This window comes from Gossypium raimondii, chromosome 2, assembly GCF_025698545.1.
Source record: "Gossypium raimondii isolate GPD5lz chromosome 2, ASM2569854v1, whole genome shotgun sequence".
Classification (NCBI taxonomy): Eukaryota; Viridiplantae; Streptophyta; class Magnoliopsida; order Malvales; family Malvaceae; genus Gossypium; species Gossypium raimondii.
The window spans coordinates 47,647,374-47,771,941 of record NC_068566.1 but is presented as its reverse complement, the minus strand read 5'-3'; the positions used below and the strand labels follow the sequence as shown (position 1 = coordinate 47,771,941).

Here is a 124,568-nt window from a genome sequence, read left to right as displayed (position 1 = left end):
ATTGTAACAATTTAGTTTAATTTTCTAATGGTTGTGGATAATTTAATTAAAATTTTTAGCTTTTCATTGAAAATCAGAACAAAACTCCATTTGATTTATATATTCAATCATCGACGCAAATAGTTTTTATAAATTAGTTCTAGTTGCTGACTCAACGTCGGGCAACCAATTTCTCCTTACTTGTTTGGTAATCAAGAGGTAACTCGTTTAAAATTACTTCCCTAATTAATAAATAATCTCGTAACACAACGCCCAAGATTTAACTTACCGACAACATTAAAAACTAGAAAAACCTAATTTTAACCAATAAACTCAGCTCAACAGGGTTCATTTAAGCTAGATCATACACCCACACCATGTAAACGTAAATTACAATATAAACGAGTTATGTAGTTTGGCACTAGTATTAGAATATATTAAACAGTTACAGATTTAATTATTTTAATTGACTCGACAACCATTCTAAGCAATTGAGCACTAGTCACATATTCAACAAATTAGAGCAGTTGTAATAAAAACAGAATATGCATGAATACCAAAGAATAAAGAAGAATTAAAACACAAATAAATTTCATGAATTTATTAAATCAAATTTTGATAAAATCTTTGATCCAAAAATAGAGTTTAGAAGTCCATAAAATAAAGAAAACAAAATAAAACTAAGAACGACTAGGTCTAAGTCTCCCCTAGTTTTAATCTAATAATGTCTATTTATAGGGCAAAAATAACATAATGGAGAAAATACAAAAATGTCCTTAATTACATAATGCGGAATTTTTCAAGACATCTTGGCAATTTTTGCGGCAAACTTCCATGCCATTTTCGGATGCCTTCCTGACACTTTTTGGGTTCAAACCATGAAATAAATTTTGTTAGATCGTTCAATTCCTTTCTAATCAGTATATTACGGGCTAAAAAAATAGGTCTGTGAATCAAGTTAAGGTCAAAATACTGAAGTTAACACACTTATCATCTTCTCTTGTGACTCAAGCTCGCAATAATATGAGAATAAATGTGTTTGATGATATAACAATTCATCAGTTAACGCAAGTTGGTTTCTATCACACTAGCTAAATTATGAAAGCTATTTTCATCTTATCATTCAAATTCGCTCTAATTGAATGACAGAGACTCGAGATTCAAATGTTTTCTCTCCAATGTGGCAAAGCGACGATGGCATTTGAAGATGTAGCATTGTTGATGGGGCTTTCAGTGGGTAGGTGTTTAGTGTCAGAAAGTTTTAAGCACAATCTAATCAAGTTCTTTATCAAGCGTTTGAGACATATACTAACATTATGTTTGATTTCCAAGGGATTCAAACTAAGTTAACCCCTTCGAGCATCTCTCATATAACCCAACATCCAAAGATATTGAGCATCATGCTAGAGCGTATACTATTCAGTTGATTGAAGGTGTGTTGGTGCTAGAAAAGTTTGAAAACTTAGTTCATACCACATACATCTCATTGTTATTTAATTTCCAAACGACTAATACATATAATTGAGAATTTTGTCATTTTAGCCTTCCTGTACACGATGCTATATAAGGCGTGTAGAGTAGGAAATGAAGAAGTAAACTGCTTTGTGATTCCACAATTGTGGAAGATGGTTTAGACTTTCGTGATATAAATTTATTCCTTCAGAGAACTTAAGTTTCCCTTGTGTCAAAAAGGTTTAGAAACATATGTTATAAAATCTAATAACGTTTTATATTTATACTGACATTTTATATTTTAATAGGTGCTCCAAGTATTGTGACCATACAATTTACTAGAAACACAATTTCTTAGCGATACAAAGTACAAACAATGACTGATCTTGAATAAAATAATTTGACATTTTGTGTTTTATATTATGAAATTTATAATGAAATTTGAATTTATAATTTACTTTATTTAATACAAGCAATCATTGATGTTGAAACAAATGGAAGAGATTGCAGCCATAATATTGCTGAAGGCAAGTGCACATAGGCATGTTTTTAACGTATATGCAACTTGCTTATATGTTTTTCCTGCATTAAGTGGCATCAAATTGATCAAATATTGCGACAATTTGGGATGGTCTATTCCTGTAGATCAAAGAATAACTAAATATCATTTCATAAATTTGTGTTTAAAGTCGCAGCATAATTAGGCTATTAGATTTGTAATAGGCCCAATTTGCTCAGCTCGTTAATAAAATAAACCAAACCAAAGTTTAAAAGTCCACAGTCCAAATACATGGGCCCAACGTGGCCCAAATAATTTTAACATAAACTACCCAAACACTAGCCTAGCCTAAAACCTAAACCAAACCCATTAAACCCATCCCCAAATTACGAGCCCGATAGCCCAAAATAGAAAAAATCAGCAGCATGGAACCCTAGAACCTCCAGCGCCGCAGCAGAGCCAGCCCTCCTCCTCGCACGTGTTGCACCTGCGCGCGTGTAGCGCCTCCGCGCCAAATCCACGTGAGCCTCCACGTCCACTGCTTCGTACACCTGTAACAAACAAAAACGAACAAAGCAGCAGGCAAAAGGAGCAAAAATAGCAGAAAGGGCAGAAAAAAGAGATGTATTTTGATTTATTTTTTCTTTTGGATTCTGTATTTGAAAAGGGGGAGGAGAACCCACGCATACTGTATCACACAATATCAATAGAAAGAATCAAAACAAAGTTTTTTTGAGTTTTGGGAGGTGATTCGCATGTATTTTCTTCTTTTCTCCATTTTTTATATTTATTTATTTTCTCTCTTTACTGTTCTTGTTTTTGATTTACCATATGAAAAATAATAGAAAGATGTTGAGAAATCAGAAAAACATACCTTGCGGTCGAATCCTTGTTCTCTCCGTCGCAGTCGGGGCTGGAGCAAGGGTTCGGAGGTCTCGCTTTGTGCGATTTTTCAGGAAGCGGCTCAAAGAGTTTTGTTCATTTTTTGTTTTTCTTTTCGATTAGGGGAAAATATCAGATGGCTTAGGGTTTTGTGTTTTAGATGGGGAAGGGAACGTCGTCGTTTGAGGCTAGGGCCATGGCTTCGAAACGGCATCATTTGCAGGCATAGATCCGCGCGGTGACCCGATCCGAGGGAGGGATCCGCGCGTTTTGCCTTTATGGATTATTTATGCAGCAAGTCCTTCTAGATTTTATAAGACTTTGATTCAATTGTTTTATTTATTTTAACTTATACATTATATTTGATTCGGATTTCGATTAAGTACAGTTTAGAACGGTGTCGTTTTGAAGATTCCAATCCCTAAGCCAAAGAGGATTTTGCGTTAAATTGCCATAATGGTCCCTATGATATTCAGGGGGTTTTCAATACAGATGTTTGCTTATTTATTTCAAATCAACCCTTGGAATTTTTGTTTGATTTTAAAATAAATCTATTTTTCATTAAATTAAACATTTTATTATTAATTTCATTTATTGTTATTATATTTTAATATATATCAATTAGTCAAATTTTACCATAAACTCTTTTATTATATAATATTACTTATGTATTCATTACTTAATTTTATAAATGTTTTTATATATGTTTAGGATATTACCTTAATATAATTTATACATACCTTTTATTTTTGTTCACGTATATATATATAATTAACCTCAAGTTTTAATAATACTTCATATTTTTATATACGTATATGTAGTATTTTTAGTATATATGTGTATATATATATAATAATATGTTATTAATTTCAAATGATATTTTTATGTATAGGAACCTTATTCCTTTTAAATTCGTTATTTTATTTCATTTATTTAACTTTTGTACATTATTACTATGTATGTATGATTGTTTGTACTAGATTTTATTTTTTTATATAAATTAAAATATAAGTACTAATTTTATGTTATTCACTTTTATTTTATTTCCCTTTTTAAAATCTTTCAATAGAATTTATTCAAACCTTTTATTTGTTTTTTGGTTCAATTACCAAAATTGTATCAAATATTCATCTTATTCATTGTTACTATTTTTTTCTCTTTTCTTTTTCTCATTGTTTGAAGGTTTTATTTATTGATTATTAATTTTAGGTTGCTTAATTATTAATGTGGATGTTTGTATAACATGATTAAAGAATGTTTGTAGTAGCCTATTACTTGCTTGATTGTTTCTAGTTTAAATTTAGATAGTTATTTATCTATTACATTACATGTATTGCTATTCAATTATGTTCTATTTGTAAGAATTGCATTTCATTAAAGCATTATAATTGTTTTATTTCAAAGTTCCTAAAAAAGCGTGGTGTTCATAAGCTCCCGAGAAATTGTGTCCTAACTTACTGGGCTTCAATTTTTCTCGATGAATTTAGATCATCAAGTGTTCATTTTGTTAAAACCATACGATTGTTAAAATGAAATTCTTAAGATTACAAAATGTTGGATCCTAACTTACTGGATACAACATTTTGTTGTCCCGATTTTAAAATAAAGGTAATATTTGAGGTTTAGGAATTTCGAGAAATTGAACCCTAACTTACTGGATTCTGGTTTCTCGATTGACTTAAACAATCAAGTAACCTTCATTAAACACATGATTTTCTTAAGAAGGGAACAAATCTAATTTTGAAGATTGAATTGTTACACCCTAACTCACTAAGTGTAGCAATTTATTTCTGCAAAATGAGTACATCTTGCTGCTCAAGTTGGTTTATTCAAATTCAAAATTTAAAAGGATTGTATTTTTAAAATCTTTTCAAAATTTCTACTTTAAGACATTAACCAATCAATTTGGTACCAATTTTGGGCGTCACGAGGGTGCTAACCCTTCCTCGTGCGTAACCGACTCCCGAACCTGTTTTCTCAAAATTCGCAGACCTAAAATTATTTTCAAGGTGATCCGATCGCACCTCAATAAAAGATCGGTGGCGACTCCCATTTTCATTTTTTTTTAAAAGTCGAATTCCGCTTTCAAATCAATATAAAAAATGGTTTCGACAGCTTGGCGACTCCACTGGGGACTGTTAGAGAGTCAAGCCGCAAAATTGATTGTTTTTTTGTCTTATTATCAAAAATTAAAAATTTGATTTGAAAAATTACGATCTTCTCTTTGCATTTGTTTGTATGATTACTGTAAATTGAGCTCTTTATTTTGGCATCATATTGCATAAAGACTATTTAGTCTTACCCTTTTAAGTGGGAGTGAGAAGCTACTCCTTCGTGAGGTTTTCACCTCCGTGCAGGATAGTAAATCACTTTCGGGATACATCCGTACCTATGTCTTCGTGAGATTTTCATCTTCGTGTAGCCATAGGGAAATGTATTCCCCTGAATTGAACTCGGTCTGTATGAGCCTATAATGGGTGAGGATCAAGGAATCTGCTGGTTCGGGTACCTCAACTTTAGAACCAAACTGCATGTAGAAGACCTTAGGAACCCATCCTAGGTAGAGCCCCTCCAAATCCCTAGTGGTTACTCGACTAGGTACTTTTGTTTTCCTTGTTTGCTTCTATTTTGTACTAACCCCTCTTGTTGTGTTTTGATTGCATTGCATTTGCATCTTAGGAAAGAGATATTGATTCAAGTTCGATTACTAAATTAGAAAGCTTGTCATGGAATACGAATTCCTTGATAAAGTGGAAAATAGTACGGCTGCCTGAATATTTTATACTTATTTTATGTATTATTACACCTAGGTAATATAAAAAGTATAAAATATTTACAAAAATAAGTAATAATACATAAAGCGAAAAGCATAAAATAACTATATGATGAAATAAGAGGATTTATAAAATAAAATTAAGTAAAAAAACAATAATAATGACAAATGAAAGTAATAACAATAAATCCATTAATTTAACAAAAGTGGACCTATTTCGAATTCAAATAGAATTTTTAGGGCTGATTTGAAATAAATAGATAAACAAACGAATTGAGAACGGCTTAATATTAAAGGGACCATTATAGCAATTAAACGCATAAATTCAGGCACTCAAACCCAATAATCGAAATGATGCCGTTTAATCATGGATCTAATTGAAATTGGAACTAAATATGAGGTAACAATTAAAAAACAAATAAAAATCGAATTAAAATGAAAGCAAATGCGGAAGGGCTTGTTGCGCAATAATCCCATCAGACCCAAAGCGCGCGGATCCTTCCCTCGGGTCGGGTCACCGCGCAGGTCACAGGCCTTTAAACAGCACCGTTTTGGAACCACTGGTCAGACTCCAAACGGTGCCGTTTTGAGCTACATAAAGGCCACCAAAAACCCTAAATTATCAGCCTCTTTATCATTTAAAGAAGGCTCTAAAAAAAAACCTCCTCCAGCGCCGCTCCGTTACATCAATCGACAGTGGCCTTTCGAACCCCATGCACAACTCCGATTGCAACGGAGAGAGCAAAAGGCCGATCACCAGGTATGTCTTCTAACTCCCTCCTTTTTTCTTTTATTTGCTTTGCGTATGTATGTGTGGTAAATAGTAAAACAGAAGAAGAAAGAAGAGCAATCGGAAAAGAAAAAAGAACCCAATCTAAAAAGGAAAAAAGAAAACCTTTTTCTTCTTTGTATTGATTTCGTGTTTGATACAGTATGCGTGGGTGTGTTTTTTTGTGTGTTCGCCCCTTTACAAATTCTAAAAATATGTATTTTGTGTGTTGCAGGTGTACGGCCGTACGGTGACGTGGCGCGGTGCAACGTGTGAAGGCGTGGACGTGGCGGTGGCGCATGTGCGAGGGCAGAGGCTGGGTCCTGGTTGCTGCAGCGCTGTGAGTCGAATGTTGCTAGGGTTTCTGCAATTAGGTTGGGATTTGAGCTGAGTTGGGCCGCATATGTTTGTTGGGCTTGTTTTATTTTTGGTATTTAGTTTATTTTGTAACTGGGTCGCATATATCTAAAATGGATTGTTTGTTTGGACTTTATATTGGGTTTATGATTGATTTATGGGCTGGGCAGAAATGGGTATTACACCTGCAAACAAACACGAAAAAGGAAATAGAGACAGAAAAGAGAAGAAAGCAATATAGGCAGTAGCTTTTTTATATTTTTATTTTTATTTTTATTTTTATTTTTTATTTTTCTCTTTGGCTATATAAAAGCCAAACACGAATCGGAGAAACAAGACAGACAGTAAAAAAACAATTGGAAAAATACAAAAAAAGAATTGAGAAATCAATAAAACATCGCAAAAATTAAAGAAAAGGTGTTCTTCTTTTCTCTTTGTTTTTCATTCTGTTTCCTGATTTATTCTTTCTTTTTCGTTTTTTTTTCATTTAATCATATATATATAAGAATATTTATAAAATAAAAAGAGGAAAAGGCAAGGAGAAACCTTACCTGGGCGCACCGTCGGAACCCTTCTGTAGGTCTTCATCGGAGACGAAGAGGGAATTCGACCTTGAGAACGGCGTGAGGGAGGCTAGGGTTTACAAATCTGTTGTAAAATGGCTTAATGCTTTTGTGTTTTTTTTTTAGCTTTACACAGACCATAAAACGGCACCATTTGAGACCCATTCCAATGGCTCCAAAACGGTGCTGTATTGAGCCAGACCCATTGACCCGACCCAAATGCGGCTAGATCGGCGTGTTTTGGTATTGGGAGGGTTATTTGTGCAACAGGTCCTCCCTTTTTGCGCTATGGTTCAATAGCCCCTTTTGTTTATTTAGTTTTGACCGCACAATTTCCTGCTGATTTCATTTTGGTTCATATCGCAGCGCTGCGTTTTGTGGATTGGGATATTTCCCACTTTAGTCCCCATGTTATTCGCGCGCTCCTCTTTTAGTCCTAATTCTGTTTTTATTTTCATGCTTTTAATTAAATACGATTTAATCCATGCCTATTTAATTTAGTGTACTTGATTTTTATTCTGTTTAAAATTCATTTTCTGTTGTTTTTAGATTTTTTTAATCTAACTTTCTTTTTATGTTTAATTTTAATATATATTTTTTGTTTGTTATCAACACTATTTCAATATTATAATCTATTATTATTTTAAATCTATCATTAATATTGTATAAATTTACCATGTATTATTATTCAAAATTTATTATGAATCATTATTTAAATCTGTCACATTTTATAATATACATACGCAAATATATTTTATGTTTTATATATTTATACATACATATGTGTTTTATATTCTATAACTTTAATATATATATATATATATATGCATTCTTATAATATATATGTGTTTTATATTCTATAACTCCTATTTATATACATACATATATTCTTTTTTTGTATATACTTTATAATTTTAAAATATACGTATACTTATATACATTTTATAATACATATATGTACATATATTTTATAATTTATATATACATATATATATTTGTTATATTTTGATAATTTTAAAATATATATATGCACACATATTTTATACTTTTTATAGTTTTATTAATTTTATTTATTGCATTTTTGTTTCACTCGATGTTAATTTATTTATTTGCATATATGTTCGTTATTATTTTAAAGGAATGTCTTAATTATTCATTCATTTATTGGTTGTGATATGATCGATTTGTCTCTCCTATTATTTATCTCGTTTACTATGTCATGCATGCGTATTATTTATGCTTACATTATCGTGTTCATCATTGTTTGCTACGCACATTAACGCCATGCTCTACTATTCCGAGTTAGATTAATTTCAATGCATAAATTATGATTTTTTTGAATAAGCAAAATCTCGTGTTTAGATTCGAGAAGGTCGTACCCTAACTTACGGGATTTCGATTTTCACAATAAATCTAAGTACACAAATCTTTTCAAACTCAAGTTTTAAACGATCTCGGGAATTAAGAAAAGATCGTGTCCTAACTTACTGGGCATGATCCCTTTTTTTTGTCCGAGATAGCTAAATATTTTTTAAATAAGTAAATTTTTGGCATCCATTCGCGCATTGAGAATTCAAGACATTGTGTCTTAACTTACTGGATATAATTCTCTTCCTCGATTAACGTGAAATATGCCATTTTCTCGAAAATTTTTAACATTTCAATAAAGGATCGTATTTTTAAAATTCTTCAAATTTTTCAATCTTCGACACTAAGACACTAATTAATCAACTAGGTACCAATTTTTGGGCGTTACGAGGGTGCTAATCCTTCCTCGTACATAATCGACTCCCGAACCCATTTTTCTGAATTTTGTGGACCAAAATCGTTGTTTTAATAAAATCGAATGGTTTATTAAAACAACCACTTTTCGAGGTGACCCGATCACACCTCATCGAAAAAGATTAGTGGCGACTATCATATTCATTTTCATTTTTAATATCCAAATCGACCCCATTTTATCAAAAAAATGGTGTCAACACACTTTAAGATCATTTTGTTGTATTATATATATAATAGTGCTGGATTACAAAAATAAATTGAAATTGATTAAAAAAAATCTGCATTCTCATGATTTTAGAAAAATAACGATTTCGGTATTTGACCCACCAAGTCAAAAAAAGTTTAGTAGTCGGATGTAAAAAAAGTCGATAAATCTAGTTCAAGTAGTTCGAGACGTGACCAAGAACCCTGACAAGTATAGGAGTTTTTTGTGCCCATCGAAGGGAATGAGTGGCTATGTAAAATGAAACATGAGGTGATGGTAAGGATGTTGGAGGTTAGAGGAATCAAGTTGCTGAACTAAGCTTATGAATTTTCAGTTCTCGCTGGGGTGAATTGTACGAGTGACAGATTTTTTCATGTTGATGTTCCTTTTCAAAGCTAAGTTTCATTTGCCTCTCCATTAGTTCTTTTGTAAGCCCTAGAAGGAATATGGGATTGCCCCTGGACAATCGGTGGGCTTCTTATGCTGGATCCCCATTGGCTTTATTGGTTGTTGTGAGTAGAGCTGTCCATGGGCCGGGCCGGGCCCGGAAAAATTTTTTGGCCCGACTCTTAGGCCCGGGCCCGGCCCGAAATATGGGCCTGGAATTTTGCCCAGGCCTGACCCGGGAAAAAAGAGTAAGCCCGAGCCCGGCCTGGCCCGGCCCGGCCATATTTTTAATAAACACAAAAAAAATATTTTAAAAATAAAAAAAATATTTTAAAAGTATTTTAAAATTAAAAATTAAAAAATAAAAATAAAAAATATGTATTTATTATATTCGGGTCGGGCCGGGCCGGCCCGGGCTTGGGCCAAAAAAGTTGAGCCCGAGCCCGGCCCATTTTTAAAATGGGCCTCATTTTTTTGCCCAAGCCCATATTTCGGGCCTATATTTTTACCCGAACCCTCCCATATTTCGGGCGGACCGTCGGGCCGGGCCGCCCGACCCATGGACAGGTCTAGTTGTGAGTAAGGCGAGCCTCCAACACTTTACGTCTTTCGCAACATTTATGAGCTCTCCATATCAAACATAGTAGACTCGTGAGACTTTTGAAGTGTCGTCCATTTAAAATTGAGAAATCTCTCAATAAGTTGGTGTTGCCCTCAGGTTGAGTTGGGGTTTTGCCTCCCGACTCTGTTGAGAGCTCAAGCTAGAAGTAGGCTTCCCTCAACAGAGTCCATTATAATTTACTACTGATGTTAGTATGACTGCATTGGCACATTTACAGTAAATTTTGACAAAAAAATATTAATGATGTCAACGATTATCCTACGATCTTTTTAATCGAAAAAGTAGAAAGATTTAATTTTTAATTTTTTTTAAATATAGAGACTAGATCTCAAACTTAATTGAAGTCCAAGGGCAGATGGAAAATTTTGACATTTTTTTTTATCAAAGTTGAATAAATGGATATTTAAGTTAAATTTGGACCCGAGAAATGGTGGCTTATGTTTGAATACTTCATGTTCTAAAATTTCTAAAGTCAACTTTTCATTAATCTTAATTAATAAAGTTGGATTCCATATTTAATTAGGGCCTGAAAATTAAGTTTAGACTTAATTCCAAAAAGTAGGCACCAATTTAAAATTATTTAATTTACTTGTCATTATAAGGTTATTTTTTACTAAATTCGAAGACAAAAATCATACATGATTTGAGCATATTTTGTTTTTTTCTTTTTTTATGATGAATCTTAATATGGATAAATTAATTCAGCTTTTAAAAATTTCAAAAATTTTAGTTTGAGTCAATTTAAATTCAGATTATTTTAATTTCAAATTCGACATCCGAATTTAAAATTTGGATTTTGAATTGAATTATTAATTAATTTAAATTTTAAACACTTTTCGAGTTATTTCAAATTCAAATCATTTGAATTTCATATCAATTTCAAATTTGATTAATTTAGACCCTACCCTATGATTCTTTCTTCAGTTTGACAATAAAGTTGAAATCGACCTGATTAAATTAAAGCCCACAGTTTTTTTCCTTGAAAAACAACAAAAGCTATTTAATTAGTCAACTTTTGATTTTAATTCAATTAACATCATCTTCATAACATAATGTTGCCAAATAATATTGTTTATACACTATATTATGTATGGCAATTGTTTTGAAGTTCTTTTCATGCTGTTCTGGGATTTTTTAATCACAGTGTAAAAGTATATAAAATGAAGTGTGTGTTTTAGTTATTAATTTAATTGCATTATAGAATCTGTCAATTCTTATCTGAATTTGAAAAGTCCGTTGTATCAATCTAAATTTAAAATATGACATAAGCCGTTTGATCATAAAAAGTTATCAACTCAAACTTGTTTAATAATTATTTGAATAAGAAATTACGTGAATCTAAAATTACTCGAATCTTCAAAGGACTTGAATCTAGAGGTGAATAAAAAAATTAATTATAAATTTTGGAGAGATCAAAATATAATTTTATCATTTATTAGTTTATAATTCATCATTTTAAGGGACTAAAAGGATGTTATCATATATATATTTAATTCAAATTTTCATTTAGGGGGTTTGTCCCTGTTTGTCCACTTAAATTCGCCCCTGTCCGAATAAAAAATGATTTGATTAGCAATTTTGAAAGACATGCACTCGAAATAACTTGGAAAAAAAATAATACTGTCTAACTTTGAGTTGAATTAGAACAAAAATACATTACAAAGTCTACACAAAGCTTTGAAATCATCTCACAAATAATATACAAGTAATATATCTCATGTTGTAAGCAAATCTTAGAAAAGAAATCGAACACCTTGAGCTATGTAGAGCAGATATACATATACATATATATAAATTGATAAAATGTTTTATAGTAGGAATTCACTTGCTACATGTTCTCGGTACTCGCAGTCCGAGATCGTCGAAAAATTGACCGGAACCCGAAATAAAAACTCTTCTTTTTCTTTGGTGATGGAGATTTGGTATCTCTATTAGCAACAAGGTCAACCATGAATTGAACAACAGCCTAAAATATACAAAAGAATTTGAATGAGTGTAAACTAGCAAGATCAATTCAAGGTGATATAGTAATGAAATTAGCATACCTTAGCACCTAATTTGATTACTTCTCTTGATGGAACTTCCAATGGAGTCTCATCGGCATGAAGAACTCTCAATTTGGATAAGAATCGAAAAGAATCGGGTAAAACTCTTATTTGATTGTCACTTATATCTAACTCCTCGAGCATCTCGAGGTTTCCAATCGATCTCGGTAAGGCTCTAAGGTCCGCAAAGTTCTTCCCAACTTTCAATTTTCTTAGACTTATTGCAAAACAAAGGGTCTCAGGGATGGATTCAATCTCATTGAAGCCAACATCAAGCTCTTTTAAATTTGAAAGGTTTCCCATTGTTGTTGGCAACCCTTTGATCCTATTATAGTGTGCCGTAAGTATCTCCAAACATTCGAGCTTTCCAATCGCCTCGGGCAACGCCTTTATCCTATTAAAATCCAACCTCAACACCGATAATGACGAGCAATTTCCAATTGTGTATGGAAGTTCTTCAAGTTCATTTGTTTCAACAATTAGTCTCTTCAAAGAAGTCAAGTTACCAATTGTATCTGGCAAATGAGTGAAGTTGTTTGAACTCAAATCGAGATTCATGAGGTTCTTCAAGTTCCCGAACGAAGCAGGTAATGAGCTTAATCGATTTGCATGGAGATCAAGCTCTAGTAGGTTGACAAGTTCCCCAATTCCATCAGGAAGGTTTATGAGTTGGTTTGAGTGAAGATCGAGCTTTGTCAATGCTTGAAGCCCATTGATAGAAGGCGGCAACGCCATTATTCGATTTTCGGATAAATCTAGTTCGGTCACACTGTTTAATTTCCCAATTGAAACAGGTAACCATTCTATTTGGTCCATCAACTTGGCCTTAAGATCAAGAACTATTGCTCCCATTTTTGCAGTGCTTTCAATAAGGGTTGCTATCTTCATTAGGTCTAGTTTTCCACTACCATCTTCACCTGCAAAAATACACCAAAAGCATTTGATTAGGACTACATTGCACTTTCCTATTTCTTATTGTATTGGAGACCATAAAATCCAATATAGTGACAAATGACTTGAGTTGCTTGAGTTCTTATTGACATGATATCACTATAGATCCATAATAAGTAATAACTCCTTTTATTTCATCATCTAATAACATGAGGCGAAGGTTTTTAGAACGAGGCTAGTGGTTGAATTGGTCAGACCACTAATTCACTGGTCTGATTAGTTTATACAGTTTAATTAAATAAATTATTAAAAATTTATAAAAATAAAAAATATATAAAAAATCGGTTGAACCAATTTTTAGCCCAATTCAATTGATCTTTACCAAGTTGTGGGTCAATCGGTCTAATACCTCTTTCCAAACTAGTACCCTGCCCGATTCTCAATCCGGCCCAATTCAAACAACCATGCATGTAACAATAAAAAGAAGAAAAGAAACTTGTTACGCCTCATTAAATCCCCCCGAGCAGTCACACCTCAAATGGTCAGAGAGGATTCTCATTGAAGATCCCTTGTGATGACCCTCCTCAATTAGCAACTTGACTGGCAAGCAAGTGCATTCATTAACTACCATATCAAATCTCAACCATCATGCTCCATCAGAGACGACTCAAATTACATCATATCGTCACCTTACCTAGACCTATAGAGTTGTGCCACTTGATTTTGATCTATTAATATCAATTTGCCACATGACACCTCGGGATAATGGACAATCAACATATATAAGGCTGAGAGCCTAACAGGGGCGAATTTAAGGGGATAGGCAGTAGGGGCTTGGCCCCCCTCAAATGGAAAAATTACTATCTAAAATCCTGATAAAATAATTAAATTTAAATTTAAATTCTGATAAATTACACTTTGACCTCTAAAAAAAAGTTATATTTAATATTTTTCTAAAATAATCATAAATTAATACATTATAAATTATATTTTAATTTCTCAAAATTTTATTTTTCCATTTTAACCCGAAAAGATTTCTAAATTCGCTCATGGAGCCTAAGGAAAGGATCAAGAAATTATCTACTTCAATCCTTTCTCAACCTTCCTTTATAGCTCCAACCACTTCCTTCATCAAACGGAGTGAACTGACCATCGTCACCACCCTCTCTCCGTGTATCAACAAAATTAATTTCCACATCAAAAAAAAAAAAAAAGACTTTACCTGAGTTGCAAGAACTTGTAACGAAACGATCATCACTAATCACAGTTTCTCCATCAAATCCCCACACTTTCTCTTCCAAGTTATCCCCAGAAACCAATAAAGAAGCCCTTTCAATCAACCCATCAAAGGTCTCAAACATATCATCAACTTCAACCAAGTAAAGGGCTTCTTTCTTTTGTTCATGGCTTTGAAACAACACCATGGTTTTCCTCACTTGTTGTAGAATAGACAAGAGTTCATCAGGGACACCTTCAAGGGGTTGGTGGTGGTATTGGTCTTTAGAGATAGCTTCAAGCTTGGTTTTTTCTTCATTTTCTGCAGTTTGTAGAACAGTCTTGGCTGCTTCAACTTCTTCAATGGAAGGTCTTGGTGGAAGTGATTTGTAAAGTCTCATGATTTCTTGTATTGTTTCTATGAAAGCTGGTGATGGGTTTTGTTTTGACTTCACAGCCATGGCTATGGTGGGTTTTTTTCTTGGGGTTCTTGGGGGTGACAAGGAAATGGTTTGTTTACAAAAGATTTTGAAGTTTCAACAAGGGACAAAGCAATTTGTTTTTTAACCAATGAGATTTGTAATATATTTTTTAATTTCACCCGATTTTAGATTTCGTCACACTTTTTTTTAACAAGTCACTTTGAAATTAATCACCTTTATCACCTGAATTTTTTTTTTAAAATAGTTGACACAATATGGATAAAAATATTATATAATATATATTTATAAAATATTATATTAAAAATAAATTAAAGTCTCACTTGATTTAAATTGATTTTATGTAAAATATAAATAGATTTTATGTAAAAGATAAAAATAGTTTTTAAATAATATTTATTAATTTTTACTAATAATATTTAATTCGTTTTTGAATTTTACCGAGAAATGGTGGCTTATGTTTGAATGCTTCATGTTCTATAATTTCTAAAGTCAACTTTTCATTAATCTTAATTAATAAAGTTGGATTCCATATTTAATTAGGGCCTGAAAATTAAGTTTAGACTTAATTCCAAAAAGTAGGCACCAATTTAAAATTATTTAATTTACTTGTCATTATAAGGTTATTTTTTACTAAATTCGAAGACAAAAATCATACATGATTTGAGCATATTTTTTTTTTTTTTCTTTTTTATGATGAATCTTAATATGGATAAATTATTTCGGCTTTTAAAAATTTCAAAAAATTTAGTTTGAATCAATTTAAATTCAGATTATTTTAATTTCAAGTTCGACATCCGAATTTAAAGTTTGGATTTTTGAATTGAATTATTAATTAATTTAAAATTTAAACAATTTTCAAGTTATTTCAAATTCAAATCATTTCAATTTCATATCAATTTCAAATTTGATTAATTTAGACCCTATGATTCTTTCTTGAGTTTGACAATAATGAGAAAAAGAGAGAGAGAGAGAGAGGAAAAGGGGTTTATCCACAAAACTCTAGCTCAAGTTCCACATTTGAGAAACCAGCTAAATTGTTGAAATTGACTTGATTAAATTAAAGCCCACAGTTTTTTTTCCCTTGAAAAAACAACAAAAGCTATTTAATTAGTCAACTTTTGATTTTAATTCAATTAACATCATCTTCATAACATATTGTTGCCAAATAATATTGTTTTATACACTATATTATGTATGGCAATTGTTTTGAAGTTCTTTTCATGCTGTTCTGGGATTTTTTTAATCACAGTGTAAAAAGCATATAAAAATGAAGTGTGTGTTTTAATTATTAATTTAATTGCATTATAGAATCTGTCAATTCTTATCGAATTTGAAAAGTCCATCGTATCAATCTAAATTTAAAATATGACATAACCTATTTGGTCATAAAAAGTTATCAACTCAAACTTGTTTAATAATTATTTGAATAAGAAATTACGTGAATCCAAAATTACTCGAATCTTCAAAGAACTTGAATCTAGAGATGAATCTAAAAATAATAATTATAAATTTTGGAGAGATTAAAATATAATTTTATCATTTACTAGTTTATAATTCATCATTTTAAAGGACTAAAAGATGTTATCATATATATATTTAATTCAAATTTTCATTTAGGGGGTTTGTCCACTTAAATTCACCCCTGTCAGACTAAAAAATGATTTGATTAGCAATTTTGAAAGACATGCTTTCGAAATAACTCGGAAAAAAATAATACTGTCTAACTTTGAGTTGAGTTAGAACAAAAATACATTACAAAGTCTACACAAAGCTTTGAAATCATCCCACAAATAATATACAAGTAATATATCTCATGTTGTAAGCAAATCTTAGAAAAGAAATCGAACACCTGAAGCTATGTAGAGCAGATATACATATACATATATATAAATTGATAAAATGCTTTATAGTAGGAATTCACTTGCTACATGTTCTCAGTACTCGCAGTCCGAGATTGTCGAAAAATTGATCGGAACTCGAAATAAAAACTCTTCTTTTTCTTTGGTGATGGAGATTTGGTATCTCTATTAGCAACAAGGTCAACCATGAATTGAACAACTGCCTAAAATGTACAAAAGAATTTGAATGAGTGTAAACTAGCAAGATCAATTCAAGGTGATATAATAATGAATTAGCATATCTTAGCACCTAATTTGATTACTTCTCTTGATGGAACTTCCAATGGAGTCTCATCGACATGAAAAACTCTCAATTTGGATAAGAATCGAAAAGAATCGGGTAAAACTCCTATCTGATTGTCATTTATATCTAACTCTTCAAGCATCTCGAGGTTTCCAATCGATCTCGGCAAGGCTCTAAGGTCCGCAAAGTTCTTCCCAACTTTCAATTTTCTTAGACTTATTGCAAAACAAAGGGTCTCAGGGATGGATTCAATCTCATTGAAGCCAACATCAAGCTATTTTAAATTTGAAAGGTTTCCCATTGTTGTTGACAACCCTTTGATCCTATTATAGTGTGATGTAAGTATCTCCAAGCATTCGAGCTTTCCGATCGCCTCGGGCAACGCCTTTATCCTATTAAAATCCAACCTCAACACCAATAATGAGGAGCAATTTCCAATTGTGTATGGAAGTTCTTCAAGTTCATTTGTTTCAACAATTAGTCTCTTCAAAGAAGTCAAGTTACCAATTGTATCTGGCAAATGAGTGAAGTTGTTTGAACTCAAATCGAGATTCATTAGGTTCTTCAAGTTTCCGAACGAAGCAGGTAATGAGCTTAATCGATTTGCATGGAGATCAAGCTCTAGTAGGTTGACAAGTTCCCCAATTCCATCAGGAAGGTTTATGAGTTGGTTTGAGTGAAGATCGAGCTTTGTCAATGCTTGAAGACCATCGATAGAAGGCGGCAACGCCATTATTCGATTTTCGGATAAATCTAGTTCGGTCACACTGTTTAATTTCCCAATTGAAACAGGTAACCATTCTATTTGGTCCATCAACTTGGCCTTAAGATCAAGAACTATTGCTCCCATTTTTTCAGTGTTTTCAATAAGGGTTGTTGTCTTCATTAGGTTTAGTTTTTCACTACTATCTTCACCTACAAAAATACACCAAAAGTATTTGTTTAGGACTACTTGCACTTTCCTATTTCTTATCGTATTGAAGACTATAAAATCCAATATAGTGACAAATGACTTGAGTTGCTTGAGTTCTTATTGACATGATATTACGATAGATTCATAATAAGTAATAACTCCTTTGATTTCATCATCTAATAACATGAGGCGAAGCTTTTTAGAACGAGACTAATGGTTGAATTGGTCAGACCACCAATTCACTAGTCTGATCAGTTTATACAGTTTAATTAAATAAATTATTAAAAATTTAAAAAAATTAAAAAATTGATTGAACCAATTCTTAGCCTAATTCAATTGATCTTTACCAATTTATGGGTCAATCGGTCTAATACCTCTTTCCAAACTAGTACCCCGCCCGATTCTCAATCCGGTCCAATTTAAACAACAATGCATGTAACAATAAAAAGAAGAAAAGAAACTTGTTACACCTCATTAAGTCCCCCGAGCAGTCACAACACAAATAGTTAGAGAGGATTCTCATTGAAGATCCCTTGTGAAGACCCTCCTCAGTTAGCAACTTGACTGGCAAGCAAGTGTATTCATTAACTACCATATCAAGTTTCAACCATCATGTTCCATCCGAGACTACTCAAATTACATCATATCATCACCTTACCTAGACCTATAGTGTTGTGCCACTTGATTTTGATCTATCAATATCGATTTGCCACATGACACCTCGAGACAATAGACAATCAACATATATAAGGCTGAGAGCCTAACAGTGGTGAATTTAAGGGGGATAGGCAATAGAAGCTTGGCCCCCCTCAAATGGAAAAATTACCATATAAAATCTCATTATAAAATTATATTTTAATTTCTCAAAATTTTATTATTCCATTTTAACCTAAAAAGATTTCTAAATTCGCTCATGCAGCCTATGGAAAGGATCAAGAAATTATCTACTTCAATCCTTTTTTAACCTTCCTTTACAGCTCCAACCACCTCCTTCATCAGACAGAGTGAACTGACCATCGTCACCACCCTCTCTTCCGTGTATCAACAAAATTAATTTCCACATCAAACAAAAAAAAAAAGAACTTTACCTGAGTTGCAAGAAGCCTTTGTAGAAGAACTTGTAACCAAACTATCATCATTAATCACAGTTTCTCCATCAAATCCCCACACTTTCTCTTCCAAGTTATCCCCAGAAACCAATAAAGAAGCCCTTTGAATCAACCCATCAAAGGTCTCAACTCTCAAACATATCATCAACTTCAACCAAGTAAAAGGCTTCTTTCTTTTGTTCATGGCTTTGAAACAACACCATGGTTTTCCTCACTTGTTGTAGAATAGACAAGAGTTCATCAGGGACACCTTCAAGGGGTTGGTGGTGGTATTGTTCTTTAGAGATAGCTTCAAGCTTGGTTTTTTCTTCATTTTCTGCAGTTTGTAGAACAGTCTTGGTTGCTTCAACTTCTTCAATGGAAGGTCTTGGTGGAAGTGATTTGTAAAGTCTCATGATTTCTTGTATTGTTTCTATGAAAGCTGGTGATGGGTCTTATTTTGACTTCATAGCCATGGCTGTGGTGGGTTTTTTTCTTGGAGGTGACAAGGTAATGGTTTGTTTACAAAATATTTTAAAGTTTCAACAAGGGACAAAGCAATTTGTTTTTGGCCTATAAGATTTGTAATATATATTTTTTAATTTCACTCAATTTTCGATTTCGTCACACTTTTTTTTAACAAGTCACTTTGAAATTAATCACCTTTTATCACCTGAATTTTTTTTAAAAATAGTTGCCACAATATGGATAAAAAATATTATATATATATTATATTAAAAATAAATTAATGTGTCACTTGATTTAAATTGATTTTATGTAAAATATAAATTGATTTTATGTAAAAGATTAAAAATAGTTTTTAAATAATATTTATTAATTTTTACTAATAATATTTAATTTGATTCTTATAGTTGTTGTAACACCCCAAACCCGACCAAGAAGTTTAAGCCGAACTTGGACGAGTTACACCAACACATTGAAAATCGATTCCTTTTCGGAATTTTAACTTTGAAAACCAGTTTGTCGATTTAGGTGATTTTATAGTTTCGTGTTAGAAATTGACTGGTATGGACGAGATTATCAAAAGGAAAGCAAGGTAAATTCAAAGACAATTTACAAACCCGAAGGGGCAATTCACAATTATTACAGTGCAAGACAATCCGAGCTCCCGTACACCATCCGATCCTAAATCCGATGTTTTCCTGAACAGATGAAGGTAAGACAAAGGGTGAGTTACCAATCACCGCGTATAACCAAACTCAATACAATTAAGTAGAGTATACTATATAAGTTGTAGTAACTCAAAAGAACTTAAGAGCAGTTGTATAACCAGTACGGACAAATCTAGAGTATCACAAAGATTTGATCAAATATGGTATAGCAATACAAAGCAAAAACATAATAGAGTAGAAAAAATAAATCGTACAGTACAGAATCGAATAGAGTAGAATAGAGCAGAGTAAAATTGAACAGAATAGAACAGAACAGAACAAAGTAGAACAAAATAGAGCAGAACAGAGCATGTATCTTTATGCAGATGCAATATTTTCAAACAGATCAGAATGCAAATTTATCAGAAACATTCTACCCAAACTCTACTACTTACAAAGATAGAGTTCTCCCCTGAACTCATCCATCCAAAGCACACCAACAAAGTCATCCCGGGTTGCCCAGCAACGATGACTCGCCATCTCGAGTTCCCCAACAATGATGGCTTATCAATATGTAGTTAAACTGCCGATCAAATATATGTGGTCAAGCCACTAAATACGCAGATCATTAACTGGCAGTACAAAATCTTCCTCCTTTAAACATTAACCCAAGTCCCATACACTGAGTCATAGCATGCATATGCCAAATTAGAGTAATGAGCATGTAAGACATGCTATCTTTCAGTAACAGAATTAGCAAACATGATAATCCATGTTTTGTAAAACAGACATATCAACCATAACAAACCACATTAGATTTTTCATGAAGTTACGTGCACGGTTATAAATCAGAATTAGTAACAATCAATCTAACATATTTAGATATTGCATATTCTCCATCAACAGAATAATGAAGAGGCGTTCCAACAAATTTAACAAAATACATATCGTACCTGGATAATTCGCACACATCAGATAATAGCATATTACGTTTTGACAGATCTTATTCACTTAGATTCAAACATAGCAGACATACGTACAGATCACAAATAGTTCATCATCAGACCATTAGAAAATCCTCATACAATTAAATTCAGAACATAAATACATTGTGGAGGTCAGTGCTCGTGTTGAGCAACACTCGCGGTATCAAAAATAAGATTTGGATCCTATTCATATGCCACACGGCCCGGACACACGCCCATGTCCTTGCCCGTGAGGCTCACACGGCCTAACACACGCACATGTTATCTCCCTGTGTGGTTCTAAATCGTAAACAGTGAGTTACACGGCCTAGACACATACCCATGTCTTTGCTCGTGTGGCTCACACAGCTTGACACACGCACATGTTGTCTGCCCGTGTGGTTCTAAATCATAAACAGTGAGTTATACGGCCTGGACAGACGACCATGTCCTTGCCCATGTGGCTCACATGGCCTTGGCACACGAAAAGCGTAAACAGTGAGTTATACGGCCTGGACACACGTCCATTTCCTTGCCCATGTGGCTCACACGGCTTGGGCACACGCCCATGTCCTGGTTGTGTGGTTCTAAAGCGTAAATAGTGAGTTACACGGCCTGGACACACGCCCATGTCCTTGCCTGTGTGGCTCACACGTCTTAGGCACACCCCATGTCCTTGCCCGTGTGGTTCTAAAGCGTAAATAGTGAGTTACACGGCTTGGACACACGCCCATGTCCTTGCCTGTGTGGCTCACACGGCCTAGGCACACGCCTATGTTCCTGGACACCAGTAGTTTTTCTTGGAAAGATGACGATGTCTGTCGTTTACTAAAACTCCACCGGCCACCAATAGTTTTTCTTGGAAAGTGGGTGGCTCTTCGTCAGCTTCTTAATTTATTTTTGTTTTGAAAATATTTCAGAATAATAAATGATTTCACGAGTCAATTTGGACCCATGTTGCCTTAAGTTTTATATGTTTTTTGTTTGTTTTTCCATTGTTTAGTAAGTCTTCAATTTTAGAAGTTTTTGTTTGCTCTTGTAGCACGGTTTTTAGTCTTACTTATGCATGTAATATTAGTTTTACAATTGATTTTAGGAATGGTTTTGTTGTCGTCCTCTATAGTTTGGTGAATACTAGATTCTTTTGTCGATTTTTGCTCGCCGCTTTGGACCATCCGGGACTAATTTCCTTATCGTGTTAAGTGCTTGTAATCACTTCAGATATGACGTGCATGAGTTGTGATAAAGCCAATTGTCAACGTGTCATAATGTTCTATTGATGCTAAGGCTAAAGCTTTTGTTGTGTTGATGGAGCTTGTCATTCCCCATTTACAACGAGTGTTTATTATTTTTTCCCTAAATTGTATGGTTCCATTCATTGAATGAATTAATGAATTTACCTTTCAAAAAAAAAAAAACTATCCACCCTATCAAAGTAATTTCTTTTATTTTTCACCACATACTGTGTTAAGATCTAGCATGTTATATTAAGTGTTGGATATCAATACTAACTTTTTTAAAAACAAGTGTAAAGTGTTTTGTTAGTAGGCCACATTGCCTAAAAATAAAAGACAAGGCGCTTATAAGTCTATATAAAACTCGTATCCCACATTACTTAGAAAAACAACGGTAGTAGGACCTTAGGTCTATATAAAGACTTATGTTATAAGTATTATTTGCACTTAACTAAATATTAAATTTTTTATTTGGTTCTTTAAATTCCTCATTTATTTATTTTTATTTTGGAGTTTTAAAAGATGTAGCTAAATATTAGTTTAGTGGTGTCAATGACCTGAGTGTTCTAAATAAGTCAATTCCAATTCGATCCCAAATCTATTCAACCCAAAATAAAAAATGACTCGAACTTGAATTTGTCCCCTATATTGAAACAATTGGAACACGAAATAATCGAAACAAGTAACTTGAAATGACTTAAACTCAAAATGATCAAAAACCAAAATGGTCTAAATCGATAATAAATCTACTTAAAAAGCTTAAGTCTCGAACTCAAAATAACACAAACTCAAAATGATCAAATCTTGAAATGATCTGAACGCATAATAACTTAAAAGATTCCATCCCAAAACAAAATTAAACGAAAACTTGAAACAATTTGACCTTCTTAAATTTTAAAATGAATCAAACTAGATTAATCTAATCCAAAACCAACTTAATCCATCCAATTAATAGTACTGCTACAGGCTTATTACTAAATGTATACATGTAGGCTTTATTAAGTTTAGGGTTTTAGGCTTAACCCCTCCTAGTTAGGAAAATTATCCCCCAAAGGAAGTCAAATAACAAAGAATGCAAAAAGGCCACATCTTTGAGCACACCCCAAAAGGCCGAAATTGCAAAAACAATTGGCCCAAACCTTACATCACCAACCACAAATGTCTCGTAATATTTCCAATGTCACACCCACGCAAAGAAAAGGCTAAACAAAATATCGGAACGTTGGTGCTGCCGATTATATACTAATACCATCATCTCTTACATAAATTTTACTACTAATAAGCGTTGCACATATCATTCTTCCCCAAATTCCCCTTTCCTCTCTTTCTCTTCAACACTGAAACAAAAAACAAAACAAACCCGTCTTTCACCAAATCCCTGTAAGTCTCTTCTTAATTTCCCTTTTGATTCTTGCATTTGATTTTTGCTCTCATTTTGATCTTTCTGTCATAATTAATTATGGGTTTTGATTATTTTTTTCTGTTTTCGTTTTCTTTTGTTAAATTCTTAATTTTCTTTTTATTGAATAGGCCAAAGAGGCAAAAACACAAACAGATGGGGTGCACTGTAAGAGAAAAACATAGGTCTACCCGGAGGACCCGATCGGTGAAACCCGATACCGATCATCCTTGTTGTGTTATTGATAAAGACTCAGTGTCTAAATCCATACTTGAATCGGGTCTCAAGTCGTTGAGTTACCATCTGAGTCTAAACGATTCAACCCAAAGCCCTAATCCTAATCATAATACTAGCAATACCAATTTTGACGATCATGGTTTGGGGTATTGTACTGAGGAACAATTAGAGGAATTTTTATTGAAAAACCTGGAATTTTTATATAATGAAGCTATATCTAAGCTTGTATCGTTAGGTTATGATGAGGATGTTGCTTTAAAGGCGATTTTGAGAAATGGGCATTGTTATGGTGGAATGGATGTGTTGACTAATATATTGCATAATTCATTGGCTTATTTGAATAGTAGTTGTGGTAGTAGTAAGGGGAGTAATTCGGAGGAAGCTGAGCTCGGGTTTCCAGATATAAGGCAATTGCAGGAGTATTCGCTTGCCGGTATGGTTTGTTTGTTGCAACAAGTTAGGCCACATTTAAGTAAAGGTGATGCTATGTGGTGTTTACTTATGAGTGATCTTCATGTTGGTAAGGCTAGTACTATGGAAATTCCGTCACTTCCTTCACCAGCGAATGGGTGTAGTCTGGTTTCGACCAACATGGATAGCATTGGTAATAATGGGGTTAGTGTTGTGTCACCGGCGTTATGTAGGTTTCATGGTGGTTGGGGGTTTGGGAACGGAGGGGCAGAGTTCCCAGTAAATGGGTTCTTTTCCAATGGCATGGAAATGACTTTGCAAAGGGAAATTGAGTGTCCCGAGAGGTTTAATCTTTCACCTTCGATGAAGTCTTTGTTGAAAAGGAATGTTGCAATGTTTGCTGCTAGTTTTAGGGCTAACTCAAAACAATTGCAAGCACAAAATCATGCATTGCCTAGTGGGGATGCCCCTTTGGCTGTCGCTGGGGGTGAAGTTCCAGCTGAGAAAGCTGAAGAATCACAAAATTTGAAGAGCCAAGATGGGGTTAATTCGGTATTGAGTAAATTTCGTGATTTGAATATCGATGAGAATTGGGAACATGTTGGGGAAGATAAAAAAGGCGAAATGATAATTTCTTTGCTTCATCAGATTAAGGATCTCGAGAAGCAAGTGAAAGAGAGGAAGGAATGGGCTCACCAGAAAGCAATGCAGGCTGCAAGAAAGCTTAGTAGTGATCTTACAGAGCTTAAAATGCTGAGAATGGAGAGGGAGGAGATGATGCAGATGAAGAAAGGGAAACACACAATAGAGGACTCGACCATGAAGAGACTTTCAGAGATGGAGAATGCTTTGAAGAAAGCTAGTGGACAGGTGGACCGGGCAAATGCCGCTGTGAGACGGCTTGAGACAGAGAATGCGGAAATCAGAGCTGAGATGGAAGCTTCAAAATTAAGTGCATCTGAATCAGTCACAACCTGTCTCGAGGTTGCAAAAAGGGAGAGAAAATGCCTGAAGAAGCTTTTAGCTTGGGAGAAACAGAAAACTAAGTTGCAGGAAGAGATTGCTGATGAAAAGGAGAAGATTAAAGAACTGCAACGATGCTTAGCTCGAGTAGAGCAAGATCAGAAAGAAACCGAGGTACATAAGCTGTCTTCTTTTGGCACTGTTTATAAACTATTTAACTGCATTAGTTTATCGAAAGGTCATATACTCATAGTTTAGGTAACAAGCAAATGATACTGTTAGAAGCTAGAATTCACATTCTGTTGTTCTGTCTCCCTCGTATTCCTTTTGTTTTAGCTCTTCTATACAGAGCATTTCCACATTCTGGATGCTCGCTTGAAAATTTGAAGTGGAATATGAGTTTAACTGTGATGTTAATCTGTTGGAAAGAACAAGACTTGTTATTTTGGGTCGAAAAAATTTCCAAACCAAGAAGGCACCTTAGCTTAAAAGCACTCAAGGCATGCTTAATTTGTAGAGGCACTTGTTTATCTGATTGTGGACCTGCCAAGGTATATATATGATTCACCTTTTATTTTGCCTTGGTTTTTTGAGTTTTCGTTTTTCTATTTGTATTGGGCAGTCGTTTTATGTTAAAATTTTTGTCCCATGTTTTTCTCAACTCCGGTGGTAGGCCGGTCTGTGCTTATAATCTCATTATCTTTAATGTGTTTGTGTGTTCTGCATCTCCCAATTTCGAGAATGTAGCAATTATGTTGTGCAATCTTCTGTTTTTTCAGTCAAAGTGGAAAGAGGAGCTAAAGGCCAAAGAACTAGCCTTAGCTCAATTAGAGCAAGAACGACGCTCCAAAGAAGCAGCTGAAGCAAGCAATAAAAGAAAGCTTGAGGCTTTACGTTTGAAGATAGAGATAGACTTTCAGCGCCATAAAGACGATCATCAACGACTCGAGCAAGAGCTTTCCCGTCTGAAACAATCAACTGACTTAAATCATCAATCAGATAATTTACTCACAGGAAAATCAGAGGGAGCAAAACCGCAAGGAGAAACAATCGCTAGGTTACTTCACGAATTAGATAAACAACAAGATTCTTCCGAGAACAATGTCAATGGTGATAGAGAATGCATAATATGTTCAAAAGATGAAGTCTCTGTTGTTTTCCTTCCTTGTGCACATCAGGTTCTATGTGCTAATTGCAACGATGGTTACGGGAAGAAAGGCAAAGCTACTTGTCCTTGTTGCCGAGTGCCGATTGAACAAAGAATTCGGGTTTTTGGTGCTACTTCATAGTTGCAGTTTGATTTAAAGAAAAAAAAACACTATGCTGCAAACTTTCAGCATTAGTATTTATGCAGTTTTCTTCATCTAAGCAAACCAGCTAGACTGCTGCTGGCTTTTTTACATGTATACTTGCCTTAAAAACTAAACATTGCCATTGGTAATTCCAACGGTATGTATTTAAATAAAATATCAATCTTCTCTTATTTGTCTCATGCTTTTCGGCCTTAAAAATAAGTTAAAAAAACTCATATTTCTTATCGTTGCCATCAAGTTGAAACCATGAATCAAGCGAGGGGTTTCTCGTATGTCTTCTTGTATATACTTTGTTTGCTCTAAAATCCAAAGTCCTTAGATGATGAAAATCATCTCTATGTCTGCAATAACACGTAAATGGCATCTATTATCAAGCATCAACCATTTGTACATATGAAGTTTGAAAAACACAAAAAAGGAAAACCATAAAAAAAAGGGCCCAACCGGGTTCGAACCGGTGACCTCTTGATCTGCAGTCAAATGCTCTACCACTGAGCTATGGACCCTTTTGTTTATTGGAGCTTTAAACAAAATCTACGACTTTCTCAAAGTGAAGTTTCATGAACCACAAAATCAAGTGTTATTTGGTGATAGCTAGGGGCCAAGGGAGAACTAAAGATATAGGGGGGAAGAGAATCTAACTATAGAGAATATTTGCTTTCTGCTTCATAAAAAGAGTAGGGATATATTATTAGGCCTTCTAAGAAAGGATTCTAGTGTTAGTCTTTTTGTTAGATAATTAACCTAAATTTTAATTAGTTTTTAATTTAGATTTTGGAATAATTTTTATTCGTCAAATATTATTTGTTGATCAAGTTTATATTAGAGGTGTTCATGGGCAGGGCGGCCCGGCCCGGCCCTACGGCCCGCCCAAAATATGGGAGGATTCGGGTAAAAATATAGGCCCGAAATATGGGTTTAGACAAAAAACGAAGCCCGTTTAGAAAACGGGCCGGGCCTCGGGCACCACTTTTTGGCCCGGGCTTGGGCCCGGCCCGACCCAAATATAATAAATATTTTTTTATTTTTTATTTTTAAAATATTTTTAAAATGCTTTTTTTATTTTAAAAAAATTAGTGTTTATTAAATAATGGGCCGGGCTCGGCTTAGGAATTTTTTCCCGGGCCTAGCCTGGACAAAATTTCAGGCCCATCTTTCGGGCTGGGCCAGGCCCGAGTCTAGGACGCTGGCCGAAATTTTTTTCTAGGCCCGGCCCATGAGCACCTTTAGTTTATATTAGATAAGAAATTTTATTTCGTGGTCAAGTAATTGATTTTATAAATAGAACTGTTGCAATACAAATGTTAGGGTGGTTTGTTGTGACAGTTCACGTCATAAGGGTGTAGAAAGACACTGAAAATGATGATTTTGAAGGTCTCGTGAGCTTGGAAAGCTCTTTATGAAAGAACATATGTCATGGAGCTTCTCTTTCTTCTTTTGATGTAGAGGACTTTTATAAAGAAAAGAATGCCTTATTATATATAAGGTGGTTGTAGAAGCATTGGTGCTTCATTAAGATATGATGAAGTGATTTGATGGTAGTACATGGGAATGGGCTGAAATAGGAGATTGTATGGGAAAGATTTCGTAAGGATGTGAAAAAGAGTTTGGTAAATCACCGGGGTACTGAAATAAATGGGATTCCATTTGTTTAAGCGCTATGAGCCTAGAAACTATCCAGGGCTCGAGTTAAGTATGTGTTTGTTTGAACTTTTTATAATCTTTATGTTTACAATAGATTTTTCTTCATCTCTAGTTGTGAGCAATCAAAATCAAACCAAATTAAATACTATCTCTTGTATCTGATATATTTCATGTTAATCTCGCATGGATTACGATTTTTATTATTGGTTATAAAAGAAAAATAAGTTAATTCTTTGTAATTAAAAAGAGCAAAATGTTGAAGAGATTTCTTGCTTCAACTATATTATTGCTTGAAGTATTAAATTGGAAGATGATCATAGAACAAAACAAACCCATGGTGCACAATCTTTAGAAGTGATTACCACCATGGGTTCATTTAAAAACCAAAGACACAACAATCTTAATGGAGCATAATGGCAATACAAGGGGTTGTTGCCCAAGAACCAACATTAAAAAGGCTGTTGTCTTAAGAGTCCCCTTCTAACATTAAGACAAAACAGGTACTCTCATTTGCTTGAAAACAAGAGCTACTATGGTCATTTGCTTCCTTTTCTCAAAATGGGTTCATACGTTGAATGAACCAATTTGGCCATACCCTTCATTATCATAGAAGTCCATGTTATTTGCATGTCCTGAGTACAGACCAAGATCATTGACGTGCTCGATTTCCCCAAAATTCGAGTACAATGTACTAGGGGAGAAATTGCTGTGTTCATATTGTTGCCATGGGGTCAATGTGCTTGGAAACTCATATTGTGGGAAGTATTGAGCTGCTGTTTCACATATTTGTGGGTAATCCTAACCATAAGCCAATGGGAGAATTGTTAGATAAGGAGAAAGAAATTTCAGGTGCTTTTTATTTCTTTCTTCAGAATAAATTATGTATACCTTTGAAGAATCAAGAATTAGATCAGGTGAGAGCCAAACGTTGGCTAGATCGATATTGACTGAAATGGGTTCAAATGGTTGCAATTGTGTGACATCATGAGGGGGAGAAGTGATAGGGCTTGAATAATGGCTCTCGCTGTTGGGGTAACATGTTTGACACGAAATGTCACCAGAAGTGCTTAAGGGCTTGTTGCAGGTCCAGGTCGATGTGAGTTTCGTATTAGTTGACCTGGTTTTGACCCTTGTGGCTCTGAATTCTCCATTAGTGTCACTCGCCTTTGATTCATTCCTTTTCATGACATGACACAAGGCATAAGCACCCTGAAGAGGAATATCAAAATGATTGGTTATAAACTTTTTACTTCTAGCCTGAATTCAAGAATTTGACTTAAATAATTAGAATCTAAATCTTACCCAAGTTGATTTGATCACAAAAAGCCAATAATGCCATGTCCCACCTTAACCCGGATGGCCTTAATCCAAAGTTGATCAAAACAAAAAATAATCTAAATCTAAAATAACTCAAACTCAAATGATCATAACCCAAAGTGACTTGAATTTAAAATGATCCAAATTCATAATGAACCGATCTGAAATAACTCAAATTGATCTATACCCAAAACTTATCCAAATCTAAAATGACATGAACCTAATTAACTTGATTTCAAAATAACTAGAAAAGTTTAAAATTTAAACTAATTCCATCCTGATTGAATAATCTAAAAACTCAAGCTCGAAACCAGAATGATTTAAACTTGAAATACTTCAAATCTGAAATAAACTTAAATCCAAAATTTAACTCGAATTTGAAATTGACCCAAACACAAAATGGTCCAAACTAACATAATTTAGATTTACGTGACCGAAAAAAAAATGAGTCCAATTAACACAAGTCTAATTGATTATATATAATTGTTGTAATGTACAGAAATGCAAGGGCAAACAATCATGGAAAACCAACCTGATTAGTTGATGTTTCAGGCTGATCAGAGAGTCGGTACTCGTGCATAACCCAATCAGTTCGATCCCCTAAAGGGGCACGTCCCTGGTAGAAAACCAGTGTCTTACGGTACCCGCTTACTGCCGATTGGCACACTACGTTCCTGTCCTTCCCCGTTGCCTTCCAATATCCGGCCTTGGTGGCACGGTTTGTTCTCGACCCGTTCGGGTACTTTCGATCCCTAGGGCAGAAAAAAAACCATTCCAAGTCTCGTTTTGGAAGGAACGACTTCTCTGCAAAACAAATACCAAAATGGCAGCAATATCAATTTAGATGTTAAAACTTTTGTAGTCGCCTTTTTATTATAGTAGAATTATCACTTTTTTACATTTGATTGACCTAAATGGCTACGTGAAATTTTTTTAATAGAAATGATCAAGGGGCTAATATGGGTGGACAAAATGACTGAAAAATTTCGCTATAACACAATACGCAGAACATGTATTAAACATTTCAAATATTATAAAAAAAATCTATGTAACCTAAAACTTTATGAAAAATATTGATTCTATCATCTCGGTGGATAGTAGAATTTGAAACTTGAAATAACCCAAACTTACAATAATAAAAATTTGTAATGACCAAAAAACCTGAACTTTAAATTTAAGAAGACGTGAACTTGAAATTAATTAAAATTTAAAATGACTCGAACCTTAACATTTATGCGAACTTAAAATTAACCCGAAAAAAAACTTTTAAAATTTTAATTGATTCGATTTAAGTTAACTCAACTCAATACCAATTTGACTCGATAAATCTAAAATAAAATGGTGATTAAAAAAATACCTGGTAAGTCCCAAGGATCAAACTTATACAAATCGATAACGGGAATGACTTCGAGCTCAATTTCAAGCCCTTCAGTTTTTCTTTTGAGGTAATATCCAATCAATTCTTCATCAGTAGGATGAAAACGAAAACCTGGTGGCAATGATGGCCCTCCCATTATCTCAATGTTACTTAAATTTCTTTATCTAACTACACAATCGCTTATAACTTTTAAGGAAATGAAACAAGAAAATAATGAAATTTGGTTCTTAAGTTTCAATCCTATAAGTATTAAAAATCTGGAAAATCCAAAAGTAATAGCTTTTAACAACACTAATTCCTTTGTCATACAATTTCAACAATGGCAAAATCATTGTCTTTAAAAAATAAAAGGTTAATAATTTGAATTATAAGCTATACCCAGAAGCCAAAAATAATTGATACTCTTGGAAGGAAAATTTATGGTTTTTTTTACTATGAATTCAAGAAAAAATTGACAAAAAAAAACTGATGAAGAAGTGAAAGTAGAATAGAAATGGAGGTTTGTGGGATATGTATTATATAGTGATTAAAAGAAGTTATAAGTCAACAAGTCCAAGAACAAAAAGAAAAAAAACAAACACACCGAAAGTTGCAGAGGTTGCTTGTCTGAAGCTGACCATGAAATTCCACAGGTTTTGGACCCACCAACATGCAACTCATTCACACTTAACCAGTAACTTCCTGCCATGTTAAATTGTTTGTAAATATTAAATCTCATAATTTTCAAAATTGGTACACTAAAGGGGAAGCTAGAATAAATTTTTAGAGGAACAATAAAATTTTAATTTTTTATAGTCTATATATTTATAATTTTTAAAAGATTAAATCAATTTTTTATAATTTTAAAGGGTCGAAGTATAATTTTACTTTTATTAATTTAAAATTTTTAAAAAATTTAAGGGCTTAAATAGTAATTTTTACATTTTAGGGGGCTGGGGCCAGCTCCCCTAAATCTGCCTCTGGGTAAATTACACCTAATATCATTAAACTATTAGTAAATTTATATTTTTGATCACTCAACTTCAAAAAGTTACAAAATAGTCATTAAATTATTTGAAAGTTTTCATTTAAATCACCGTGCTATTAAAATCATTGTTGTATGGCCTTCACTCTTTGCACCACCTGCAACAATTGAAGGTTCCATGTTTTCCTTCTCTTTTACAATTTAGTTTTTTTAAGAAACGGTTTTGAGTATTATGAATCTACGAATCAAAATCCAAACAACTTTCTTGTCTGATCTCCAACATTGACCATCAGGTCGACCTGAATCTAAGGTATGTTTTTCTACTCGCCAATAAGTATTGATCCACCATACCGATCGTCGAATTGTCACTTAAAGCTCGATAGCCACACTTTAAAAAGAAAACTTAACAACCCAACGACATAGATAAAAGCTTTCAAATGGTTTAGTGGTTTAAATAAAAAATTTTAAATAATTTAATGACTATTTAATAACTTTTTGAAGTTAAGAAGTGTATCGTACCTTTAAAATAAATTATTTGTAAACGGAGAATAGTAGTCAAAGGAAAGGAGCATAGAGTGGGGAATTTGGGTTTTCTTGGGCTAAGCACCTTCCATGTCATCTTGAGTCAGACAAAACACTTTGCTTTTGTTTTATGGGGTTGTTTATGTCATCTAGACATGTAATGCCCCACTTCTATGAAGAAAACATTAATAATAAAAAAAGAAACTCCCAAAAGAGCTTACCAAGTTTTCTGCAACTTTTTTTGGGATGTCCAAATACACTTTTAGTGGAAGCTCAATTATTTTTTGATTGAATGTCCCAATTTGCAAAATTACCCATTAAGAGTTGAAAATATGTAAAGGGCACTAACTTAATTCCCAACTTAATGGGGGCCAACTAATTGAGTTTACTTTAGCCATATGGTTGATGGGAAACTTTTCTAAATTAAAAAAAAAATATCAATTGCTTTAAAGATTATTTTTTTAATTGTAATATCTTCCATGCATTTTATTTTTTATGAAGGTTAATTCTTTCAAAATTTCATAGTTGTTTTTATCATTTCTACTGTTAGAATTTAAGTCACGTGAGTATACAATATATCTTATCATTGTACTCAATACTTATTAGTAGTAAAGATATTTTGAAAATTAATTGTTATATTAAATGATATAAATGATAAATTTATCTATTATTTATAATAGTTAAATATTCTCATTTGCATTTTGTCTTTGTATTTTAATTTGTATAATGTAGTTTTCTTACTATTGTGTATAAATCCAAATTACTAAAAAAGTTAAAAGAAATTCATGAGTAGATTGATGTGGAATTTTTAAAATGTCTAAATTTTTTTTGTTAATGAAACATTAGTGAAAATAACTATTTTAGTATAGACTGATGTGGGTATGGATATTATTGTTAATATAGGAGGATGTGGGTTCGACTGTGCTAAAGCGCATTATTCTCTTATTTATGAGTTGGAGAGAGACTATGAATAGTTCTAGACATTGTGTCAAAAATAATAAATACAGTCAAAACCCAAAAAGTGATTATTAAAAAATATTTATTTTTATAATCATAGTTTTACCTTTGAAATGACACAAAAAGATATTGGGTTACGACTTTTTTAAATCATATTAGCTGACTAACCTAATTTTTAAATAATGTTAGTAATTTGAATTAATGCATAGCATCAATAATAGGATGAATAAATTATATTGAATTAAAATATAAATATTAAATTTAAATTTAAATCGAATATAGTATAAAGAAGGAAATTATAATTTGATTTTATAATACATCACACGAAAATAAATTTAAAAATACACTTCAATAAAGGAAGTAGTTAGTAGGACATTTTGCTTTTCATATTGAGGAAAAGAATGAAACCAACACAAAGTTGAGTTCATACTTTTCTAATCCATACTTGAACTTGAAGTAGTGTTTTCCATTTTGTTAATTTTTAAGAAAATTTGGGATTTGGAGGGCATAACTATTATTTAGTTAAATGTTATAGATGATTAGTCTTTTTTGTTTTGTTGTAAACTTTGAACTATTTTTTATTGTTTTTATAAAAGAGTTAATTAACAAGTATTGCACTTCTACGATGGAGTCTTCTTAAGGTAATTATATAAGTGTTTGTTCAAGAAGTATGCAATTGATAAGCCAGAGAAGCCCTTCTCTCAGATGGTACAAGTTGAATATTGATGGTGCGCGTAAACCAACAATGGGAATAATCGCTTGTGGAGGAGTTATACGAGATTGAAATGGAAAATGGATTATCAGATTTTCTAGATTCATTAGTTCCTATTTGGCATTGGAAGTGAAACTTTAGGGTGTTATTGAAGGCCTTTGGCTTGCTTGGTGGAACGGACAAAGAAAAGTTATTATTGAATTGGATAATATTGACGTTGTTAATATGTTGATTAACAGTGCTAAGGTTGGGGAGCATAACTTGGGTTGGGAAGCTCATACGTACATGAAGAAGGAATGAGAGGTGATTATACAACACGTCTACAGGGAAGGCAATAAGCTTGCTGATGGCTTAGCTTCAATGGCTTGAGGTCAACCGTTGCAATGTTTCGTCTTTTACTCTCCACTTGATGTGGTTTTTGATTTACTATATATTGTTTCTCATGATTTTGTAACACCAAGAATGGTGTTTGCTTAATATTTAATTTATTTCCTCTTTGATGAAAAAAAAACTAACAAGTATTGCGGACTCCTATGATTGATTGATCTGGATGTTAAGAGTAAGTGATAGGATGTGTTTGGGCATCTCCCCTATGACGTAGTGTGTCCGTGTGAGTATGGTCCTATCGTGGATGTGTGGGTACTAACTCTTTAGTTGTACATTACCAAAAAAAAAGTATTACTTGTTATGGTAAGACGCATTACACTTTCAAAGAAATAATGCAGGTTCAAACTTTGAAAACCAGGAGCAACCATAAACCTTGAATATAGATTACAAAACGAACATAAACGATACTAAAAATAAGAAGAAAAAAAAAGGTTAAGCTTTCACATTTTTAATGGTTGGTGAAGGCAATAAGAGAAGGGATTGTATGAAACTGTAATTCCACGTCATCTCTATCCCTTTCCAATAGGAGAATGACAAATCAGATTTTGTGCATTTTTAGTTGGATTTGAATTTTTTTAAGGAGAAAATTGCTGAAAATCAAGAGGAAAATTTTGATTTGTATGAATCACAGTTTCATACAATCCTTTCTCAGGCAATAAAAGGCTACTTTATTACTTGCAAAAATGACTAAAACAAATAACCCAAAAGAGAAAGAGTTGCAAGTTAAGAATACCATTCACTTTGTCAAATTAATCAGCATGCATAGTTTTAATTATCCTAATCTTGTAATGCGATAAACATTATATAACACAATGGTGGTTATTATGTGTAGTACAATGATTGGTAAACGCTATAAAATTTCAAGATTATAATCTTTAATTGATATACAATTACATCATCAAATTATTATTTCTTAGAAAGATGAAAACGAATATGGAAAGAAGTGGGGGACATGCATCAACTTAGCCTTGATTTCCTCCGTGCTCGACTTTACATTTATTGAGACAACGCATTTTCTTTTTAAGAAAATTTTCAAATGGTTATTTATTTAAAGTTGATAGACGTTTTAATGGGTTGATATATATATTTTTTGTTACAATTTTGTTTTTGAATGGGCTGGTATTATTCTCTGTTAGGATTTTGTTTTTCGATTTTGTGAAAATTATGAATACTTAAGGCGGCGAGTTCAACATAGCACTTGATCAAGTGGCAGCATACTTGCCTATTAATGCCATTTAAGAGCATAGACTCAAATTTTACGAAGCTTGGAAGCTCACATCTTCTTGGTAAGTGGCCGTAAAATGTTTGTTTTAGGTAATCCTACATGTCGTCAACCTTTTTGTAATAATCAATCATTAAAAAAAGAAGCAAATTTGATGAGGGTAATTTAGTAAAATGTCATTTTAAGTAATCTTATGTGTTGTAATCAAATAAAACAATTTTATATTTCAGTTAAATGAACCAAACAGGGTAATGTAACATACCCAGCAATATGCTAACTAATCTTACATTCAAATATTACAAAAAGTAATCATTCCTTGGATCAAATGCCTCGTTAATTCTCGAGGTTTTATTTTGGCATAGTATTCAGCAGATGTGTATAGACAATAAACCTCAATGATACTGTGAAACCTAGTAGTTAACTATATTTTATATTAACGAGACTAATTTATTGATGATTTATAAATATAAGTTTTAATTTTAATTTAATTATGTATATTTTAAAAAATTTAATTAATCTTCAAGTAATATAATTATTTATATATTCAATAATGTCATGTAAGTAATAATATTGGTGATTTATGAAGCTTTAATTAAAATTTTATATATTCAATTTTGCAATACACTAAGGGTGAGTTTGGATGGGCAGTGTGTTTACCTGCGGTGGTGAGATTAGATACTGTAGCGATACTGTAGCGTAAGACAAAAAGTAAGCTAAACGCACCGCACCCAATCGCCCATCCAAACCCACTCTAAAACCAAGAGAAGACAAAGGAAAAAACATATCCTAGGCTAGTAGTAATGATTTCAAAACCATGAACACAAAATTTGTGGGCGTAAATGAATTCTAAAGCTGAATTGACCTAACGAAAAAAGGCAGAAAAAAAAAACCATGTATTGATGTCTAATTGCACTTTAACCCCTAATTATTTATGATTAGTCTCGATCTCCTTAAAACAATTTTCTGAATTAGATAGAGAGTTTACACATTTATACATGGTACAACTTAAATTTAAAATTTTAAAATTCACAAGATTTCAATCAACTCAAAATCACGTCGTATCAAATATAAATTTAATTATATATATAGGAAATTGGAAAGCTAATGTGAGAAGAGACGCACTTTTTTAGCCTTTTTGTCTTTTGCTTTCGGCTCTTCCCAAAATCAACATTTCTAATGTGTTGTTGTGACACAATGCCTTTGTTTTTATCTTTGAGCCAAACACAAAGCAGAAAACATTGAAAGAGAGTTTGTATGACTTTGATGAATGAAAACAAGATTTCCAAATATCTTGTGTTCAATTCAGACATTATCACTAATCATCATGTCTCCCAATAACACCATGGTGATTGCTCGCTATTTTGACATATCGATTGTATTTGTATATGTATATGACAAATTGAATTAGTTGGGATCTTTTGTAGTTATCGAAAATTGTTTACAAGATTTTGGTCAAAATATGCATGCACGTTCTATATGTCAACAACCTAAATTATGCTCAAAATTATTAAATTATTAGTAAGTTTATATTTTAATAATTTAACTTTAAAACGTTATAAAAATAGTCATTGAGTTATTTGAAAATTTTTATTTAAGTCACTGGACTGTTAAAATCATTACTCTATGACTTTCTGTGTTTAGACTGCTTGCATCAATTAAAAACTCTCCTTCCCTTTTCTCCTACAATTCAATTGTTTTTCATGAAATAGCTTTAAACATCATAAATCTGCGAACCAAAATCTAAACAATTTTCTTCCCTAATCTTCGACACTGACTATCAGATCGACTTGGGTCTGAGGCATGTTATTATACCAATTGATGGGTACTGATCCACTATACCGATCGTCGAATCATCGCTTAAAGCTACCTAGCCGGACTTGAAAAAAAACTAACAACCTAGTGACTTAAATAAAAACTTTCAAATAGTTCAGTAACTTAAATGAAAACTTTTGAATAATTCAATAATCATTTTGTAACTTTTCAAAATTAAATAATCAAAACATAAATTTATTGATAGCTTTGTGAATTAGACATAATTTACTCAAAATGTTAAAACTCTAAATTCTCATGCTTTTCTATTAAAAAATTAGTTTAACCTTGGATATTGAAATTATGATTCAATATCATTTTACTTATATAAGATGACATGCAAAACATGATGTAATAGCTGGTTGATGTGGAATGATTAATAATTGTACCAACCAAATAAAAAGCTATCAAGTCAATGATCAATATTTTGATATGTGGTCTTGATGAAAAGACATAACAAAGAACATCTTTTCATATCTGATTTATAGTTCTAAAATTGTGGTTTGGATTTTAATTCAATTATATTATTGATGTTACAATAATTTTAAAAATATAAGTTTAAATGTATTCATGTATATAAAATCTGTTTATTTAAAATTTAAAATTATCAATTAAATTTTAGTTTGATTGGTATAAGTATTGTTATTAATACAGGAGGACGTGGGTTTGAGTGTATTAAAACGCATTATCCTCCTGTATTGTGTCAAAAAGAACCAGATATGATCAAAACCTATAATGAGATTGTTCAAAAAATTAAAAATTTTTGTGTAGTTTAGACATTATATAAAGTCATAATGATAAATTTAGTTCCTAAACGTTTACATCCATTATCAATTTGGCCCTTGTTCTTTTTTTGAGCTAAATTTGACTCTCAACTTTTTAAAAAATAAATAAATTTTGCCATCAACCTTTAAGAAAAGAGTCAAATTAATGTGATTTTTTTAAACGTTAAAAATTTAAATATGGCATCCCGTATAGCAACTCACGTGTACTTCATTCTAGTTTTATATACTTTTTATATTTTTTTAAATTTTTAATATTTTATAATTATTAAATTGTTTGTTGACGTGATATATAAGATAAATAGTATCATGTCAGCATGAAGTACACGTGGACTGTCACACGAGTTGTCGTATCAACATTGTTAAAAAATTAATATTTTCGTTAAAATATTAAAACATAACCTCTCACCAATTCACCGTTATAAAATATGTTTTCTAAATTAAATAAATAAATAAAATTGAATGTTTTGAATATTCTAACTAAAATATCGAGGATTATACCAATTAAGTTCTTCTATAGTCCTAGTAATTAATTTAGGTGTTAAATGCTAGTTTGAGCATATTAAAACATGTGGATCAAATTGTATATACATACATACATACTTATTACATGAACAATTTTAATCTCACGTGTTAAAAGAAATTGGGTAAAGGACTAATTTTTAACCAACAAATTAAATTCAAATTGTCAAAATAGCAAGTATACATGTATTTACAATTTAATTCACGTGCTCTAGTTTAGATTTAATTTAATATTTAATGTCAATTTGATGGCTAGGCTAACGAAAATGCTTGATTTGGTTTATAATTTAATGTGTGTATGTGTGTGTTTTAACTAAGATGATATATTTTACAAAATGTGTAAATATTTTGAGTTGGAATAATTACCATGTAATAAGGATGGTAGAATCAAATCGAATTGAACAGATTTGGATCAATTGTGTTTTGGATCTTGTATTTATTTATTTACTTTAGCCTAATTATTTTGATTTTGGCCCAAATCGAAAAAATTCGGATTTTTTTTTTAACTTCTTGTTTTTACCTATCATATATTCTTGTATTCTTTACAAATTTAGAGTTTAGTCTCGTACTAATCTCTATTTTTCAGATTTCAAAGTTCAGATCTAATTGATAATAATTTTTTTTTCATCGTACCAAACACTCTTTAAAGATCAATGCTGAAATTTTTACAATTTCGTGATGTCGAAGGAGTACAAGACATATTTACGACGTAATCGTTTTGATAATCGTTACATACTCAAAATTGACCTGTCCTTATGTCCCTATCTATTGCATCTGCATTGAGGGTACCAGGAAGCTCCCTAAAATCTTCATTGAAGATGGAATATGCACTGCAAATATAATTGGAAGGGAAACCATTAGTTGCCATACAAAAAATCATTATATACTTTTACATACCTTAATTGATAGAATCGAGACGATTACCTGACATCACCAGGTTGTCGCCGTCCAAGATTTAGGAAAATTAAACAAAAGCCGGTACCGAGTATCTGACCAAACAAGGGGTAAACAAAAGCATATTTTACATGTGAATGTGCGATAAATTGCTTGATAAAAGTAGCATGGAAGTCGGGTTGGATTGCATTTTACCTCATTTTTTCAAAAAATAGACAATGCAGGTTAGATCAAAGGACGAATTGATCATTTTCATTAAAAATTTCATCTATTTCTATGGTTAAAAACTGACACAGTTGACGGAATAACCAAATAGTTACACGTAGCATGCTACATGTACCTCATGCTGACATACAGGGATCATTTTCTAATAGTAGGACCTATTTGTTATTTGATATAACGTACAGGAACTAATTTGCCCATTTTTTGAGAAGAAGGGGGCAAAATACAATCTGATTGCCAGTACAACAACTTCCATGATACTTTTACCTAAATTGCCTATGACTTCCAACAATCTTAGCCCTCATCTCCGATATCACATTGCTACTCGTTTCATATAAAGTACGGACTGAAAATAATATAATCTTCTAATACAAAAAAATTAAAAGATAACAACGAAAAGCTCTATTTCAGTACCAGCCCCACTTCCCGACACGAAAAAGAGTATACTTCCAACATGCATAAACAATAGTACTGAAGAACCAAAAGCCAACTTACATATAATGGTCCAAGATCCAATTTATGAGCAATAGGTGCTAGTGTAAACCATAATATAATAAGAGCCCACGCCTTAAGACCAAGAGAAAATATTGCCATCAAAACGATATCTATAAAACGACATATAAGACACGGTCAACAAGTGAACTTGTTATTTGGAAAAAAGAACAACAGCTCGATTTAAGTTGATGCTTACCGGGAAGCTTCATTCTGTTACGTAAAAAAGAGTAAAGCTTCTTCTTCCACTGGCTTGTTGATTGTGGGAGCTGAAATTTCTGTTCAAGAATTGAGGAAAAACAAAATTATCGGTTTATCGAAGTGGTATCCAAGATCAGGTTAAAGATTATGCTAATTCAGTCATACCAAATCTTCATCATCGTCATCAATATCGAGTCCAACTGGTGCTTTTGGTTTGACAGCAACGATGAGGGAATCTAGAAAATTGGTACATAATGCTCTATATATCAATAGCTAAACACTAAATCAGACCATTAGACAGAAATATATAGAGCCGTGGACATTAATAACAAAGATAAATAGTTGCAATAGAAATGAAATGAAGAAATTTATACCACCATCATTGAATCGCACGTAAATGTCATCTTCATCTGCACGATCATGTAATACCTTTCCTTGTAAGATAAGCTTCAAATTCTCAACCGGTAAATGATTCTTTCGAGCTATCAATTTTCTCAAATCAAGAACCTACTTGATAGAAATATAACCACATCATATACGCATAATGGTACTAAATTTTTTTATGAAGTTTATTTTATAGAGAGAAAAGTCAAGTTCGAACACTAGAGATGACATTATTTGGAGAGGCAACTATCGTAAAACAGATATAAAGGATAACAGTTCTTTATAAACGTGAAGCAAAGGAATCACTTCACAATCTATGATGGAAAATTAAAATTACAATCAAATACTGTGTAGGGCCGGTAAAAGTACCATGGAGTCCCTGTATTAGAAGTCAAATTACATTTTGCTCCCTTTGCTAAAAAAATGAGCAAATTAACCCCCTGTACGTTAGATTAAAAAGCAAATTGGTCATTTTTGTTAAAACTTTCATGCATACATAGTTGACGGAATAACTGGATAGTTACACCTGATGTGCCACATATACCTTATGCCAATATACATGGACCAATTTTTAACAATGCAAATGGATAAAATTTTTAACAGAAGAACCAGTTTGTTCATTGATCTAACTTAGGCGGACTAATTTGCCCATTTCCTTCGGTAAAGGGGAAAAATGAAATTAGACTAGTACCTTAATTTCCGAGCTGCATCCACAAGAACTCAAAATACATAGACATACATGTAAAGTTCCTATTCATTCTATAACTACACATTGTAAGATTACAATCATATAAACAAATCGCAAAAACTATAAACAAAGATCAAAGGCTACAATAGTTCAATCAACCATAGAAATCACTCAAATTCTTATCTTAGCCATGATTCTCTACATTGACACTTACAATTTTGTTCACAAACAAAAGTACATGCTTTGAATATACATAAAAACACAATCAAAACAACATGCAAAAGATTTAAACATGGAAAAAAAACACAAAAGGAAAAAATTAATAGAATGAAACATACTTTGATGGAAGAAGGGACATGAAGGCTAGAAGGACGAGCAGGACCAATGGTTTTAACAGTAATTTCCACCATATTTTCATGTTTTCCACTGGTTTCTTCTTCTACAATCTCTTCCATCTCCATATCATTAGCTGATCTGTGATGGGTATGAATAAATTTAAAAAAGAGTCAAAGACCCAATTTTTTTTTCTCTCTGAGGCTCAAAGCTTTGACCTTTTTTGCTAATGCTTTTTTTCTTAAAGTTCTCAGCTTTGATCGCCTCTGCGATAAAGAGTGAAAGCCTGAAACTTGAAAACTTCCCAAATACCTGATCTGAACACTGAATTTGACCCACCCGACCCGTATCATATGCACGGGTTTTCGAACCCAAAAGGAGAATTACATGGTAAAAGTACTACAGTAGTCCCTGTACTATATCTTGGATTTCACTTTGGTCCATTTACTAAAAAATGGACAAATTGATCCTTGTATGTTTGATGAAAGAGAAAAATAATCCCTCCCTTAAAATTGTATTATTAGATATTTATTTTTATGTTTTATGTGTAAAGCATAATAATAAATTTATTCTTCAACCGTTATTATATTTATTCATTTTGGCCCTTACTCTTGTTATCAAACAAATTGATCATAAACCTTGTACTTTACAACATATAGAATCTAAAAACACGTAACAAAATTTAAAAATCATAAATAAAATTTATAATTCCAAAATTATAAAAATAATTAAATCTAAAAATTAAAACGAAAAAATTATAATCTTTTAAATCAAATTTTAAGATTTTTAATTCAAACATATTTAAAATATAAAAGACAACTCATGCTTGAATATCATGAACATAATGTGAATAGAATAAAAGTTATCCGACTCTACTTGAAAAATTCAAGTCTAAAACTTAAATCACTTAAATCTAATACAATTTATATCTAAACATTACCCGAACTTAAAATAATTCAAACTTAAAATTAACTTCAAATATAAAATGATAAAACTCGAAAACCCAAATAACTTGAAATTTTAAAACTCAAATTCATTAACCAAACTCAAAGCTAACTTGGTTGCTGCAAAATAATTCTAAGTATAAGCATCTATAAGATTATATTTTCATTAAAAATCAAAACTAAGTTGGGTATTCATCAATTCGAAGGATAATTTGAGTTTAAATATTTTAGATTTGAATTAATTAATTTAATTAAATCGTCATATATATAATCCAAAGAATTTTTATTAATGAATGGAACACAATTACATATAGAGATATCTATGATTCGAGTCGAATTAAATTGATACTCAATTTTAAAAAATTCTAAATTCTAAATCAAAATACTTATATTATTGTTAAAAAACTAATAAATGTATTTTATAATTAAATTTAAATATAAAATATTTAAAATTCATTTTATTTACATATAGGTTAGCTTATAAATATATACTCTTTGTTTAAGTCCGACCCAAATTAATTTGAATCAACCGACCCATGAAAATCTCTAATTTATGTTTTCTGAATTTCTTTGATTTTTTTAAAAAACCTTATTGAATTATGTGCAGTTCACAGCTTAAGTTTTAAAACTATTATTGTTTTTAATTAAGAAAATCATTATTTAAGTTCTAAATTTAGCAATAACTTTTATATTGGACTTGAATTTTCTTTGTCTAAATTAATCTCTAAATTTAATAATGGTTCTCATATTGAGTCCGAACTAATATAATTGTTCTTAAATTAGTTTTAATTTTTTATTCAAATCAGTCCCTAAACTTAGCAGTTGCTCCTACATAGTAGCTTGAACTTTAAGATTTTAAAGAAATATAAAAAACTAACTTGATAAAAAAAAGTTCAAGCTTAATATGAGAACAAAGACAAAATTCAGACCCAAAATGATTTAACCCTTTAAATTAATATCTATAAAAATATTATCATTAACCGTAATTTATTTTAACTTCACAAGCAGAATTAACAAATGGTATACTTAATTATTTTTTAAATCCGTTTATGTAATTAAAAATAAACCGCAAGTATAACAAAAAGTAATCCATACATATGTGTGTGTATAATATATGATATTATATCTTTTCGTAAGAAACGGCCTTGGGATGAGGCTTTCGTTGCCCACCATTCATTCAAGATAAAACCTGCAGTGTAACCAGAAACCATAAACAAAAGCACTATCACACTCTTTATTTCATTGCCCCCCTTACAGATTTGCAGCCCATAAACAAAGAAATCAAAAGACAAAATAGCCAATAACAATGGCACTCAGAATGTGGGCTTCTTCCACTGCCAATGCACTCAAAATCTCTTGTTCCTCCAAACCTAATGTTTCCCTTGCTTTCTCACTCTCTAGATGCTTTTCCACTGGTACTTACTTATACCCCTCTTTTTGTTTACTGCTTTAATATAAGGATTGTGATGTGGATAAAATTTGTTGAATTTTGCAGTTTTGGATGGGCTGAAGTATGCTAATTCACATGAATGGGTGAAGCATGAAGGTCCTGTGGCTACCATTGGCATCACTGACCATGCTCAGGTATATTTGGATATCATATCCTTTTCTCCTTATCCGAAACGATATCTCTTTTATATAATTCCCTGTGTGCCACATTTAATGCGGCATACGGTCGAGTTTATTTTAAATCAAGTTAATTTGGATATAGTAAATTTTTAGTTCAACTTATTTTGAGTTTAGGTAACCTTTTAGAAATTAATACGTCATTTTATCATATACTGACTTATAATTTTATTATTTTAAGAAATTAAATAAAAAATTTCATTTTAAAGGATTAAAATATTTTTATTCACATTATCTTCATCTTTGGTTTTAAATCAAATTAAGTTGGATATAGTAAATTTTGGGTCAGCTAAGGTCGGAATTATTATTAGAATCTTTGAGTAAGTTTCTAGTTTGTTTTATTTCGGATTTAGTCCATTTTTGTTTTGGAAAGATTTTTAAGTTATTTTTATTTGAGTTATTTTAAACTCGAATTAAATTGATTCAAAATATATTAAATTTAGATTCGAATTAATCAAACCGAATTTTCAAGTCATTAACATAAGATTATTTTTTTGTGCTCTAAAAGGACCATCTTGGAGAAGTAGTGTTTGTGGAGTTGCCGGAACCAGGTGGTTCAGTGAGCCAAGGAAAAGGGTTTGGAGCAGTGGAAAGTGTTAAAGCAACAAGTGATATCAATTCCCCAATCTCCGGCGAAGTCGTGGAGGTTAACTCCAAGCTGTCCGAAACTCCGGGCCTGGTATTATAAAACTCTCTCATTTCTACGCTATGTGCTTTCCTCCGAACCCCAACTCTTGACCTAGTATCACTAGGTGTTCATTTCAAAACTTTTTTTGTCGGTTCGAATAACAGGGACAATCCTATTTGTAGTGTGTGGGTTAACGATAATTCATTATCTTATAAACTCAATTTTAACTCTTTTTCTTTTCTTTTTTTTTTTTTTTTTTTTTTTTTTTTGATGTTGAAGATCAACTCAAGCCCATATGCAGATGGATGGATGATCAAAGTGAAGCCAAGCAGTCCATCAGAGTTAGAATCATTGATGGGTTCAAAGGAATACACCAAATTCTGTGAGGAAGAAGATGCTTCCCACTAAGAAACCATTGTGCCCTTATTTTCAAACTTTGTGTTCAAGAAATAAGGTTTATTGCAATCTTAATTTTATGTCTATTTATCATAACATCTTCCTTCCCCTCTTTCTAGTAATGAAATCTTTGTTTCACTTATTTGATGGTAACACTAAAATAAACAAGAAGATGATTGTTTGCTTTGTGGTTAGAACTTGCAATTGGGCAGGCCAGTTGATATTGGATTGAGTCATATGGGTTTCAAATTTTATTTTATATGATTAAATTGGGTTGAATTGGGGTTAGGTTTAAGTTGATCTCCCAAAATTTATTTTGCTTTTAGGATGCAACAAATCTTAACATCCTAACATGATACTAGAGGTTTATGGGTTGAGTTAGGCCGGACCTAAATAATGGGGTTTCTAGACCTTGTCTTTGCCCAAGCCCAACTCAAAACATGGACTTACCTTTTTGTCCAAGCTTGGACCTATATAAAATAGGGTAATTTGAGCTTAGGGTCGGGTTAGGTTTAAAAAATCAACCCGAAGCTTGATGTAAATTGAAAATAAACCTACACTTTTACCCAAATCCATGCATAGTACACTAAAATAAACAAGAAGGAGATTGTTTGCTTTGTAGCTACAACTCACAATTGGACATATCGGTATGGTTTTAAAATGTTGACTTTTTATGATTAAATCAGATTAAATTAGGGTTAAGTGTGAATTGATCGAGTTAAACTAAAATAATTAATAAACGAGAAGGGTGAAACAATTTTTTTTTTGAAATTCCAATTTTACTTTTTAAGATATAACAAGTAATAAACGTTACATGCTATTTTTTTTTGCAATAGTGCCTGTGTCTATCTTTGGTTATATAAATATCCATGGGCTAATCATGGAAACTCAATTGATCTAAATTAAATCATCTAACATATATAAACCTCTTGCTTCAATAGGTAAGACCAAGCTCGAGACGGTTCAAATAATCATTTTTAAACATAATTGAAAAAATAAAAAAAATAGGATCAACACAATCACAATTAAAATGACAAAGTTCTATGTTGATATCGAAGACCACAGTTTAAACTTTGATAATCTCATTTCGAGGTTGGACTTATATTTTTAGTTAAACTAAATATGAAAGTGAACCCAAACCATAATAAAAAAGAAGTCCGATTTTTTGTTAATAAATCAAAATTTAATAAAAAATATGATTTTTTTCATTTTGATTCTCGATTTTTTACCGATTTCAACTAATTCTTTTCCAATTGTACTTATACGATTGAATCATCAAACCAACTAATTTCCAATCCAAATCTAATCCGATTTTTTAAGTACATTTTTTTGGGTTCCAATTTAGTTCCATATTTGCTTAAATGGAACAAATCAATCTCAACTCTTACAACCTATCAAACAAATTCAGGAACATTACTGTCACCTTGCAATAAGAACCAAGTGAATAGGAAAGTACAAACAAAGAAAATTATATATCTTTCACTTTAATCACAACATGGTTTGCACAAAAAATGTGTGTTTACTTATTTACACTTTACATGGAAAGAACCTATTGCAAAACATACCAACAATAGGTATGTTATGTTATAAAATTTGTCCCATTACAATTTGAGTCTTCATTGACCAACATGGGTACCAAGCAGGATTGGGGCCTCTTGAACATCAGGAGAATGGTCATAGGATATAGAAATCAATTCAGACCTACACTTTTCAGTTCCATCAGTCATTGCACCATCTATGTTTCGGGATGCATGATCCGTATTTGGGGACGTATCTGGTACCGTATACGATATAGCGATAAGTGACTCGCGAGCTTGCTCGATGGGAACCTCGTCAGACAGTACTTTACTATCCATATTGGCATCAATTTGTCTCCTCCAATACAAGACCCAGAGTTTAATCTGAGCTGAAGAATCATCCACCATTACCACTAAATTGTTTTGAATAAAACAAATGGTGAATGTATTTGATTAAATTAGTCTCTCTACTATTAAAAAAATCAATTTAGCCCCTATACTATTAAAAAGAATTAACTAAAACTAAATTAAAATAGAGTCAACATTTGCTATTTAAAAAATTATCATTACTGTTCATAAAAGTTAATATTTTAAAAGTTTTTATCGCTCTATAAATGAAATCTTTTATTTGAATTGAACTACAATCGAAAAAGCAACTTTCAAGATATTTTTATATAGTAACGTTAACTATGTTACAATTTGAACTTATTTTACTCTTTTTAATAGTATAAAAATTAAATTGATTCATTGAATAATAGATGAGTTAATTTAATTTAGTCCCTGTAATATAAAAACCTCCTAAAAAGAAGATCAAATTGAAATATATTGATAAAAGGAACATGCATGGGTTTAAATGGAAGGAAATGGCCATACCTAAAATCCCGTCAAGGTTTCAAATTTGTAGTAAGCAAGACATGACCTCCATCCCTAATTGCTTAATTTTATTTTTCAATCCCATAGCCTAAAATATAGATTTTGGATTGGCTAAAATTGTCATGAATTGGATAAAGAACAAGAGGCTCAAAGGATTTAGGAAGAAAATTGAGAGAGAGAGAACGAAAGAATGCTTTTTTTTTGCCGATTCCTTAGGATTTTCCGATTAACCAAAGATAAAAGACAATTAAAGGATTAATCAATAACACAATTTTCTTTTTGCAAAGAGTAAAGCAAGGTTAAAAACGAGCAAATAAAAAACAAAAGATTAAATAAAGAATCAATACTATTCGTAGGTTTTAATTTCTTAGAATCACATTTATGTAATTTTTTCATATATTAAGAAATACTTAATTTATTGTAATTTGTATTTCTTTCTCAACGGTTTAGATCAATTACTTTTTATCTAACGGTTTATGTTCTTCTAATTGCATGACAAGCGGGGTGAAGCTAGAAAAAATTTGTTAAGGTCGGAATTGAATTGTATATTTTACGATAGTAAACATATAATTTTACCATTTTAATAGCATATATCTTTATAAATTTTAAAGGATTAAATCAAATTTTTACCATTTTTTGGAGAGACAATATGCAATTTTACCATTACTAATTTAAAATTTTATAAACTATAAAAGACCTAAATAAATTTTTTTCATTTTAGGAGGGATCGAGGCCCCTACCAACCTTCTGGATTTGCCACTGGTGGAAAGCTCATTTTAATGAGCTCTTTTTAAGATTTTCCTATGATATAAATATCATCAAAACTTATATAACATAAATTATTAATGTATTAAAATTCATATGAATATACCAATAAGTAGTTGGGTAGGGAAAATGCATATTCGAACTTTGAAAATAACATTACTGAAAATGATAATAACGAATTTTAAATATAAAAAAACAAATTCATATGAATATACAACACCATAAATATAATTATAAAAAAAAGCATATGAATAAAGAAATTAACATGTCTAGATGTTCATGAGTATGATGATGAAACATTCAAATTGACGGCCATGCCCACGACTTGCATGTGCAGTATCTGGAGGTGGTTTAACGTGGATTAGGTTTCTTCGAATTTCGTTCCTACAATTACAACTCAAGAAAACAAAATCATTGAAGAAAATATTTTTGAAGTTATAAGGATATATGGGTATCATGGGTTAATTAGGCATCTATTCAGATATTAAATTACTAAATTATCCTCTCTTGTGAGTATATGTGTTCACCTAATTCAAGTCCAACGCTTAAAATATCCTTTCATATACAGATTAAGTTATATTTTTATGAGAATATTTTTATCTTTTTTATAAATAAAATTAATAAAAATTTGATCATAATGAGATTTGGACTACAACACCATAACTAAAGCATCAATTAATTTCTATATAAATTTTAATAAATATATTTATTACATAATTTTTTTACTCACATCGTGAGTATGCTATAAATCTAATAATTATAAATACAATTACAATTGATAATAAAAAGATATTCAAACTTAAACCGGGCGAAAATTAAACCAAAATAAATTTGAAGAGAGTCCAAAAATGATTTACGTGCTATTCAACAAGTTTCAACTTCATTATTAAACAAGAAGAAGGTTTCATATACACTTACCCAATAAACGAGTGTTTTAGCAAGAAAACAAGTATAGAAAGCACAAGTGATTTCATAAAGGGCATGTTTGGTTGCCGAGAAACTGATTTCTAGGCAGAAGCAAATGGCAGCTTTGAACAAATGGGGTTGTGTGGTTTTAGTACTAAGTTTGGTAATGGTTATAAATACCTGCTTATCATATAAGTTTTTCTTTTCGTTAAAATATGTTATAAATTATGTTATCTTTGTAAATTTAAATTTTAGTTTTTATAATTTTATTTTTAAAATTTAGTCTTTTTTCTAAATTTTAAAATTCAAGTTCATTATAATAATGAATTATTCATCGGTCATTTTAAATATGAGTCGATCTTATTTTAGTTACTTCAAAATAGAAATTCATCAGATTGGTCTAGACACTCTACTCTTAAATAGTAACGAACGACTAATGGTACTTTTTCACATTAGTGACTCTAAAATTAGGATAAACTACCTATTAGTCACTCTAAATACGGGTCATTCCTATTTTAATCATCCAATTTTTTTAATTCAAAAGCACTGTTAATCTTTCGTTATTATTTAACGATATAGTGATCTGTTTGATCAATTTCTTTAACATCACTAACAAGGTGTGAATATTTTTTCAAAAACTGTGTTATTTGAAGTTAATTATTTTCTTCTCCCACTTGTATTTATTAGGAATGGTAGCATATCATATTTAATTCCACCAATTACAGCCCCCTTTGAATTGGATTGAATAATTCAATTCAATGTATTTCACAATTTTTTATGCTTAATTGTACCATGATTTGTTGTTTGGAAACAAACATCAATGATGTCTTATTTCCACTTATGGTACAAGGCTCTAGTTGGGTCACTAAGTCATCAATTTGTCAAATTCATCATTTATTTTTAAATGCGTGTATTGATTTTCTTCATAATAATAAATGTCTTAAATGGATAATATTTTCATATTACAGTAAAGTCAATTTTGATATCTTACAATTTTAATTAATATATTTTTATTGTTATTTTTTTTAAGTGTCTCTTACTATATATTGAGTTATGTTTGTAGGTATAATAAGTCGTTTTCGGTTTACACTTCGTTCCACCAATGATATTCAAACTACTGGAGAAAAAAACTTAGTTTACAGCCATTTAAAATAATAGTTTCGTTCTAACTTCTGGTAGAATTGAAGCAGGCAAAACTAGAGAGTTTGCACAATCGGTCAAAAACCATGAATCAAAAAGATAATAAAGAGATAATCAACACACTATATTTGTTAACACAATTCAGATTCTCCAATTCTACTCTATGGAGCATTGCTCAAGGAATGGTTTTATTTAATAATTCATCCAGTACAACTCTTGATTTAAGCGAAGATAATCATAACCCCAAAGTTGAACCCAAATTGGTACAAACCACTCTCCCTAGATACCTCATGTTACATACAATATCTCTCCATAAAGAACCCTAAACAAGGAGTGTCTAAAACATACAATATCTCTCCATAAAGAACCCTAAACAAGGAATGTCTAAAACACCCAAAACGGTTGAAGAAGAAAGTCGATCAATCAACCTATTTATAAGCTCTTCTCCAACGTGATAAGTAGCCAAGAGATAAGAACTTATCACTAATTTAAATGCTGATAATTATCTTCATAAATTATTTGAAAAATATTCAAATAAATCTCTTTATAGAACATCAACTTCAAAACTCTTAAAATATAAGGAAAGGATAAAGATAAACATAAGTATATTTATCACTTTAAACTTCCTTTGTCCTCCAAGTCAATCGAATGATTAAACATGATATTTGGCACAAAATGCTTCTTAATTTGAGGAAAAGACCATGATCTTTTAAGCCCAAGTTCATGGTACTGAATATGGCCCAAAAGCTGTATCAACTTTGAGTAGAGCCTTTGAAGTAGAATGTTAATTGGACAGGTTAAATTTCAGATAAAAATTCGAATTTTTGGTTGTTTTAAGTTTGGATTGTTTCTAATTTGGATTATTTTAAGTTTAGGTCATTTAGGTTTAAGGTTCGAGCATTTTGGGTTAGATCATTTCAAGTTTTTTTTTTTTTTTTTGGGTATTGCATAACTAAAAGGTTGGTACTCACATATATATATATATAGTAGGGACGTCATACTCACACCACTAACGCACACACTATGTCCAAAGGAAACTAACCAAATAAAGGTTTATTTCTTGCCCATCCGAAGGCTCAAACTCGGATGAGTTCTATTGGTAAACATCTCTTAATCACCAGACCAAACATGAAAATTCATTTCAAATTATTCTGAATTTTGATTATTTTAATTAAGATTTCGATCCATTCAAATTTAAATTAAACATGTCTAAATTATTAACTTTTATAATAAATCAAATTGATTCAAAATCTGAAGTTCAAAGTTAAACTTCTTCGAATATTCTTGAAAGAACTATTTGAAAGGGAAACAACTTGGAACACAAACTAATTAATTTTCATAGGTAGGACATAGATTCTATATTTTTTATTTTCTGTTTGTTTGATTTAAGATTCCAATTCTTACATTAATTTTTTTTAAAACCATGTTTTACCTCTTACAATAAATAAAACTCAGATTCCTGCCGCTAGACAAAGTCTGCATATTTACCCGAATATATATATATAAGATTCCCAACAACAATTAATTCCCTTTCCAATAATAACATCATTTAACATAAAGGTTTTTTTGATAATTTATCAGTCAATGGAGGTTGGCTCAGTGCTTATATCATATGAGTTGGTGGATATCGAGTCAGCTACTTATTCGTAATGTTGTTTTATGATAATATGCCATTGTTCTTACATCAACGACAGGGTTGTTTGGGTCACCACTGCCTTCTGTTTTTTTTTTTTTTAATTATTACAGGGATGATCAGGCTTAAATAATCAAAGGTGACTTGGCACACAGTCAATTTTGTTTCATTGTCCCATTACACTGTACTATTTTGCTTGGAGGGCACAGTATCGAACCTATTATGAACCTTCAAGGAAATTAGCTGTTTCACCCCATTGTTCTGAATTTTAAAACTTGATATAATTAATTCGAATACGAATTCAATTCATATCTTTATCATTAAAAGTTATTAATTTCAACATGTCTAGCTTCGATCTAAAAATTGTTTGAATTAGAAATGATTTAAACTTAAAATATCTAAATTCGAAATGACTCAATCAAGTAACTTAAAAGAATCCCAATTTGAGTGTCAAATTGAATGAAAACACCCAAAATGATCCCACTAAACTTTGATGGGCACTCAACAACTTGAATTCAAAATGATTTAAACTCGAAATGTCCAAACTTGAAATGACTTGAAATAACCCAAAATGACCACAACTTGAGTGCCAAATAAAATGAAAAAACTGAAATGACCCCACTGAACTCCGAATGGCACCTAGATTACCTAAATCCAAAATGTTTTGATCTCGAAATGACATAAACCCAAAAATGATTCAAACTCGAAATGACTTGAACAAGTAACCCAAATGATACGTACTAGAGTGCCAAATTGAATGACAAAACTTGAAACGACCAGTTGAACTTCGACTAGAACCCGGATGACTTGAGTCCAAAATGGTATAAACTCGAAATGACATGAATCCAAAATAATTTATACCTAAAATGATCCAATCTCGAAATGACTCAAATAAGTAACCCAAAATAACCCAACTCAAGTGCTAAATTGAATGAAAAAACCCGAAAGACCTCATTGAACTTCGATTGGCATCCAAATGACCAGCATCCAAAATTATTTGAATTCAAAAAAATATATAAACCCAAAATAATCCTAACCTAAAACTAACCGAAATTAATATTTTTAAAAAAAAATTAAAATCGAATTCACCCAACTCAACGCCTCAATTCACTATAATATATGTAGGACACATGATTTCTCGCATGTTTTGTCCATTTGTTTTAGGCCTGCTTTTGGCAAATTCTAGGGATTGGTCTAAAACCCTAAGTTTTAATTTATCTTCATTGTGGTTTTCTTCATCACCACAATTACTTAAAGTGAATGAACCAAAAATAAATTACTTAAAAGTGGAATGTGAAAGTGAAAAGTTAATATATACAAAAGAAAGTAATATATGGATGAATGTAGACGATTTGATTGATCATATGAATGAAACCCCACTTAAATTAAATATAATGAATTAAGATGTTAATTAGCCACTTTGTCTTCTTCAATAGTCTACTTCACCTCCACATATTTTGATCGTTTTGTGTAGGTCATTGGGAAGGTGATTGGCTATAATAAAGTGAAGAGATAAAAGTAAGAGATAGAAAAGTTATGAGAAATGTGTTTTTTTCTTAATTTTCTCTAATGTATATGCTTTGCATTAACATTGACTTGCCACACTAAACATAATATTTTATATTATATAAATTTTAGAGTTATTTTTTTCCTTTTAAATGATGAGAAATTACTTGAATGAGTAGTTTAATTAAGTTTTAAGTACATAATTTTTTATTAATAGATAGATTTTTTTAATGGAAAATTTTACTGGCATGATCAAACATTTAAAAGGTGTTTGGTATGATGGAAAGATCTAACTTTCTAAGGAATTAATGTTTGGTATGTAAAAAAAATTATTTATTTTACGGAATGTAATATTCGTTTGAGAGTTATTTTTCCACGAATAATAGAAAGTGGTTTCTTTGATAATTGGTGGAAAAGTTGGTTTTCTATGTAGATAGAAAGTTTAAAAAAATAATATGTTGGTAAGATAAAATTACCCTTATTTTGGTTTGAGATATTAATTTCTTCAACTTAAAAAAATAATGATAATCTTTGTTAATGCGCTTTTGAATTGGGAGCTTGGAAGATGAGTGTATCTGTAAGAAGGGGAAAAGGTGAGTTATGAGGACGTCGAAGTTGGCAATCTGATTGCTCTCTCATGCACTTAAGCCAGTGAATGATTCATGGTTATGGAGTGATTGCTCTCTGATGGGCGTTGCGTTTATTTCCGGTTAGTATAAAAACAGTGTTGGCGGTGAGATTAGATACCATAACAATATTGTAACGTGAGACAAAAGGTAAGCTAAACGCACCGCACTTAATCGTTCATCCAAACTTAAGCTAAACGCACCGCACTTAATCGTTCATCCAAGCTTATCCTTAATTGATGAGAATGTTGATTGTACATTAATATCGTGCAAAATCCCTCCAAATCTTAAGGACACGGGTATGTTTATTGTCTGAGTTACAATTGGAGAGTCATATGTTGAAAAGCTTCATGTGATTTAGAGGCTAGAATTAATCTTATTCCGCTTTCTATATGTCGTAAGCTAGGTATGGATAATTTTAAGCCTACTCTCATTACTCTTCAGTTAACTTATCAAACTTAAGTCTATCCAATCGGAGCAATTGACAATGTTGTAGTGAAGGTCGATAAATTTATTTTTTGCCTACGAACTTTGTAGTTTTAGACTATGAATGCCTTTGAGCTTAGGATGAATATTTTAGCAACTTCTAAAACTCAAATTGATGTCGAGAAAGGTGAGCTTAGAATGCAAATTGAGAATGAAGTTGAGTGTTAATGAATGGGGTTTTTAAGCTAATAACATTTTAGTTTGTGATGAGCACGATACTTTGGATATTACTAATTGACTAAGTTTTACGGTGAGCACTTTAGATAATGATTAATCTTCTCGACTAATGAAATTTTTGAGCTCCAAGTGTAGGAAAAAGAAGCAGTCAAAAAAAGAAATCGAAGATGCTTGATGTTTTGGTTGAAGAATAAGAGACGCGTGGAAGTTAATTAGCCTAACTTCAACGAAGGAGAATTTTGGTGGTGTTACTTATGAGCCACCTTGTTGAAAAAATTAAGGTCATCGAGCGACAACGTTAAAACTAGTGCTTCCAACTAGGCAAGTTCAGAATTAAATTTGTTATTACAAGGATTTTACTTCAGATTTGTTTTTATTTAACCATTTTGTGTGTTTAGTTTTAATTTTTGTTTTTATTCTATGTTTGAATTTGATGGGTGCAAAGATGAGAGCATTGATGCTAAGCAGACTAAAAGAGGTGATTTAGATTCACCATAAGTTCGCGACATGGCCAAAATGTGAAAATGAAAAAAAATTGGCCTAAAGTCGTTGCATTATTACGTGGTATCTTGGCATGAATTCCAAGGTCGTGGCATGAAAACAGGAGGTAGGGGCAAAGGGACGCCGTGACATCAAGGCGCCATCAACAACCCCTTGGGTAACAAGACTATGATGCCAAATATCAATGTTGCGCCCTGGATGTAATTTTGTAAATTGAGTCTTAATTCAGTTAACAATGTTGTTATTATAATAATTAAGAGAATGTAGTTTAGAGTGCATTTTTCCTTTCACCTTTGATTTAAGCTGCTTTCACTTATTACTAATAAATAATTTTTTTTTAATTGTGATTGTTTTAACCATAACTATCGAACAAAATTATTAGGACAGGTTTTTTAGAGATTAGAAAACCGTTTAGTAATTGAATTTGAGTGTAATTATTTGTAATTACATAAGTTGACATGTTTGAGCAACCATTGTAATTAATAGATCCTAAGTGTAATTAGAACACTTCATAATACATAATACATATGGCGATTTGATTTTAATTTTTGTTACTTGTTTAAAAATTATTTTATCAAACTAATAATTTTTATAGTAATTAGTATTTTTAAAATATGAATTATGTAGCTATGTAATTACAATTTATATTACTAAACATAATATAGGAATTACGATGTAATTACACTTTGTTTACTACCTTAAAAATTAGGGTATGATATCAATCATGTCTATTTGTTTATAGTGTGGTATGAGCTAAATAATAATACATTAATTTCAAGCCTGAAATCATGCATACGAAACCTCCATCCAAGTGGCTAAGTCAAGTCAGCTATATTATTTGTTAACTTTAAAGCAAACATAGGAGTCATATTCATACTTATATTATATAATATATGTATATATAACAGTGATAATGTTTATAGCTTTATGGTGCAAGCTGTATTCAAATAAACGATATTGCATGCGCTCACTTTAGTGGTCGAAATATCTTCCTCATATCCTTCCAAATTAAAACCTAAATTTTAATTTTTTTTAAACTTCAAAATATTTTAATTAATCTTTAAAATATTAATATTGTATGATTAATTTTGATGCAAATCATTTTTAAAGCATGTAGATTGAACCGTGAACATTATCTGCCTATTGAATGACCAACTTTGATAAGAATTTTGACTGTTATAACCTCAATCACAACATCGTTCTTATGAGTGAGAAAGAGAAAAAATAAGGAAGATTGTCAAAATCCGCAGTTGCATGATTTGCCATTTCCTTCTCTAATTTATCAAGTAATGGGAAGCCAAAAGAAAGTCACAACTATTAAAGACTATTTGACGACTCTTTCACATGAGCTGAAATATTTTGTCAAGTTCTTTGTTGGAAGTCATGTTAATGACGTAATACCACCATTTGCACTAGCGAAACCAAGTGAGAATCATGGGAAATTTGAGTTGCATGATGTGCTCACAACTTCTCCAATATAGTCTCTGAATGCCATTCAAAAGGAGCTTAATTTCTTGAATACTTAGCTTCATCACATCAAATAGTAGAACCTTGAAGTCTTTTACTATATACAAGACCTTGATCGAAAGGAGTTCCCATGAATAAAAGGGGCGTAGATATATGTTGTTGATAAGGGGAGTTGTTGCTTAGGACTTGATAAACAATATAATAGTTTTTTAATCAATTTGTTCAATTTCGATCAGAATATGACTCGTTTAGATTATCTATTGATATAAATTATTTTCTTGCATTATGATCCAATCATATAACGCAACTTAATATTAGTTAAACATTAGATAATCAGTTAATTTTTCTTACATTTTGCTTTATGCAAAAACCATTGATATTATACAAAAAATATATCAATGTAAATAATGAAATTTTATTGAACCAATCTTTTGCAAAATTATTAATATATTTGATGGTATCACTACACTAAGGATATTAGATCCTAACAAATAGAATAAAGGTTGCTTACGAGTCTTGTGAATGGAAAAGATTGTATTGATTAAGAGTGGACTTAGATGAGCAATGATGTACTTTTAGCTTACTTTTTATCTCTCGTTATAGTATCTAATCTCACCATCACCGCTGTTTTTATACTAACCACAAATAAATGCACCGTCCATCGAAACTCACCTTAAGATACATATGATGAACTGATAAATTGACGATTCAGAGACTTTTAGCTTGAGCATGCAACATTACAATTTTTGAAAAAGGACCTAATAGGTTAGGCCATTGTTCCCAGCTAGTGGCAAAGAGACATTATCCATCTCGAGGAAGATTATAATATTAGTGATTCGTTTTTTGTTTATAAATACCCCACCATCATGATCTAATTTCCATCATGCAAATGAAATCAAATATTACCCACAAGTTCAACAAAGTTTATTTCCTTTATGTTCATGGATATCAATGACATAATCCCACTATAAAAAAAAAATCAACAACACATATCAAAAAAGAAAACATGATTGAAGTTTAAGATCCAAAACTCTCTCTATATATAATCTCATATAAAATAATGGATGGCTTTTGGTTGTGGTTAAATAAAGGAAAGATTTTCCTTTCCATAAAAGCTGAAAATTAAAGATAATTTAGAAAAATGGTGATCAGCATACATGGACTAAATCAGGTAACTGTCTGCCTCAAAATACCAACTTATGATGAATCATTCAAATCCCTAATATGAAATGGGTATTATTCCTATAAATTTGGTACTGAAGTTGATGGTTTTTTTAGAATTTTAAAAGAATATAAGTGGAATCTGACTCTTGTGTTGGAAGGGAAGTAGATCACTTATTTTGACTTTTTTAAATGTTAATTTGAAGTTTTTTTAAAGGTATAATATTAAATTTAGTTCTCTATATTTACATTTTTTTCAATTTGTTTTAAAATGAGTCAAATCGTTCTTTTAACGAAATAATTACTTAAACATCAATCAAAGCTAAAATGGCAACTATTTGTTTTATATGACACGTTAGTAAGTAATTTAAAAAATAAAAAAAATCAAAATTCGCAAAAGAAAAGTTATAAAAGGTTCATAAAAATTCAAAAAAACATGGAGTTGATGAGAATTGTCGTACGGGTTGCAATTTTTAAAAATCTAATATTTTAGTCAGTATTTCTGTTAAAAAAGTAACAATGCAACTCTTTTGAAAAGGTTGGGGGTTCAATTTAGCTCAAAATAAGAATAAGGGTCAAATTGACAAAAGATGTAAATGTTAAAGGCTAAATTTGATATTATGTTTTTTTAATTATGTAAGTTTAATCCCATTACAATTACAAACAACATAATTCAAATCAATATTACAAAATACAATCAATTCATAATTAAAACATATTCATATTTATATTAGAACGAATCCCGATATAACTCACACATTACGTAACTTGAAGCATAATAAATCTAAATTGAGAATCCACGAATAATTTACAAGATGAAATCAAAATATAAGATCTCATATTTTCCAAAACCTCAATCTTACTATTAAAACATTGTCTCATTGGCAATAATTTAGACTTAAATATATTTTTAAATAGATTTAATACATGTTTTGACATTTTTATTATCGTAAAATTTTCGTTTTGGTCCTCCGTTAATCATATTAACCCCTTAACTATTTCCATAAAAAAATCTCACATGTTCACCGGTGGACAATAGGCTTAATACATATTTTGGTCCTTGTATATTATAATGAAATTTTCATTTTGGCCCTTTTACTATTGTCTTTGTGTTCGCATTTTATTGGCTTAAACAGTCACACGGGATTTTTTTAACAAAAACGATCAGCGGGTTAACATGATGGACAGAATAAAAACAAAGTCTACAAAATTATTTTAAAAAAATAGTAAAAGGATCTAATTAGAAACTTCACTATAATATAAAAGCCAAAACAAGTATTAAGCTTCTTAAATCTATTAATTTCTAATTGGGATTCTCCATGTTTATTTTACGATTTATATTCGAGATTCGTGATTATTCTTTCCTATAATGTCATCTTCAAAGACGAACTTGTATCTTCCTTAAAGAATACAATGAATCTTATACTATTGTATACAACGTTACTCTTTAAAATATATTAATATTATAAAATTAAGGTGAAGAAATGGGGTATGGGCATGGATGAGGATGATAAGCCACTCTTTGTATACATATTATTAATAATTTATTATTACAAAAATTAGAACAGGATTTTAGGTTTGGACGTCATTGATAAGTTAGTGCCATGGGGACAGAAGTCAGAGAATACGAGCTATTGCATTTCACTATCATAAAATTCTTTTTTGCCTTTTGCCAATTGCCATATCAACTCTCCTAGGGAAAATAACTTTTTTATTATTATTATATTTTTACCTACGGTGTAGGTGGATTGGTGTTTCAACTTTGAGAACAAAAAAAAAATTATTTATTTATTTATTTTTACAAATTAATTAACAATGAGATACAAATAATGGAGTACCATGGCCTAAATTATGACATATTTTTTAATGCTGATAATGGTGCCCCCACACATTAATTTGAACAAATTTATCATTAAAATAATTTTGTCTCTTTTCTATTTTCCTTTTGTGTTGATAGATGTGGAAAATTAGGGATGTTAGGTCTTGTGTAATAATTTTAGCAAAACTATTAGACAATTCTTTTTACTAGGTGTTGGATTATGTGTTTTGTTATTCAAAAACACATAAATTAGCCTCTGGACATTAGATTAAAAAATTTATTCATTTCTCTGTTGAAAACCGACACGATTAATAAAATAATCAAAAATGAGACGTGTTTTAATAGTAGATAAGGATAGATTTTTAATGAATGATTAATTTACTATCGATTTTACATATGTGGAAAATATAATCTAACTTTTAGTACAAAGATAAAATCAACACGGGATCTAGCTCGGATAAATTGTTTTTTTTTTTTAATATGAAATATCCAAAGAGGGGAAATGGAAGATTTGAAACCTAATTATAATCGTACAAAATCTAAATAACTTATTTCTTTTAATTCTTCCAATGTTGATGTGGTCTATAATTTTTAAAGGACTTGCCACGAGGGTTTATTTATAAATTTTATTTTTATAAGTGAACTTTAAGCAAAAACCGACATAATTAATGTCTTTTTGTTGTTCATCTTACAACGTACGTGCATGTGGGTGACAGTGTCCACAAATATCAATGTCGAATAAAACATGTAAAACCTAGCTAGCAACTTATAATTAATTAAGTTAATGTATTCTAGTTTTCAATCTTAACCTTACATTATTACATCATATTGTTATTTAAATATTTAATGCTTTTTTTAATTCTATGAAAATCAGAATTATTATAGGTTTTGACATAGTTGGCAAAGGTAGAGATCTTAGGTCTAGAGTACCCAGATATGAGACCTACGATGTGCAGTTAAATGTGTGGGTCTCCAAGTCCTGTTATGAGTTGTTGGGTAAAAGTATTATAGAGGCTATGTAGTAGGAGTTAGATTGAATTTTGCCCTCACTACTTAAAAAATGACCAAATTAGTCCATGTACACTTGATTAAAGAGCAAACTGGTCATTTCAGTTAAAAATTTTATCCATTTGTACTATTAAAAATTTGTGTAGTTGATAGAACAACCAAAAAGTGTCACGTGGCGTGCTACTTGTACCTCATGCTAAAATACAAGGACCGATTTTTAACCATATGTAATTTTAACAAAAGAACCAATTTGCTCTTTGATCTAGCGTATAACGACTATTTTACCCAGTTTTTGTGCAAATGGGGCCAAATGTAATTTAACTCCTAATCTAAAGTCCTCCATGATACTTTTACTTGAGGTGTTGTCATACATGCATTTTAATCCATTAAAGACTAACCTGGCAATAAAGATGTTCATGGGTCGGGCCGGGACAGGTTTTTTCTTAGCCTATACATGATATTAACACACTTTATACTTGCCGAAGCTCGCCCTGACCAAAATATGAGCCTAAAATTTCGCCCAAGTTTGTCTATATTTGTAAATGGCTAACCTAAGCCCATTTTAAGTCTGCATATTATTTTTTAAAAATTTTAAATATATATTTATATTATTTTTAATTTAATATTTAATAATTTTATATATTTTTATTTATTATAATTTTATATATAGTCACATTAACCATTTTAATGCTTACATCATAGTAATAGTATTTTATACTAGCTACTATGTATTTAATTTTTATGTTTTATGAATTACATAATATATAAAAATAATATAACATAAAACAGGTCAGACTGGGTTAGGCTCGGACCTTGAATATTCAAACTTGAGCCCGGCCCATATTTTAAACGAGTTTAATTTTTTTCTTTTTATCTAAACTCATTTTTCTAATTTAATGTTTTTATTCAAACATTCTCAAATTTCAGATTAACCTTTAGCTTGTACAGATATAGATATACTAAATATAAACAGGCATACCTAACAAGCTACCCAAGGAATTTACTAGTAAACCAATTAAATTCTTGGAAACAAGTGAAGAATTTCAAGTGTCTCAAATCTGTTGTCAATATCAAATAAAACCCAACGAGAGACACACCATGGATATTGGAGAGGGACCCCAAAAGAAATCCCATATTCTTCATCCCCTAAACCACCCCAAAACCCATCACTTTCTCAATCCAAACATGTTGCATATAATCTTATAATATATAATATAGTATAATATATATTTTTCTCTTTGATGATTTGGCCATATGGGCATTCCCCTTTTTGTTTTTCCACGCAAAATCTCCACCGTTGAAATCACCTTCACCACTTCTATTTATTCACCTCCCTCTCTTCTCCTTCTTCTCCAAAACTCTCTCCTCCCTGTGTGATCATATTGGCTTTCATCTTCTACATTACACCACAAAAATTTCTCTATCTTTTTCAACATAAATGGCTTGCTCAGAGGTCTGTAAAGAGGTCAGTGTAACCTCAGCCTTATAAACTTTATTTTTCTTACTATATATCATCATTAGCTTATACAAAAGACATGGTGGATGGATTTACATGCAAATGTTAATCAATATCATTATAACAATAAAACAGGTGGAGTTCAAAGAGGAACAAGAAGAAGCATGCACTAAAGATGGAACTATTGATTGGCATGGCCAACCTGCTATAAAAGCAAAATCTGGACAATGGACTGCTGGAATTATCATTCTCTGTAAGCTCTCCATATATATATACACACACACAATATGTATATATCCTTAGATTAGCTTTAGCCTTTTTCATTGTACTTAATACCAGTAAATAACAGTAAGGCAGTGTGTCACTATCCAAAGATCATATAGAACAGCTTCTGATCTCATAAACTTGGATACATGGGTCCAGAATCCATATATATCACCATCTATACTTCTACACACACACACACTTATATATATATATATATATATATCATTTACTATGAGTTTTTTCATTATATTCAAATCTTCAGTTGGCGCAAATCTCTGAGTTTAGTAGAAAGGAAAAGGAAATGAACAGAAATTATGAGAGGAGAGAACATTCTATTAAGGGAAAAAAGACATTCATAACACGTAAACAACACCCCTTTGTGATTTTGCATGACTTGGGTTCTTGCCACGTGTCCTCCATTATTCCTTTTCTGCAGAGTGCAGAGAATAATTTGCATGTTCTTTTTCAGTTGCTAAACGTGATCTTAACGTGAAAGCCAATGGAAAAATCTTCTATTTTATCATCTTTTTTTTCTTTTTCTCTTGCACATATAGTTTATTGATGTTTTTGGGTTAATAAATTGAGCAGTGAACCAAGGGCTAGCAACCCTAGCTTTCTTTGGAGTAGGGGTGAATTTGGTGCTGTTCCTCACAAGAGTGTTGGGCCAAAACAATGCTGATGCTGCTAACAATGTCAGCAAATGGACAGGCACTGTCTACATTTTCTCTCTTGTTGGTGCTTTCCTCAGTGATTCCTATTGGGGAAGATACAAAACTTGTGCCATCTTTCAAGTCATCTTTGTTATTGTAAGTTAACTCTTCTTATTCTACAAAAAAAATGGGATATTTGCATTTTGACAAGAGTTTAGTCCACCTATAATCTAAATTTAAAAATGATATTTTGTGTTCTTTTATCAGTTTAGTCATTAGCTGATATAAAATATTAGTTTAAATATGACGTAAAAATTCCTTAAAACACAAATAGGGTTAAAGTTGGAAATTACTTTAGGAGATAGAATTGAATTATATTTTCTTTTGAGATCAAAGTGTAACTTTTGGAGATTAAAATACTGACTTTGAACCGATCAAATTGTAATTTACGACATGAACAAATTGGATATAAAATGATAGGAAAGATAAAAAATTTAATCTTCCATTAATTATGTTTTTAACGTATCAAATCAAATATGTTTATACAATAATTACACAATGTTTATAATTTGATCTGTATTTTACACATATTCCACATAATACCGACATTTAATACTTAAATTACCACCTAAGCTGACAAAAAGACTAATTAATATAATGTGTTAAAATGGAATTATCCAAATATTGCACCTACATGATTCCTAATTATTTATATAAATATATTCCTTGAAAAACCTCAAATGGCAGGGATTGGTGTCACTATCACTATCATCATACCTGTTCTTGATTAAACCAAAAGGGTGTGGAGATGAAGAAACAAAATGTGGGTCACATTCAGGCTTTGAGATAGCTCTGTTTTACCTCTCAATCTACTTAGTTGCTCTAGGGAATGGAGGGTATCAACCAAACATTGCTACATTTGGGGCTGATCAATTCGATGAAAACGACCTTAAAGAAGGTCACTCCAAGGTTGCCTTTTTTAGCTACTTTTACTTAGCTTTGAACCTTGGGTCACTTTTCTCCAACACCATTTTGGGGTATTTTGAAGATGAAGGGTTGTGGGCACTTGGATTTTGGGTGTCAAGTGGTTCTGCCTTGGCCGCACTTGTTTTGTTCCTAGCTGGAACCACCAGGTACAGGCATTTCAAACCAAGTGGCAACCCACTATCAAGGTTTAGTCAAGTCCTTGTGGCTGCAACAAAGAAATGCAACATTGATATGCCACTTGATGCTGATAGTTTGTTTGATGTGGATGGAAATGATTCTTCTATCAATGGCAATAGAAAGATTCTCCACACCAATGAATTCAAGTAATTATCTAACCATAATCCAATCTTCAAATTCAACTGTTTTTGGGTTACGATTTTGGGTTTATAATAGTGTTTTTTGAGTTGAATTTTTTTGGGTTTCATTGTGGATATTTTTTCATTTATGTTTGACACTCGAGTTCGAGTAAATTTTATTTTAAGTTTGAATTTTTCGAATTGAGTCATTTCAAATTTAGATCATTTGTATTTGACAATTGATTTTAAATAATTATTTTCAATTACTTATTTGATCATTTTGTGTTTAGATTATTTTTCCTTCAAGTAGGTTACTTGGTCAATCATTTGGGTTTAGGTTTTCAATTTAGGTCATTTCGGTTTTGAATCATTTGTGTTTGACACTCAAATTCAAATCATTCCGGGTTACTTATTTGATCATTTGGGGTTTAAATTACTTTTGTGTATTAGGATTGTTTACTTTTTAGGATCAAATAAAGTAGAGTTGAGTTCGAATTCATTGAACCGGGTCTTTAAGTTCGGGTCAAATTTGACTGCTCAAATTTTGATCTTGTGTATAGGTTCTTGGACAAAGCAGCATACATAAGCACAAGGGATATAGATGATCAAAAGAAGGGAATTTATACACCATGGCGTCTTTGCCCTGTTACACAAGTTGAAGAAGTTAAATGCATACTAAGATTACTCCCAATATGGCTTTGCACCATAATCTACTCTGTTGTCTTCACACAAATGGCCTCACTCTTCGTGGAGCAAGGCGCTGCAATGAAAGTCATTGTCTTGAACTTCCGTATCCCACCCGCCAGCATGTCTAGCTTCGACATTCTCAGCGTTGCGTTGTTCATATTCCTTTACCGACGAATCCTCGATCCAGTTGTAAGCCGGTTACGAAAAAAGAGTTCCCGAGGACTCACTGAGCTTCAAAGGATGGGAATCGGACTCATCATAGCGATACTAGCAATGGTTTCAGCTGGAATTGTAGAATGCTATAGATTAAGGTATGCTAACAAAGATTGTATCCATTGTGAAGGCTCAAGCTCCTTGAGTATATTTTGGCAAGTCCCTCAATACGCATTTATTGGCGCATCGGAGGTATTCATGTACGTCGGCCAGCTCGAGTTCTTCAACGCACAAACACCCGACGGGTTAAAAAGCTTCGGAAGTGCACTATGTATGACATCAATATCATTAGGGAACTATGTTAGTAGCTTGCTTGTGACAATGGTGATGAAGATTTCAACTGAAGATCATATGCCTGGTTGGATACCAGGGAATCTCAATAAGGGTCATTTAGATAGGTTTTATTTTTTATTGGCTGGTTTAACAACCATCGATTTGGTTGTTTATATAGCATGTGCTAGATGGTACAAATGTATTAAGCTTGAAGGAAAAGGAGATGAAAATGATGATGAGAGAGGTAGCTTTAATAAAGTGTGATGATATGTACTATGTATATTCCCCATTTACAACGAAATTCTATATGAGTTTGAATGAAATTTATGGGCTTTGAGCTGTGGCAAGGCTTTTGTTGTATGTATTAAGCATTTAAATTTGATCTGTGTATAAAGTTGAGCTACCCGAAGATTCGTCTGAAATTTGAGTAGATTTAATTAAAAATATTAGACTCAGAAAATGAGCTTAGAAAAAACTAAGTCTGATTAAAATATGAGTTCGACTTGAACATTCAATACCGAAAGCTTAAAAATAATATAAACAAGTTTAAAACGGGTTTAGATTAATTATTGACAAATATAGATGGGCTTGGACAAATCTTATATTTCAAGACGGGCTAAGTTTAAGAATGCATAAAATATGTTAATATCATCCTTAAGGTCGACTCAACCCAACCCGTAAATATTTCTAATTCAAATTATTACATGATAAGTTATTTTGAGTTTGGAATTGCTTTAGTAAGCCTCAAAAGCCCATAAAATTACATGTTGATTGGATTAAATTGAATGCTTGAGCACATTTAATTAGTGGCCTATTTTATCGATTTTAAACATTTTGGGCTTTTAATTTGATTTTTTTTTTGTTAAACCCGTTTATGGTGAGTTACAACATGATGTTAGGGCTTTTTTAAATCTCAATTTTAGCTAAAACCCATTTTGTGTAAAATATTTTGGGTCTTCAAAAATATTTGGGCGTAATGATTAATAAAGTTTTAATTTTAATTTTATTTTATTTACACTTGCATTTGAATTAAAGAGTACACGTGCCATATCATATACAACTATTTGATTATTTTGTTAAAATTTTATTCATTTTACAATTAAAATTGGTCCTTGTATGTCAAAATGATGTGCATGTGACATGTCACATATAACTATTTAGTTATTCTGTTAGCAACACCATTTTTTAACAATAGGAATTGATAAAAATTTTAATAGTAAAGACCATATTGCTCTTTGATCTAACGTATAGGGACTATTTTTAATAATAGAGATAAAATATAATCTAATTTCTAGTACAATAGCCTCCATAACACTTTTACCGTCAAAAAGCTCGAGCTTTATAGTTAGTATAAATTCTTGGAGCATGTGCTTGAGAAGGTTATTTCATGACATTAGAATATTCTTGGCTAGATATCTACAACACTTACACTTGATGTAAGTGTTGTTGCCTTATCATGAGTTGCGACTTAATGAAATAACTTACAACTAAAAAAAAGTAAACAATGAATATAGTTAACTGGTTAATTTAGATTCAATCTTACGTTTACAAGATTCACTTAAAGAGTAATTTATTATAATTTCTATAGTATAAGAGGTTATTTAAGCTCAATCTCCCTAACACTTGTTGCAACTTCACTCCCATACAATTGCAATGAACGAGCTTTCCCAACTATGACTTTCCTCAATAAAAATTTAGTATAGACTATTAAAATGATTTGATTACACAATAATTTGCTCTACATAGGTTCCTCTCAATAGACGGATAAGTACTCACTCAATTCCTCACAATCATACGGTTTTTAAATAGATAAATTTATGCTTTTCACCTCTCTTCGAATAATAGTTTAGAGGTGGGGTAGTTTGATATTCAGTTTATTCGAGTTATTCAAATTCGATAGCTCAACTCAATTCAAACTCAAAATTTTTAAAAAACATTCAAGTTGATTCGATTAAATCGATTCGAATAATTCAAATTTTGAATTTTTTTTCGAGCCGAATCGAATTTTGCTCACCCCCATGAGTTATGGGTAGTTCTAGGCATTGTTATGGAATTGGGACAATCTATATCTTGAACTTTGAAGAGTACGTAGAAGAAGAATATCTTAATAATCTTAATGATACAGATTCAGATGATAGCAAACTTGGTCAATGACTAACATATGATTATATGGAGTATGCCAAATGTTAGAGAGGGAATATCCCAATAAATATAGAATACTAGAGCAATTAGATAAAATTGCATATGATGCTTTCTTTTCTTATCATTTTTATTAGTAACCGTATTGTCGACTACTTTCTTGAACTAATATATTACATATGATGAACTCTAAAGTATTATTGATGATTTTAATAATAATTAATACTTTTAAAAACATATTCTAAAGTCTACAGGTAGAGAATGAACTCTCACTTAATAGTGTCTCGATGTGAAAGATTTACCATTATATAATTCTTAAACAAGGTAATTTAAATTATGTACCAGTGTAATTACAATATGTACTACTAACCACGACCTAATAAATTAAAATGTAATGTGAGCCAAACATGTCTAGGTAGTTGAAATTATATTTATAAGTGGATATAATTACTATCATCATAATTTTTCCTTTATTATGAGTTGTTGTTGATGATGCGGCTCTGAGCAGGGGCAAAGCTAGAATAATTTTTTAGGGGGTGAATGAAATTTTAATTTTTTATAGTTTATATCTTTATAACTTTTAAGGATTAAATCAAATTTTTATAATTTTAGGGGGCAAAGTGTAATTTTACCTTTATTAATTTAAGTTTTTTTTTAAAAAAAAAACTTAGGGAGCCTGAATAGCAAATTTCCATCTAGGGGTGAGGTGACATTTTGGACACGTAACAAATTTTTATTAACTCTTTATTACTACATAAATATTTTAACAAAAAATGGGTTTAGGTAACATTATAAACAAAATGCAAATATAAGTACCAAATTCAAATATTCTCAAATACTAAAATTAATAACAATTTATGTATTATATAAGGACCAAACCAGGTATTAAGCAAAACTAAAATGATACTTTATAAGCAACATAGGTAAATGTTGTTTAGATATCCAACATTAATTTAAACTAAATAATTGAAATTTTTACTTTTTTTTTTTTTACAAAGGATGGATATAGCGAAACTAAATTAGGCCAGTTCAAGCCATTCCAGAATAATCATGATGTAGTAGTTAAAAATTTTCATCCGGTTGTTGCATGAATATAAATCTACCCAAAGGTCTTGAGAACACCAGTGCTGCCAAATAATTAGCTACCTTGTTGTCTTCTCTGAAGATATGTGAAATTCGAACCATCCAAGGACGTTGAAGTAGATCCTTAATTGCTCGTGTTACAGTTGAATAATGTTGCTAACCTCTATTTACTTGGATCACTTGAATAACTTCAGTACTATCCATCTCGAGTATCACTCGCTTTAGCCCGAGATTCCATGCTATTTGAAGTTGTTGTAGTGCACCCAAAATTTAACCATAATCACCGAAAAATAACTAATATTTTTTTAGAAACCAGCAATCCAAAACCCGTATTAATCCACTTTACCATTTCAACATTGATATAACTAATATTAGTAAGATTAGATATTGATCCATAAATTTACTTATCAAGAAAAGGTTTTATTTGTAAATTGACCCTTAAATTATACCTTAATTTTTCAAATTCATCCTCAAAGTTTGTGATACTTAAATTATCAATTTTTCTTAATTTACTCCAAAAATAATGCCAACTAATAAAAAACATGCATTATTTGAGTAAAACAAGATAGAATTGATAATTTAAATGACACTTCTGATAAAAAGAAAGTTTAAGATCTAATCTGAGAATTAGGTTATAGTTTAGGGACTAATGTTCTAATTTACTAAAAGAAGTCTGCTAGGGTTTCTCTCTGTATCTATAAATACTCATTTCACTCATCAGCTGATCAGATCTTCACGCGATTCATTTTTTTTATCTCAATAATTATTTTCCTCTTTCTTTTGTGGAACTAATTGCAGTGATGAACAATTATTCTGTGTACCAGAGGATTCATCTATGACGGTAACACAATCCCTCTAAGAAGTTCTGAGCTCACAAAAATCCGATTATTCTTTTAAATTTTTTTAAAAAAATGTCTTCTTTTTTATTTTTTATTTAAAAGAAGGGGAGAATCAAAAGCGATGTGATGATAGAAACTCGTAATACACTGATCTAATAATTTGATGTTACATTGAAGTTCCGACAGGTTCTGATCGCTTTTTATTTCCCCTCTTTTTTTGAAAATTTAGGGTTTTTTAACTTGAAATATATTCTGGGTATCTCATGAATTTCAATTGTTTAATGGGTAATTTGCGTCTGAATTAGTATTTCTTTGATGGTAAATCACCTTGGAGACATGATACCCGCTTCTTCTTCTTTTATTACTGTTTTTTAGAAATATTATTAGCAAAATAATACTAAATCTTTTGTTTAGTTCATAGGACCCTTTATCAAATTTAGTGATGGCTATGCATGTATTAATCATGTTTTAGGTGCTTTCATTGAATTGCATGCTATTAATTAGGACATTTTTATGTCTCTGCTCAGCTATTCAATGCATTGATTCTCTTTAATTTGTTTTTAGGTTAAATTATGTTATTAGTCTCTACTTTGAGAAAGTTGTGTATTTTGTATTTAGTCTTTGTACCTTTCGAATTGGCCAATTTTAACAGTTGTTATTTGTTGAGGATTGAAATTTTAAAATTTGAAAAGTAGAAAGATTAAATCTATAATTTCTCAAAGTACAGGGATTAATAGTAGAATTTAACCTTGTTTGTTTATCAAACCAATTAATTTTTTCAGATAAAAGTACAAGGACTAAATCCACAACTTTGGCAAAGCATTTTGTAGTAATAACAAGTTCCTTTCTTTTTGAAGTATTATATATGCTTTGGTGTTTTCTAGTTGAACTGTTTTTCAGATTGCTCATTAGGTTAACTTGTTGAGTTAACATTCTGAATATTATTTTTAAGTTTTGATGAATAAAATTTGCATTACCATTAGTTTTTTACATTGTGGCTGTGTTGCTGCTTGAGTTAAAACTATTGAAAGTTTGGTTGAACTCTGTTTAGATGAGTTTTGTTTAATTCTGACTCAAAAAGAAGAAAAAAAAAGCTCAATGGGGTAGTGGTGGAGGTATCAAATTGTCATTGTTTTTGAATGTATGGTCTCATTTGCAAGGGCTTTTTTGAAGAAATTAGGATTTTATTAGGCTTATTTAATAATGGTGTTTAGATAAAACCTAGTGTATGGTTGTTTAGTTCTTACTCATATTGTCATTGCATTGAAACTATGCTTTCATTGTTTGAAGAATTAGAATTTTAGTACGTTTCTTTACTAAGTGGTTGTAGGCTTTAATAGCTGATTATAGGTCTTTCATTTAAAGTTTAGCATATCCTAAGTAGTAATTTACTTAGGTCATGCTAAATTTTGAATGAAAGTCCTATTCTTTAGTTATTATTAGTCTTATGCCATATTTTAAATCACTAATTATTACTTTAAGCACTTAGATATTTATGTCACTTTAAACTTTGAATGGAAGTTCTATTCTTTAGTTACTGTTGTTCTTATGCCAAGTCATAAATGAGTAACTATTATTAGTATTATGTCATGCTCTCAATGATTTGAGCTCGTAGCTCTCTAAACATGATGGCTACATCATTATTTGGAAGGGTCACAATGCTTTAAAACCATTTGGGGCATGAAAATAACAATTTGACTAATCATGAGTATTATTTTTATATTTTGAATTGGGGAAATTTATTAAAATAAGTTAAAAAGATGATGTCGTAGTAAGAGTATACGACACTTACTGAATACCCTATAAGAATTTTTTTTTTTAGGTTCCTCAACCATATAAGATTTCTCTTGGAAAGGTTTGGAGGGTGTCGCCTGTTTTCTTCCAACATTGGTAATGGTCTTTGCACCCTTTCTTTAAAAACTTATATAAATCTTAACCTTGATTGTTAATAAGATTTTTATGATTTGCAAACTTGTTTTGCATAACCATTGGACACCTAAGGTGGAAGAGAGAAGATGATACATTTGTCAATTTTCTTATTTAGGATGAACAAAAGGTATGCATAGGAGTGAGCGGATAATTTGTGGAGGGGGTCTGAACAAGTTTTTGTAGTTTGTACATGATAGATTTCTTTATTATATTGTCTTTTTTAGAAAGATCTCCCACCTTGCTATATGGTGTACAATGTTTTGAAGAATGCATACATGTAATTAAGATTTTGATGTGCTGGTTCAATATTTTCTTATGTGGATGTTCTGTGTTTTAACTAGATGAGCCCAAAGTTTCCTTTTTTGTTTCAACTATAAAATGCAAAATTGTAAGTCTAGTCTAAAATGTATTAGTTCAAGCCCATTTTGGTAGATATTATTTTAATTTAATATTTACTCTTGACTAAAATTGTTCTTAAATTTATAGTAAATAAAAGTTTGAATTTTTTTATAAATTTATAAAATTTAATTAAATAGAATAAAAAAATAATTAAGAACTACGTCTTTTATTAAAATCTTATATTTAGATGATTTATTATTTTATTTTATGTGATATAAATTATATAATATGTAGAAATAATTTCAGCTTTGATTAATACAAATAGACAGCGAGTCATAATTGACGTATTAACCCTACCGCTGTCCAAATCTAATCTTTTCTTCCGCTAATTTCACCAAATGTGCGGTCCAAATTGCATCCATGTGGCCCTTTCTACTCCCTCCATTGTCTCGTCACTACGAAACCCACTACACACCGTCCCTTTCACTCTTGCAAATGCAATAGACATCGGATTCTACTTTTTTGTTAAAACCCCCTCTACTATTCAAAATTTTAGATTTTATTCCTCGTATTTTCTTATTATCAAGAATTTAATCCCAGTGTAAAACAGAACTAATTCTTAAAAAATAAATTTACAACAAGTATGGGGACTTATGACATATTTTAACAAACTCCTTTTTCCTACTTCGTGTCCACGTGTGAAATGATGTTATCAACAAAAGAAAGAAAAACATTGAACCACGCGTTTCAAAGGCACGTGCTTTCCAGTTCTAAAATTTGGGAAAAAATCTCAAAAGCTATTGTTTCGTGTCAACATGAACTAACGGTCGGAGGCGTTGATGTGAGGAGGGACGGTGGAGATGCCTTGTCTATAAAGTTCAGCAAGAACACTATCAGTGGAAGGAGGCTTTAGACCTAATGGCAATGGTAGCCCTGGTTTGTTTATTGCTTCTTTCACCATCTTGTCAATCACCTCCTCTTCCTGGCATTCAAACAAACACAAATTAGGGGATAAACCGGGGCGAGTCATTCAGGTCCAAATGATTCGATGAGGATTCAAATTGTTTGGTAGTCTAGTTTTTTGGGTAGGGTCATTCTGAGTTTAAGTTTTAAAGTCTAAATTCGAATTCAAAGATTCGGGTTATTTCAAGTTCAAATCCAAATTCGAAGTCACTCAAAGTTTGGTTTAGGGTCAAACTCAAGAGATAAATATTTTTACCTACTCAATCACCTCATTTCTAATCACACATGCAATACTCTTCATAAATTTAGAATTGAATCACTCTACTTTTAATATTTTAAAATTTTAATTCTAATTGTTAACACTTCTATTTTTTTTAATTAAATTTATTGACATGACATTTAAAAAAAAACGAAACAGCTACTTTTTAACGAACCTAAATTCCACAAAATAATTTAAACATTAGTAATAATTGGACTTGAATTTGAAAAGTATGACTAAATTCCAAATTTGTGAATAGTACAACCTTATGGTACCGAAACAAAAGATGGCGGAATACATACCGGATGATGTTCAGCTAAGGTTTGCGGCATGCCATTTCTTTTGTCCACGTTGCACGGTTGAAATCCGGACGCATTCTACATATTCATTCATGCACTTCAATCGTATAAAAATACCAGATTTTTGTTTTTCCAGATAATCTAAACAAGTATCATTAAACTAGGTAGCTAAATACTCACTTGAGGGAATGTAGAGAAATATCCTTGAGGTGGCGGCATAACCGGGCAACCCCATGCATCAGCCTGCACCTGAAACCAAAAAAATCGATCATGCATATAATATATATATATATATATATAGCTGCATTTCACGATTTCATAGCTTGGACTATTGAAAAGACGGAATTGTAGACGATAATAAACTCACCCCGGGATAGGGCTTCCAATGCCAACTTTCGGTTGGTTGCCATGGGGGGTAACCTTGGGTGCCCCACATCTGGATGGTGGGTGGATGAGAAGGTGCTCGCCACATGGGATAGACTGGACCAACCGGGACATGGTTATATGGAGGGAAGGCCATGATCGGTTTATGCGGATAATTACAAATTCTTTGCGTTTGAGGTCTTTGTAGCCATCTTCGATCATCATCCTTAGGTAAAATGTGTCTCCTCTGCATTCGATATTTCTGTTCCACAAACAAACGGGAGGCTCATTACCCGTATCTAACACTAGAACCGTAATCCAAGTAATATAGAATATATATATTACCAGTCCGAGTCACATAGTGAGTGTATATATATATATATTTCTGTTCCACAAACAAATAATATATATTACCAACCTGGAGATGACTTGCCACATTATGCCTCGTCAAGCCTTCTACTTCCATTAGCTCTAGTATTCGAGACGGGATAGCTTGATCGATACCAAGTTGGTCCACTGCTTGAACAAATTTCTTATGCAGTTCGGGTGTCCAATCTACCTGATAATACAAACAACAGGAACAAAAAAAGTACTAATCAACATCTGGAATCACATGCAATTGTATGTAAATCAGCATTACCTTTGATTTTTTCCGATTAGCTTTATCGGGACATGAACTTGGCTTTTCAGCAACAACATCAGAACCTTTGCTATCTACTCGGTTTTGTGGACTCTCGCCCATGGTACCATCAACTGAGTCATCCTCCTCTTTTACATTGGTCTCACTCGGTCCCCGAGGTTGGCCACCTGTTGCAGTTGTATTGCCACCGGTAGTTTCGACAGATTCGGTTTCTCCATCTTGATCCCCGCTCTCTTTTTCTATTGAGCAATGAGTATGATCTTGGCAATCTCTATCGTCTAACAATCTTCCTCCCTGTTCTAATTGTGGTGTTGAAGGAGCCGGGTACTTATCATTACCCGCAGGTGGTTCACTGTCATTTTCATGAATCATAGATGCATCTTCTGTTGTTTCCGAGTCTTCGTTTTTAGGTTTTAGATTTTCCGGTTGTTGTTGTAACATCGAAACCACGGACTCTTTAACTGGTTTTAGTGATTCAGTAAGGTCATTCCCTCCTGTATTGAATGCCTGTAAATGGACTAATAAAAAATGAGAATTCCCATATTGCAGTACCTTGATTGCACCTTACATGTAAATTCGAGAGAAATTCAAGCGGCATCAGGATTCCACACTAACCTTATGAACCACATGCTGCCATATATTCCTTAGTTTATCCTCAGAAAGTGGTTTCTTAAGGAATTCAACCGCACCACGCTGTAAAAAATGTTTTCAAAACATTCCGCTCGTAGTTAGCAATAATGATACGTAGAAACAAATTTCGGGTCTTCGATTGACAACGTCGATGCACACATATGCGCACGGTGCACCTGAAAATACACATAAAACTGTTCAGTAAATGGTAGGCGAGAATAAAACTTACCGCTATGCACTTCATCATGGTGCTAATACAATGAATGTTCGAAGTCACTGAAACAAAAAAAAAAAACGAGTTACAAATGCATTAGTAACTCAATGAACTTGACAATATGCTCAACAACCAGGATTGGTGTATAGTTTCTGAACTTACTAATGGTAGGCAAGTCCTTTGCCGTTTCAAGAAACTTGAAACTCCCATTGTTATTGTCTGTACTAACCTGTGAAGAGATCGGATACATATTCAAACTAAATAGTATTCTAATGAAGCAAGTGATGGCTCAGCATTGTTGAATTTATCTCGAGCATAACAAAACAAGAATGGCATACATATTTTCAAAACACGTGTGCTTACGAGTTACGACAAATCATCAACATTTGAACCATGCTTCATGTTAACCAGAAATTGTTGTAGAAACTAAAGTTCATTTATTACCTCTACAATGGCTACATGGAAGCTTTCAGGTCTACTCGAAACCGCCGAAATAGCTTCATTTTCGTCATGGAAAGCATAAACTGCGAAAGGCACAATAAATCAACAACATTTATCATACATTAAAAGAGATACAAAAGCAGGTAATATAAACAAATGTCACATTAAAGACTTAATTGCCATTTGCTATATATGGAACTATACCAAGAACATAATATATATTAATTAGTATAAGAAAAGTTTGAACTTTTTTAAAAGCACCCCCACCACTTAAAAGAGAAAGCTTATACATTTTTCATCAAATTAAGTTTTAAAACATTAATACTACCAAAAAGAGAAAAAAGCAATTACTTTTGTTGGTTTGGTTCAACATGTGGAGATCTATTTATAGCATATTCCAAGTAAATGCAATGAATTTGATTCCTTTTGTTTCTTTTCAAGTGTAAAAAATAAAGTCCAATCCTACATGACAAGTCTTGGAGACCTATGTATATAATTGCGCATGGTAGATCTCAAACTTGGGTACTCAGGATCCACCTTTGCCAACTGAGCCATGGCCTCTTTGGCAAATTTGATTCCTTTTTATATAGCTTGTGATTGCAAAATTTCCAAGTTTCATGTATGATTAGATCTTAGCCCCCAAAAAAATAGTAGATTTTTCATTTAAACGCTTAAAGTTTTTATAAAATGACATGTTAATATAATGGTAAAATTACATTTTGACCTCAATAATTTATGATTCATCTTTGGCCCCTTATCCATGGTTACATCCTAAACCAAACTTCCAAAGAACCCAAAAAAAACTCCCAATCTAAAGCAATGGAACAATAGTAGATGCGTTGAGGACAATATGAAATGAATTCAGCTAACAAAAGGGGAGATTCTAACCAATATAATCCATAGCTTCAAGCTTTGATTTTAGCTCATTTGCAGAATTGGTGTCTCCATCAAGAAGAAGGATTTTAAGACCTTTTGGGAAATCCTTCCATGTAGATAAATCATTAGCAGTGCAAACCATAGCTGGTTTGTGGCATCCTTTCTTAAGCAACCACCAAGTATTGCAAATCACTGTTCATCAAAAAAATCTGATTATTTCAAAAAAAAGAAAAAAAGAAAGGTTGAATCTTTGATCTAACGATCAAATCAAAGAGAACAAAAACCATGAAGCAAGATCCAATTTTTACACAAATTCAACCAAATTAAACAACTTTTAGTGTTGATGACCCCATTGCAAATGCAAAGGTTGCAAATGAAAGACTAAATTTTGACTCATAAAAGGACTTTATTGAACAAAAATACATTATTTTAAAGGCTAATGCATGATAGATTTTGTTATATGCATGCAGCATCAAGTACTTGATGATTTGCCAAATAAAGAATTAAAAAAAGAAAAGACCTTTTTGTTGATTACTAATTAAAGGAATGATGATGACAATTAGTTACATAGTAGCAAAGAATAATAGAATTGGAGAAAGAACCCATTTAAGATCTCCTTAAAATGCATAAGAACACATGTATATTCAAAGGAACTAACCATTAAAAAAAATCAAAATCATACTAAAACCCCACTTCATGCATGCAAAGAACAAACATCAAAGTGACCACAAATTTTAGAAAAAAAAAAAAGACCCTTTTTTTCTAGTTTCCAGAAAAAACTCAATTGCGTGCAACAAAATATAAATTACCAAAAAAAAAAACCCAGAAAGAACTTGGAACTGATTTCAATGGAAGAAAAATGGGTTTTTTTTCTTATATTTCACCTCATAAAGCTCGTGCTTTTGGTTATGGCTGAAGCATCAGCATGCAATGAAAGCTTTAAGAAAGGTAAAAAAAAAAGTAGTTTTTTAAGTGCGGTGCTTGTGTGAGAGAGACGATGCCAATTTTTGTGTACAGTTGTTATCAATTCCCTATAGGCCACAGAATATGCAAATAAAGAAGAAAATTCATTAAACTTTTTCATTTTCACCCCCCCTCCTTTGGCTTTTTAGGAGAATAGTGTTCCTCCTAATCTACAAGGGTCCATGATTTTATCTTGTTCAAAAAATATATAAAATATAATTACTCATTTTTTTTGGGTAAAAATACTAAGGAGACGCTTCTATTTTATATTATATTTTAAAAAAATAAATTAATTATTCTATTAAAAATTTATCTATTTCTACCCTTAAAAATTAAGTCATGTACATCGAATAAGATAATGTTTTGGTTCTTCTATTAATCAAATCAAATTTCAACCGTAGAAATGAATAAAATTTTTAATAGAATGGTTAATTTTCTTTTGATCTAATGTATAACTTTACGATACTTTCACCAATTTCTTGTCAAGTTGTAACTATTGGAACCATTATTGAATAAAAAGATAAAACAGAATCTAAGATGTTAGGAACAACTTTTTATGTTTTGCATACTTTATTTTATATATTTATAAAATTGTCCACATCAAATTCACCTAATAAATTGATATAAACCTTTATGTGTTTATCAGCATCGTATATAATTTGTGGTTAATGTTTTTGTCAACCATCTGGTTCGTCTATTGATTCGAATGGGGGCATTGAGTTACTTTTTAAGTGGATGGTTCGGAACTGTTTTTAAATCGGAATCGATTGAACAGATTAAAAATATTAAAAAAATAATTTTGGAGTAATTTTGTTTTTCTTTTGAGAGTCTATTTCATTTCGGATCTTAATTTAATCTAAGCTTAATGTGATTAGATTTGATTATGGATTCAGGTCGAGTTGATGCAAAATTTTAAGCCCGCTTCTTAAGTTTAGGTTTGACTTTGCTCAAAAAATAGGCCTAAAATTTTGTCTAAGCTTGGCTTAGATTAAAAATGTTAAACTCGAGCCCGGCCTGGCCGGTTCGTAATAAAAAATAGATTATTCTTTTATATAAAAGAATTTTAAAAATGTAATTCATCAAATATACTAAAAACATTAAAAATAAATATTTCTTGACAAATTAAAAATACATATAAAAAAGTAACATAAAAATAGTTACAATTTAACAAGCAAATACTTCTAAAATAATAGTAAAAAATAAAGTTTATACCAATTCGGATCGGACCGAGGTCGAACAAAAAATTCCTACACGAGACTCAACCTCTATAAAAGAAATAATATTTCAAAATTTCACATCCACGAATTTTTAAAAAAAATTATTAATGATATTAGACATAAACTTTTAAATTTTTAAAAAATTCATTGTGATTTTATAAAACGTAATTAAAATATATGTTTTCTGACATTGATATGTTTTAAATTTCTATTTTCGAATGTTTCGTAAAAATTTGAATTTTTTTAGAAAAATAAGACATTTAAAAACTATTGACTAGATTGATATAGACAGAGTAAATTATAGTTTTGGTCCTTATATATACAAAAATTTACGATTTAATCTTTTATTTTAATTTAGTATAATTTAAATGTTATTAGATTTTTAAAAACTCTTAAAGTGTAAGTTTATTGGATTAAATTGTTTGAAGCATTCGGTTAATATGTAATTTATATATATATATATATATATATATATATATATATATATATATATATCAACACTTTAAAAGCAGTATAGGTAAAATTATGTCAAATTAAAGTATTTTCTATTATAAGGAACCATTTATTTTTTCAAACTCCGAACGAGTAAGATACATTGCACTTCCGATTAGAGAACTTTAAATTTTGAAAAGGACAACTATAAATCTCAAATATGAACCGTAAAACAAACTTAAACTGATCAAGAGCGACAAATTCTTTAAAATTTTACAAATTATGTGTCTTCTTTTTGGTGGTGTAATCAATGTTTAGTACCCCAAAAAAATTGGATGTTTATGTTCTTCGGCAAACTAATTAGATTTAAAATAATTGCAAGTAAATTCTAAATAGAATAAGTTATATAAATGTTGTAATTATTCAACCTTATTTATCAAGTTGATTTTGTTATATATAAAAGATGATATTTATTATTTATAATTTATTATTTATATCCGTTTTATAAATTATGTCCAGAATTTGTGGTTATATTGTTTTGACAAGTTTATTGGAGTTAAGAGAGGATCATTGCTTACTGGGAAAAGTTAAAGATTCGATGTTGAGATTTGAGACACTTTAAAAATGTTTAAAATGAATATTTCATAATTGAGAGAGATTAAAACTGATATTGTTCTGTTTAATTGAAGGGGCTAAGGCCGTACCTGCTCCTAACTACGGAGCTGGTCGTCGAGAAATATTCTCCTAATTTATTGTATCAAGTTAGTAAGAGCTTTGAAGTTCATTAAATTTGAAGGGATAAGTGAAAAAAAATTAAGATACACAACGAAAATAAACATAGAAAATTTATGGCTAAATGCTTAAATTAATATCTAACATTTTACGAGTTATTTATATAAAAAGTCAAATTTTTAAGATAATTATATAAAATTTAAACATATATAAAAATACTCAAATAAAAACTTTTTAAACACTTCCTAAAAGGTTTAGCTCTAATTTTAGCATTTACCCATAGTGGTAATCATCAAAAGCCTTTGACTACCTAAATTCACCACAAGATACCGGTGAACCTAGCTAGCTTAGTTGACCACAAGGGACAAACATGTTTAAACAAATCTATCCAGAATTTCAATGTCTTGTCCAAGATTAAAGAGGGTTTTTTTTTTCGATGATTATGTTGGATTTCAACAAAATTTGGGGTCAAATTAAGTTAAACCTTTAAATAGGAGATAAAATTTGTCAACTCCTTTATTTTTTTTTTACAAAATTTAAATTTAAAATCTTAATTAAAAGGTATCGAAGTCACGAATGTCAGATATTATTAGAAGGGTTATAAATATGGAATGCTTAAGAAGTGAAAGTAGAACATTGAATTTATTTTGGAATTGAGCAATTTGATCGATCTTAAAAATTTCAAGTAATTTAATCTCATCAATTTTTAAAGAGAGTAGCTAAAACAATTTAATAACAATGTTAATATCTTGGTCAATTATACATAATTTCTTATTGGTATAATAATAAATTTAGTTCTAGATGTTCATATATTTTGTCAACTTGGTTTTAAATTTTTTTAAATCAACAAATTTATCCTCAATATTTATACATTTACATAAATGTTAGCAGATTAAATTTGTTAAATCAAGACAAAATTATCGATAAATTTGGAATGCTAAATTTGTTATCATATCAATCAAAATTATGTACAATTGATGAAAATATTAATGATGTAATTAATTATCTTTAATTACTCACTTTTGAAATTAACGGTAATTAAATTCTTTTAAAAGAACCAATTTAAGAAATTGAGAAACTTCTGAATTTTTTTTTACCCAGACATGAAATGGCCTACCCCTACCATAGCCATGGTGCAACCATAGACAATGAAAGTGACCTACCATTCACCAAATGGCACCTGAGATAATCCATTTTTGCTGATGAATCAATCAGTTGTTAGCCAACCATTATATTTTGCTTTTGGATAGCATCATAATATCTTCCATACTCGTTTTATAGTTTGTGTTTAGAGTTTATAATTATCCTCCCAATAATATCATTTTTAAAATTTGGACATTACATTATACTAATTCCATTTAGAATCACATCCCTTTAACCAAAGCTCGAGTCACTTTCCCACCTTAATCACCGGTTGATATCTTGGTCTGAATTTTGTAATTTCCTTCGAAGTAAATAATATAACTTGTTGAAACGGTTTATTCGTCATTGACAGTACTGTTTCCTCCGTTGCTACCGACCCAGTACTGTTTAACCGCAACTAGTATTTTCTCTGTTACAGGGGGACCATCTTCATCTTCATCATCCACCATCTTTATATCCCATCTCATGCCTTTAGCAATTGAGCTAACCTTGTTTATAACATCGACATCGTCCCGGAAGATTACAGCACCTTCGGACCGCAGAGTCCGGTCCATTTCCAAATGTATGTCTTCAAATTTACACCTATATACATAATTATTTATGTATAAACTTGTTCAGAGATATAGATAATGGAACACTTTCATGGAAGATGATTAAAGCCGACTTACTTGTTTTCTTACAAGCTAAAAACACCATTAGCATGAATAAGGTCATATGTTCTTGGGTATGTTGAGAAACCTTCACACCTTTAACAAACAAGAAACCAAAAATGTCATTAAAAAAATTTGTGAGGATTCATTATCGAAGTTTTTACTAGTAATATTCCAATACCCTTAAAAGGTCACTAACTTCACCGTAGGTAAAAATATATGGAAGTCCTTATATTAGGAATTAAATTGTATTTTGTCTCCTTTATTTAAAAAATGGGTAAATCAGTCCTTATCGTTAAATCAAAAATAAATTGGTTCTTTATATTAAAAATTTTATTTATTTCTACTATGCTCATGTACATCAATATGAGATACATGTGAAAGACTAGTTTTTAGCAGTACAAATAGATGGAATAAATTTTTAACAGAATGTTCAACTTATTTTTTAATCTAACCTATAAAAACAAATCTGTCCATTTTTATAGAGAGAGTAAAATACAATTTGACTCCTAGTATAGGAACATCTACGTACTTTTACCCTCTATAGTATCAACATGCATGTTTGTTGAGTTTTAGAGAAAATTTACTAAGAGACATACCAGTCATGATATATTCCGATTAGACCTCTCTCGTAAACATCTTAGCAATTGTGGGCACGACATTCATCACCCACTGTTTCGGTGATTCGGGTGTTGCTGCAAATCCTCCGAGGCCTGCATTCATGTCCATCACATTTCCATATCTCGTAGTACCGATCAATTTATGTATCCATTTATAAGCGTTCACGTGTTTCTTCGAAAGCTTATTGTCTTCTTGGTAAGATTCAACGAGTCCAACAGCAAAAGGCCTAGCAGGGAACTTCTCCAACTTCCCGCACGCCACTTTGCTCGCGCTACTAACCTTAGGGAACGGGGTTATGCACGTTTCCATTTTCGTGTACCTAAATGCCAAAAACGAAAGAATTACAATGACAATACTAAACTCACCATGCATCATCTTCTGCGTCCTCGGTTTACACATATTGATAGACTTCCTACGACAAGATTTATAGTTAAACTCTTTTTCACCAAATAGCAATATCTCCCTTCTCGTATTTTTTCTCCCAACAAACAAGTTCAGCTAACTCTTCCATCTTTCTCTGTTCCGCGTTGAGATCTTCCTTAGATCGTTTCCAAGTTTTATAATAGGTCTTCCAATTAATCGAACCCAGTATCCACCAGGCCTCCAAACTCTATCGACTTCCATTAAGTACATCCCATCTGAGTAAACAAGTACACGTGTAGAAAGCTCATCAATTTCCGGATTGTTTTGAAGCTCAACATCCTTCTAGATAATTACCACTTACCATTCGAAGTCCACGGTATTAGGCACCGAGAACGTCGAGGCATATCCAATGCTCTAGATGATCCAAGAACACCAATAACGGCAGGCACACGTCGTTCCGGTGCAAACTGCACTTGTGCTTCGTGATTATCCCGAGGCGCAAATGACATAGCCAGAATGTTTCTCTTCAGCATATAAGCACCCCAACTTGCTAGCTACATTATCATCGGTTCTATTATTAAGGGTAATACGATGGAGACAGACGATAGAATATAAGAGAATGAAGGTTCATGACAACACAAACACACATATATATGCATAAACCCAAGACAATATGTATTCTATCATAAGCTCACGATCGGCACAAGATAAACAGAGAAAAGGATACTAACAAGCGAGCTGCATTGAAAACGACTAAACAACTATCTAGCCCTCAACCCCGACCCCAAAAGAAAGCAAATGCGTAAAAACATACCCCGCAGCCGGTTTCCAATGCTGTTCGGACTGGACCATCTACAATCGGGATGACTGAGGCAAGCTCATCAATTATAATTAATTAAAAAAATTCACTTATTTTTACAATATTTTATAGATCCGTGCATTGCACAAATACAGACACTAATATATTATAAAAAGGACTTTAACTCTAGACGAAATTGGGTCGTTGGCTCTTATTGTTTCATTGATCACACTATTAATCTGGTGGTCACATTTTGGGGTTTTAGAGATGGACTTGCTTTTCCCAAGCCCACGAAATTTTTAGATTTGATTATTACTAATCCCACCACCATGAAATCCATTTAAATCAGAAATTTATTTTAACCTTAGCATTTGACCAATTTTGGCCTATTGGTCAAAAATATTCACCACATTCCCGATCTCCACAGATTGTGCCTGTATGGTATAGTTTAGGTGGATGCGTGCTTAGGTTTGAGACAGAAAAAACAGAAAAGAAATTTATTGACTGAAATGAGAAAAAAAATCCAATCTCTTAACTATAGACTCAATATCTCTGATTTTGAGTGTCTAAAACAAGAATGAAAGGGAAGAGAAATAGATTACAACATAGACAAGAACACACCAAAATCCCTTAATTTGGATATGCCTATTTGTTGGTATGACGCATCAGATGAGCCAAAAAAAGCTATGCTATGTATGCTGCATACTGTTCAATGGTTTACAATTACAAGAGCCTGGTGGGTCTGCAGCTGCTGCTAAGGGACACAATCTCCCAATGCTTGTAGATCCACTGTCAAATGGTTTATCATTGTCTTTTAGACCTTTGATTACTCTGCCAAAAACCCTGTTCTTAAAAGCTATAACGAATGTCATCAAAGGCTTCTGCTTTGCCAGGCTCTAGACTTGTCTTTTCAGACCATAGGGGTTCAAAAGAGGCTGTTCTAATCATTTTTCCAGAACATTCCCATGTCAAAAGATCAATGCTTTAGGTTCTGCAATGAACATTTTGGTTGTGTATATATATACATTAGACGGTAAAAGTACCATGAAAGCCCCGGTATGAGTTAGATTGCATTTTGCCTCCATTTACTCAAAAAATAGGTAAATTTGTCCTTATATGTTAGATCAAAGAGCAAACTAGTCCTTTCTATTAAAAATTTCATCTATTTCTACTGTTAAAAACTGGCATGGCTGACACAATAACCAGATAGTAACATGTGGTGTGCCACGTGTACATCATGTTGACGTACAAAAGCTAGTTTTTAACGGTAGAAATGAATCAATCTTTTAATAGGACCAGTTTACTCTTTAATTTAACGGACAAGACTAATTTGCCCATTTTTTTAGTAGGGGCAAAATACAATTCAACTCTTAGTAAAAGGGTCTCCATGGTACTCTTACCACATTAGACAAATATGAAACCAAATTGAAAAGAGAACATGAAGCATAATGGACAATATGTGCTAAAAGCGCACCAGTCTTCAATGTGCGGCTGGATTGGTTTATGTTTGTGTTGATGCTTTCATTTGATTTTAGTTCGATTCCCTCCCCCTTTTTTCTCCTCCCCGAAGAGCTCAAAGAACCTTCAACTACAAAGAAATTAAAAAGAATGTGTTAGGATCAGAAAAAGTCACTCCAAAGATGCTAGTACCAACACTGAGATAGCATCAAGTAAAATATCAGATGGTAGGTTTATTGTTCTCAAGAAGCTCCTCCGACTAACAGTTAAACATAAAATGACAACAGACATGAGTTTTGGCAATTTTGAAGCTTCTCAAATAAAGATTTTCAAACCTTGCCATTCCCACACCACTTTTGATTCACCCTTAACGAGCTTGGGGTAACGATCTACTCGAGAATCATCCTGCACTAATTCCTCAACCTGAAAAGAAAAGTTGAAAGCTGATATCAACATTAAAGAAGTAATTGTTTCTTAAAACCTTACAGATTACTCGACTACAAGTCTACAATCTACCGGCAGTTCAAACTTCAATATGGAAAAATCAAATCAAATCAAGTAAGAAAAAACACCTTTTTCCATAACTGAGGATCCTTTCTTTCCCTAGGCAAAAGAAGATGATCTCGTAACCATGAGGCAACAACCCATGATTCACCTTCACCATCGACATTCTTTGACCTCAATGCATTCTCCTCGAGCATTTCGCAGACCTAACAAGTAGAAACCTTCATTACCAATTTTTTTCTCTTTGTTTATATGAGAAGCATCCAAGACCATTTTTGACCTGACTTTTCAGAATGACATTAAAAATGGTTTAACTCAAGATTTAGGGATGAAAGTGGGAAATGTTTTTAACCAATCATTTTCTACATATAACAATGAGGAGGGTTATATAACTACATCCATTCGGAATCTATCTCAGCAAAGTGTCCATGAGCACTAGGTAAAATAATGCCGAGAATTTTGATTAACATATTAAACCAAAATACAAAAGACCATATCCAAAACAGTCTGACATGCAGCATGTACAGAAAATAAGCCGTTAATTGACTATAACTGTACATTGAAAAATTTGTGCACCTGATTGTAAAGCTCCTCTGCTCTAGCCGAAATATACATTCTTTGACGGACTTTCAAGAACAATACTGCACACCCTATAAGCTATAAAGCTAAATATGGTTAACAACTTTCAAAATTTTGATACTATAACTAAAGCATTCAAAGAATAGCTTTTAGAAGGGACTACCCCAGCACAAATAGACATGATAATAAGAGAATGCTTGGAGACCAATTCACGAAAACGACAGGTCAAAGGTTTGTAATGCTCTGCCAGAGCATCTGGACACTTGAATTCCTGTAACCTGTAAAAAGAAAACAAGAGAAATGTAAATTAAATATCTTGAAATGCCGAAACATAAAAATAGACGTTGATAAGCATACCCATGTAGATTTGTTCTTGTCTCCAATAATTTAGCTATTGTCTCCATTGCCCTTCTTTTCATATACACATATGTGGTATGGTCTGAACCAACATTTTGCATCAAGTTGTGTCTGTCTAAATCATTCCAAATATCATTTTCTCGAACCTGAAACATATACATATTTAGAACAATAGACATCAGTAATGTACAGTTTCTAGGATACATAATTTCCTGTATTATACATGTGATATTATATGAAATCGAATATCATGAGATACCCAAACTGTCCCAGTCCCATAGCACAAAACTTGAGCATAAGCTTCACAAAGGCCAGCTTCTACGGATTCAGACTGCAACACATAAATGATAATCAGAAGACAAAAAATTGCATATAATATTCTAAAATGAGTAAGATATTAATAACACACAAGTTTCTTAGCTGTTTCATCGATATCTCGGTCTTCTATACACAGCTTTCCATGTCTTCTATAACCATAAATACATTCCAAATTGCCTTCATAACATTCCCCATTACTTGGACAAGGCTCACAAGAATCTGTAGCAATACACATTTGTGAGTTGGAATCTATCACTTTGGAGCAGCAAATTTAAAACTAAAACTACATAGTGTTTGAGGAGGGCTGACTTCTTTGAGAGAAGTCTTCAGAGTGTTGTCCGCTGAGCAGCCAGTCAGACCACCAACAATGATAGGTATTGTTCCTGAGTTGTGCCAAGATTTTGTCTCCCGCCTCTACTGAGAGCCGTGTACAGTTTACATCCCCTTGGTGGGTGGCTGTGTGCCCAGGCATGACACGTTGCCTCGAGGCATTCCCCCTCCATGAACAATACACAACTCTCGGCAAAGACAACCCAAAGACTATACCTGCCATTGATGAGGATCCGACCGGCTGTAACCCAAAGATTATGGTAGGTATTGTTCTCGGGTTGTGCCAAGATTTTGTCTTCCGCCTCTACCGAGAGGCGTGTATGGTTCACGTCCCCATGATGAGCAGTCGTGTGCCCGCGTATAACCCGTTTCCTAGAGGCACTCTCCATACATGAACCATACACAGCTCTCAGCAAAGACGACCCAGAGACAATACCTGCCATTGTTGAAGATCCGGCCAGCTGCAACAACACTTCGAGGACTTTTCCCATCATATAAGAATATACAAGAGGAACATTGATTGACACATTATGAGCAAAAAAAAAAACTTGAAAATCTCAAGTTACCCACAAATTCATATGAACCAATAAACCCAATAAAAAGTTCCCATAGCTAAACTACAAACAAAACTCAAATTAAACAAACAGAATGAATACAAAATCATAATAAAAGATGCCCAGAAAGCAAAGTTAAACAAAAACAAAGAAATACCCAGAAAAGAAGGGGGGATAAAAGAATTATACCTGAGAATGAATCGATGGGGTCTAAGTTACTATCACAAAAGGGTTTAGAGGTGGAGGTAAAGAAGGTAAGGAAGTAATTACAGGAGAGAGCTACAGCGGATGCGATTGCAAGTACGGTAATGAGACGCAAGAACTCGCCTTTTGAAGGGAATAAGCTTTGGGGGGGTTCGAGTATGGAGTTCAGTGAAGAATTTTTTGAATATGAATTACGCTTGGATTTTGGACGCTCTTTGGGTGTTGAAGGCATTTTCTTTTTCTTTTTTCTGAAGGTTAGATCGATATCAAATGATGTTAATTTTTCCTTTGAAATTTTTCACTGCTAAAAACAGAAAGGGAGGGAATGAATGAATAAAGGAAACAAAGAAAAACAGAGCCTCTCTAATTCCTTTATTTGACTTTGGTTAAATTACACCCATAACTTTACATTTTTGTTATTTAACTTTAACAAGTTACAAAATCATCACTGAACTATTTAAAAGTTTTCGTTTAAGTCATTGAACTATTTGAAAGATTTTGTTTAAGTTAAGTAGGCTGTTAAGTTTTTTATTTAAAGAATTTCGGCTATCGAGGTTCGAGCGGCGGTTCGATGATCAGTATGGTGAATCAATACTCATCAATGAGTATAAGAATATACATTAGATCTAAGTCGATCTGACAGTCAATGTCAGAGATCGAAGAAAAACTTGTTTAGATTTTATTTCGCAAATTCATGTCGTTCAAAATTGTTTCATGAAAAAAAATTGAACTATAGAAGAGAAGGGCAATGAGAGCTTTCAATTGGTGTAGACGGTGTGAACAGAGAAAACCATATTACAACGATTTTAACAGTCAAATGAAATTTTTTGAACAATTCAATGATCATTTTATAACTTTTTGAAGTTGAGTAGCTAAAACATATACTTACTAATAGTTTAGTGACCTTAAATGTAATTTACCCTAATAATTTAATATTAATGATTTTATTATTTCATTTTTATTATTTTATTATTATTTGATATTTAATAACATTTTAAATATTTATATATTTTAATTGTGTAAGATAATGAAAGAAAAATGGAATAAATACCAAATTTGATACATGAATTTTGATTTAATGCAATTATATACATGAAACTTGAATTTAGTTCATATATATACATAAAACATTGATTTTGATTTAATTATATGCATTTTAAAAATGTATATATACATTTATTTCCATATTGGATCAATATAATTGTTTATGAATGCATTATATCGACGTGAAAGGGTACTAATTTGATAATGGTATTAATGATTTGTAAAAATTTCATGTATAAAAAATTGATGTATTACATCGCACATTGGACCAAAATTTGTGTTAGGGACTAATCTGTATATTTAGCCTTTTTTATATAACTGTAATCAAGTTAACACAAAACTAGTATACTCTGTTCTGTAGCTGCATAAAAAAAAACCATCCAATTTCTCTGCTAAGATATTCCTAATGGGTACACTGCAGAATCGAATTCAATCAAAACCCTAATTTCCCTCAAATTTTCATCATATACTCCCGGTAAAGTATTCAATCTAATTCCTTTTTCCCCTGAATTCATTATATTTGCATACTTCATTGCTCCTTTACATTAATCAACTAATTTTGGAAAATTGTGAACTTTTTGGGGGTTTATAGTAGATTCCAGGTTTTGGGTATTTTAAATTTCATGTTTATATATATATTTCCTTTCTTGGGTTTTAATGGAATTTAACAAATGGAGTTTTTTTTTTTTTTAAATCTTGTAAAGGGTGTGGCTTCAAAAGAAATTAACGTAAGATGAGAAAATCCACTTCTTTAAGCTCTTAAGTATTAAGAAATGAAAAAAGGACTTACTCTGATATATGAAATGAACTTCATGGGTAAAAAACTTTTGATGTGTATACGGAGAAATGCCATAATTAGCATTCTTTTTAGGTTCTAAATTTGCTGGTAGCTTTTGAATTTTCTGCTGACAATACATACATTTTCAGGTAATATAGGAGGTGAGACGAGTTCAATTATGGCCGATTTACCGGGTTATTTACACTACTGCTTACAGACCGGAAAACTTGTGGTTTTGGCGATTTTAGTTTCGGGCGGAGTCATATTGCAAATCTTGGTTAGCAGTTTTCTCTGTTGATTATTGTTGAGGGGAGGTGTCGGACTCTCTTTTGGGAGAAGTCTTTGAAGTGTCGTCCGCTTGGGAGCCAACGGACCCCTCAACGAAAGGTATTGTCCCCAGTCTCCATGGAGAGCCACTGTATGGTTCAAAGAGTAGGCGACTCGGTTAGTGGAGATATGACCTACAAGCTTACCGGAGAGGTGTTAGTATTGAGCATGTGAATTATAATGGAGAATGTGCCTGCGGGGATTCATACTCCCATTACAAACACCTTTCTCGTGAGCTTGCAGGTCGTATCTCTGTCAACCAAGACTCCCCCTTTCCGTCAACCGTACAGCAGCTCTCCGCGGAGGCTGGGGACAAAACCCTGACACGAGGACAATACTTCCGTTGAGGGGTCTATAGGCTCCGAAGCGGATGACAGTTCAAGGACTTCTTTCAAGAGAGAGTCTGACCTCCCTTCAATAATTATTAACTACCTTTTGCATTGTTTTATATATGTTTCTTTTGAATTGATTCCTTGTGTATGAATGTGTTAGGCATGTGCTTTGTACAATAATTGGTGGCCAATGTTGACTGGTAAGTGAATTTGTGAAGCTTATGATCATGCTTTTATGTTTCTAGTCATTGAAAATTTAGTTTTGCTCAAATGAATTTTGTTCTTTTTTCTGAGTTTAAGATTTTAAAATTTCGACTTTGTAACTTTTTTCCATGGTTGCCTATGATTGATGCTTGTTTTTCAATCTATGAAGTAATGTATAACATGCATTATGCATGTAGAAATCTATCATCCACACAGTTCTTCCAGGTTAATTTCTTTCTTGTTGTGTGACTTTACCCTGTAATTTGTTAAAATTTCAAAGTGCTCATTGGTTTATTGCTTAAATGCATGATGGAGAATGGAGATGTTTATGTGGTCAAATTATGGTTTTTGTCCCTCTACTGAAATCTGGACTCAGTCCCTATACTTTAATTTAGAATAATTTGACACTACTTTTATATTATTATTAGTTTAGTCCAAATAGTTGATATTGTTAACTATTTTGGTTAAAATGTTGACACGGATTTTTCTTAAAAGCACTCCTTCCAGCCAAAAATTTCATATGAATGATGAGTTAAAAGGGATGCTTTTAAGAAAAGATCTAAATAAGTATTTTAACCAGAAATGTTAACGTTGTTAGCTCTTCGGATTAACTGACGACATTATAAAAGTAAATGGACCAATTTATGCCAAATTAAAGTCCATGGCAATGAGGCCTTGGCAGTTGGCATAGATGACAAAAGCTGAGCCCCAAACCTTGCCCGGGTTCAAGTACCACATTGTGTAAATTATGTGTAGGCGTTGTCTAGATTTATTCTGGCTTAAATCACACCACGTGTGGTCCTGCCCAGATTTATTCTGGTTCGAGTAGGTTATGTCCGGTTTGTGCTTTGTCATGTTTGATTTTGCTTGTGACTTGTGAGTGGTTCGGATGTAATATCTTTGTCATTGTCAATTGATATGATTGCAGTTGTACTCCATCGGAAACAAAGTCTATGGATTAAATCTGAAATTTGAGCATAATAAAGGGATCTAAACTTGAATTTGACCATTTATGTGTAAGGGTGTGTGTATAAGCAGGGATTTTCATGTCAATCTTCAAGTGGTTGATCATATTACTTCATTTAAGCATATGCTAACATGCTGCATTGCTTTGCAGTAATAATGTATGTCCTTCTTCCAATGCCATTGATGTTCTTTGCTGGCTCTGACGGTTATTCCCTTTTATCTGAATCTGGCAACAGGTAACTTCTTTTACCCTAAATTCTTTATCATATAAGATTTTTATCCTCTTTTCCTGTTAGCTTGTTGTCGCTATTGTTATTTGCAACGAACACATGTAACAGTTGGGCGAATGCAACAAAGTTCTTGGCCGGAGCTTCTGCAATAGGAAGCATTGCTATACCAGCTATCTTAAAACATGCCGGAGTTATCAGTTGGGGCGCATTGGCAATGGAACTTTCATCGTATTTCGTTTTTGTACTGGCCATAATGTTTTATATTCGTATGAACAATGATAATGATTATAGTTTCTTCTGAAAAATCATGTTGAAAGCACTGTAAAAATTTGTTCATAGGATGCTATACCTTTTCCTGTTTTGACAAGCTTCATTCATGTTTGTTCTTTGTATAATGTGTGCCATTATTGTCTTTGAACATTTATTACACCAAAAAAAATGTGAAGAAAACCTAGTTTGAGTTCCTAGAATTACAATCATCTCTATAAAGTAATCTTTATATGGACAAAGCTCTAGCTCGCAGTACGTGGGGCAGAATCTGGCTACGGTTATCTTATCTGCCCGAACTTGAAGCCCGTGACATTCCCGGAGCTTGTTCTGGGGTGTTGTTGGGCTTTGGTAGTGTTCCAAGCTCATCGGACATGAGGCAGAATCCAGCTACGATTATCTTATCTGCCCAAATTGAAGATTGTGACATTCCCGGAACTTGTTTTGAGGTGTCGCTGGGCTTTGGTAGTGTTCAGGTTTAAGGTTTCAAGTCACCGAGCTCATCGGACAAAAGGCAGAATCTGACTACGGTTATCTTATCTGCTCGAACTTGAACACCGTGATATTCCCATAACTTGTTTTGGGGTGTCGTTGGGCTTTGATAGTTTTAGGGTTGGGGATTTCAAGTAGCCAATGAACCGAGAGAAGACCAGTGGTTGGGTTTGAGAGCTTTTTGAGGGTTATCCCTCAAACCAATAAATCAAAGTATACTACATGCTTAAACACTTTTGAACACATATCCTTTTATTTGTGAGCTAAAGTTCGGCAATTCATTAATGATCTTGTATAGCATATAAATAATAATTAGATTATATTTTATCTTTTGCAAATTAAATATAATTTTTTAATTTCTTCCATTTTAATTGACTAACAAAAATAATCAGAAATTGATAGATCAATTTATTCTTTCAGACTAAGGACTAATTTATCTTTAGAGAGCTTTTACCTCTATAATCAAAACACAATGTCAATAGAACTGAAAACAGAAATCAAATTGACACATTTCCAAATACCAAAAGCTAATGCCATAAATTAATTTTCATATAATAGTGAAAAGCTTAAAGCCTAATAACACATTCACCAATGAAATTAAAATCCCATATAAAATACATGCAAGTGAAATATAAATTCTCTCAATAACATGAATATAATTAGCAGAAATATTCAATTTACCTCCAAAAATTCTTCAAAAAAAGAGCTCCAAAACCCCATTTTAATTCCCACCATTACTAGCTTTAGAGCTCCTAAAATCCTTTTTCAGTTCAGCAACTCTTTTCATACAAGCAGCTTTTGATTTCCCAGGTACAGCAGCAGAAATCTTTTCCCATCTCATTGTTACATCTTTAGGAAAAGTTTTCAAAGCATTGAGTAAAGCAATATCTTCCCCTGAATTCCAATTAGCCTGTATCACTGCTTCATTTTCATCATTGATCCTCGTATCAACTGGTTTCCTATTCTTCAAAAACTGAGCATATGAATCACTGTCATCTATTTTTTTCTCACCTAATTCCTTTGCTTTTTTAATCACACTATCTGTTTTGTATTTCCCTTTAAATGCTGAAGCTATAGCTTCCCATCTACCCGGTTTCCCCACTGGGTTTTTCACCATTTGTTTCTTCAAAATCTCAATTTCAGTTTCACTCCATTCCTTACCTTCTCCATCGAAATTGCTCCCCAGATCTTCTTTTTTCTTCGACTCTTTGCTTTTCACCTTTGAATCTGAAAACCCATTTCCGTTTCCAGCTAAATCCCCATGATTTCCAATTGGTTCATCGATTTTATCAGGCTTTGAACGTTTTTGAGATGATTTTTTCTTAGATTCAGTCTCGGGTTGTGGGTCTTGTTTGATGGGATCAGTGATGATGGGGCCAACGCCGACGCGGATGTCACCGCCGGTGAGGGAAGGGGGGGCGAATGGGCCGAGGAAAAGGGAGAAAGAGAGCCAAAAGAGGAGAGATTTGAAGGGTTCGGATTCAATGGAGAAGAGGGAAAGGGAAAGGATAATGGAAGAGATTGAAAGGGAAATGAAAAGGAATGGTTTTGAAGGTTTTTGTGGGGAGGGTCGCTCGGAGGAAGAAGAAGATTGAGGCTTTGATTGGAAGAGGAATCTGGGTCTAGCGTCTTCGTCCAAAAACTCCATGATTTTTTCACAGGGAAAATGAAGGGATGACGATTGTTAAATGGAATAGAAAGGTAATGTTTATTGACTTTCTCTATTTATATCCTTTTCTCTCTCTTTTTTTTTTTAAACAATTTTATGTGAACCGGACCGGATTAGTCAGTGAATCAAAATTCGATTGATATATTAATCAAAATAAAAAAATTTAATTTAATTTTTGAGCAAATTATTTAAAACCGGTAAAAATATTACTAAATGTAAGATCGGGTTGAAGCTAAAAAATTATAAATTAAAATTAAATTATATATTTTTACGAAAATTAAAATGTATTTCAAATCATAAAAGGTCAAAATTGAAATTTTACATTTTAGGGTTGGACCTATCAGCTCACTAGCACTGTCTCTAAGTTAGATTGTATTTTACATTCTTTAGTACCAAAATGAATAAATTAGTTTATGTATATTAAATTAATTAGCAAACCGATCATTTTGTCAAAATCACACTAATTTTATTATAAAAATCGGTCTTTGTGCATTAGTATAATGTACATGTGTTACAACCGCATGTAATTGTTTAGATATTTTGTCGATTCGTCAATTTTAAATATTAGAATTTGATGAATTTTTAATAGGAATAACAAGATTACTCTTTAATCTAACATGCGATGCAGAGGTTAATTTACCCTTTTTTAATAGAAGAGATAAAATGCAATTTAACCCAAAGTCTTGAATCGATTTGTTTTAATTAATTAAGAGGAAAAATATTAATATTAATTAATACCTTAGTGGTGCCAAGTTGATCCATTGAAGATGGATCATAAATGAGATTGGTTTTAATATGCTTTTGTTTGACCTAATTTGAGTGCTTTATTTTATAATATTATTATTAATTAATAGATCTAAATTGATAATATCTTTAATTGTTACTGTTAAAATGATAATTTATTTTAAATATTAATATACAAGTTTATTATTAGTTAACTATAATTGATTAAATTTTCACGAAATTCTACTTATGTGACCAAATAATAATAAAAATTTTATGGCATATTTAATGGTAACAATTAATGGTGTTATTGATTTAGACATAATATTATAAAATAAATAGATCAAATTTAAATAAAATTATTTAATTATAAATAAATCGAGGTGGATGTATCATATCATTACACGTTGAAAACAAATCATATCAAATTATTTAATAAAATTAACCCAAAAAAGTTGGCTTGTAAAATTGAAAATATATGTTTGGAATAGTAAAAAGATTGAATCTGAAAGATACACAAATACAAGGACCTTTTATATAATTTAACCTTTGTTTCAAGCAAGGCCCAAGGGGTAGACAAATGTAATTACAGAAAAAAGCGAGGGGCACTATCGGTAAGGAAATATCCAAAGAAAAGCCAGCCAAGGTTTAGCAAGGGTTTACTCAATTTCAAAGCGCCTTTAGCTGCCAGGAGAGGGAAAAAAGGGGGGGGTTTGTTTTAGGGTTCTTCAATTATTTCAAGTAAGGAATTTTCTTTTTGTAATATCAGTTTCATTTTTCATTTCGATTTGTACCTTCGAATTTAGGGTTAATAGTTATTTAGTTATTAAATCCAAGAAATGGCATGAATTTGTAGTAGTTTAGTTCATAATCCCCAAATGCATCGAAGAATCACAGTTTTCACCTTTCAAGTTCTAAAAAGTCCCAGTATTATCCCTACCCGAACCACCCAACTTTTCTCCAAATTGAATCCCTTTGCCCGTGGAACAAATGGGTTTGCTTTGTGTCGATTGTTTTCGTTTACTCCGGTGCACCGGCGTGTGCCGGATCCCGATGACCCGATGAACCTAATGAAAGAAGATGGTGTATCGGTTTGTTCCCAAATGTGGATTGAGAATTTTAGAGAACCTGATAGGTTGGTTTCCAATTTGAGCTCGTACCTTCGTAGATTCGAATTATGGGTGTTGGCTTATCAGAAAGTTTGTGCCGATGAAATAGGATCGTATGTGCCTCGTAGTTCAATCACTAGGTCCGCGTTGGAAGATTTGTTAGCTTTGAGAAATGCTGTTCTTGATAATAGGTTTAAGTGGGGTGCTAGGTTAGAGTTCTTTATAAAATCACCTAAAGATAAGACGGATTACGAATCTTTATCGAAGAGGAAGATTAAGGCGATTTTAACGACTACGCAACCTGCTCCGTTTCAAGATAAGTTAGTGCAGGAGGTTTTGCTTATGATTTTAGAGCCGATATATGAGGCTCGCTTCTCTCAGAAGTCATTTGCGTTTAGGCCTGGGAGGAATGCTCATACTGTCTTGAGGGTGATTAGGAGAAATTTCGCCGGTTATTTATGGTATATAAAAGGCGATTTAAGTCCGATTTTAGATGGATTGAAAGTGGGGTTGGTGATAAGTGCTTTGATGAGGGATGTGAGGGATAAGAAGGTTATTGATTTAATCAAGCTTGCATTAGTTACACCGGTAATAACGAGTCCGGTTGATGGGACGGAAAAGAAGAAAAAGACAAAGAGGAAGTATCAGAAGAAGAAAGTGTTGGCTGAGGATGAACCGAAGCCCGATCCTTATTGGTTGGAGACATTTTTTGGTTTTGCACCCGAGGAGGCAGAGAAACTTCCTTCATGGGGGCATTGTGGAATTCTTAGTCCACTATTGGCTAATATATGTCTTGATGAATTGGACCGGTGGATGGAAGGTAAGATTAAGGATTTTTATCGTCCATCAAAGAGTGATGTTATATGGAATAGTCCTGAAGGAGAAGCAGAACAAGGGAATACATCTTGGCCAGAATTTGTACCAACAAGTGGACCGGATAAGACACGGAAAATGGATTATGTACGGTATGGAGGTCATATTTTGATTGGTATCCGTGGACCAAGAGCAGATGCAGCAACGCTGAGAAAACAGTTAATCGAGTTTTGTGATCAGAAATATATGATCAAGCTTGATAATGAGAGCCTCCCGATCGAACACATAACCAAAGGTATTATGTTTCTCGACCATGTACTTTGTCGGAGAGTGGTATATCCAACTCTTCGGTACACAGCAACTGGTGGTAAGATTATTAGTGAGAAAGGTGTTGGGACCCTTTTATCCGTCACGGCGAGCTTGAAACAATGCATCAAGCAATTTAGGAAGTTAAACTTTCTTAAGGGTGATAGGGAACCGGACCCACAACCATGTTTTAGAATGTTCCATGCAACTCAAGCTCACACCAATGCTCAAATGAACAAGTTCTTGTCAACAATGGTGGAGTGGTATAGATATGCCGACAACCGGAAAAAAGTTGTTAATTTTTGTTCCTATATCATTAGGGGTTCCCTAGCAAAGCTCTATGCTGCAAAGTACAAGCTTCGTTCACGAGCAAAGGTTTATAAAATTGGTGCAAGAAATCTGAGTCGTCCTTTGAAGGAGAGGAAAGGACAGTCACCCGAGTACCAGAATCTACTGAGAATGGGGCTTGCTGAGTCAATTGATGGCCTTCAGTATACAAGGATGTCTCTGATTCCCGAGACTGATTATACGCCTTTCCCTAGCAATTGGAGGCCTGATCATGAGAAGGCATTAATTGAATATATAAGGCTCGACGATCCAAAAACTCTGGAAGAGCAAAAAGGTTGCATTCAAGAGCAGGGACTTGTTTCACCACAGGACTACATATCGATGCTAGTATGGAATTACAAAAGAAATGCAATTGCGATGGATCAACTTTCGCTAGTAAAAAGTGCTGGTTTGTTGTCGAGCTCAAATCGTGAGAACGATGATCCGAAGAACAAGGAACAAGAGGAATCCGAAGAAAGGCTTCATGCTTCACAAATGTAAGATTTTATAACCAGTGATTAAAAATACTTTTTTGAGTTCCTTTGTTAGTGGAATTTGTATTGGTTTTATTCATATATACACATGCTTATCAAATAGATTGAAATGGTGGATCTTTTGACAAGTTTATCTTCTCCAAAGATGCATATGATTTGAATATTGATCACTTTTTCTTTGTTGGTAACACAATACATGCAAGTTGCATGCATGCAACTATTGGTGTCTTTTGAACATATCCATTACTCGAATTCAAGTTTGAGTATCATAGCAACATAGAGTTATCAATCTAGTTATAAAAAGCATGGTTAAAGTACTTAGGAGGTCCCTGTATTATAGGAATTAGATCAAATTAGTCTATTATTAAATGGATCAATTTAGTCTTTGTACTATTAAAAAGAATAAAATAAGTTCAAATTGTAGTAGATTTAACATTTAGGGTCCGTTTGTTTACATGTAAAAGGTTTTACGAAAAATATTTTTTGCATTTTCCTGTGTTTGTTTCACAGAAAACAGCTTGGTCAACGGAAAATAAGTCTTTTTTACTTGTAAAATGACTGACCCTCTTGAGTAAGTCATTTTCCGGAAAAAAGCTCCTCAATAGATAATTTTACTTTTATATAAAAATTAACTTAAATCAAGTTTAATATTATTATATTGATAATAAATTTTATTTTATTTTTTAAAAATATTTAAAATATTAATATAAAATATTATATTTTTAATATTATTAAACATATGTATTTAATTATTTATATTTAGTCATATAATAAATTATTAATATAATTAATATAATTTATTGTTTTTAATAAATTATTTAATATTTAAATTTTATTTTAATAGTAAATTTTAAAATAATAATTTTAAATAATATTCTTCACATATTATTGAAAATATCAATATTAATATTTTAATACTAAATATTTATTACAATTATAAATATATTAATAATTAATATTTTGTAGTATAAATGTTAAAATATGTCATAAGTCTATATACTCTTCACAATTTTGCAATTTAGTTTTTGTACTTTTATTTTCAAAAATTTAGTCATTCTACTTTCCAGATTTGAAAATCAAGTCTAACTGTTGACATTGTTGATTTTTTTGTCAATTTTGTTAAAGTCACATTTTAAATAAAAATACTCAGTTGGTAGTCATGTAACTAAAAATAATCATTGCAATGAGCCTAAATTTAACAAAATATTTTTAATTTATGTAAAAACAATGTAAAATATAAAATTATAGATATAAAATAAACTCAATTAAACAATGAAAAAATAAAAAAAATTCTTAAATGTATGTTAGTTTAATTGAAAATGACTTTTATGAAATATTTTTAAAGAACCTGTCAAACAAAAGAAAATATTTTACACAGATTCATCCAAACACCAGAAAATATTAGCTTTTCCAGAAAAGTAAGTCATTTTTCAGAAATCATTTTCTGGAAGCCATTTTCAATGAAACAAACGGAGCTTTACTATATAAATATAACTTGAAATTTATTTATTTTTTTCAATTGCAGATTGTTCTGATTTGGCCTTATTCAAGGGCGTAGCCCTTCCAAAAAATGGTAAATATGCCTTTTAGCCCCTTTGAAGTTTATGAATTTCAAGTTAGTATAATGGTAAAATTGCAAACTCTCCCCCCTTCGGCCCAATTTTCTGGCTTTGCCCTTGCCCTTGTTCTAATTTGATCAAGTCTCAATAATAGAGGGACCTCTTAAGTAGATTCACCTAAAAAGCATCTTCAACTTAAGAGTTAAGAAACTCAAGAAAGAAGAAGAAAAACAATATATAAACCCTTTTTCTTTCATTAAAAGAAAATACCCAAAAGGGAAATACAAGAACAAATATGGCAAGTTGTACTAAATTATTGATATGACATTAAGTATATGATGATCATATTAGTATATTGTTCATCATTTTGGTACCAGATTCATGAATGAAAGTATGATTGCAAGTAGCTGAAAGAAATTGTTGTTTTCCTTTGTCAATGGTGACACATACCCTTTCTTCTCTTTAAACTGTTCTTCACAAGTATCCGGTGCATCCATGGCTGAACTTATTTCTGCATTAGCAGTTCCATAATCTTTACCTTCAAAAGCTTTCCCACCACTTTGTATACTAGACCCTGCACCTGAATAAAGCTCAGAGCAATCTTCTAAGCAATGCCTTGCATATGTATCAAGGGTTTTGTTATCCAAAAGCTTAGATATTATTGAACCAATGCTCGTCGCATTAGCCATGGCCGTTTCTATGGCTACTTTAACCAAATCCGCAACCCCAGTAGCAGTTTTAGCTTTGGGGTTCCCTTCAAAACTTGATACACAAAAGTCAAACTTGATATTGGGATCACCCTTCGCAGCTTTGTCACAAGAATCATGGATAACATCACTGCTCACTGAAACAAGCAGAAGGTAGAAGAAAACAAGAGAAAAAAGGTGGGATTTCTTCATATTTGGTGTTTATATATATGTATGTGTGTATGTGTGTGTTGAAATGAAAATGGATGTGGTGATGTTGAGAATTTATATGAATGGAAATTTTCATATAGCAAGGGATATAAGTAACGTATCATGTTGTAGCTTTCTGTTGGGATTCTTGTATTGTTTTTTTAAAGATTGGTCAGTTAAAAGATTGGCTATGAGCAATTTCATATTTTAAGGCTAATTTGGCAAGCAATCTATCTGTATATCAGGTTGGTCTCCATTTTCAGTAATATGAATAATATAATTGTTAAAAATATATAATAAAAGAATTATAATTAATGCATTATTATTTTTGGGATTTCGTATAAGTAAATACTTTAAATGCAACATTTTTCTTTTTAAGATTATCATTAAATACTTTAATTAATATCATATCATGTGATATCCGGTTACATTTACGAGGAATGATACATTAACATCAGTATAAAACTAAAATGATTTTACACCTTTTGTAATCTTTTATACGATTGATATGATAGAGATATTGGATCTCTCTTCTACATATATATGTCATAGGCATACTCTGAAAGTGGGTGAAAATAATTGTGCAATATATTTATTAAGAATTAATATAAAATAAAATATTACTTGGTTGAAATAATAAAGATGGAATAGTGAATATTTGGTGTCTTAAAATTCTATTATAAGCATGTATTTTTTTATATATAAAAGGGATAATATGATTTTGGTCCCTAAGCTTGACAACTTTTTGTCTACTTTGGCATTTATATAAATTTTAATTGAGGATGTGGTATAATTTTAGAGTTTCACATTCAATATTTTAATAATTGGATGGTGGTCAAAGAGGTCAAACCACCATTTCTTAATTCAACTAGTTCAATTGGTTCAATTATCGGATCAACAATAATTAAATAAATAATTAAAATTTATAAAAATATAAAAGTAAAATAAAATAAACTGGTTCACTTTGTTCAATTATCAATTATCAATTATCAATTTTTGTCCCACTTTTTTATTTTTACCAATTTCAAGTAATTTCCAAGTTAATCGATTCAACGCTTTTGTTCGAACGGTTACATCAATCAGTTCTCAATCCATTCGATCCGATCGTATTCTAGTAACACAAATTACTTCATCAAATATTGACAAAATTCAAGTTCAATGATTAAAGTAGACAAAAAAATTTTCAGATGTCGCGGTCCTAATTATAAAGTTCATATAAACATATAAAAATACTTAAATAAATATAGATATATAATATAAACGAATAATAAAATGCGTCAATTAATATAGAGATATAATAGAAAACTTCTAATTTCATTTCTTAGGTGAATTACAAGCTTCGTTTGTGCCATTATTTGTGGCATCTCGAAAGCACACAAAATAAATGATTGCATTCATTCATCAAATTAATCAACAAAATACATAGTTCGATTGAGTTTTAGCTCAGTTGATATCGGTTTTATCATCAGTATAAGAGGACGTGAGTTTAAATGCGTTGAAGCGCACTATTCTCTTATTTTCTTAGGCATTGTATCAAAAAAACAAAAACTAATAATCGTGATACTACACTCATATGAAAAGAAGTAAATAAAAAATATTATAATAAAAATTTACGTAGAAAAATTAAAATTTATATTATTGTTGTTCCATAAATTATTTGACAACCATAAAATAAAATTACAAATAATTATGAGAAAATTAACCAACAATAAATTAGAGGTTACTTTTTTAAGGTTATGCATCTTTGCATTGACATAATATATACTTTATTATAGGAGTTATCAACATTCATAATGTGTGAGTTATAACATAATTTAAATAAATAATGGTTTTAGAAATATAGTAGTATTTTAAAAATAGTTTTTAAAGAGGTTTTTTCAGCATATTTTGAGATAAATTAAAAGGCACAACTATTCTTTTATATATTAATTAATAATTTATGAAAAATGCTTTTAAATGTTTTTCAATTGTACGGATTTAATTTATGTACTTTTCAAATTTTAGTTTTGGTGAATGGTAGCTATTTAAATTTATTAAGTTCTGTTATTTTCAAATTTTAATGCAACAAAATATTATCACATGTGCAATGCCATGTCAGTTTGCTATTTTCATATATTACTTACGGAAAAATCAATTGATAGATTTAATGATTGTTGTTTGCGTTAAGATTGAAATTTCAAGATTCAAAAGTATAGAGAGTAAGAATAATCCAATTGGAGATCATAAACTAAATTTACAATCTTATGCATAGTACAAGACCATTAGAAGAATTTAACCAAACAAATTTAGCTACTACCGTTTGGATTAGGACTGGAATTATGAAATTTGAAAAGTACATGAACTAAGATTAATTAAATTAAAGTATAAGAATTAAATTCATAACTTACACGGAGTATAGGGACTAACAGCAAAATTTGACTAAATATATATAAATTAATGGTGGAATTTTAAAATAAAATGGTAGTGTTTTTTAAAAGTTGGAATTGAGTTTTGAATCAAACTTAAACTTCTCACATTAATTGAGTTTGGCTCAAATCGATTAGGTCTAGGAAGATGTTAAATTAAATGGAGGTTATGAGAAAGTGATAGTTGAAGAGAAGTAGAAGGCTAAACAATCCCAACAAAGAAGATGGAGACACTGCTTTGATTACTTAAGGAACTTATAATCCTCTTTCATGTGCAATTTGTCCTAATTCCCATACAAGATTGTGCAAATTGGTTAGCTAGCCAACATTGCATCCTTTTCCATTGTTCTTCACAAGTCACAAACAAAATGATTATTGTTTTAGTGGACATCTTTAACTTTTTTTCTTTTTAAATATAAAACCTAATATTTATGTATTTCACAATTAGCTCACGCTATCACTAGGGATAAGTATTAAAATCATATATGAATTTGTTAATTGAGTCTTAGCTCGACTGGTATTGTTGTCAATGTAAGAGGATGTGGGTTTGATTGTATTGAAGCGCATTATCCTCTTATTTAAGGGTTGGAGAGGAGAATTGGGTAGTTCTAGTCATTGTATAAAAAAGAGCAGATATGATATGAACCTATAATGAGATCAATGTTAATAAAAATTATACATGAATTTTGATACAATTTGTAATGTTATACATACACTTTAATTTTGAAAGGGTCTAAATGATTGGGGGGTTTTCAAAATGCAAAATTCTCTTAAACTTCTGTTATATAAAAAAGGGAGAAATTGTTAGCTTTGATGTCTCAAGCTTTTGATATAACAACATTTAAGATCAATTTTATTACCAAGTCATTTAGTAATTAAACATTTTCAATACTTGAAAAATACTCAATAACATGTATTTCAACTTGTATCAAATGTTTTTGAGTTAATACCAAATTGTTTCAATGTGTTTAAAATATTTTTAATGCAACTTGGTAGCTAAATTTTGATACTAGAGGTCTAGGTATCGATACATTGAAAGTCGGTAACCTTAGAATAAATTGAGAGGCTATGTAACAGCCCAATTTTCAGTGGTGTTAGAAACAGTGATTCGAGATCACTAAATCCAACGAGTGAGTTCAAAAATTTTATTAATTACTATTTATGAGTCAAGTGTGATTTTAGAAATATTCTTGAATTGGTGATTTATGTTTTAGAAGAAGTTATTAGGTAAAATGATTTCGAAAACGAGGAATCAAGAACTTAATTTCATAAACCAAGCCATAAATATTTTTATAAATATTTAACGTTTTGATAGTTAATTAATTAAAAATGACTAAATTGAAAAAGGTGCAAAACTTGCTAAAATGATTAAATGACTCAAGTGTTAAATGAGGGAGAACTAAAAAGGAAAATTAGCCCAAAGATGATAGCTTGGGCGGCATAAGCAGAGAAAAATCATGGAATTGGGAGAAATAAGGGTAAAATTAGAAAATTGTAAAAGTTTAACTACAAATTGAAATTAAAAGATTTTCTAGACATTTCTACATCAATCTTCAGCCAAAAACAGCCATATGAGAGCTTCTAAAGCTGGTTTTTCATATTTTTACATCATGTGAGTTCAATTCTTGCTCTTTTCTTGAAATTTTTGTGTTTTTAAGACTTTTACAATAAGGTCCAACTACTTATTTCATTAGTTTTTGATTTCATGGATAATTTTGAAGGTTACAATTGATGAGTGCTGAATTTTATGATTAATTCACATGGAATTGAAGCTCTAATTTGTATAGCGGAAGCAATTATGCCAAAAGAAGCTACGAAAGAACAACAGAAAGCCATAGAAAGAATGCACGAGAGGTGTTTGAGTAAATGCTCTCCAAGAATTCTATTACCCTTAAGAATTCAAGTTACAATGTATGAATGAAATGAATTACAAGAGAGGGGGAGACTCTCTATTTATAGTTAAGCTCCCCAAAACCAATGGTTAAGATAAAGTTACATCGACGGACGAGATTAGCCTATCCCTTAATTTTAGAGATTTACAATATTACAAAATATCAAATCTAATCTAATATTTACAAGATATGATTCCTAATAATCTTCTAATATTAGTTCCCATATTTACCAATATAGCCTTATGTTGCCATATCTTCATCATTGGGCCACCCAGACTTCAATCTGACAGGCTTCTTCAATAGCTTACCGAAACGGGTCAGTTCTTGTGGGCCAAATGATCCCCATCTAAACAATAGACCTCCATTGGACACATTTGGTGCAATGGTTACGGCCTTTGAACTGCGACCCATTACATATACATATACACATACCAAGTTTTAGTAAATACATTAGTAAAATTGTACTTTGATTCCTTTGAAATTTTATTATTTAATTTTAGGCCCTCCTAGCAGAAGGTTTTGGCTTTGTCCTTGGGACGAACCATCTTATCATTTATATAAGCACTAAGTCTAATGTTCCTAGCAACACATTCCTAAACTTAATTTACTTTCTGATGAACAAAATAGAATGAGGCGTGCAATAAATAGTGAAAAGAAGAATGATATCATGTTCAATCATTGAGGTACTCCATTTGATCCAATCATATAAATTAAGTCGAGCGATCACATTAAAACAACCAAACTTAAAAATGACATCGGATCAACCAAAGCTATATATAATCCAGAGTAGACTTATTCTTGGGCTGAGTTACCCGCCTAAGCCCGAAGGCTCGCTTGAAAGTTGAGTGAGTTTGGGCAAAAATATTACGCCAGAAAAATGAGTTTGGGGAAAAAATTAGGCATATTTAAAATACGAGTCGAGCTTGAGCTTGAACATTTAAAGTTTGAGCTCGACCTGTTTTCTATGTTTATAAAATGATATATTATGTTATTTTTATATATTATATACTTTATAACACATAAAAAACTAAATCTATAGTAATATGTAATATTATAATGTAAATATTTAAAAAATGTTAAGATATCTATATAAAAAAATTAAAACATGAAAAATAAAATCTAAATATTAAATTTAAAATAAAATAAATATTTCAGGCTAGGTTTGAGCAAACATAAAGTATGTTACCCTACCAAATCTATGAACACCTTTAATCAAGGTTGTTTGAACCAAACTGTTTTGGACAAGGAACCGATCCGAAAAAGGGCATTGAACTGTTTGGTTGAACCAATATATATATATAATAATTATTTTTAATAATTTATTTAATCGACCAAATGAATCAATGGAACTGATTGAGCTAATGAATCGATGACCTGACTGATTTAACCATTGGTTCGATTCTGAATACATTGCCTCTAATCCATAGATGGAGCCTAAACTTTAGAGGTGATCAGGGGTTGGGCTACCCAGCCCGGCCCGATGGCCAGTCCAAAAATGGGAGGGTTCGGGTAAAAATATAGGCCCGAAATATGGGTTTGGGCAAAAAAACGAGAACTTTTTTTGTTCGGGCTCGGCCCGACCCGAATCATATATTAAATATATATATATATTTTATTTTTAATCAAATATATTTTTATAAACCTTGATGCTGTTTTGGAGCTGTTTTATTGTTCTTTTGCAACTATTTTATTTTGGTGTTACTTGCTTTGGTTACAACATAATTTATGTTGTCTGTTGTCGCTTTTAATATTATTTTGATATTGTAAAACTTTTGTTTTATTATTAATTTGGTTATTTTTAGTTCTAATTTGTTTCAATTTTAATATAACCACTTTTTATTATATTTTCAATTTGTGTATTGCTTTAAGATTTGTTTTAGTCTCTTTTATTATTTGTTTTTTGTTTTAATATTTGTTTTAAAATTTTTTATTTAATGAAATAAGCTAAAAAAATTTAATATGGGTCGGGCCAGGCCGGGTTCGGGCTTAGCAATTTTTTTTCGGGCCAGGCTTGGACAAATTTTTAGGCCCATATTTCGGGCCGAACCCGGTCTGGCCTAGCCCATGATCACCCCTACTAGACTTACTCATAAGTTAGGTCATCTGCCCAGACTCGAAGGCCCCCTAGAGAAATGGGAGGGTTTGGACAAAACACAAGGCCTGAAAAATGGGCTTGAGTAAAATTTACGACATGTTTTCCATATGGATCAGGCCTTGAGCAAGATTTTTTTTGCTCGAGCCTAGCCTGACCTAAATATATTATGTTATAAAAAATATTATATTAATTATATATATGTTAAATAATAATTATATATATTTATATTTATATTAAATCCCTAACCCAATAACAATTAAACTCATAACCGAAAACCTAATTTTTTTATCTAACTAAATAATCCAACCCAAAATATAAAATTTTAAAACTTATATATAATACAATAGGATATTTGTTATATTTATTTGTATTTTAATATAATAAAACATTTTTATTGAAGGTAGTGTTTTTAATATAAATATTTTTAATGTGTTAGAAAAAATTATTTTAATATTTTTAGTGTTAGTGTATTATATATTTTAAATTATCTTTAAATAAAAATCAATATAAAAAAAATTAAATATAAGCAAATTAAATTTATTTCTCTTAAATTGAGTCGGGTTTAAGCAAAAAATAAATCTACTTTTCACATTTTATTAGGTATCAAGGAAAGTCAATTCTGGCCTTAAAGGATATGTCTCTTCTGATCAATAAGTGAAAATATTACTTTGTCGATTTATGGCAATATTATTTTTACCTGTGGTCTCAATCAGGAAGAGTCCGTATAAATCAATTATCTAAATATTCTCTCGACTTTCTGGGCTATCTTTCAAGTGTGCGATTAAATCCTTCAGTGGTACAGAGTCAAATGCTAGAAAATTCATCTCTAATAGATAATGCTGTGAAGACGTTGGATACAAGAATTCCAATTATTTCGCTCATTGGATCATTGTCTAAGGTGAAATTTTGTAACAAATTAGGGCACCCCATTAGTAAGCCGGCGTGGGCCGATTCCCCCGATTATGATATTATAGACCGATTTGTGCGTATATCCAGAAATCTTTCTCAGAGAAAGGAAAAAAAAAGATAAAGATATCGTTGGGAATGAAATTCTGTCATTTGTATCCCCTTTGACAGAAAACGGAGGGATCAATTGATGTATTTTAAAAATTTTATCCGTCGAGACTTACGGGCTCGAACCCATGACTTCTCGCTTTTACTGAGGCGATGCTCGACCAATTGAACTACAATCCGTGGAAATAAAGAAAAGTGTACAACATAGATAGTCTTATAATTTCATTCAAGCTATTTTTATTTAGATTTTAGAGTAAGCCAAAGTTATCATTTAATAGCCATTTTGCTTCAATCTATCTCATAAAAATAAATTGAAGATTTAGTTATGATTAGAAATACACTTTTCTATCTTTATCCATGGATTTTTCCTCATACTTATTCAATTGGAAGTATTGATCCAATTGAAAAAAATTATGTTTCGTAATTTCATAATCCAAAATTTCAATTTTAGTTAGAATATAATTAAAAATTATATCTAATTTAATTGGCCCTTTTCAAGCAATGTTAAATCCAAATTTAAAAAATTGATATAAATACTTTATATTACGCAAGCTAACGAAACTGTTTTAAATGGTAGAGTTCCTCTATTATATTTAATGATTTCAGCTAAGTTTTCCCTCCACCACACAATAAAACCGCGCGTTTCGTGTACGTGGATAATGTTTCCCTTACACCAGCGTTTTCCCTCCACGCGCTCTTTATTCGCGCTTACACACAACTCTCTCTAAATCGCATTCAATATTTAACGCAAATTTCACCTTTCTCTTTTTCTTTCTCTTTCTCCCCCGGTTCGATTTTTTTTTTCAATTCATTCTTTCCCCCACCAAACCCTAACCCTAATTCAAGAAACAAAGCCAAAAATCCCATTAGTAATTATCAAAATTAACGAATTCGGAGCACTGAAACCTTTCCATTCAATGGATTCTCAATTCGATACGGCGTCGCAACCTGACCCTGCCACCGACGCTTATACCTTCCTCGAATTCAACACCCAAGGCGAGTCCGATTTCGAGTACACCGACTTCCGTGATCCGATTCGTTCTTGGCCGACGCCTTCTGACGCTACTGTCGCTGATCGCTCAGCCTCCGACCACCATTCCGACACTCCCGCGTCCTCTTCTCCTTCTAGCGTTCCGAAAGGCGCTGGCCGTGGCGCGACGAGCAATAATAATAACAGCAATAGCAATAGTGTTAGCAATAGTGGGGCCGTGGTTGATTCGTTAGCGACGGGGATTAGTGGATTGAATTTTGAGGAGACGGTTGGGGATGAGGATGGCGGTTATGAGTATGGGAAAGGGGATTTCGCGGAACACGCTTGTCGATATTGTGGGGTTTCTAATCCGGCTTGTGTGGTTCGTTGTAATGTTCCTTCATGTAGGAAATGGTTTTGTAATTCAAGAGGGAATACGTCGGGATCGCATATTGTTAATCATCTTGTGAGTTCTTTTTCCCCCCTTATATTCATTGGCATAAATTGTTTGAGAACTAGTGTGCTGATTAAGTTTTAATGAACATATATTTTTTATCCTTAAGTGGGAATGGTGCCTTTCTTTTCGGGTGTTTGCTTTGGATTTTGTTGAGCTTATTATAAATGTGTTCGTAGATTGATAAAGGAGATGATTGTTGGTACTTGTTACTGGTACCAAGTTGATAGATGCACTTTAAGGTTTAAACTAGGTAATTCTGCAACAAATTTTGATTCAATCACAAAATGCAAGATTCTTTGTCAGAAGTTATGTTTCAGTTACTTGGATACATGAAATTATGGCATCATGCGTGCCTCTTATAACTATTCTAAGATTAATGAAACTTACATTTGATTTATTGAAGACAATTTATTTCCATCTTTCCCTTTGAGATTGTTGGGAGGCTGTTACACACTTGAGATGAGATGCTAGTATTTGGAATTTTTCTTTTTCCCGCTTGAATAAAGAGTTTACTTATAAGACCAAAAGAAGTTAGACATTCTCTAAAAATATTCAGACGTGTCTTTATGTTTGATTATGGCTTGTATATGATTAGGACCTGATTTGATAGTTTTTGACAGAAAAGGATAATAGACGGTAATAAGAAGTCAGGCCTTTATTCTATACCATGAGACAAGACCTTTTTCTTGTTGGAATTGCAACATGATTACGATTATGCTTTGCTTTAGGAATAGTTTTTTAATACATTCACACATGCTGAGGACCACCATTCATTGTTGCTACTGTTAAGCATGCCCATGCTGTAATCATTTCTTTCTTTAGCTTGGACTGGTTTTTCTGTATGCCGTCCTTGTTTGCTCTTTTTCCTCTTCTAGTATACCTTTCATTTGTGAACCCACAACCTGGCAACTTTTTGTTGCTTGCTTGACTAAGTTTCGAAAATGTACTTTGCTACTCAAGCTTGCCAAGGCAAGCAATTTCATATAGCCATGGTGTTATTCAATTTGTAAAAGTTCCCTTTAGTCGTGTACCTTTCATAGCTTGTTGTACATATATTTGCGTACAAATTGCTTTTAGTAAATATATATGTTTTTAACTGATATATTGAGTATGAACTAGTGTTGTAGATTCTCCAGTTGGGGCTAGTCACCAGGTGCTGTTGATTAATGAGTTTGTTTTTTTGTTGCTGTGTAGGTACGAGCTAAACACAAGGAAGTTTGCCTCCATAAAGATAGTCCTTTGGGAGAAACAATTCTTGAATGCTACAACTGTGGATGCAGAAATGTCTTCCTTCTTGGTTTTATATCTGCTAAGACAGAGAGTGTTGTTGTTCTTCTTTGTAGAGAACCTTGTTTGAATGTAAATGCTTTGAAAGACATGAATTGGGACTTGAGTCAGTGGTGCCCCCTTATTGATGATAGATGCTTTCTGCAGTGGCTGGTTAAGGTTAGCATTTCCCCAACCACATGAAAATAATCAATTCATTTAAGGGCTTTCTAATACATTTCAGTTATACAGATCCCGTCTGAAAAAGAACAGCTACGGGCGCGGCAAATAAGTGCTCAACAAATAAACAAGGTAGAAGAGCTTTGGAAGACAAATCCTGATGCCTCCCTTGAAGATCTTGAGAAGCCTGGTGTAGATGATGAACCACAGCCTGTGGCCTTGAAGTATGAAGATGCTTATCAGGTTCCCAATTTGCAAAGATTGCATCATTTTTTCTGTGCTTTACTATTGTGGAAAGACAAGAAGTTTCTTGTTATAATGTAGTTTACTAATTAAGTTGGGGCCTTTGCAGTATCAAAATGTTTTTGCTCCACTTATCAAGCTTGAAGCTGATTATGACAAAGTATGTATATTGTGTTCACACTTCTTATCTCCATCTAAGTGCCCTTAGTTCAATTGTCTGTGCAATATCCTTTTTTTCTTCTAAAAATATACTCATGTCTAATTGAAAATTCTGTTTTCTGCAGATGATGAAAGAATCTCAAAGCAAGGATAATGTTACAGTTCGATGGGATATTGGGTTAAACAAGAAGCGTATTGCATATTTTGTCTTTCCAAAGGTGCTTTAATTGTTTTCTCTGAATTAATTCTATTACCCAAAGGTGTTCTTGGTTGATCATCCCCACCTTTCCTTTCGAATGACGAGGTCTCTTTTAGTTTTAGAGTTTGATAAATGTTAAATCTGATTTTCTGGTTTTGTAGGAAGACAATGAGCTGCGTCTAGTACCTGGTGATGAGTTGCGTCTGCGTTATTCAGGAGATGCTGCTCATCCTGCATGGCAGTCTGTTGGGCATGTGGTATGTGTCCCCATGAGCTTGCCCATTTAATTCTTGTGTTAATATATGCTTGTATATATGCGCCATTGATTCTATGTATTATTTATATAAAACATGATTTTGTGGTATTCCTGAATAAGATCTGTGCAGCTGGTGTACTATGAGAAATGTACTTAGAGATAATCTTTCTGTTGTTTCAGATCAAGCTAACGGCACAAGAAGAGGTTGCGCTAGAGCTCCGTGCTAGTCAGGTAGTTTTGATCTCTCTATTTTGTCGATTTTGTCTTTTGGGAGTTATTTAAACATCGGTAATTATTTTGGTGCAGGGAGTTCCTGTTGATGTGAACCATGGGTTCAGTGTTGATTTTGTGTGGAAGAGTACAAGTTTTGACCGAATGCAAGGGGCAATGAAAACATTTGCAGTTGATGAAACTAGTGTTAGTGGGTAGGCTTGCTGACTTGTTTTCTTTGTATTTGCTTGTATATATTGTTACGGTAACTAGTGGCATATGTATAAAATTTCCAGTTTTCTGTTTGTATTTCTTTTGCTTCATGTACTGCAGTAGCATTTTTAATAAATCAATAGAGGAAATAAAAGATTTTTACTTTAGAAAAAAAGATGGTTCTGTTTAACTTGTTGACTTGTAATATTTACGACTTTGAGGGTTCATATTTAGTATATTTTCTGGGTATAGTTTCTTAGGCATGTTTTAAGTTTGGTTAGATATAGGGTTTTTTTGACAGATATGGTTGTTAGATATAGGTTAGGCATGGGTTGAGATACTTTTTTGTATCACATAAAGTTTTATCATAAAAAATTTGTTCTGTTCAGTCAGATGCCGACGAGGTCTCATTGATTTTATTCTCTTGTTATTCAAGGAAAAGTTGTCCACTTTAGTCTTAGCTTCTGTCTTGTTATTTATCCCAAAGGTCATGCATCTTCTGAACTTGAATTGTTAGTCCCTTCAATGTAAATTAATTGGTTTATTCTTGCAGATATATTTACCATCATCTGCTTGGTCACGAGGTTGAGGTGCAGATGGTTCGCAACGCACTGCCTCGTCGTTTTGGTGCCCCTGGTCTGCCTGAATTGAATGCATCCCAAGTATGGTACTTTTGTTATTTGCTTGGCTTCATATGTTGATTTTTGCTATATAACATTTTTCTTTGAATTTGTGTCAACTTGTGTTGACCTTTCTTTGATGGACAGGTTTTTGCCGTGAAGAGTGTTCTTCAGAAGCCTATAAGTTTGATTCAAGGTCCCCCTGGAACTGGAAAAACTGTTACTTCTGCTGCCATTGTATATCACATGGCTAAACAGGGTCAGGGGCAGGTAGGAGCGTCAATGCAATTCTTCCTATAGTTCATCTTTTATTTTGTCTCTGTTTCTGATATTTCAGTCTCTTCTCAGGTTCTGGTCTGTGCTCCAAGTAATGTTGCTGTTGATCAGCTAGCTGAAAAAATAAGTGCCACTGGTTTAAAGGTAGAGAAATTCTGCTGGTGGTCAAGTTAATTGCATTGACAATGTTTTGTCTTAACTTTATTTATGTGTAAATTAATACTTGTTCCTAATTATGTCTTTTGTCTAAAGGTTGTAAGACTTTGTGCAAAATCAAGAGAAGCTGTAAGTTCTCCTGTTGAACATTTGACCCTGCATTATCAGGTTTGTGTTGTCTAATTTTGTTATCTCTGCTGTTCCTCATTTGTTGTGCATAGCATTATTCATGTTGGCAATTGCTGCATGCAGGTTCAACATCTTGACACATCTGAGAAGAGTGAACTTCACAAGTTACAACAATTGAAAGATGAACAAGGTTGGGATAATTTTCCTGTTCTCAATGATGAGAAACAATTTATTTAGATGGATATTTTTTTGATGAAAATGTTCCAGTTAGAGTTACTGGGACATGGCCGTGGTTAGACTGTGATGAAAAGGAGGTTTTCAATTAACTTGTAGAGTGACAATGAATATTCTTGTCTTGCTTGAAAATTAAAATCTTACTTATGCTGAATTTTGTTTAATTGCACTATTTACAGGTGAGTTGTCGAGCAGTGACGAGAAAAAATACAAAGCACTGAAGCGAGCAACTGAGAGGGAAATATCCCAAAGTGCTGATGTCATTTGTTGCACTTGTGTTGGGGCTGGAGATCCTAGATTGGCTAATTTTAGGTTCCGTCAGGTTGAATAAATCAGACATGTAATTTTTGATGATCTCTAAAAAGATAAAAGCTCTTATATCCTTTTTTCTCTTTATTAGGTACTTATTGATGAATCTACTCAGGCGACGGAACCTGAGTGTCTCATTCCTTTAGTTCTTGGCGCGAAGCAGGTAACGGAGGATCTAACTTATCAATATATGATTTCTCTTGTTTCCCTTGACATTTCTTGTTTGGTTTTCTAATGAGTATTTTTATTTTAGGTTGTTCTTGTTGGTGATCATTGCCAACTTGGTCCTGTTATTATGTGCAAGAAAGCTGCCCGTGCTGGATTAGCACAGTCTTTGTTTGAACGTCTAATTTTACTTGGTGTTAAGCCAATTAGATTGCAGGTGATGCCCTTTATTTTTGTTGGTTTTTCCCTTCATTTGTATGTAATTGCTGATAGAAAACATGTCTGTCTTATAGTAAATGTTTCTGTTCTATTTTAGGTTCAATATCGTATGCACCCATGTTTGTCAGAGTTTCCTTCTAACAGCTTCTATGAGGGCACCTTACAAAATGGAGTGACAATCAATGAAAGGCAATCTTCGGGCATTGATTTCCCTTGGCCTGTGCCTAATCGTCCCATGTTTTTTTATGTACAGGTATTGGAACTGTGTTTAGGTATTCATATTCTTTTTTATCCATAGCTGTGTGTTGGTTTGGAGGGATGAGGATGGAAAGGGCATCACATTTGATTTAATTTGCCTACAGTTGAGTTCTTTATATATTCCATGGTTTGTTTTGTAATTACATAATTTTGTTTTAGATGGGGCAAGAGGAGATTAGTGCTAGTGGAACATCATATCTAAATAGAACTGAGGCTGCAAATGTTGAAAAGATTGTTACCACATTCTTGAGGAGTGGTGTTGTTCCTAGTCAGGTGATTTTGTGGACTTCTTTTCTTTTTAATAAAGTTTTTTTCACATCTATATCGGTCAGCATTATAACTTTTCGTTAACAACCATTTCAAAATATTATAGATTGGGGTCATAACACCTTATGAGGGACAAAGGGCGTATATTGTGAATTATATGTCAAGAAATGGTGCTTTGAGACAGCAGCTTTACAAGGAAATCGAGGTTATTTGCAGCTTTGAATTTAAAGAATAAATGCTGTTATGATGTTTTTCGTACTGTAATTAACTTCTTTTTTTTTTTTTTTAACTTTGTGGGGGGTTTTATAAGGTTGCAAGTGTCGATTCTTTCCAAGGAAGGGAAAAAGATTACATCATCTTGTCTTGTGTGAGAAGTAATGAGCATCAGGTTAGTTAACATATATGAGATATAGATATAACATTTGCAGCTTTGCTTTGGGAATGAATTTTGATCTGACTGAATTTATCAGTCATTTATGTCAAACTAATTCTCAATTTTGAGCATCCATAAGTTTTGCTAAAAGCCTAAAACTGTTTCACCTGCTTTATAATTTCAGATCAGCCTCTGGTTACGGTGTTCATTCTATGTTTAATACTAATACTATAACCTTATCTGCTTGTCTCTTTATGCTTTAATATGAGAAAAAACTATTGTTGCTGAACTGTTTTATCCAATCTTTTAGGGTATCGGATTCCTAAATGATCCTCGCAGGCTTAATGTTGCCCTAACACGTGCTCGATATGGTATAGTAATTCTTGGAAATCCTAAAGTTCTTAGCAAACAAGCTCTGTGGAACGGTTTATTGACACATTACAAGGTATCTTTCTATTTTTCTTTGTAACAATGCTAGCAGTATGTATGTGAATGTTAAGATTGCTTGTTGTTAATTGTGCCCCCGAGAATTTTACTATCTGTCTCTGATCCCTTTCTGTTAAAATTTGCAGGAACATGAGTGCCTGGTTGAAGGACCCCTCAATAACTTGAAGCAGAGTATGGTTCAATTCCAAAAGCCCAAAAAGGTTTGTGCATGGAATGAAAGGATGGTGTCTATTATCTGTTCAAGTTTCTAGCTTTTGCTTTTGTTAATTGCTGCCCTCATTTACCTTTAGTTATCAGAGGTTGTCAAGGATAATGTGAATTCAAATGATGTTTGTGTTTCTTGTAGATTTACAATGACCGGAGACTTTTCTTTGGAGGTGGACCTGGGATTGTGCCTAGTGATAATTTTGGGTCTGCTGCCTCAACTAGTCCAAATGCTGATAGAAGAGGCAGTCGTGCTCGAGGTAAGCTTTTGAGTATATTGAGTGTGCATGCTACATGTCTTTCATTTCATCACTGTGGGGTTTGAACACCTGCAAGTGATGCGTCTTATACTGACTTGCACAATAGCTGTAGAATATGCCTTGGGAACTTGTATTATTGTTAACAGATATAAATATCTGTGGACCTTCTTATCTTGTCAATTACAGGTGCTTATATGCCTCCTGGTCCACCCAATGGTACTCACAAGCCTGGAGTGCACCCTTCTGGGTTCCCAATGCCTCGGGTTCCACTTCCACCTTTTCCTGGTCCTCAGCCTTACGCTATTCCTGCTCGTGGAGCTGTACATGGACCAGTGGGAGCTGTTCCTCAGGTACCTCAACCTGGAACTCGAGGCTTTGGGGCTGGGCGTGGTAATGGTGGTGCTCCTATCGGTAGTCATCTTCCACACCAGCAAGGCACACAGCAAAACATTGGAACTATTGGATCTTCTTTCAACTTCCCTCTGGAGAATCCAAATAGCCAGCCATCCGTGGGTGGTCCATTATCTCAGCCTGGATTTGTCAACAATGTTCGTACTTGACTGTTCCCTTCTATTTTTGTTTTAGTTCTTATACCTTCTCTTTGACATTGTGGAACTAAGTGTGTTTATCATCTATAATAGGTCCAAGGGCCGAGTCAAACTTTCCGTGATGGATTTTCAATGGGAGGAATGTCCCAGGTACTTAATCTTTGCTGGAATCTTCTGTTTTTTTCTTCAATAATTGCAATTTATGTTCTTGATAACAACTTATAATCACACAGGACTTCTTGGGTGATGACTTCAAAAGCCAAGGCTCACATGTCCCTTATAACATTGCTGATTTTTCTACACAGGTATAGGCTCTTAACTAGTATTTTTATTAATAGTTTAGTATGACAAATCAGTTAGCGGGGTTTGCTTGGTATCAACTTTGAAATTTATAAGAGATTGTATCAGTGGGTCATTTCTAACTTGCCGATCCTCAATGTCTTAAAATAAACAAGGGGAAAGAAACATTTTAAAAAAGAAGTATCATGGCAATTAAACTGGATGTTTCCTGAGGGCATTATAGGGGTATTGAATATGTTCAGAATAATCTATTTTTCATAAATTTCTCTCTTCTCTTTGTTCTATGAATAGAACAAGAAAGCTTCTCTCTATGTTCCAATTTCTTTTCTAAAATTTTGGTTGCTTATGTGTTTGTTTGTAGGCTTCTCAGAGTGGATATGCTGTTGATTACGTTACACAAGGAGCACAGGGCGGGTTTCCAGGGAACTTCCTAAACCAGAATTCTCAAGCTGGATATTCTCGTTTTGGTTCTGGAAATGATTTCATGTCTCAGGTTTGCCCAACGTGCTGTGGTGTGATTAGTTTATATTTTTTCCCATTTTTCCTTCCTGACGATATTCATATTTTTACAGGACTACATGAATCATGGATCACAAGGCCTGTTTACTCAGGCTGGCTTTAATGACCCTTCTCATGATGATGCATCTCAAAGCCACTTTGGCGTGTCTAATCCCAACCAGCTTCAGTCCCAGGTTGGTTCTTATATCATCGTTTATTGATAAAGAATAATTGTCGACTAAATGTTCAAGTAGGCAATATGTAAAATCTGTTTCCTAATTAGGAAGTTGCTTTTTAATGCTTGTCCGGTTAGAGAACAGTAATATTGTGAGATCATTATGTTACATACGTGACCTTTTTATCTAGTTTCCTGTATTAAACGGAGAGTATATGGCTATCTGTTTCCAGGGCTTGATGAATTCTCTCTACTCCCAGTCCTTTTCCCACTACAACACACAGCCACTGAACTTGCCGGCTCCTCAACAGCAGCCTCAGCAGGACCAGGGCTCCCAAAACCAGAAACTTCACTATAACGGTTAAGAATAAAGATGCATATGGCTTTGATGGGTTATAGTCTTTTGCAATCAGCAACTTGGTTTGTGCTGTCCTTGTTTGCCCAAAACATACAACTCCAAAGATGCTTAACCGTTTGCCTGTTTTGAGGTCAGTTAAATTTGTGTCCATAACCTGTAAGATACAATTCCTTACGGTGGGAATAAGTATAAATAGAAGTAAGAGTAAGATGGTTATGGGGACTATGTGAAAACACTAGGGAGTGCATCCAGGGCTGTGAAAAGAAAAGGATAACCCCCAAATACCTGTTTTGAAGAAATGTTATTGATTCAAAAGAGCATTACATGGTAGGGTTTTGTCAAAAGGGTTCGATATTAAAGATGGCAGGCCGTTGATTTAACTTATGGGATAAAAAAACCCATTATAGATACAGAGAGAGGCAGTTACAGGTGAAGAAACATTTTGTATAGCGTGCTGCTGGGGAATATCGGCTGACCCTTTCAGCTCAACCTGAAATGTAATTCTACTCTTTAACTACTGCTAGTAGACAAGGCCAGTATGTTGGAAAGTGTTCTTGGTGTTTGTAGACACATTACTTTGCATATAAAATGTTGTTGATGGCTTTGATATGAGATTGTTTTTTGCCCGTATATTTACAATGGGTTCACACTACACAAACCACAAACAGGGAGGTAAGAGCTGCGGTTCAGAAATTGGGTTTGTTTCGACCATAGAGATGTCATAATGGCTCATAATGAGCCTGGTGTTCTATCTTTCTTTTAAAACTCAGATACAGATGATGTACTTGAGATTGCCAACTCTCTGCAAACACCAATGTTTCTTTCCCCTTCTTTATTAATACTCCTCAAGAAATCCAAATGATAAATTTTATTTTTTCATGATATCCTATCAAATTAAATGGCAATGTATGGGAATTTGCAGTAAAAATTCAGCTAAGTCATTGGAATTTTCAATAGAACAAATAGATGAAATCATTGTTTGGTTATTCCGTAATCCACATCAGTTTTTAATAGTACAAATAAATGAAATTTTGAGTTGAAATATATGAATTAATTTATTTATTTCTTGAGTAAAGAGAACAAAATATAATTTGACTCTTAATACAGGGGTTTCTATGGCATTTTTATCGATTTCTTCCTACTAAAGTGATTTGTGATCTCTCAACAATAAGTTCAACTTTGTGCTGAACAGAAAGCTGAAAAAAAATCAAAAGATTAATACAGAAAGAACCGTATGTGATAATCTACTTTCATGGGTAATCACTTCTCTGCATAAATTTCTCTCAAATATCTTTAACCCTTTGTCATAAGATTCACATCCATGAATGTTCTTTAATTTTAGGCCATGAAGGTGCATAAAAAAAAACATCGTCAAAAGTAAGTTTACAAAATGTTGAGGACATCAATAATCGATGTAGAGAACATTTTCGGCTACTTTGGTGCAAAAGAAATGTTAACAAAATCATGGTCCAAGCCATTAGAGTATCCATTCCAATGAAGGTCCCAACATTAATTTTCACTTACTCGAACCTGCCCGTTTGCCACCTTAATCACCATGGTTTAACAATGAGAGGGTTATCAATCCGTGAAATTGTTTTCCCATCTTTGGAGTTTAAAGCCCTAAAAATCAAGCCATGCTTCCTTTTTATTAAACATGACGGCCCAAAGGTAACCACAAACATGCAAGTTGGAAGATCCATGTCATAAGATAATTTATTTGGGTTAATATTATATTTGATATTTATATTTGATTTCAATGTTCAATTTGGCGTTTTAGTTTATGTGCACTCTAGTAAAAAATATAGGTACTTAATTAGGATAAAAGAAAAACTCAAGTACCAAATTGAACATTGAAATCAAACTAAGGTACTTGTATGGGAGAAAGAAAAACTCAAGTATCAATTTGAGAAAACTCATGTACCAAACTAAACATTGAAGCCAAACTTAAGTACCGAATTATGACAAAAAATTTAAGTATAAAATTGAACATTAAAGTCAAACATAGGTACCAAATAGTATATTAACATTTTTTAGAATCAATGTATTTTACGTCTATTTTATTGTTTATAAAGATTAATTATTTGGTAGTTCATGATTTCTTTTCCCAATAATATCTCATTAAAATTGAATATGAATTCTTCCATTTAGAGTGTACAATACCTTACCATTATACTAAATATTTATCGGTATAGAATTAGGATCAATAGACATTTGACTTTTAATGTTTGACATTCCAACCAAAAAACAAAATAAATAAATAAAAAAACCATGCTTATGGCAGCAGCACTCAACATTTTCTTTCTTTAGGGCAAGTAAAAGTTAGCCGACCACCTTAAAGTATATATATCATTCACTTTCTTCATATCTCATCTTTATACTTGTCAACCCAATTTGTTTATTGTTAACCCTAATTTTATCTTATATTTAAGCCTAAATATTATGCTTAAACCTTTCAATAAAGAAGGTTTGAAATTTGTGATTTCCCAATAGTATCTTCTCCTTAATTAATCTCGACACTTAATTCCATGGGGGCAAAGCTTTTCTTTTGTTTTCTTTGGTTTTCTAAGTGTCTTGATTAGATAATACCTTTAACATCTTGTTAAAAAAAATTTAATATACTATTTGGTACTCATGTTTAATTTTAATGTTCAATTTAGTATTTCAGTTTTTTATTTATTTTGGATTTCAATTTGGTACATGCATTTGGTTTCAATGTTCAGTTTGGTACCTAGACCAAACGACATAATGGATGTTTGGCATGTGCACTTTAGTAAAAAAACATAAGAGCTTAACTGGGATAAAAAAAAAAAAGCTCAATACCAAATTGAATTTTGAAGCTAAAGTACTCAAGTATCTAATTGAAAATACTCAGGTACCAAAAGTGAACATTGAAGACAAGCTCAAGTACCAAATTAGGACAGAAAAAAATTTCAAGTACCAAATTGAACATTGAAATCAAATGTAGGTACGAAATAAGATATTAGCCCTAAAAACACAAAATGACATGTTCAAGTTGAACAATATAATATTGATTGAATCACGAGTGAAATAACAAAGTACTAATATTAAGTTTTCAGTTAATATCAATCTCTGATTCAATCCTTAAAAATTCCCAATCCTCGACCCTTTACCATCAAGAAAAAGTTAAAAAGAAAAATGAAATTAAAAAAGAAAAAGAAAAAATGAGAACAAATAATAATGAGACAATCAAATGTCCTTATTCATTTATCTTTGAATCAAAGTTATATTGGTTAAACAATCCACTTGAGTCTTCAAAGAAAGATTCCTAAATTGGGGTTTAAAAGCAAATTCCATTATGACAAAGAAATTCCATCTCTTTTTCTTCCCTAATTTTTGCTACTACCTGCAAGATCCAGTTGAGCCATTAAGCTTTGTTGTAGGTTTCATAATGGGCATTTGCCTTTATTTTAAAATTGTTTTCTTTGCTTTATTCCTTTTCATATTTTCTTGGTGGAGATCAATGGCCAATCCCCCCCCCCCTTTGAAACAAGGCTGTCAAATGCTTTCAATTTCAAAGGCTATACTCATCTCAACATCAACTTCTTTTCAAGGGACCTTTGGTATATATATTTTTCTTTCAATCCAACCCTCACTCCATTATCATGTCCAATGTGCACTCAACCAAATTGATCTTAATCATGATTCCTTGTCCTAATTGATTTTTGATTCGTTTAAAGACTAAATTATTAGCCTACCTTAAAAAATAAAATAAATGGTATAGCCAAGAAAATGCCATGGAGTATCTTGATAATGCTACTCCTAAGTGGGGAATTTTTATTGGACAATCAAAGTTTAAAACCCAATTATTCTTAGTGATCAATTGTGACACATGAATTCAAACAAATAAAAAAATCATCAAAATCAAACTTTCAAAATATCACTTAAACAAAATTATTTTTAATTAAAACATAAGTTATGAATATTGATCTAATACGAGAAATGAAAACTGGTCATTGTACATTAATATGAGGTACACGTGGCATATCACGTGTCACTTTTTGGTTATTCTGTTAGACTAACTAGTTTTTAACAATGTAAATGAATAAAATTTTTAACAAAAAGGATTGATTTTCTCTTTGATCTAACATATAGGGATTAATTTGCCCATTTTTTTAATAAAGGAGGCAAAATACAATTTAACTCACGTGGCACTGTCCAGTTATTCTATCAGCCACAATAGTCTTTAACAATATAAATGAATAAATTTTTTAACAAAAAGGATTGATTTTCTCTTTGATCTAACACATAAAGACTAATTTATCTATTTTTTAATAAAGGAGACAAAATACAATTTAACTTTTAATACAGAGACTTCCATAATACTTCTACCCTCTTACATGCTTTCCAAAGGCTAACCATATTTATAAAAATGAAAATAATATATATTGTTCCTAGTGATTATCAAGAAAGGTGAGATTGAGAAGGAAGCATCATTTCCTGTCTTTGTTTTTGGTTTGGTTGAGTTAACATATATTTATAGAAAAGTCTCCCCATGTGTATTTGCAGCCAAGAGACATGGCTTCTCTCTATAATTGTTTATTCATTGATGTTTATTTTTAGAGCTGTGATGGGATGGCGAAATTTGAATGCCACTGGTTTTCATGGTTCCAACTGTGTGTGTCTGTTTGATTGCCAAAAGCTTTTTCCATAGTGAAAATGAGCCTTGTTGTCAATATCCCCCGATGGACCACTTTGAGGGTTTCAACAATATTATCCGAGCAATGTTTCAAATATAGGTAAAAGTACTATTGAGATCTCTATATTAGGAGTCGGATTGTATTTTGTCTTCTCTAATTAGTTTATGTACATTAGATCAAAGAGTAAATTGGTCTTTCCGTTACAAGTTTCATTCATTTTTTACTATTAAAATTAGTCTATGTACATCAGCATGAGATACATGTGGCAAACCACATGTCACTATCCGATTATTCTGTCAGTCGCACCAAGTTTTAACAATACAAATGGATGAAATTTTTAATAAAAAGAACCGATTTACTCTTTAATTTAACGTATAAAAACCAATTTATTTATTTTTTCTATAAAAAATTAGAACGCAATTAAATTCTCAATACAAAATCCTCCATCTTCAAATATGTTTATCTGCTTTATATGAATCACTTAATTAAGTTGAGACCCACTTCTAGTTCCATTATGGCATACCCTTTATTATTTTCTCTTAAAATGTCATTGAAACTTTTTAATTTGAAAAATCAAGTTATTTGCTTAATTATAGTTTTAGACTTTTATTACGTTAAAATTTAAGATTTAATCTTTGTAATTTGATATAAATTAATTAATCAAGTTTTATAATGTTGGTAATAAATCTAAATTGATAATAATGTCAATCACTATCGTTAATGGTGATGACGTGATTTTTTTATTGAGAGGAGGGTGTGGGGTGAGGAATGGAGATCTAATACTAATATTATAGAGTTATAAGGACCGCATTATGTTAAATTATGTTAAGGGCTTAAATGTCAGAAAAATTCTCGTAAAATAATTAAAAACTAATTAAGAAGTTAAACTCAATTAGAGTCATAATAGAAATTAATTGCCACGTTATCACTTAAAAGGATTAGGGCCTTCGATGGAAAAGTTCATTTGAAGAGTTTAAATGATTGCTAGTCTTCAATTAAGTTCCTAATTGAGTGGTTTTCTATTAGGGTTCAATTAATTTTTTAAAATTATTTTATGAGAAATTTTTATATTTAAGCCTAAATATTAGTATCAATTTAGATATACTAATATTATAAAAGCAAAGAGTCAAAATATGCCAAATTAATGAAGAGAGAGATAAAATATCAAATTTTCTTATAGTAAAAGGATTAAAACCATAATTAAACTTTTTATTTCAAAGAAACATCTACAAAACTAAAAATGTGTTTAATGCGGGGTGGAGACGTCAATTCTGAGTTAAACACAAATAGAAATAATTTCAACCACCTCAACCCAAAATTATTCGAACTTGAGTGTTAAACTCGAATAATAAAACTTTAAATCATCGGAACCAAACTCAGATGGTCCAATACGATCCAAACTCGAAATGTCTCAAACACAAAATTAAAATGAGTTAAATTGATTCAAAAATTTTAAAATCTAAATTAACCGAACTTAAATTAAAATAAATTGTAGGTAGAGAAGAAGGTAAAGGGGGCAGACAGTGGCCTTGGCCCCTCAAATAATAGATTTACTATTTAACTCTTTAATTTTTTTTTATGAAATTACATGTTAGTATAACGATAAAATTATACTTTGACCCCTTAAATTTATAATTCATTTATGGTCCTCCTAAATAATTTTCACATTTCAGTCAAAAACTGAATGCTATGCAAAGACTG

The 124,568-nt window shown here is 32.1% G+C and overlaps 13 protein-coding genes, 1 long non-coding RNA gene, 4 other non-coding genes and 2 pseudogenes across 21 annotated transcripts; 10 read left to right on the top strand and 10 right to left on the bottom strand.

The window, feature by feature from the left end:
- Positions 1 to 11,873: 11,873 nt before the first annotated feature.
- Positions 11,874 to 14,991, bottom strand: LOC105789340 (plant intracellular Ras-group-related LRR protein 5-like). The gene is made up of 3 exons (XM_052627730.1): positions 14,429 to 14,991; positions 12,316 to 13,232; positions 11,874 to 12,236 (listed from the first exon to the last, which is right to left on the bottom strand). Exons 1-3 carry the CDS (start codon positions 14,880 to 14,882, stop codon positions 12,099 to 12,101), a joined length of 1,509 nt encoding a protein of 502 aa, XP_052483690.1. The 5' UTR covers positions 14,883 to 14,991; the 3' UTR covers positions 11,874 to 12,098.
- Positions 14,992 to 16,575: 1,584 nt separating this feature from the next.
- Positions 16,576 to 20,659, bottom strand: LOC105789341 (plant intracellular Ras-group-related LRR protein 5-like; annotated as a pseudogene).
- A 2,846-nt stretch (positions 20,660 to 23,505) lies between these two features.
- On the top strand, positions 23,506 to 26,812 carry LOC105789339 (MND1-interacting protein 1). Its single transcript, XM_012616681.2, has 3 exons — positions 23,506 to 23,699; positions 23,850 to 25,503; positions 26,109 to 26,812. The coding sequence occupies exons 2-3, from the start codon at positions 23,875 to 23,877 to the stop codon at positions 26,616 to 26,618; spliced, it is 2,139 nt and encodes a 712-aa protein (XP_012472135.1). The 5' UTR covers positions 23,506 to 23,699; positions 23,850 to 23,874; the 3' UTR covers positions 26,619 to 26,812.
- Positions 26,813 to 27,076: 264 nt separating this feature from the next.
- TRNAC-GCA (transfer RNA cysteine (anticodon GCA)) lies at positions 27,077 to 27,148 on the bottom strand. The gene has a single exon. It is a non-coding gene; the product is annotated as a tRNA-Cys (tRNA).
- A 1,367-nt stretch (positions 27,149 to 28,515) lies between these two features.
- LOC105789338 (NAC domain-containing protein 71) lies at positions 28,516 to 31,421 on the bottom strand. The gene is made up of 4 exons (XM_012616680.2): positions 30,961 to 31,421; positions 30,136 to 30,407; positions 29,175 to 29,495; positions 28,516 to 29,084 (listed from the first exon to the last, which is right to left on the bottom strand). Exons 1-4 carry the CDS (start codon positions 31,115 to 31,117, stop codon positions 28,851 to 28,853), a joined length of 984 nt encoding a protein of 327 aa, XP_012472134.1. The 5' UTR covers positions 31,118 to 31,421; the 3' UTR covers positions 28,516 to 28,850.
- Positions 31,422 to 39,436: 8,015 nt separating this feature from the next.
- Positions 39,437 to 42,376, bottom strand: LOC105789336 (uncharacterized). The gene is made up of 7 exons (XM_012616677.2): positions 42,078 to 42,376; positions 41,042 to 41,174; positions 40,833 to 40,903; positions 40,666 to 40,744; positions 40,470 to 40,579; positions 39,783 to 39,847; positions 39,437 to 39,688 (listed from the first exon to the last, which is right to left on the bottom strand). Exons 1-7 carry the CDS (start codon positions 42,198 to 42,200, stop codon positions 39,595 to 39,597), a joined length of 675 nt encoding a protein of 224 aa, XP_012472131.1. The 5' UTR covers positions 42,201 to 42,376; the 3' UTR covers positions 39,437 to 39,594.
- Positions 42,377 to 44,162: 1,786 nt separating this feature from the next.
- On the top strand, positions 44,163 to 45,808 carry LOC105789337 (glycine cleavage system H protein, mitochondrial). Its single transcript, XM_012616678.2, has 4 exons — positions 44,163 to 44,431; positions 44,512 to 44,600; positions 45,151 to 45,321; positions 45,550 to 45,808. Exons 1-4 carry the CDS (start codon positions 44,323 to 44,325, stop codon positions 45,676 to 45,678), a joined length of 498 nt encoding a protein of 165 aa, XP_012472132.1. The 5' UTR covers positions 44,163 to 44,322; the 3' UTR covers positions 45,679 to 45,808.
- A 16,753-nt stretch (positions 45,809 to 62,561) lies between these two features.
- LOC105789335 (protein NRT1/ PTR FAMILY 7.3) lies at positions 62,562 to 66,403 on the top strand. Its single transcript, XM_012616676.2, has 5 exons — positions 62,562 to 62,716; positions 62,843 to 62,960; positions 63,563 to 63,780; positions 64,372 to 64,934; positions 65,468 to 66,403. The coding sequence occupies exons 1-5, from the start codon at positions 62,690 to 62,692 to the stop codon at positions 66,342 to 66,344; spliced, it is 1,803 nt and encodes a 600-aa protein (XP_012472130.1). The 5' UTR covers positions 62,562 to 62,689; the 3' UTR covers positions 66,345 to 66,403.
- Positions 66,404 to 70,028: 3,625 nt separating this feature from the next.
- Positions 70,029 to 72,410, top strand: LOC105789334 (uncharacterized). Its single transcript, XR_001132275.2, has 2 exons — positions 70,029 to 70,143; positions 71,964 to 72,410. It is a non-coding gene; the product is annotated as an uncharacterized LOC105789334 (long non-coding RNA).
- Positions 70,095 to 70,175, top strand: LOC128039510 (small nucleolar RNA U61). The gene has a single exon (XR_008194011.1). It is a non-coding gene; the product is annotated as a small nucleolar RNA U61 (small nucleolar RNA).
- Positions 70,260 to 70,338, top strand: LOC128039511 (small nucleolar RNA snoR14). The gene has a single exon (XR_008194012.1). It is a non-coding gene; the product is annotated as a small nucleolar RNA snoR14 (small nucleolar RNA).
- On the top strand, positions 70,393 to 70,489 carry LOC128039508 (small nucleolar RNA Z101). Its single transcript, XR_008194009.1, has one exon. It is a non-coding gene; the product is annotated as a small nucleolar RNA Z101 (small nucleolar RNA).
- Positions 72,411 to 73,011: 601 nt separating the features above from the next.
- Positions 73,012 to 78,145, bottom strand: LOC105789333 (two-component response regulator-like APRR2). 2 transcript variants are annotated; one of them, XM_012616672.2, is made up of 12 exons: positions 77,979 to 78,145; positions 77,107 to 77,286; positions 76,222 to 76,301; positions 75,940 to 76,006; positions 75,793 to 75,839; positions 75,549 to 75,626; positions 74,934 to 75,440; positions 74,712 to 74,852; positions 74,298 to 74,555; positions 74,111 to 74,179; positions 73,934 to 74,008; positions 73,012 to 73,391 (listed from the first exon to the last, which is right to left on the bottom strand). In XM_012616672.2, the coding sequence occupies exons 2-12, from the start codon at positions 77,234 to 77,236 to the stop codon at positions 73,230 to 73,232; spliced, it is 1,614 nt and encodes a 537-aa protein (XP_012472126.1). In that variant the 5' UTR covers positions 77,237 to 77,286; positions 77,979 to 78,145; the 3' UTR covers positions 73,012 to 73,229. The 2 variants fall into 2 exon arrangements, with proteins under 2 accessions (XP_012472126.1, XP_052483689.1); XM_052627729.1 differs by lacking the exon at positions 77,979 to 78,145 and adding an exon at positions 77,753 to 77,807.
- A 3,741-nt stretch (positions 78,146 to 81,886) lies between these two features.
- Positions 81,887 to 84,886, bottom strand: LOC105789759 (probable methyltransferase PMT14; annotated as a pseudogene).
- On the bottom strand, positions 84,498 to 88,685 carry LOC105789332 (uncharacterized). Of its 3 annotated transcripts, XM_052627727.1 has the most exons (11): positions 88,304 to 88,438; positions 87,540 to 88,032; positions 87,322 to 87,449; positions 87,136 to 87,243; positions 86,913 to 87,058; positions 86,719 to 86,833; positions 86,553 to 86,633; positions 86,045 to 86,182; positions 85,808 to 85,895; positions 85,489 to 85,602; positions 84,498 to 85,005 (listed from the first exon to the last, which is right to left on the bottom strand). In XM_052627727.1, exons 2-11 carry the CDS (start codon positions 87,781 to 87,783, stop codon positions 84,983 to 84,985), a joined length of 1,185 nt encoding a protein of 394 aa, XP_052483687.1. In that variant the 5' UTR covers positions 87,784 to 88,032; positions 88,304 to 88,438; the 3' UTR covers positions 84,498 to 84,982. The 3 variants fall into 3 exon arrangements, with proteins under 3 accessions (XP_052483687.1, XP_012472123.1, XP_052483688.1); XM_012616669.2 differs by lacking the exon at positions 87,540 to 88,032 and having other exon boundaries at positions 88,304 to 88,685; XM_052627728.1 differs by lacking the exon at positions 87,540 to 88,032 and having other exon boundaries at positions 87,172 to 87,243; positions 88,304 to 88,682.
- Positions 88,686 to 89,697: 1,012 nt separating this feature from the next.
- Positions 89,698 to 92,669, top strand: LOC105789330 (vacuolar protein sorting-associated protein 55 homolog). The gene is made up of 5 exons (XM_012616666.2): positions 89,698 to 89,837; positions 90,290 to 90,417; positions 90,960 to 90,999; positions 92,121 to 92,205; positions 92,308 to 92,669. Exons 2-5 carry the CDS (start codon positions 90,319 to 90,321, stop codon positions 92,498 to 92,500), a joined length of 417 nt encoding a protein of 138 aa, XP_012472120.1. The 5' UTR covers positions 89,698 to 89,837; positions 90,290 to 90,318; the 3' UTR covers positions 92,501 to 92,669.
- An 807-nt stretch (positions 92,670 to 93,476) lies between these two features.
- LOC105789328 (transcription factor MAMYB) lies at positions 93,477 to 94,660 on the bottom strand. The gene has a single exon (XM_012616664.2). The coding sequence runs from the start codon at positions 94,604 to 94,606 to the stop codon at positions 93,680 to 93,682; it is 927 nt and encodes a 308-aa protein (XP_012472118.1). The 5' UTR covers positions 94,607 to 94,660; the 3' UTR covers positions 93,477 to 93,679.
- A 1,351-nt stretch (positions 94,661 to 96,011) lies between these two features.
- LOC105789327 (nuclear intron maturase 2, mitochondrial) lies at positions 96,012 to 98,527 on the top strand. The gene has a single exon (XM_012616663.2). The coding sequence runs from the start codon at positions 96,229 to 96,231 to the stop codon at positions 98,404 to 98,406; it is 2,178 nt and encodes a 725-aa protein (XP_012472117.1). The 5' UTR covers positions 96,012 to 96,228; the 3' UTR covers positions 98,407 to 98,527.
- A 1,667-nt stretch (positions 98,528 to 100,194) lies between these two features.
- Positions 100,195 to 100,910, bottom strand: LOC105789329 (putative invertase inhibitor). Its single transcript, XM_012616665.2, has one exon. It carries the CDS (start codon positions 100,855 to 100,857, stop codon positions 100,321 to 100,323), a length of 537 nt encoding a protein of 178 aa, XP_012472119.1. The 5' UTR covers positions 100,858 to 100,910; the 3' UTR covers positions 100,195 to 100,320.
- An 8,118-nt stretch (positions 100,911 to 109,028) lies between these two features.
- On the top strand, positions 109,029 to 118,821 carry LOC105789325 (regulator of nonsense transcripts 1 homolog). Its single transcript, XM_012616662.2, has 29 exons — positions 109,029 to 109,696; positions 110,882 to 111,133; positions 111,206 to 111,376; positions 111,486 to 111,536; positions 111,661 to 111,753; positions 111,896 to 111,991; positions 112,171 to 112,221; positions 112,297 to 112,415; positions 112,967 to 113,075; positions 113,181 to 113,303; positions 113,382 to 113,453; positions 113,562 to 113,633; positions 113,718 to 113,784; positions 114,008 to 114,150; positions 114,229 to 114,300; positions 114,391 to 114,519; positions 114,619 to 114,774; positions 114,939 to 115,052; positions 115,153 to 115,251; positions 115,357 to 115,434; positions 115,730 to 115,864; positions 115,992 to 116,066; positions 116,213 to 116,330; positions 116,517 to 116,878; positions 116,972 to 117,028; positions 117,112 to 117,183; positions 117,540 to 117,671; positions 117,751 to 117,870; positions 118,085 to 118,821. The coding sequence occupies exons 1-29, from the start codon at positions 109,178 to 109,180 to the stop codon at positions 118,214 to 118,216; spliced, it is 3,789 nt and encodes a 1,262-aa protein (XP_012472116.1). The 5' UTR covers positions 109,029 to 109,177; the 3' UTR covers positions 118,217 to 118,821.
- The last annotated feature ends 5,747 nt before the right edge of the window (positions 118,822 to 124,568 follow it).

What these genes read in the sequence shown, in the direction of transcription:
- LOC105789329 (XM_012616665.2), bottom strand. Translation starts at nt 100,857, where the DNA reads ATGAAGAAATCCCACCTTTTTTCTCTTGTTTTCTTCTACCTTCTGCTT.
- LOC105789336 (XM_012616677.2), bottom strand. Translation starts at nt 42,200, where the DNA reads ATGGAGATGGAAGAGATTGTAGAAGAAGAAACCAGTGGAAAACATGAA. An exon ending in ATGTCCCTTCTTCCATCAAA is followed by an intron (nt 41,175 to 42,077) that starts GTATGTTTCATT and finishes TCTATCAAGTAG; the next exon opens with GTTCTTGATTTGAGAAAATT. An exon ending in TAACAGAATGAAGCTTCCCG is followed by an intron (nt 40,580 to 40,665) that starts GTAAGCATCAAC and finishes GTCGTTTTATAG; the next exon opens with ATATCGTTTTGATGGCAATA.
- LOC105789332 (XM_012616669.2), bottom strand. Translation starts at nt 88,550, where the DNA reads ATGCCTTCAACACCCAAAGAGCGTCCAAAATCCAAGCGTAATTCATAT. An exon ending in GATTTCATATAATATCACAT is followed by an intron (nt 87,059 to 87,135) that starts GTATAATACAGG and finishes TATATGTTTCAG; the next exon opens with GTTCGAGAAAATGATATTTG. An exon ending in CAGAGGAGCTTTACAATCAG is followed by an intron (nt 86,183 to 86,552) that starts GTGCACAAATTT and finishes TCTACTTGTTAG; the next exon opens with GTCTGCGAAATGCTCGAGGA.
- LOC105789330 (XM_012616666.2), top strand. Translation starts at nt 90,319, where the DNA reads ATGGCCGATTTACCGGGTTATTTACACTACTGCTTACAGACCGGAAAA. An exon ending in GAGTCATATTGCAAATCTTG is followed by an intron (nt 90,418 to 90,959) that starts GTTAGCAGTTTT and finishes TGAATGTGTTAG; the next exon opens with GCATGTGCTTTGTACAATAA. An exon ending in TTATCTGAATCTGGCAACAG is followed by an intron (nt 92,206 to 92,307) that starts GTAACTTCTTTT and finishes CACATGTAACAG; the next exon opens with TTGGGCGAATGCAACAAAGT.
- LOC105789333 (XM_052627729.1), bottom strand. Translation starts at nt 77,792, where the DNA reads ATGAAGTGGGGTTTTAGTATGATTTTGATTTTTTTTAATG. An exon ending in TCCATGTAGCCATTGTAGAG is followed by an intron (nt 76,007 to 76,221) that starts GTAATAAATGAA and finishes ATCTCTTCACAG; the next exon opens with GTTAGTACAGACAATAACAA. An exon ending in ATTGGAAGCCCTATCCCGGG is followed by an intron (nt 74,180 to 74,297) that starts GTGAGTTTATTA and finishes TTTTGGTTTCAG; the next exon opens with GTGCAGGCTGATGCATGGGG.
- LOC105789338 (XM_012616680.2), bottom strand. Translation starts at nt 31,117, where the DNA reads ATGGGAGGGCCATCATTGCCACCAGGTTTTCGTTTTCATCCTACTGAT. An exon ending in CTGAAACATCAACTAATCAG is followed by an intron (nt 29,496 to 30,135) that starts GTTGGTTTTCCA and finishes ATTCCTCTTCAG; the next exon opens with GGTGCTTATGCCTTGTGTCA. An exon ending in TAATTCTTGATTCTTCAAAG is followed by an intron (nt 29,085 to 29,174) that starts GTATACATAATT and finishes GCTTATGGTTAG; the next exon opens with GATTACCCACAAATATGTGA.
- LOC105789340 (XM_052627730.1), bottom strand. Translation starts at nt 14,882, where the DNA reads ATGGCTGTGAAGTCAAAACAAAACCCATCACCAGCTTTCATAGAAACA. An exon ending in TACAAGTTCTTGCAACTCAG is followed by an intron (nt 13,233 to 14,428) that starts GTAAAGTCTTTT and finishes GTATTTTTGCAG; the next exon opens with GTGAAGATGGTAGTGGAAAA. An exon ending in TAATCAAATTAGGTGCTAAG is followed by an intron (nt 12,237 to 12,315) that starts GTATGCTAATTT and finishes TGTATATTTTAG; the next exon opens with GCTGTTGTTCAATTCATGGT.
- LOC105789335 (XM_012616676.2), top strand. Translation starts at nt 62,690, where the DNA reads ATGGCTTGCTCAGAGGTCTGTAAAGAG. An exon ending in TGCTGGAATTATCATTCTCT is followed by an intron (nt 62,961 to 63,562) that starts GTAAGCTCTCCA and finishes TAAATTGAGCAG; the next exon opens with TGAACCAAGGGCTAGCAACC. An exon ending in TTCAAGTCATCTTTGTTATT is followed by an intron (nt 63,781 to 64,371) that starts GTAAGTTAACTC and finishes CTCAAATGGCAG; the next exon opens with GGATTGGTGTCACTATCACT.
- LOC105789328 (XM_012616664.2), bottom strand. Translation starts at nt 94,606, where the DNA reads ATGGAGTTTTTGGACGAAGACGCTAGACCCAGATTCCTCTTCCAATCA.
- LOC105789337 (XM_012616678.2), top strand. Translation starts at nt 44,323, where the DNA reads ATGGCACTCAGAATGTGGGCTTCTTCCACTGCCAATGCACTCAAAATC. An exon ending in CTCTAGATGCTTTTCCACTG is followed by an intron (nt 44,432 to 44,511) that starts GTACTTACTTAT and finishes TGAATTTTGCAG; the next exon opens with TTTTGGATGGGCTGAAGTAT. An exon ending in TGTCCGAAACTCCGGGCCTG is followed by an intron (nt 45,322 to 45,549) that starts GTATTATAAAAC and finishes TTGATGTTGAAG; the next exon opens with ATCAACTCAAGCCCATATGC.
- LOC105789327 (XM_012616663.2), top strand. Translation starts at nt 96,229, where the DNA reads ATGCATCGAAGAATCACAGTTTTCACCTTTCAAGTTCTAAAAAGTCCC.
- LOC105789339 (XM_012616681.2), top strand. Translation starts at nt 23,875, where the DNA reads ATGGGGTGCACTGTAAGAGAAAAACATAGGTCTACCCGGAGGACCCGA. An exon ending in AAGATCAGAAAGAAACCGAG is followed by an intron (nt 25,504 to 26,108) that starts GTACATAAGCTG and finishes CTGTTTTTTCAG; the next exon opens with TCAAAGTGGAAAGAGGAGCT.
- LOC105789325 (XM_012616662.2), top strand. Translation starts at nt 109,178, where the DNA reads ATGGATTCTCAATTCGATACGGCGTCGCAACCTGACCCTGCCACCGAC. An exon ending in ACAATTGAAAGATGAACAAG is followed by an intron (nt 113,785 to 114,007) that starts GTTGGGATAATT and finishes CACTATTTACAG; the next exon opens with GTGAGTTGTCGAGCAGTGAC. An exon ending in AATTCCAAAAGCCCAAAAAG is followed by an intron (nt 116,067 to 116,212) that starts GTTTGTGCATGG and finishes TGTTTCTTGTAG; the next exon opens with ATTTACAATGACCGGAGACT.